Raw genomic sequence first — 140681 nt, 5'->3', positions numbered from 1 at the left:
TTTGCTTCTCATATTCGGGCCTGTAGTTTGAGGGCAGTACAAAACTTGCAGATAAGCATCCAGCACTTTTTGTGGTGGACTATTTATCAATATTATAAGAACTCCCCTGAGTACAACAGACAGTACTGCATATTGCTGGAGATACAAGCACAGAAATTACAATATACTTAGAAGTTGCAAAGAGTAAGTTGAACTTTGACAGAAACATAATGAGTTTTAAAGAAATATTTTCTGACGTTATATCTCATCATACAGAATATGCTATGGTCACTAACCATACATGTAATGCTTGGATAAAGGTTCGTGTTACAGTATCAGTGGGCTGTTGTTCAGACTGTTGCACAGTGCACAGTCAACCCACCACTGCTCAGACATCTGCTAGCACTGTTAGCGGAGTCAAATATAAATCACGTTTACCACTTTAAAACTAGTGGCCTTAAGGGTAAAAGCTTATGACACTGTGCTACACTAAAGACTACGTGAATTGTATCCAAATGAAAAGCTGGGCAAGATCAAGTTTAGTCAAAAACACAGCATTTAGCTGATGACATAAGCCAAATAATTTACAACCCTGATTCCAAAAAAGTTGGGACGCTGGGTAAAGCATAAATAAAATAGTCAATTGAAAACAATACAAAGGCAGTATATTTAATCTTTTACCTCATCGACTTCATTGATTTATGTTCATTATGTTGTACAGTATCTTACAAACAGTACAAACAGTAATGAGACGAATATGTTATATGTTATATTTGCTACCATATACATAGTGTGCAACAGTATGGAAGTTCACTGCAGCCTTACAGCTTTTAAAAGGAAGTGACAAGAGGAACTGCAGCATAAGTTCAGTGATTGTTCAGTGACTTGCAGTCTCTGTCGAGCTCACCTGCAAGGTACAAAATGACAGCCAGGGTTTTCAGGGGTCTCTGTTTGTCAGGCTCTGCATAGCGTGCCTGACTCTGGCTCCCCTGCTCACCTCGCACTAATTGCGTTAAAACCTCGACCCTGCCAGGCTGAACGGATGAGCATATTTCACTGAGTGCACCAAAGCACAATGCTGTCAGTCTCACAACTAATAGATGTATGGCCTGCCTTTGTGAGCATTTTTGGAAGATTCTGCATGGGCCTGCAGTGTTTGGGCTGTATTGTGTACACTGTACGCTTTGTGTTCAAAATATAAGTCATTGTGCCACATTACTGCAGGAGAGTAAACTGCAGCAAGACTGAGAATTTTATGCGTGTTACAGGAAATATAGCAAATAATGATCTTGTCTACAAAAATCCTTCAACTATGTGCTAATCGATCAGCATCTGCTGCTTCTGCCCTTATTTCTCTACACTGAGATAACCTTACCTTCACATACAGGACAAAGTGTCAGCCAGAACATTACTTCGACCTTCCTCTTGTCTGTCTGGACACAGGCCTTTGTACATATGTTAAATATGCACATACAGTGAAACCAGAGTGAGATGATGGTAGACAGAGTGGGTTTTCAAATCACAACACCCATATAAGCTCACAGTCTTGTAGGAAATAAGACATTTTGCCTTGAATGAAGTTCTCCTGCGGTAAAGAGCAGACAGATTTATGCGTCTGCTCGTAGCATTTCCCACATAGAGAAATACTGTAACGCGTCGTTGTTTATGAGTGACAAAAGTGTTTTTTCTTTTTTTTATGGAGAGCTGTGAGAGGCTGATTTCCCTGTGGTGTCTCAGAGGCTGTTTTACGCTATGACTTGCTCCCCAATCCACCCCACCTCATCCAGTCGCCACAAACACACACACACACACACACACACACACACACACACACACACACACACACACACACACACACACACACACACACACACACACACACACACACACACACACACACACACACATATTCACAGTACTCCAGCTTCAAATGGTTATTATGCACATGCTCACAACCAATTACAGACAGATGCCAACGATAAGTTATTTTCCCTCTTCACAAAATGAATAAGGAACAAATGAATGAAAATGAAAATGTAATGAAAACTAAAGCTCAGTATCAAAAGATCAGTGATGAAAAACACGCTGTAAGCAATGGTTAGGTCTTTAATGAGCTTATTTCAATTATGTGTAGATAAATGCCAACGTGAATAACAGTACTAAAGGTTACTGTAAATGTTGCCTTTGGTCTTCTGTTTATAAATGTCAAATTGGCAAGCATATTCACGAGCTCCATGTTATATGTACCATATATTCTTCAATCAGAAAAGGTGATGGCAGAAATTGACCCTTCATGAAGCCCCGACCTCCTTAGTTACTACTGCTGCACCTGTCAAGCTTTCCACTCTGCACGCGTGCAGTGATAACGGTGGCAGATTTACCATTGAAAGTTGCAGTAATTCTCGACCTTCAGCTCTTCACAGAAGCAAACAAAAGCAGGCTTTTCCTTTCTAACTGACGATTGGCTAAAATGACGACTCTTGCTGGCAGATTTTTCTAAGCATAGCTAGCTAATGTAAGCTAATGCTGACTCAGCAGAGACATTCATTTTCTATGTGTACCATTTTAAAATTGGAACCCTGTAAAAGGCTCTTGGTTCATTGCTCAGGCTTTCATTGCTGCGTACATGATATAATGCTCAAAGACAGGCTCAAGATGCACAACCAAGGCATTAATGTCTGGCTACTATTGTAGTTAGCAAGCCAGTTAGCCAGACATGCGAACATTTGCAGCTTAAGTTAAAAGCAAATAAAGACAAAGTTGAATTAATTCCTCACATAATTGCTCTTGTGTTTTAGGTTTTGGAAAGTCCAAGTGTTTGGACTCCATCCAAACACTTGAGATACCAAGTATAACGGTATGTTTGGGGGAGCAGTTTAGCTAAAGGTCAATTGCCTTCATCAAAACGTATAGGAAAGTAATAAATCAAGGAATGTGATCTGATCTTATTAACAGTGGATCTCTACAGTTACTCCTCAGCTGCAGAGAGTTTTTGCCTATTAGGGATCATAATTTTGGCTTTCTAGTCAATACCTCTGCTCTCATCCACCAGCTGAAGACAGCTCTTTCGGCAAATAAACCATCTGTACACTATCTGCTTAGCACCAAACAGCAGACAGACAAATTCAGTGAATCTCTCCACTGAAGACCCAGATATTTCCCTCAGGAGTTGGTGAAGGCCAAAACAGAGCTAAACTGGCACACTTGCATGAATGATTGGATATAGTGCAACTGTGTCTGATGAGCCATATTGCTGAAAAAGAGCATGCATACTCTCACTCTCTCTCAAAAAAGTGTATATGGCAACAGAAATATCTCGCATAAACATCTGACATATATCAAAAGCTGGACAAATAAAACTTAAACATTCTGCATGGCAAGATAAGAGCAGTTGTGATTTTTTTTTTTTTTAAATGCTTTTTTATCATTAGTCAGTTAATCCAAATGACAAACATTGTCCATAGTATGTGTGCCCATAGTATGAGCATAACAATCTTGCAGAACATTTACTGAGATTGATGACACACTTGTAAGTTCAGGAAAGAGTACAAATATGCTGATGTAAACATGTGTTGTTACAATTGATACTATGGTGTGTGAATATACAACTAATTGTAAGAGGGGTAAAAGTGTCTCTACCTCAAATTGTGCAAACAGTTGACTGATTTCTATCAAGGTCTCTTCTCACATTCACACAATCAATCAGTCAAGACAATGAGGTGGCCTTTACAAAGTGACAAGCCTTCACTCAGTCTTGTGATTATGCCCCAGCTGCTGGTTAACCTAGCCTCTCCTCCCCACTCCCCAAGACCACACAAAGCTGTTACTGGTTGTGTTGATTGATTTCTCCCTCCGCCACCTCCTCCTGTTCTAGTTTCTTATTGAACACGTCCTCATACCTAAAAGACCGAATAGATCGATTGCAAATGACTTCCAAAACGACACATATGACCATTTCCAAAACCACCTTGGAGAGTACCAGTAATAAGCATACCAGAGCATGGAGCGTCATCATGTCTTTAATGTTATGAAACAGTCGTAACACAAGTTAAAATTCATTCATTGACTTTTGGTTTCACTCTCCTAGGTGAAAGTCCCATGTTTTTCTGTCCCATCCATCCACCTCAGCTTCCTCCACATGCAGACTTTCTTGCCCTTTATACTACATCACCTGACTTTGCTCCTGTCACAATTTCTACGGCCACTAGAGGTTGCAGCCTAACAATAAACATAAATATGGATCGTACGAACCTACTTGCACAGATGACCTATACAGCCGGTGAGGACAGACTGTTCTTATTATCATGCTTGGCATCTCCTACCTTTAGCATTATATGTGCCCATATCTCATTGACTGTTGAGAGGGCACCGCTTAAACTCTCACAGCAGCATAGATTGCAGAACACCCGCATGAGCACAGCCTGTTCATCCAAATAAAAGCATAACTATTTGTTACAATAAATGGTCCTATGGTCCTAATGGTCCAGGACAGCACCAGTGCATTCATGAGAAATCCGTTTAGCAGTGGTAAGAAGCTAAGAAAAAGCTGAATAGCAGATGAAACTCCTTGTCTACATAAACCTCCATAGGCACTTAACATTTGTCACTTAAACGTCATCCGACATCCACTTTGATCAGGTCAAAACTGCTAAATGGACCTAACATATGCTGCTTTGGGGCACTTGGTGAAATGACTGATGCTGTCATTCTTCTTGGAAGGCCTCTGGGACAGGGGAAAAAAAACAAACAAACAAAAAAAAACCTGCTGTTGGGACCTTACTGCCCCCCACTTATGTCCTGCTGTGTAATGTGTCTTCACGTTCCAGTTAAGTCCAGTGTAACCAGTGGCCTATTGCTCAAATCAATACCTAAAACAATGTTTGAATATGGTGATATTGCATCATGTGAGCTCAATATAAACAAAAACTAGTATAAGATGGCCACAAAATTAATAATGCACAGTCTGATGTTGTACCTTCGTGGTGCAAATACGTCAACAAATTTGCAATTAAGGTAATTACAAAAGCACAATTTGGGGCCTTTGAGGCTCCTGGAGGTCTGGAGCCTCAGGATAGTGGCCAGCTTTGCTTGGTTGGTAATCCAGACTTTTAATTACTTGTACACATTTACTTATTAAATGAGAATCTCATTTCTGGCACAACAAAGGTTTTGCTGTCCCTTGAAAGAACCAGAAAACACACACACACACACACACACACACACAATGCAGTCTTTTCTCAAAGGCTCTGAGAATGAGCAGAATTGACGGCTCTTGTGCACGTGCGCGTCAAGTTGCAGTGTGAGTTATGTTTTAATATTTTCTTCTGGGTTGTATTATAAGGAAGATTTATAGGTCATTTCAGCCATTATACCAATATGATCCATGTGAAGTGAGCGTTGAAATAAAATTTTTAAGCATAATGATGAGCATTAAACATGGTGTCGTCTGAGAGCTATAGCAAATATTTGGCTATTGTTTCATTCCTGTTGACGGTTAATGTGTCTGGGACAGATTTTGTGTTAGTGCAGACATCTTGCTATCAGTGTCAGCAACAACATGTGAAGACACAAGCCTCCTTTAACATGCAAATATAAACTGCATCCACTCCATATCTGCACCCATACCTGCTCATCTGTATCTTTATTAATAGACACATATTAATCTGAATCGTACAGAAATCAGGTGTTAACAGCGTGAATCAAAATATTCTCTTGTAAATTTGCTTAGTGGTGTTCTGTGAAGGAAAAAGCTGATCTTGTGTTTCAGTGATATACAGTAATGTGCCATGTTTCTAAGCAGCTTGCCATGGGCTCATATGGGATGAACAGGGATGAAGGGTTAGAGAAGCGTACAAGGGCACATTTAGATCTACTCCAGCGGTCACAGTTGCCAGGCCACCATTGCCTTAAGTGTGTTTTGAGCGTACAGTATCTGTATATCTGTGTGTGTATGTGTGCGTGTGTGTATGTGTCCTTCACGCATTTGCTGTGTGTACACATGAGTCACTGTTGTTTGAGGCAAAACGAGAGCTGGAGATGGAAGCATCTGCCAGGGTTGTTTCACCATCCGTGGAAGAGAACATGGGCAGCCGCTCTTGAGCCTGACATGTTCGGGGTTGGCTTGTCATCATCAACCGTTTAATGGTTAAATGTTAACAGAACAGTGCTTACTGTGACTCTTGTCCTTTCTGAAACAGTGACAACTTTGAGAAAACAATCTGTGAAAAATAGATAATGTGGTTTTCTTGGCTGCTGTCCACACCGTTATCTTGACAAGTATGTTTGTGCTGCTATGACGCTATTCGGCCTTAGGTGTTTACTTGTGGTTTGGAATGTGTAGTTTTCCGATCTGGTTTATGCTCTAGATGGAGGAGGTTCAACAGGTCTACCTCCCTTATGACAGCGCAGAATCATTGCTATTATGATTGTCATTACAGCCGCTATTCGTTGCTTCTGACTTGGCAGACCGGAGAGATGTGCTATCTCTTAGCACCAGGCTATCTGGATAGCATTTGTGTATTCTTAGTATGGAAAGTGTGTGTGTGTGTGTGTGTGTGTGTGTGTGTGTGTGTGTGAGTGTGTGTGTGTGTGTGTGTAACCCTATGCTGGCTGCAGTGGTTTATTGAACAGGTGATCCCCTTGTCTGACAGATGCACATTCTCTTTGTTGTCCTGTTTGTCTCTGTCTCACGTGTGTGTGCACACACATACACACACAGTATTAATGTATATGTACAACTGGGTGACCATCCAGCTGTTAGTACTTTGCTTTTGCTTGTTTTGTGTAATGTTATTTGATTCTAATAAAGTCTTTATGTCAAGTTATACCAAATATCATGTATTTGTTGAGTTCTTTAATGACCATTTAACTAGGAAGTCAAGAGCAACAAACTCATGCAGCCTCACGTGAGTCCATTTCAGCTCCCGTGAGCACTTTAAATAAAGTGCAAGGCCACGCTGAAACTCGAGAAGACAAAGTGCACAGGCATTGCCACTGACTCATTCTCTTGCTTACATGGCAATTGTGCTTAGAGTGATCTTAATGGAATCAAAAGGAAACTTAATGTTGGCTTATGGCTCCTTGCGAAGCTCCTGTATATCCTCTCAAAACAGCAACAGCACATAAAACGTAAATAAATCTATATCATATGCTTTCAAATAACCACTTGGTCTTAATGGATAGTGCAGCATATCAAAACTGTGACAATCACATTCCATCACACACAGCAATGAAGGATTTAGTAATGTTAGCTTGAGCGTCCCTTCCAGTAGGCATCTCTTGACAGCATTTTAATTGTAATAGATACCACTGTGTGCTTGAAGAGGTAATCATTGCAAACTGAATATAATTTAGATGGGGAGGCTCTGTGTATTGGATGACTGTACTGAAAAGAGTACTTGTTATTAATACAGTGATTCTGACAAGGATTAGTGCTGCTTGGCTAATTCATGAATGGATGAGCATTCAGCCCACAAATCAATGTGGAGTTAGAGGGGTTTCATCAATCCTACCTGTGAATAATGACACCAATCCTTTCAGCCTCAAGTGAATAGAATTACAGTGTTCGGGCTGCTGCTGTCATTGAGGCACAGTTTGGCTTGCACTAAAACACATGCATGGCAGGTTTCGCTGGTTCCCTTCTTACTCTTAAAGGACATAAATAACTATTGATCTCTCCTTGGATCATTGAATACTGATATTATCAAACTTATGGAAGCTCATTTTGTGGCTTTATGCCAGTAAGTTTCAGGGAGCAATTACCAACAATGGCTATTACCTCCTGCTGCACGTCCTTCAATCACCACCTCATCATAGTCCAAGTAAAGAAGGTCATAGGAGGAGGATACAGACTGCCTGAATGTGCTCCCACAAGTCAGTTGCTGTCAATGCAAAGAGACATACATAGTAGAATGCTGAAGCTTATTTATATACTTATCAAACCAAGACATTATAAAATGTTTTTGCAAGGACAAGAAATGACAAAATGAGATCAGTAAAGCATAAATATTTAAATTGAATCATACAAAATTCAGAAAAAATTCAGGTAAGAGTGATATATACAGTAAATGCTATACAGGTAACTATAAAGCACATAAAAACAAATGGCCCAAATTAAATGACACTTAAAAAACAGACAGACAAAAATATAGTTTTCACAAGTTATTTTATAAATCTGATTTTGAATCTTGGGTAATGAGCAAAATCTTAAAGTCTATATTGTAACATACTGCTAGCCAATGTAAAGACATCAAAAGAGAAGTAATGTGATCTATTTTGTTGGTTTTTGTGAGCAGTCTGGCTGCGTTTCTGCCTCACGTGTAAAAACACAACATCAGACCGCCATCAGAATTGTGCTTTGTTCCACACTTTGGGGTATAACCACTGCAGGCACATACAGTCAGGAAGCCCCCCCACACAAATGTGTTTATGCACAAGTACACATCAACACCTTTTCTCTCATATCAGTATTTTTATGACTGGAAAAGCAGCTCAAGTTGCATCCATCAGTCAAGACCATTACCTTCAGAAATACTACTTTCAGGTTATTGTGCTTGCAGATTACTTTGGAAGGAGATGCACTGCTGCTGTTAGATCACAAGATATTGGATGTCTTATTCCCTGATCTGTTGTACCAACACCCATATGAAATGTCAAAACAAAGTAATGATCTGGCTGTGCCTGGCACGGACACCAATGTGAGCCATGTTTCATGTGTAAATGATCTCCCTTGAGTGTTATCTTTGACTGGGGTGGGAAAATGTGGGTCTGTGATATGCTGGTTTTCTGTGAGGTTAGGGCTCACTCCTAAGACCTGGATGTAGCCCAACACATGTTTTGCACAAAAAATGTTCAAAACACACAAACAAGGAAGCAAACATTTAGACATCCAGTATGTTTTCACACATTGGGCAAAATATCACAATGCTGCATTGGTGTCAAATTCCGTGTATGTGCATATACTTGGCCAAGAAAGCCAATTCTGATTATGTCAGCAAACAGCCTCCTGGTTCCTGTCAAGAGGAATCTTAATGTTACAGCATACAGTGACATTTTTATACTTCCAATGTTGAAGCAAGAGTTAAGGGTTCTTTCCTGTTTTGCCTGTTTGTGTCAATGCCTCACGCACATTTAGAGTTCTTGATCATGCAGAGGCCAACATCCCCTCATTTATTTAAATATGGGGAGTTCAATTCAAAAGCTTGTGCTGGCAAAAAAATTTGCAACACACATTGTGCACCCTTACAAAAAAATAGTACACTGCATGAGTCGGTGAAATATGTGCAAGGTTAAGTACTTTGCAACATGCTGCTTGTGGCATTGTGCTCATTTGACTGTGGACCTCACAAGCATTCAGAGACAGCACTGATGCCCTGATAATTTTCCAGATATGCCTGCCTCAGAGGAGTATAAACTCAGTCTTCTTAGGTCTCATAAGCATTTCATTTCAGAGTTCGCATTTTATTTACCCTGTGGCAGCACACCCACACTAACACTCTTTTGGCAACTTTGTCAAGGAGCTATTGTCCGTCTGAACGAGGCCTTAGTTTATTTAGATGAGGAAGAGCTGAACTGTCTATTTTTCTGTTTGAAATGGGCTGATGAGCAATTGTGAGCCTGTGTCTCCCATGAGGCATGTCATGGGACGGAAATAATCCCTCCCGCTAGCCTTCCTTGTACTCTGGACATATTGCATACTGTGAATTGGAGGAGCGTTCGGCCTTTGCCTCTCTGGGAAGAAGAAAATATGCAGTGACAGGATGAGCTATACACACTGGCAGTAAATAAGTGCTGCAGCCACATCTTGAGAAAACAGGGTGTGAACTCCATACGAGCAGCATGTATTGAAGGAGGTAAAATACTAGCTCTTTTAGCAGAAAGGAACAAAAACATAACACATTACACATTACTGAGGATGTTGCAGGATGTGTGATAATGTGTCTACTGTGAATGCATGAGCCTATAATAGCTAGAGCTTACATTACCTCAAACAATACAACATCTGTTGGCTCTTACCTGCTACATGAAGCCTGAATCAAAGGATAGGTTTGATTTCTTTTTTCTTTTTTTCAAAACGATGTACACATTGAGAGACGTGTTAGTCGCTGTAATTATTCATCCATGCGGTTTTGTTGCCAAGACACAACATTAACAATAATCCTACACAAAACTACCAGGACAAAGACACTTGAGAGGCTTGATTTGGCTAGTTCGGACTGCTGGAGACTCAAATTAGCTTCGGACGAACTTAAAAATGGACTTGTGCACAGAGCAAGAACCTATCTCATACAGGCCATGGCTATTCCTACAGTATTGTCACTCTCATTGGAACAGATCTCTTTATGGCCAGTATGGGGAGGATGGATGATTAAGAGAGAGGAGAGGAAGCAAACATCCACTTTTCTGTCTTTTCATTCCCTCCAGTTTTATGTAATTAGCTGCACTAAAGGCATCATTTGGTTACCGTACCTAATATTTCACATTATGGTCTCGAAGGTAATTTCAAATATACTGCATTAAATCTGCTCTCATCTCCTTGCCTTCCATCTCACACTCATCCTTACATCATCACAGCCTTCCTCCCAGGCGTTTTCATCAGCACCTCTGGGATATCTGTGTATACAGTCATAAGCAATTTGCTGCTCATTCTCAGGCATGATACATCGTTCTTACAGTAGGAGCCACGCAGACTGAGGCCATGTTCAGATAGACAGCTGCCCAGCCTCGTCATTCATTCGAATGAGGTCAGTCCGGCAAGACAGCGGGGATGCCAGCGCAGAGGGCTCCAGCAAAACAAAAACAATGTTGAACAAAAAGGTGAACCACTTGTGCCAAAAGTTGCAGTGTGACCTCATCCGTCAAGGCACGGCCATATGAAATACATGCCAGCTCACACTCCCCGCAGATTGTAGTAGTTATAGTGTCACAATCACTGTCATGATAATCCTCCAGGGTTGTTAAATCCATCGATAAGTGTTCAAACTGATCTATTACCCAAATTTAGTGTTAGCAACATATAATCCCCCATAGAGATTTGAACTGTAATGAATTAAAACAACTGTCCCGCATACTGATTCAGAAAGCTGGAAGAACACTACAGAATGAGGTTAAGAGTTTGCATTCTTCAAAAAATGTCAAGGCTCTTGTGCACCGATACAAGGAGAGAGGGTAGACAGAAAGGCCACAGACACACTTGTTCTTGCTGTGAAGTGACATTTAAGCCCAGGAATCACTTGAGATCCTCTGAGAATGTTTTGACAAATGGTTGGGACTTTGCGCCTCTGGCCACTTCAGAGTAACTGTGATCTTATCATCTACCTGCTGGATCTCGGTTGACAAAATGTTGTTCATCACATTGATTTTGGAAATCCTAAAAGCTTCTTATGGGACTGAATGACAGGAAGTGATAAATTCTATAAAAATCTTGTTGTGATATTGGTCGGCTGGTGTTTAACCCGTGGTTGGTTTAAACGCAACACGAGCTGGCAAATAGCCACAGGGTCTGACAAAGAGACTGATATGCAGAAATGCTGGCAGGTTGTCATGCTGGTCGACACAGAGCAGCACGTTAAGAGGCAGGCGAGAAGAAACACACACATACAAAGCAGCATATTGACTCACATCACTTTGACACAGCAGCCTGCAGTTTACAGAGGTAAGGACAACAAGACCCCCAAAGAACAAGTAAGAGAAAGGGAAACACAAAGCATTTCGGGGAGTCTTTCTTTCAGTACACTTGTTTTTGAATAGAACAGTTTAATGGTCGATTTCAGTAACTTAGCAACTAACTCTGCGATAAAAGGAGGGAAATGACATCTTTGTTTGTGTCACTGGGGCAGAATGCAAGCTTCTTGTCAGGCGCAGACAAAGATTTGACAGCTTGGACACATAATAGCACATGTGTATTATGTCTGCCATTCATAAAAAAGAAAGCATACTGTATGCGATACATTATTTTTAATGTCATAAACCCAGTACTATTCTCTATACACACTGTGAGAAAATACAGTGCTGGTAGAGTTGGCCGGTCCGGGAAGGTTCCTTGACATTTTCCAAAGGCTATATTAAAATAAAGAGTGTTATTGTTGAACATCCTCTCTGAAGTCGGGTCCTCATCCATAATGGGGCATACTTTTAAGAGCTCAACCTGAGCAGCTGGGAGTGTGTTTCTGTGACATGATGAACACAAAAATATAAAGAAATATTTTCAGAATAATTACTTGTCTTCGTAACATTGTGCATATTTTACGGATGTAACTAACAGAACCCTAATTCAACAGCATTTATTAACATTTTGGAAAGCTATGAAATTTGCCGGTGTGGTCCCACGAGTGTGATTACTGCTAACTGTTTCTACTCCTCAGTGGATTTCCTTGTGTCATGTTAATGTGTTCCAGCTGTCTGGTTCAAAATTACAGTGAATGAAAAGAAGGCAAAGCATCCACACAATAATCTGGGTGTATGTATAATGTTAATTATACTAAAACCTCTTTATGAGTTCCTAAGAATATCAGTATTGCCACCCTGCTTTTCCCATAGTTCATGTTGGTCCCATATTTGTACCTGGTAATGCTATATGTATTGTAATTGTAAAAAAAAATGTTGTCAGTGTTACTGTATTTATTTCTTGGTGCCCTCTAAATACAAATTTTTGTTATGTTGTTACCTGTTTGTTTGCCTAAGTTTTGTCCCCTTATCTGCCCCTGTTCAGTCATTCTTTCTGTTAATTAGTTTTGCCTATGTCACAAAATCTCTTTGATAAGTTTGGATCTGACTGAATGCACATATACAAAAAATAACAAACTGCAGACGTGGCAGAAAATAACTTTTGTCAAGGAGGTAAAAGAAATAGTAAGATGCTTTAGCTGAACAAATGTAATCAGACTGACTCATTAAAGACAACAGGTAGGATAATTGACACTGCAGGAAAATATGACTTAAATTGGAAGTGACTGATGTCTCTCCAATGACTCCTTTTTTTCCATTTATACTTTGACAGCAGACTAACATGTCCACCATACTCACAGAACAGCAGAAAGCAGGAGAGCTGTAGAAGAGACAAAAGGACATACTGGGGTGATCGGTCGGTGACTCCCCACTGACATCTTCTATCACGTAATTTTCACATTAAAAGACAGGATGGGAAAATGGACAGAGCCACTGAAATAAAGAAAAAAGTGAGCCCTAATGCAGAGTACAGCAGTTCTACAGACTTGATGGAGCTCTGTGCAGATATTATTACCACATGGCTAAAAGCCTTGCTCAGAGCGCCACTGAACGCTCTTATTTTCAAACCTACCACTTTAAAATCCATTACAGAGCCGTTGCATTTCCTGCCTAGAATATTGATATACTTTCTTGAAAAAATTAGGGCTGTTAAAGGAATTTTGACGTCCTCTCTTCTGTGTGCTTAAACAAGCGCAAAATGACTGAGGCTTCACTGACTCCAGAAAATCTCATAAGAAAGTTCATCCACAGTTTTTACTATCGTCTAAAGTGCATCCTTTACCTCCAAAAACCCTGGAGGTACACCCTGATCAACAATATTCAAACAGAGAGGGGACACAATCCACCTCAATCTCAGAATAAGAAGCACTGAATTAGGAGAATACTGGTTCCAGATCTGACTCATAGATCACAGATCCAGGATTAACACCTCTGAACCAACATCCCTGCTCCTGCTCTAAACTCTGGCCCTGGTTAGAACTATGTCAATTTAAGTGGAATACTTGCATTAAAACACAACATTGCTCTCTGAGGCCATTAAAAGGAGGTGCTACTGTGACCTGAGTGCTCCTGATCCTGATCCTGATCCTGATCCTGATCCTGATCCTGATCCTGATCCTGATCGTTCTAGCCTTTGCTTCCCAAACATCAACATTGTCCTTGTACCCAGTCCTGACTCGATGCCCTGCTGTCAAACCTGAGCAAGAACTTGCTGAGTTGTTTGAAACTACCATCAGAACAGCTGATGAAAAACCGTAAAGAAAGGTTAGAAGATCAAGGGGGGCCAAGCCAGCATTGAGGTTCACGAGTCAGAAAACATGGATGGCCATGTTAATGAACTGGTTATGCTTCTTTATTTCATACGTTCTGTTTCATCTATCTCTTCTTTTACAGTGCATCCCCCAGTCCAAGCTCACAGGACAATGGACTTTTATTTTTGAACATTATTAGAGAACATCTCTGAAAGTCACTCAGAGAATGTTCAGTCAAGGGTTATAAAAAGTCACAATGGCTGGGAATGGAAGAGTAAAGGGATTATCAGTACAACAGCTTGGTTATTATTTAGACTACTGACTCTGATAAGTATTTAAGCTGGCAGCTGGTCAGTCTTGCTGGCTTGAATCCAGTCGGTGGCCACTGACTGTCGCGGCTCCACTTCATTGATTAAAATGGTATGAAAGGTATGAATGTATGATCTCACACTATGTTTATACAGCTCTCTCTTCTTGACAAAGATTAATGCAAAGCAAACCCTCTAACAAATAAATTCACTTACCTAAGCTGGATCAATTAGGTCTAACGAGGATGGATGGTAGAATGGTTGACTTCACACTTCACGCAGAAATTATTAAGTATTGTAATTACAGCTAATACAAACATATTGTAGCAGCCTGGCCAGCTGTGCCCAGTGACATTCATCATGTCACCCCGGTCCTCTACAGCAACAAGGCCCTATAAACAGGACAATTATGGGCTGGGCACATTTGTGCAGTTATGTAATTATTCACTTGTCACTGAACGCAAATAAAGCCTGAGCTATTTGTTGGTGGTGACTACTCCCCCTAATTCAGAATCTATAAATCTGAAAGTATTTGCTTGTTCAGGATACTCCGACTATTAAGAAGGCATGCAACATGGTAGTAGTGTTTTTGCTATACTGAAGAGGAACTGTGTGTTTGTACATATCATATGAATCTCTGGTAGCAAAGTGGTGCACTGCATAAGTGGCTTGAGAATTTTCTGTGAACATTTTGATATTTCAAAATTATTATTATTATTTAAAATATTTAGAGCACATTGAAATCCATTATAACTTCTGATATGCAAAGGAGCACAGATTAAACGTTTCCAGCATTCATGCCCACAGAGGATGAGTATTTAACACTCATAAGATAGTGTTCCTCTAATTTAAGTTAATTTAAATGTTTGAAAGACAAGTTTCCAGGTAAACTGTGATGTTCTGTGACTCTCACACTGAGACATATAGCATATGCTAGCATTACCCTTTATTAGCAGTGATGGCTGTCTCACTGAGTGGTCAGGAGGATCAGAGAGGGAGGGCTTGACCTGCCAAAGAGACCGACGGGTGACCTTTGGGTTGTTTCATCAAGCTAACACGGTATCTCCGCAGGGAGAAAGGTAAAGTGCACCAGAGGCATGGCTACCGTCATCAGTGACATGATGTGATGGAGAGGCTGATTATGGGGACAATCAATAAGACAATTGATAGTTTTGAGGTCATTCAGTACATGCATGGTGACTGTGGAGCTCAGTTCTCTAAACAGCGTTACTATGATTTCACACATTCAAGTCACTGTAACTTACCAACTGAATGAGCAGTGTTGTGTTCTGTTTGATTTCCAATCACATTTTGAATCACATTCTGTATCTTTGCATGCAAAAAAAACCTTTTGGTGTGGAGGAAGTAAGGCTATGTGGAAGGCAGGCATTTCCTGCTATGTGGAAGGCAGCACACCAAGTTTGTGTTGACTGTTGCTGCAGCTCAAACAACACTGGGCTGATATCATTTCCTGCGTTAGATCACTTAAGAAGGGGTCAAATTCCTTTTTAAATAAGTCAGACTTTAATGTTAAAAGAGGAGAGATTGAAGCTTTGACTTACCAGCTTATCAGCCAGTTGAATTAATTAGTGTCCAGAGACACACACACACGCATGCACGCACACCAAAACGGTAACACTTGTGTGTGCTTACACTGAAATCCTCATCTTATAAGGAATTCGTCTCATCAAAACAGGTAACGGTAATCACTGATGTCAGCTGCACCTCATTCCCTCTGACTGATAACTGATGTAGTCTGAAGGAGGAATGAGCAAATGCAGCGCTGCAGCATGTATTCAGGATCTTCTCTGTCTGCCTGTGGGATGCTGGTAAATAATAACAACAACAACAACAGAGCTGAATTCTAACATGTTAATCAAAGAGTGAGACTGTCTATACCAAAGGGAAATCAATAATGAATTGAGCACAGAGCCAAACATGCGCACACGTCATAAATGCAGGTAACACAAGCAGGCACTCTGAGATACAAACGCTCAACATTTGCTAACACAAGAAGATTTGTCTATTACGCATCTTCAGCATAAAAACTTTGCAGTTCCACATATAATTTCAAAAGGTTGTGTTCAATGCATAAATAAGTGGCTGATGACACTTTATGAACTAGCAGTGGTCTGATAAGTCCACTCATTCTGTAGCAGCAAAGACCAGCCATGAATGTCAGGGGCAAGCAGACCGAGCCAACATATCTTGTTTTAATTAAAGATTAAGATGTGCCCTCTGCCTCAGCCATGAAAGATCTTATAAACCTTCAATTAACCTTGCAGCTCTTCATCTCCTCTGCCCCTTTCCTCTATCGCTTATAGCTGTGGATGACCGGGGGACGTTTCTATAGTCACACTGCAGGTTGACAACTCAGGTAATCAAGTCTATCAGCACTAATTGCTGGCTTCCCCTCAGTGCAGGAACAAAACAGAGCACTCGCAAAAAACCAGTGAGGATGATGCCACCATGTTTTCGTTTTTCATCTTTCTGCCTCCACTGTGTACATTTGGAGTCAGCATTTTCCATTTCTGGTCCTTTTGACCTTACTTCCTGCTTCTGTTTGGCTTGATTTCACTTGCTGCAAGTTAACACTTTCTTTGTCTTTTGTCCTGTTCACTTGCTCACTCCATTTTATCATCAGGCTACTGAATTTAATCTGTGAGGTTATTTGCAATGGTTGCACTTTACATTTAACAGTTCTAACCACTAAAATAAAGAATTTTATTCCCATTCACAGCAAATCTGCATGTTTTGAAGCATGCTACTGCTCAGGTTCTAGGGATGGTGGTGTACTTCGGTCCACCGCTTTAGACCAGGCTATAATATCTCAGTATCTTTGTACACACTTTGATCTGAGACTTTGCTGATCCCCTGACTTTTTCTTCAGCATTATAATGAAGTACACATTTTTTATTTTGTGTAAAATATCTTAAATTGTTCTCAGATATTGAGTCTCCAGAGGACTCATTCAATTGACTTTAGAATTTCAAGGACGCGTTTTGTTTTGCTTTTCCACTGATTACATTCTTAAAGTCTTAAAGTACAAGTAGACAAGCTATCAAGGCCACTGAAAGGTAGTCTACTGATGCTTTCAGTGTTTTCCATCTATGATAAGACTCTCACCTTGCACGTCATAGCAGTCCCTCGAGGCTCTCATTTTAGGTATCCATCCTTGTTAACTTGACACAATCACAAACAGCAGGCCAGGCTTCATTATGGATGGTGATGGATCCGAATGCAGTCGCTCATCTGAGCCAACACAGATCAGGCTAAAAGTAATCTAACTTAGTGCATACACATTCAATTTCAATTGGGCATCAGTGGAGAGGCCTGTCAGAGATACAGAGCAAAATGAATGCTTCTGGAGGCCGCTTTCTATGTCTCTGCACTGTGACAGTGCTAACCTGTGCAGTCTAGGTTGCACATCGGCCAAGCACATTCTAGTTTATGCAGTTCTATTTATTCTATTCTGCTGGCATGATGGCTCTGAAGTCCTAATTCTGTAGCTAAGTTAGCTCAGGCCTCTGTCAGTTATGTTAGCATACCGTGTACATAAAGCATGCTAACCCACAAACAAAATTAGGTTTTGGTAATCTCAGAACACATTCTGTCATTATTCACATTGCTAATGAAAATAGCCTCACATCTCATGTATTAATATATTCAAATCAACTTCATTTGAGCATTGTTTGTTACATGAGCTCTCATCCATATTACCTACAAGTCATGGCTCCAAACAGGAAGTGAAAGCATCCAATAGGCTTTTAAGAGCAAACTCAGGCTGTACCATGTTCAGTAAAGGGCAGAGGGGGGTTTCATTATTTCTGGGGATAATCTTGCCATAGTAATCTAAACATTTTATAAAGTAATATAACACAATTAGAAAAATGATTTGGAATTGGTTTAATTGTTTTTAGACAAATTTGCTATGGTGTGTCTGTACGAGGAGTTTCTGGTTTAAAAGAAAGGTGCAGAAGACTTGTCTTTGCTGTCTTGTGGATTTCCTCATGTTCTTTGGAAAGGTTTTTAGAAGTTTGATTCAGTTTTTTTCATTTAGATTTTGGAACCCCACCAGAGCCAGCCTTCATTACTTGTTGATGTGATATAAATAAAACATACTGACGATTACTCCGGCCTCCATGTCTTCTCCCACTCAGCTGATCAGGAAAGACATGGAGAACAATGCATGAAAGAAAAAAGAAACCAACAGTGAATGGGGAACATAAAATGCCATTTTGTTCATTTAGTTTTCATAGACTTCAGCTTCAAATAATTTTGAATGTAAAATTGCACACAGATCACACACAGAGGCACGTACAGGTGGCTGAATAGATAATGTGAACGTGTATAAATGTGATTCATACTTTGGCTTTTCCTTTCTCTTTTTTTGTGAGTATGGGGGAAAAAAAGACCTCAATCTCCAGACAAAAAAAGTACAAAATATATTTTTGTTTACATTTAGCTAAATGCTAGATGGGTCTTTTCGAGGACAAGAATATTGGGGTGTCCCAGGTGATGTTGACATCTGCCATGGAGATTTACTGTAACACAGCCTCCACCTTCTGCCTACTACAACACATGACAATAGCCTGGCCTTGGGACCTGTCATCAACCTCACTGATGGAAAACACTGATGGCAACACTGCAGACTTTGATAAGGACAGAGTAAGTGATAAAGTTTCCACTTCTGGATGGACAAGTGCGTGACACAGACAGCGCTCAGCCTTGATGGGTAAGCGTCCACCCACAGCAGCTTAACTGGCTGGAATCCTGTTGACGCACTGATCTGACAGGGCTTAACTGGTGGCTCAATACGCCAAGCAGAAGAAATAGGAAGATGTCCAGGAGCGCCCTTTGCCTTACAGTCACAATCACACACATCACATAGTGTATATATTCATGTGTGTGCCCATACAAACATCAAGCGGATGTTCACAAACTCTCCGAAATAGAACGAGTGACTCAGAGACAGAAAAGCAGAGAATGAACAAAGTGCATCTATTAATAATGAATAAAATGATGAGTAACAGAGAATGAGAGAGCCAGAGAGGAGTTGATTATCTTAAGCTAAAACAAATGAGATCAAATGGATGATTTCAGGTTGGCTTGACCACAGCTCTTGGATTTATGATGTGCTTTGATTAGATCTAAATAAAGCAGTTGGGGCGATTAATACAGATGTACAGTAAATGAGAGCCATAAAGATTCTTTTTGAGCTCTTTCTTTCACATGTTGAAATAAAGTCAATTAAATTTAAGGCTATTAGTGCACTAAGTACTTTTTAAAAGTGTTCTTTAAATATGCACTGGCACCATTGTAACAGCAGGCAGCTTCTGATGGATGCAGGTGATTTATGTATCTGAAATCTAGCATTGAAGTAATGAACTGAGGGTCTGCTGCGAATGAAAACAGTAAGGGGGGTGACAGGCTGTTGCCAGCACTGAAATTTAAAAGGTCTGGGATGGGGAGCAGTGCACTTTGAGCACAGCAGGGGTCAAAGCAAACACACTCGTCGCTATTTTTACTCACCAAGCTGCTTAGAAGTATTTCATAACATCAGTTCATATTTTTACACCAGTGAGCAAACATCTGTTTTAATTCTGTCATCCTCCTTTCAAACTCAGTTGGTTCTGAGGATGAACTACATCCTCAGCTGAGGGGTCATGTGCTTGTCTGCCAAAATGTTTCCCTCAGTTTTTTTCCTCTTTTTTCTGTAATCAATCTTAACTGTCTGTGTTTCTGGAGAATTACAAAAGCATGAACAAAATGTCCTTAACAAAGTAGAAAGAGGGGATTCAGGCATATGTTATAAGTTACATGTGTTTTTGACAATGCAATATTTTGGTGTATCTGATACCTTCATCCCTGATGCTTCTGCTGTCTTCCCCTCCATAGTGTGTCCTGTCTGTCAAGGCATTGCAACCTTGTTTCCTCGTCCCACCTGCTCACCTGCTGTCCCACTCCATCACTCTGGATTTCCACTGTTTACTAATCTTATAATTAATTGCTCTTGGTTGAACTGTTACATGGTCTTTGAGTCTGAGCTCTACATTTGGGTCCAGAGTAATGACCTACATCTCAACAGTATAAAGTCTTTACAGCTAGGGTTTAATCACAGACTGTATAAAACATGGACGTAGTCTCTGTAATGTCACCCAGAGGTTTCTGAAGAGCTGTTGTGAAGCTCAGTGGTGTTGGCTCTGCCGTCACCATTTTAGCAGTGCCTGACTCCACCAAACTCCTGGCTAGTCCAAAAATGCTGAGCCTGTGTGGAGCTGAGGTGGGCCAAAAAAAAAAACCTGGTTACTGAAACCTAGCAGCAGGTAACATACAATCAACAGGAGAGCAGCTGTCTGTTCGATGTTACCACCAATCACAACAAAGACTAGTGTTACAAAGCACAATAATGTAAAGTTACTTCAAAGAGTAAAAACCTTAAACTCCCTTAAAAGCATTGAACTTATGAAGGCTTAAGAAGGAGCTTAAATAAAGAGACATTCATTGGCTTGAGGACATCCAGTCTCTCTGTGAATATTCTCATTCATCCAGGTCATAGTTCTTCCAAGTGCTTCCAACGGCAACTGGACTTGTGGTTCCAGAAGACGTCTCGCATGTCATCCAACTGACTGGTGGCCACTTACAACTCAGTCCTGAGATCTCTCACCAGGCAGTTTAACAGCCATTCACACCAGAACTCACGTGACCCTGTTGAGTCACATGATGGGCAGGTGGGTCAACGACCCACCATTCTCACCCATCAACACCGATGGAGCCATCAACACCATGACCCATGTGACCCTAACAGCTCGCATGATACCTGGGCGGAGCTATGATCCTGCAAAAGGACAAATGCCTGAGACTTCCCACCGGTCAGTTAGAACTGAAGAAGCCTTTTGGATGAGAGACAAACCACAAGCGAGTCCAGTTGCCTTTGGAAGCACTTAGAAACATCCAGTCTGATTTCTCAGTGAAATGAGAGGCTGATTTCTCTAGTGTGTTCCTGTGCTTTTTGACAACAATATTACCACCCAGTGAGGAAACCAAACTTAGAGCCGATTGGTGGCTAAATAAAAGACAGCTCAGACGCTTTCTGGCATTCTGAGCTGACACTGAGAGGTCTTCTGCACTGCTGTGCTGATGAAAACACCAAATTAATCCCTGCTCTGCCATTCTGGTCTCTCAGCCTGAAAGCCTCCAAAATCCTCTTTTACAATCACATCAGCCCATCCAGCAGAACAGGCTGCAGGCTAAGCAAGTAGGGGTTTGTAAAGTATCCAGTGTGAACCCAAATATTTGCTTTGTGCAGAGGGTTTGTCAGCATTTTACCAAAGATTTTTCTGGGAGTAATGCTGCTATTGTTAATTAAACAGTGACTCCAGGCCTCACTGTGTTTAATGGTCTGGAAATTTTAGTGAATTAATTCGCAATGGTAATCCAGTATAAATAATTTTTATTGGGTATACGTGTATCTTGGTTGTCTTGGTTTTAACACTTGGGTAGGTAAGCATAATTCAAATTGACTTTAACCTTTCTTCCCTTATATATCTCTCCTCATCCTTTAATCCTCCCATACTCTCTTTGTCCTGACAATAGACAGATTGAAGGACTTTTTGAATCTGACTAAAGTTAGCACAGTGTAAATGTCATCAGTCATCTTCAAACAGGATCAACTTTTCAAAGTTTTGAGCAAGCCATTTCTTCTTCATCACTTGCTGCTCTTGTCTCCCGATTGCTGTCAAAGCGCTGCCACACTCGGCCATCACGTCGAGCCACGCAGTGACTGGCAGTGCTCCATTACGTCATGAATGTACACGGATACAACATGCTGCAAATAGCTCAGTCTGAGTCAGATCAAACGGCTGTGGATGCTCCTCACTCTGCTGAAATTAAAAAGAAATTCAGACAGCAGTTTAACAAAGTGTGAAAGAGTGTACTGCTAGTGTGTGTGAATCTACTTGGACTATTTCTTCCTTAATTGCATGTCTGGTATGCCTCGATAGGTTTGAAGCATGCTATGGGCTTTTTGCTGTTATTTAATGGCCGCAGCGTTAACTTTAACAATGGCGATTGTCTCTTATCAGGTGTCGATATGATTGTCTCTGCAAAACCATGTGTGAGTGATTGACTGCATACATGCGCGTTCGTGTCTGTTGTATGTTCTCTACACCACTGGAAGCTAATGTATTGAAGTTCACAGAGTGCATCAGCTTTCAGTGGTGTGTTCTGAACTCTTATTCCCCAAGCCTTTATAACGCATCATGGATTTTTGCCTTGCGGACTTTGTTGGGTCCTGACATTAAGCTGATGTACAGAGCTGGTTTCACAGAAGAAATCAACAAGCCTGCAATTAACTGATAAGAAATCTTGTTTGTCAGAGTTATACATGGGCAAGGTGACGCACATACTGAAACCACCCACAAGGCAGGCTTCAATTTGGACTCATAAAAATAGATTCCAAATATACAAAGGATATTGGCAGACTATCCTTGAAGACATTGTACCTGTTGGAATAATATAATATCACTCTTCTGAATACCAATGTAATTGCCACTGGGCAACGCCAGTAACATAACAATATCAAAACACCCTTGACATCATGCCTGTCAAGGTGATGTATGGGAAGAAAAACAAAAAACACCCAATCTTCTTCTGTATTAGATTTTCTTTGCTTTTAGAAAACAGTAATTCTTCACTCCCGTTCCACTTGACTTAAGGGACACAAGTGAAGCAGATCTACTTCTTTGTATTGTCATGTGTCATTCTGCCAGCAGCAGTTATTTTCAGTGGAACATTATCCTGTTGGTAGCAACCACGTCGAGCACCACTGGCTCCATAGTGGTCTAACTATGCTATGTATTGCTTTTGCTTTTGGATTTTGTGTATGTGCTTACTAAATTATTTATAAAATATGAGTAATTTAGTGTTGTACTTCCCATATCGACTTAATGTTGGTCTTTGGTGATATTTTTTTGTTCCTTGCATGAGGGACACTGTAACTAATTTGACAGACGATACTTTTCTGAATCCATATTTTTTCAAATTTCTAATCAATAATTTTGCTGCGTATTATCTAATACTGTTTTCACAGTTTCATCTTAGCTTCCAGTAACTTTCGAAGTGTCTTCTGTCTTTATATTTAATTGAATGGGTTTTGGGTTTTTTTTAATCTATTTTCTTTAGAACATTTTATTACTTTTTCTTTATATCCTTGTTTTGATGGTGCGCGGTAAAATAAATAACAGCAAGGGGCTTCTTTTTCTGGCACAATTAAGCATAGGCATTCTTTATTCTGTGACATGGTAATGAGCTCATGCATACAAGCTGGATAATGTTGACATTATCAAGAGCAGCACAGTCCTATCCTCTGATGAACAGCACCTAGTTATCATATTCATCTCTTGCAATATTGTTCAAGCTCCCTCATCATGTGATATCTTTCTGGACTACACCCTGCCATCACAGGTGCGTGGAAGTGATGCTGTCAATGATGAATACTGTCAATGTACAGAAGGAAATCTCTTTGCTCCATACATCGTGTCATATTCAGTGTCATGCTCCCTCTTTCCTGCACACCTTTCATAACTCAAATGAAGGTGAGGGTTCAACTTTTGCTGATGAATTAATCGGGATCAGCCGTGCCACCCCTATGATTAGGTTAATATCCTGTCATCAACTGAGTGAAGTCTACAGGTCTGAGAAGGGCATCAATGTGTGTGTGTGTGTGTGTGAGTGTGTGTGTGTGTGTGTGTGTGTGTGTGTGTGTGTGTGTGTGTGTGTGTGTGTGTGTGTGTGTGTGTGTGTGTGTGTGTGTGTGTGTGTGTGTGTGTGTGTGTGAGGATTTTGGGGGGAGGGTTATGCTGAAAGGAAGTCAGGACATATGAAAGATAAACATCATCATTAGAAACGTTCACAACAGAGGAACCATTAGTTTCATGACTGATTGTTTCATTTCCTATTATGATGGTTACTCACACTCTTGGTGTGGAATGTTATTTACAGTATATGATTCATTGTTAGAACCAGTTCCCTTGAGGCCACAGATGCTGATTACTTGTGAGCCAGCTGTCCCTTAGGTGTGTTTCTGGCCAGACACAGTACAGGAGAGCCTACACAGCATGAGAGCGATGTCTAATGAACACCAGACATGCAGTAAAGCTCTCTGCTGTCAGTGAATCACACGTACAGACCAGCATGTGTATATGAATCAAATTTTGAGATTTTTTCAGGTCATCATCTGAGTTTGTTCACAAAGTCCTGAGATATCAGGTGATGCTACAGGTAATGTAACAAAGAAAAAAGAAGGCTGAATCAGACCAGATCACTACCTGCAAATAGACAATTATTTGCACCCTGTGTTCAAACAAATTGAAGTTGTCCTTCCTTTGGATATTGAAAAATTTCCAAATACCACATAAATTTATCACATAAAAACTCCTCATGATGTTCTCCCTATGAATTTTAGGTTAATGATTTTTTTTTCCAAAACAGTATTTCTAAACCTCTACTGGTGGACACATTTCCACTGTCACAGAATGTAAACATATATCTATATTATATCTATCTTATCTTGCCCAATTCTGTGTGAACATTTCACCTCTTCATTTTATCTTGTCAAAGGAGGAAAAGCACTGGTTCACCTAAAAACATGAACAATGGCTCTGTTCTATTCAAGGGTCCCTCTGAAGGCTGATTTGTTTTCATAGATTAATCTATGAGAACAAATCAGCCTTCAACGTAAATATACGCCGCAGCCTGACAATGCATTTCGTCATCCATGTCGAAGTACAGAAAGTTCACTCTTCTTCGGCTCATTGGTTCTACATAAAGTCCCCTGTGATGCCTCCTAATGGTATTTGTGCATTGCAGTAGTTCCAGTAAAAGTAAGACATTTACTGACTTCAACATGATCTGCTTTCTTTCAGTCACTATTGTTTGAAGTATACATAGGAAGTACATGATGAAAGTCAACACAGTCACACAGAAACCTCACTGCCACCTAGCGTTTTGGTGGTGTAATTGCAGAGTGATGCAGACACACCAGCAAACAAGAATAAATGCTTGCAGTGCCCAGTAGGCTCAGTGTGGTTTCAGCACAAATATACAGTATGAGCCTTAAGTCATGACAGTGTGACAGTAAGCCAGCATTCACAATACCAGGGCCCTGAAACTGAAGTAGCTAAATGGAATTCAGCCATTGTTCATTTTATTACTCACAGCTGTGATATTTCAAAATATCACTTGGATAAAATGCTAGTGATGCTTAGAAACCCATCTGTGTGCTGGTGCTGGACTTTTATGAACCATCTTACAGATTGTCAAGATCAAACCTTTATCAGTTCTGTAACACGATTTAACAAAACGAAACAAATATTCATTCATAACAATGTTATGCAAGTCTCGCCGTGAATGCTCCTGGTTTATTTATTGTAGACGCAGTGAGCCCATCATCTGCCAGTGGCTGATGTCTGCGACAGATGGCATTAGAAACAGATGCTATCAGTCAGGGTTGAGCTCCATTTGGGTCTAATCACTGATGCTCTATGTGACCTGGGTATGCGTGTGCATGTGTTAATGCATGTATGCATGTGTGTGTGAGAGAGAGACAGTTGAGTATGTGTGAGTGTATCAGTGCATTTAATCCCAAGGTTAAAACAACTAAAACCTGCTTGTTTGTGTCTGCTTATATACGTATGTGTGTGTGTGTGTGTGTGTGTGTGTGTGTGTGCGTGTGGGGTATTAGTAAACTAGTCATTCCGCAGCAGAGAGCGAGACAGATGACAGTATTTTACCCCATTACCCACTAACTTTTAAATCTTCTGTCCTTCCCATCTGTGTGTCCTCTGACCTCTTCAGTGACCGTCCACACTAGCTTAGCTATGACAGTAATCACAAAATTAACTGATGCTGGACATCAAACATCTTGTTCTCTGACGAGCACTGTGGTTCTGAAAAATAAAGAGAGGAGCAGAACAAAATTTGATTCAGTGGTCTCGCTCTGTGATTTTTTTTAAACATGTTTATGTGTTCCTTTGTGATCCCACAGTCACAGAAAGTAAGAGAATGAGACATTGAAACCGGGGAGTCTACAACATCTCAGTAATTGGACAGAGCTTTTTATCCAAGCTTTGAAGATTTGAACTCTGAAGGAACAGACTTATTGGTGAGATGAAGTTGATGGCATGTGGCTCCCACTCTAAATTGTGCCACAAAGATATGCAAACTTTTGTAAGGGCAGCATGAACACCAAGCACTGCATTGCTAAAATCTAAGCATGACAGAAAGGGTCATTGATAACACATGTAAGATTAAGATACAGGTTCTGTACTATTGGTTAAAATGTGTTCAGTTGAAACATATATTCTCAGATGCATTAAAAAGACTGTTTTGTTTTTTTGTTTTTTGTTTTTTTTCATGCATGTGTACGCTATCCACCTCATCTCACTTCAGAGTTGCCATGCAAAGAAATCGGGTGAACCTTCTCCTGCTAGCTTCCACATCAGCTGTGAGATGTACAATCCATCCAGCCTTTCATAGGTCTGCTGCAGGGTCTCTTCCCATCAGTCTTCAAATGGAGCAGGGTGAAAGCATATGATCAGTAAGTGGTGTGTATTTACTCATGTACACAATCTTGTCTCTGGTCCCAAATAAGGAAGATTTCAGAAAAAAAAAATGCAAATATAGACTGTATGTGTTCACAGTCTGTCAGTATTTGTGTGACCCCCATCTCCAAGGTGAGTCTCAAAGAAGCTCTTATGGCACATCAGAGCTTCAGTCCAGCTCTTTGAAGTGCTACCATGGTGATGAGATGATGGGAATGTGGAACGGCTCCCAGATTGTGCTGTGTGTCTGTGCCTACATGCAGGTGTGTGTCGCATGGGCGATAGAGATGTCTGGATCCCACCATTACCTCATCTGGGCAACATACGTGCACATCAGCACAATAGCTCTGTTAACACAGAAGTACGTGGCTTCACCAGCGGTACACAAGCAGGACAGCTCACTTTTGAAGGGACGTGCATGTGATTTTGCTGACGCCTGGCCTACAGGGACAGTTTTGTTTGCATGTGTGTGCAAACTTGCACAATCCTCACTTTCATATATGCACGAAAATGTCTGGTGAGTCGACACCTCCCCTAAGTATATATAAAATATTCATCAGAAGAGTGCTCAAGTGACTTTTTTTTTTTAATAATGCCACTGACTCTCATTGGCTCTATGTCATCCTCTGCTAATCCCATCAAATCAACTGAACTATCCAGTTATGAGACAGATTTCCAGCCCATAGACCAGCTGATGCCTGATAATAAATTGGACCCAACAGTAAGCTCTTTACGCTGGGGTGTTCCTGCTGTTTCCATTTGTGGCAGATGTGAAGAAGGAGAGTTTATATGCTTGTTCTTTCATTAAAATATTTTCTCATAGGATGGACTCTCTGTACGATAACTGAAAGATAGATATAAATAGAAAAGATAAACTGCAAGGTACTTTTGACGTAGCTAGGATTTCCTCCTCCTCCTCCTCTTCCTCCTCCTCTTCCTCTTCTGTAAGACTGATCGGGAACATATTTCCCAGTGCAATGTAGTGTTTCATTATATTTGCTATTAGTCACAGCAACAGTAGTCAGGGGAAACAAGAACTGTGAATGGAAAATTAGTCCATTCATCTAATTGCTTGTAAATATCAGCATACCTTGCTTACTGAGCTAGCCACTAATAAACTCTTGAACAGTGCAAAGACACAAATGGAAGACAAGATTGTGTGTGTGTTTGTGTGTGCCACACTCTGCGTTTTACCAGACTTTCTGAGTGCATTAAGTACAGAAGCTGTTGAGCATTAATTACATCTCTGTTGACTGAGTGCAGCCAAGATATGTTGGAGCTGTAATGTGTTTATTGTGTTTTAAGCTATGCTTCCCCACCCTTGCTGTTTATTGCATGATTTATTCCTGGTGCTTTTTAACAAAAAAGCTCTGTCACACTTTATTTTATTTGTCATTTGCTATGTCCACAAGCTTATTTTCTCTCTAAATGCCATCAGTTTAGAGACTGTAAACACCAAGTTGGACTTAAACTATTCCCTGGACTGTAAAAATTAAAGGTGTTTCACTAGTAATCCATGAGGCTTCATCATTTCTGGCTGCTGTTGGAGGGTCACACCATGATGTCCCATTATGTCAGTTGAGGGAACATGTCAGTTTTATAGGTCACATGACGCTCATGTGAGAGACACTCAAGGCGTTCAGGCAGAAAACAGCATTAAAAAAACACACAAGGAGATATGTTAGTGTACAGCATCTATAAATGTGGAGGCCTGTCAGGAGCCTGAACATTGCACAGCTGTTTATAATACTACAAGCCAGGATTTTCCAGCTCTGGAAAGTTATCGCGGCGACAGACCTGAGCCCTCATGCCCAACACCCATATTGTGTCAACACAGTGATCTCATTAAAATAAATGAGGTTGCAGATCTTGGGTGGGTTGTATTGTTGTCTTATACAACCAACACACGTGCACTTCAGAGTCACTTTCTATGAACCTGTTGTTCCTAACCTGTTTGGTGGTCCAAATAAAATGTCTGTTTGATTTGGTTTGCTTAGGATGGCTTCAACACTGTAAAATTCTGGTATGGACGCAACAATTATGCTAAGAAAAATCCTGAAAAGGAGGCTCTGGGTCTATGTTAAGCAAACTCTCCTTGGTGAGAGAAGAGGCTTAAAGGGCTTTGGGGTAGTAGTAGTGCCATCAGACCAGTGAGTATGAGCACAAGATGCACACAGGCACACACAGATGTAAAAACACACATCAGTTCAAAACAGTATCATATCATCCAGGTTGACACTTGCAATGAGCAGTGTATACTCATGAAGCTGTTACTCCCATGAATAATGTCAACACTGGGGATACTGTCTGTTCCTCCCAGGCAATCAGAAGATGCTTTAATGAAAAATAGACTTAAAGAGGAATTAAACTGTTTGACAGTGCACAATAGGAAGTCTTTGGGAAAAGTGGTGGCGAAGGAGTACAGAGCAATGGCGGAAGATCTGAATGGATATGATGTGGAGCAGGACTTCTGATGCGCTCAGTGGAGAGACCCATGTGCACTGGATGTGATGAAAAATGGAGATGGAGGGGCGGAGAAGGGTCAAATCGATCTGACAATGAAATGTCAGCTGACAGCAGCAGAGGAAGGAACGATATTAAAAACTGACAGAAAAAACATGGACATGGCAAAACTGAAAGCGCGAATGCCCTCAGTCAAATGATTAAGTCGTGAGCAGGAAAAGGCAGAGAGAGAGAATGTAAATGAACAGAGTGGCATGAAGATAGTTCTCCTGATTGAACTTTTCCTAAACTTCATTGTGTAATTCAGTCTCAGGGCGCAGATCCACTTGAAATCCCACGTTTTCATTGATGCAACATTTATTCAATGGCTGATTTGGCAGTTTTATTGCATGTTTTTTGCCTCGTCTCACATCCATATTTTCCGACCAATGAGAAGGCACCCTGTCCTGTGTGTTTTGATGTGGATGAATGATGTGAATATACTGGCATTGATCCTTGGTGTGTGTGTGTGTGTGTGTGTGTGTGTGTATATATATATATATATATATATATATATATATATATATATATATATATATATATATATATATATATATATAATGACGGCAGAGAAAGAGTGGGAAATAATGTGTGAGAGAATGAGAGGGGGAAAGACAGAAAACCAGAGTGAGAGAGTGGTCTAAAGCCCTAAGTGGGTTCTTCTAATTATCTTTTCTGATATGCCAAAGGATGTAAGTTGACAGGGGTTATGAATGCAGCAGGCACATGTGAGGCAGAGAATGTTCACCTTATGGGAGGATAGGAAAGAGCTCTTCCGCCTGGCAACCATAATATATATAATCCAGCCTGGATTTGAATGCTTTGGAGTGTGTGTTTGAAGTTGTTTCATTTCATTAACATTGCCCCCCCCTGCCCATTCCCCCATCTCTCTTCTGAGACCAAACAGCAAAGCTGCCCATAAGATCTGCAGTTTGAGGGCTCACAGCAACTCCACTGAGGATTAAAGGTGTCAGGGTTGCACTGCACAATATTGAGTGACGTTGCTGATGCATTATGCAGAAGAAATGCAAGGGATGTAAATGTGTCCTGCATTACATTACAACTTGACAATCGGGGACCTGAGAAAACTGTACACCCTGGTGCAGATCAAGATGCACATCCGTCATTTCATCTTAAAATGAATTGCATAGGCTATTCAAATCACAGAAACAGTGGGCTGGTGAGGATTCTCAAGGTATCTCCTTGGACTTGAATTTTTTTCATTAAGGCCATTACATTTAGCTGCCGGTGGTGGCTTCCCTCTCTTTCCCAAGTGAAATCCAGGCAGACCCAAAGATCAGATGCACCTCATTAGTAACCGAGGGGGGATAAGAAACAATTAGTGGGTAATTGGGCTACTCTGGCTGTGACTGACACTGTCCATGATGCTCATACTGTCATAAGCAACATTTACCACCCAGTGACCAACTCTGCTCATCTAATCAACTGCGCTTAAGCATCTGTTTAATTATGCCTCATCCATTAAGCCCTTAACAGTGACCCAAACTGATGCTCATGAATCAGAAGCAGCGCAGCACAGTCAATAGTGTCACTGTTCTTGCCAATGTAAGCAATGATATGGATGACATTGCTGTATCTGATGTGTTTGAATTTCCACTGTGGCAGATGATCTTCTTAAATCCCTGTAGTCCTAATGTTGCTTTCCTCCCCTCCCTCTTGTTATAAAACCTGAACATACACAGTGCACACACTCCATGCAAAAACAAATGGAAAAAAAACAGGAGGATGCGCCAGAGACTTGGCTTAAAAACTGTTACGAGGGACTGTTACATAAGGACTTCAGAGGCTTTAACTTTGCGAAACATTAAATCAGGCTGACATTTCTCAACTCTTCTCAGAAGAGAATCCCACACAAGAAATATACAAGCAGCAGCGCCTCCATGAGAGATGCAGTAAGTAAATCAAAACTAACTGGGTGGTGAAACAGTGATTTGAAGCCTGTGTTAAATGTTTAGTAATTTCTGCTATTATGCACCAGCAGAGCTCCCAGCAGAACTGACAAATGGCTGTTCTGTGAAGTTAGTTCATAACCAATCTCATTTAAGCCAAGCTCAGCTCAGTTTGGTTCAATGGTTCTGCTCGCCACGCAGCCCAATTTCTGCCCTTTGATTTAAGGATTTCATGGAAGAACATGCATGTTCAGGCTTTCTTTTAGTTGAGAGAAGGAACGTTGTATATTAAAAAGCAAAAAGCACGATGTTGTCTGTAAAATCCATTTTCTCTTTTAATAATTGGGACCAGTCCACATTACAATGTGACGTTATATTTCCGTTAATGCCTGCTTAGGACTGACCTCTGTTGGTGGCTATTGGGAAGCACAGAGTTGACCTACAGAATACCTTGACATAAATTTCTAAAAGTAAAAACCTCTAATGTACAACATCATTGTTGTTGAAAATCAGCATTGAGACCTACTACTCTACATTCTGCAGGTGGCGCTGTATGCCAACATTGTAACAATCAATTTTCCTTTTAAAAAAATATGGCCTTTTAATAGCTCATACACACATATGTACACACCGTCTGTGCTCTGAATGACAGGTGGAATATTGGATGCTGACTATTGGCGAGCTAGTTGAGGATTAGTCAGCTGAGCACATCATCCCCCAACAAGCTGAAATAGAAATGAGGCCTTTAATCCGAAGTGGAAGGGCCACTGACACAGAGCGGAAGGGAAACCAGAAAATGCAATTTGTTATTGTTCCTCAGTTTTGTAATCCAACGTTACAATAGCAGTGAATTTTGAGCCTCTCTGTATGCAATATAGCCTACCAGTGAAAATAAAGCTCAGGCAGCACATCTCACTGAGCCACAGTATGAATGGAAACAGCCATGGCTTCACTTTTCAGAGACACACACATTATTATGCAAACTCAGGATTCCTCCAAAATGTCAATGATGCTCGATAAACAGCTGAATAATGTGCAGTGACATGAAATATTTAAAGGTGAGTGTACGTTTATGCAACTGACCTGACTGACCTCAGCAGGTCTTGGTCAGCAGTTTCATAATATATGATTGAAAGATATATCCAGTCCTCTGGCTAAGCCCTCTGCTCAGACTGAAGATGTATATTTAATGAACTAAATACTAAACATACCAATAACACCAAGTGGCTGTAGTACGGATTAATCTCTCTGCTGATGTAAGGATACCCTGCATGCAGCACAAAACTAAGTAAAAAAAAACAAAAAAAAACAACGTAGTATTCATTCATGGTTCCTGTGATTTTGCTCTCCACATTTTTAATGGTCCCTTTTTGTATTCTTGTAATAATGCACCTTCTAATATATCAATACTGCCATCTCGTGGATTTATTTGGAACTGCAGTCTGTGTATGTGCTGCAGCCATTCTCTTACAGGGAGAATTATTAGGACAGTTTTCAAATTTTTGCCTATGTAAGCTTTCTTGCTTACAAAAAAAAAAAAAGGTACATTTTTTGTGACATTTGAGTGGTTCGGATAGGACCTTTGGGTGGCAGGGACAGCACATCTTCTCAGTGATTTAAGCTACTGGAAGCATATTTATTGCTTTTGCTTTTCATCATTAAGAAGTCAGATTCCATGTTAATTTCTATTAAGTTTAATTACTGAAGGTTTAAAAATCCATCCACAATTCACACAGTATAAAGCCGCCTTCCCTTACTATCACAACAACCCCCTCCCTCAATTCTCTCTCACAATTTCTTTGAACACATTTAACTGAGGTAAAGAGAAAAAGAAAGACAGAAAATGCTTCAGTAATTGTAATATAACAGACACTTTTCTGTATAGTACCACAGCTTGCAGTGATGGAAGAAGTATTCAAATCCTCAAATCCTTCACTTTAGTAAAAGCAATACTACATTGTGAAAGCACTCCACCACAAGTAAATGTCCTGCATTCAAAAATAAAGTATCAAAAGTAGTGTTTATGATAAAAAATGGTCCCTGTCACTGTAATATAGGATGTTTGGGATTAACATTACAGGTGCAGTAATATCTATGTTGCATTTTACTGTTGTTTCACAATCAAAATAATCAAATTTGGAGGTATGTGGGTTCAGTGGACAGGGAGGGTATGAAAAATTGTAATCTGAAAAGTAACCAGTAACTAAAGCTGCAGTGGATTAGAAGTATAAAGTTGCATAAAATGGAAATACTCAGATAAAGTACAAGTAAAACATAGTTGTATTCAGGTACAGCACTTGACTTTATAGTAATTATTCCACATCTAGAAAGCTGACACATTATATTTCTATTCCACTACTTTTATTTTACAGCTTTGGTTACTATTTACTTTACAAAATAAGATTTTATGTACAAAACATATGAAAAACTTGAAAATACTTGAATTAGTAGTCTATTCATCAATTAGTTGATTAGCTGATTATCAAAACGTTTACCTGCCACTGTTTGATTTTTCATGCAAAAATGCCTGAAACATTTTGTGGTTTCAGCTTCTCAAATGTAAAGATTTGCTGTTTTTCCTTATCCTACATGACAGCGAAAAAGTACTTCTCATTATTTTAGTACATTTTATAAATCAAATAATAAATGAATTGATCAGCAGATTAATGAATAATGAAAATAATCATTAGCTGCAGTCTACAAGAATACATTTTCCAGATAATACAATACTTATACTTATATACTTGGCCTCTGCAACACCAATTATACCTCCAAGATTCAAAAGCAAAAAAGTTTAATGCAAAAAGTGAACGGAATCTTAAATAAATCCTAACTTTTCTAACAATGTGATTCAACAGTGAAACATCCCAACTATTGTCACATCAAGTTAAATACTGAACGCTGGATGATTTTAACATACGTTACCTTTGTTGAACATGACGTCATTGCTGCTCATCAGCATCATTTGGGATCATTAGCAGTTGTTGGATGTTGAAACACAGACGTTTGTTTTTGCATTTCAGGTGTCACCGCATACAAAAACACAGCAGAGGAACAGATTATATGTCTGTATTTATTTTCATCAGAACACAATTTTAATCATTGTAGCAGTAGTTTTCATACTTTTCGAAAAGATCATGACTCGTGAGACTGTTTTATAAATCATTTCATCAAAGTTGTTTGTAAAAAAATTAAAGAAGTTACTTGAACTAAAGCATCTATAATATTACAATATACTGGTAGTATAATAGTAATCATAATAATCATAATCGCAATGATACTTCTATATGACTTTGAACCTTTTCCATTTCTATAATTGTAAATCTTTCGCTTTCACACACACAGAACCACAACCTTTCACAATAAGGTTGTGAAGCTGAGGACAAGTCTATTGGTTAAACCTCACCACATTCTCTTTTAACATCAATGATTTCAGACGCTTAAAGTAAAAAAAGAATTTGAAGAAGAAGAAGAAGAAGAAGAAGGAAGTAACAGCATGACATCAACTCAAAATACACAAGGAAACCTGGACGCAAAGACATACATTGTTCAGCATACTAGGGAACGTATTTACAACCAAAAAAGGAATGGGCTTCTGCATAGATCCACAGGATAGAGAACGGAACTATTATGAAAACAGAGAGAGGCTGAGAGGGAGTGAAAGAGGGCAATATTTGTGTACATACCATTTGGTGGTGGGTGCACAGGGGGTTAGGGGCAAGAGGCATACATAGTCTATATGTGCAAGGGTAAAACACAAAATTAGTTTTTGTAGGTTGGTATGTTATGGAATGTGACAGACCATACCCTACGACTGCTACAGACCATTGTCGGGATCTAGACTGAATCTATAGGACCCTACACAATTTCTTCTCAGTATAATGCAGTAAAAAACGGACAAACCAAAACACAAAAAAGAAAATTATCACAGCAGAGTAACTGTTGCGTGCATGCCTGCATTACCAACAAAAGTCAAATCAGAGATTTACATCAGTCAAATCTAATTCTCGTATTGTTTGGGAGAACCCTTGCACACAAAAATGTCCATCCTTGGTGCAAGCATGTCTGAGGGGGCATGAAGGACAACACATATGCACAGCATTCGCGCCCATGCAGTCACAGTGAGGATGCATTTCTGCATGGACGTGGCCTCTGCGTGACTTTCGAATGCAGGTCTTTTGTATGAACACATGTCCAGGAGTTGGTTTGTGATAGCTGTTGCATCACAGCATGACCGCTGACATGATAGGCAGAATGAAATCACATGTATGTCTTCAAAAGATCCCGTACATGCGTTTATGGTGACGGGTTGTGTGAGGCTTATGAGGTGCAATCCATATATTGCTAGCATGGCACATTTCTACGACACTGACAGACCCTGTTTTTCCTGCTGTTGCCCCGTTATGTTTGATCATGAAAAGCAGCATGTCATATCAGATTCTAATTGGGTTCATTTGCTCAATACATGGTTTGCTTTGGCACCAGTTTCAGATCATTGTCCACTCCTGTGCACTACCTCTGACATCTTCCATCTCATTTCAGACAAGGGTTGGGGGAATATTCTGTTAAGACAGGTGCAGCGAAAACATAGATCTACCCCTACCCTAGTGTGTTTTGAGTCTTGGGGCACTGACACAGTTATTACACATTGTACAGTACAATGGTTTCACACTACAGTCCATGCAGCTTTAGGGCTGCAGTGAATAATGAGACCACTAATGTAGCAGGTCCCTGCAGGGGCTAAAGACAGTGGTGGCTGGCCACACCTGTCCTGCAGGCCCCAAGGTCGTGGCAACACTAATGAGCTCTCCAGAGAACACACAGCAATTAGCAACAGACACAAACACACATCCCTGCATACAGTCATACACAAACACACACACACGCATAAGAGCACACTTTTACCCACAGGCCCATCAACTTCTTCCAGTGCTCATCCTCCCTGACTCCTGTGTATATGACAGTCCATGTGTGGTAGGTCTTCAGCAGCAGTAGCAATATAAAAGAATAAAAATATCTCCATCTCCTGGTGGCCAATAGAATAGCAGCAGTTTTCTATCACTGGATGCAGTCATCCAAGATGAGCATGGGTGTGCTGTGCTGAATGACAATGAGCAGTTATGTGTTTCATGCAAGCAAGGATGGTGAGGTCTAGAGTGGGGCAGGGTTTAAACAGCAAAAGTGTCAAAAGAAGTCAACAGACTGTTTATGTAGGCATGGAGTGAATAATGATGAATTTTAAATCCTCATATAAGCTGTATAATAAAATTCTTGACATCAGATATTGGATTGGACATCTCATTTAAGTAACCAACATACTTGAGAGTGGAAAGAAATGCATTCAGTAACATCTGTTTATCTTCGAAATACCTGATCTCACAGCTTTGTTCATCGAAGAGACCAAAGAAAATCTAGAAACTAAAAGAAGAAGTCAGCCCTTGAGGTCACACCATTCCTTTCTGTCCACACGCTGGTCAACATTTGTAAAATAAACACAAGTGTCAGCTGACTTAGACGATTATCAGGTTATGCCATTAGTGCTTACACAAACAATGAGGTGCTCCTCTCTCTGGATTTGTTTCTGCTCCTGCTCTCCGGTAACAGCCAGCGGAACACCTCTGTACTGCAGGTGTCCGAGTTTAAAAAGAAACAGGTAATGAGCCACGTTTTTTTTACATTTTGTCCACTAACAATTTGGATGTGCAAGTGTGTCTGACTGTGTTGATGATAATGTTTGTACTGTATATCTTAATAAGCCCTTTACTTAATGAGACATTAATTTAATGTTTTAAGGAGAAAAGTACAAGACAGTGGGCATGCTACAGGAGCTGATTTGGGATCAGATGGGGTGTGGATTGGGGCTGAGGACAAAAATCAACCAAAGAGGCTGTCATAACATTGCAGAGGGCCTCCGCATGCAGGTCATGGAAATAGATTACACATCTTGTTTTCGACAGAAACAAAGTGACCATTCTGAACAGACTGTGTCTGTGTCTGTGATATGTAGAATGTCGTTCTGTACCTATTTTATGGCCAATGTAAAGTACCTATTAGTGGGCAGGGGATCTTCCATCACGCTCCTGCAGGTAGCATGTTACCTTCCTTGCGAGATGGTGATATTTTAGCTTCATCATAACTGCAGGTGAACTACAGTTCACCAATCATCATAAAAGTCCTTAAGGGTAACATCCAGTCATCATGTTTCCTGTGAATTAAAAGGCCTGAGGTTAAAATGACACCACTCATATAGACGTCAGTGTTGGTTCAAGGGCAAACAGTAAATTGAGTTTTTGTTTTCAAGTAGTGGTGATAGAAGAAAATTATTTATACTTGAAACACCAGTCATATTTGACTATTAATCAAATGTGACAACAGGGAGAAGGAAAAGAGTCGAGGCTCTTGAGGCAGAGAAAACAGAGGAAACCTTCAGTGACCATCGCTTTCATGTTGCAGTTATTATTTTGACTGGATAGTACCTTTGAAATTGAAAATAAGAAAAGCGTCTTCATCTGGAGCAAAAGTGAATATCACATCCAGGGCTAAAATCCTGATGTCAGTTAACTTTGCTGGGCAATGTTGCTGAAAAGTAACCAAAATCTGAATGGGGTTTTGTTAAAATGCCTGAAATTACATCTTTGGTTAAGACAAGCTCAACACAGTTTCATGTTTTGTTCTGTGAGATAAAATTATTGTATGTGCTTTTTTTTTAGCATCCAGTGCGCTAATTAACAAAGCTGCTAACAAGTGGCTAACTCTTTAAAAGCTGCGCTACAGGAGATCCATTGCTGTTATCCCGCCTTTTGCAACTACAGTCACTCCTGGCTGTAAAGGTAACAATCCAAAAATGTATCAACACCCTCCTAATTTTGCTCATGTCAATAGGCTTACTAAAAGCTTCCTACATCTTCTTTAGCATCCCATCACATGCTTCTGCCTTGACTTTTTTTGAAATCAAAACACAGCAGAGTGTAGTGCAAATGCGCTGATGTTTTAGCTTAGCAGCTTTGAACTGTGATCATTTAACTTTAAAATGTCACAGAATCCAGATGGCAAACTATTTTTATCATAAACTTTTAAGATTTATTGTCAACTTGTAATGATGCAAAATTATTTTGATTCAGATTTTCAATGGTGACGTTGCAGGACTGCATTCTGTTTGTTTAGCTAGATGTTAACTTCTTACTGATGCAAATTACACAAATGTTCTGTGTTAAAAGATGAATATTATCTCACAAAACAAAGTGAGGGAAAAACATAAACCTGTGTTAAACAGTGCTTTTCATGGACATCAGAACCTCATTCAAAACCCAGTTACGTTTTAACGGGCCAACAAACCAGCATGGCAAAGCTAAGTGACATCTGGGGGTTAGGGGGCTTAATAAAAAGATCATTGCTGCACCAGCCTGTTAGGTAGACTTTTAGGGTACATATCAACAGCACACTTATCCTCCCACACACACACACACACACACACACACACACACACACACACACACACACACACACACACACACGTGTAAAGACATGCATACAAGCAAACATACACCCATGCATGCTCACACACATACAGTAAATCTAGAGACATCAACCATCACACGCTCACAAACTTGCAGCTAATTACTTTTTTTTTTTTTACACATTATCTGTCTTATTTAGAGTACACATTTTCTTCCTGTATGAGAGACCCAGTAACGAACACAAAGGATGAACATTAGAAAGAGAATATGATTGTGTTACTCCATAGTCAGCCAGTGCAACAGAAACCAATAATTGGAACACAGTGTAAAAAAGCGTAGTGAGAGAAACTCAGCCATGAGGAAGCTGACCTTCCCACTCAACAAAGGCTGTGGCATTGTCCCCTTTCTATCTAAGGGACTGCTTGAGTCCCTTAGTGTGTCTGTTTGTTTACTTATTTATTTGTTTTGATTGATTTGTGTGTCTTTCGTCTCAAAGCGTCCCGCATTTTCCGTTTCCCAGAACGCATTGCGGAATGTCCACATGCACACAGCTCCGGCCGTTCGCTCAACTGTGGCTGTACTTTTCCACATTGGTTGCCATGGCGAGGGAATCCCCCACCCCAACAACCTCACCTCCTCCTGGCAGCTCTATCACTCCTCGTTGGCAGGGCTCTCCTCCAGAGGCGTGATGGCGGGGAGGCCCAGTCCTGTTGCATTGTGGGATGCAGTGAGGCTGGCAACAGTGTGTAGGAGGACGAGGACCAGCAGGCAGAGTTTGAGCCGGCTGTTACACAGTCTGCAGGCTGCCGAGGAGCTGAGGGAGGTACGGTGCTGGCATGGCGGGTGAGTTCTTTTCAAGGTCCCCCGGGAACGGTTGTCCACTTTCAAGTCCCACCGCACATCACAGCACTCTGCATCTGGGTCCACACCTGACGGATAGTCCTCCAGCAGCCCTGCGGGTGTGGGGGTGGTGGTGGAGATATAAACAGTTAGCTCACAGCTCACATGTTGTCTTAAGGATGCTACATGGACTATCTTTTTTATAAATCCCACACTAAATCCCGCATCCAGTAACAACACTGGACTTCAGTGAGAATGAATTCCTCTGAACTCTCTAGTTGAAATTGATGTTGGAAAGCAGCCAAGAGAGCACAGTGCACTGCAATGTGAGAAAACACAAGACGCAAGACGAAAAAAAAAAAAAACATTCAAGAAAATGAAGGAACATAGTCATTGATTTGACAACCTGTGCGCATAGGAACAAATCCAAACTGAGTTAACAACACAAAAGAAGTTTTCAGGTACGCTCGTAATTAGAGAAGGGTTGACGCTGGATATATGGCAAATGTCCAATAATATCATAACATGCCATAAGAATGGTTTATTTTCCAGCATGTGTCCCATGAAAACTTCTTTTGTGTTTTTCTTCAGTTCTGTGTTCTTTTGTCTGACTTGCACTGTTTCTTGATGAGTGCTGTGTTTAATTTATTCCACAGTCAGTTGACGGAAAGTATTGACACTTCGGTTAATCCATTTTTAAAGCAGAAATGCAAAAAAATACAATGGTTACTGCCGTTTTAGAGACCAAATGAATAACTGTTGATTCAGTCACGTAAATGATTGTTAGTGAGTCCAGTGCTGTTTTCTAAATGTGAAGTATGTGAAATGGAGATGTTCTCTTTATGTGTTTGCGCTTTATCGATTTCATGTGCAGTGTCTTACGCTGCAGTGCTCTGAGACATCTCACAACCAGGTTATAAAGAAAGTGTGATTTTTATTTTTTTTTTAATATGATGCACCTCTAATGTCTCTTTCTGTCCTGCTCAGCAATTCAGCTGAATGACTGGAATTAGCCTTCTCTTAGCAACCAGGCCTTCTGATATATGGAAACAGATATATAGCAACAAAAGCATTATGTGTCAGAGTAGCCGATACTGTATCGCCACAAGGGCTGAAATCACAAACAGCTGTCTGACACTGTTTCCACTTACATTATAAGGAAAGGGGGTTTGTCACGGCCTGTGTGCATGCTAATATGAGGAGTGAAATTTGAAGTGTGTGCCCACTCAGCACAGTTTGACTGTCAACAGCTTAACTGCGACAAGAGGAACCGTGTAATTACTGCAAGTTTCTGACAAATCTGCATTCAGAGCGACCGTGTTTACAGACTTATTGACAAAATACACATGTACATACAAGCAAAAGTGAAAGACGCAAGATGAAGAGCTGCAATGGCTGGAATAACCTCATTTGATTCATCTTGCTCAGTACATCAGCTTCTTTCTACAAAGCAGACTGTCTATTAACAATTTGTTGCCACATAGTAAGACTTTTCTACTGCTTAAAAGTGCCAAAAAAAAAAAAAAAAAAGAAATTGGTGATATTCTCTATTTTTCTTTTTGTCAGCAAAGGCAATGAAAAGACCAAAACCAATTAGGCAACATCTGCCAAACACTACAGTGCCCTGCTGCTTTTAAAAAAGATTTTATATCTCTGTGACCCATTTTTTAAGATTTATTTTAGACTGAGAGCCATAAAGACCCTGGAACTAACTTATTGTTGGTTTTGATCTTTCCATAAGATTTGATGATACAAACAAATGTAGTACATTGCTGCTCTTATCTCTTAATAATGAATACGAAAGACAAAAACTGCTCTGAATTTCTTGTCATACTGTACAAGAAAATAAGCTGATGCTCAACGTGACCACCAGAGGGCAGCATCGACATGTGTTGGAAGTGTCTGCATTAATCTCGTTGTGGGGAAATCTGCTAGTAGGGGACTCGCCTTCAGTGTGTAGAGACAATAATATCGTACCAACAAGGTTAACCATTTATTTAGGAAAAGATTTGTGTATGTATGTGTATGTGTGTGTGTGTCCTGGGCAGGAAGTAAGCACTGCAGTCACTAACACTGACCCGCAGAGTCAGCTATATGCTGTTCAGTACAGACAGAGTACACAGACTTATCATCACAGTGCTCCACAGTGCAGCTGATTCTTGGTGCTGTGAATAATTGGCAACAATTTCTTGTTATGGTGTCTCACCCTGTTAGTCCGGTGATTACACAGAACATCCTGTAAGTATCACAAGTGTTCACTGTGTGTCCAGCAGAGGTGGTTTGTCCTACTGAAGTGTCACTGAACAAGATGCTACACTACCCATGTGCTCACTATGTGTTGGCTCATTGTACATTAAGTTACTGGAGCCAAGAGCACAAACTACAGTTGAGGTTAGCGAGGCTTGTTAGCTTTGAATCCCAGGATTTGGGGAAGTGACACTCTTTTATGCCAGAAAGAATCAACAAACTACTCCGTACAAAAAGCTACATTAAAGCAAGAGTTGCACCAGGCAGCTGCTCGTACTGTACCAATGCTAATCTTTAAAATAAGAAAACAAACACAGGAGTTAAGAACAAACAGAAGAATGCAAAAACAGTGAGGTGATTTGTTTTTGTACCTGTGCATATAAAACTGGGGCTGCCTCCATGAATGAGATCATCATTGTCGGGCAGGACGAAGGGGCACCGCTGCTGCACCTCCAAACAGTACTGACCACAGGGGATTCGCTTACTGCAGTGCATCTGGGTGGTCTGGAAGTACTGAGAACACAGCCAGGGCTTATAAACCATCTAGGTGGGAGACACAGAGGTGAGAGCAGGGGAGAGAGACAGGTGGAGGGGGTGCAGAGAGAAGATATTGATGAGTTAAAGAGGGTTTCATTGGAAAATACAGTCATGCACACTCTCACATGTATGCGCATCATCCATGACCTCTACAGCTATTGATTCACATAGGGCTGAGGTATCCTGGTCATCCTAATATGTTTAATGAATGTGACTGTTGCTGGGAAGTCGTCAGTTTGTCAGTCAATACAGTCAATGCAGCATCAGCAAACCTCTTCAGAGCCGCTGAGTATTAATGACTATGTTTACATGTACACTTATATTACACTATTACTCCCAAATACAACAATATTCCACATTTGGAACAGGTTTTTACGACAGTTCGTGCACACAGCATCTTGCCTGTTTATGGTCAGCTCTGTGCGTTGCCTAGCCAACGCTAAGATGCATGCACAAAAGAGAAGCCTACACTTCTGGTAGGAAGGAGAAACACACCTACATTTAAACATCATGTAAGACATTTTTGCATATGTGCAAATATTGCAAAGTAAACCTTTTCAAGGTGGTTGAGTGAATGAAAGAGGGAGGCTGTTTTTGCTTGGTCCAACAAGACCATCACCAGAGGAAAACTGTTGTCTTTTTGTATTGTTTTTTGCATGTAAATGTAGTCTGTGTACTGTGGCTGCATTTCACATTTCCTGGAGGATAACTTCTGTTTTTCTATGTAGCGATCCTCAAATTGTGGACAACATACGGACTCACTAAAATGTAATGCAACACAGGACCTGCATCTTGTTTTACAAGCATTTAAAGTCACAATCTTTACCATAATCCTAATGTAAATACAGTATATTAGCACACCGACCAACAAAAATCATAACAAAGGATTAGCACCTGTTATCACTGTCAAATAAATCCAGAGTCTGCAGCACTGGAAGTTACGGCAATGCTATGTGTGTACATCAGTAATGTTTGTAAACAAAGCAGGAAACAAGCTTCTATTTCATATTATCATCACCTCACAAACATTTAATAATGCAAACTCTGGTGGTTACCATATATGGTCAAAGCAGCCTATAGTATTACATGTCTGTGCGTGGCAATTTGGTCGTTCCTTGTCACCCATTTTCTCAACTCCACAAGTGGGGACAAATGATTCACTTAGCACCTTATTGTTCCTTTCTCATGCATTAAGGTGGTCGCCCCATTGTGTGGTATTATCACCTGTAGCAATTAGCTGGTATTTCCTGTGAAACACTCCAGGGACTGCGAGGCAAGCTAGCACCTGCTGTGAGCTAATCAGCGCGCCTAAAAACAGTGCACCAAACCATAGATCATATCACTCCTCCATAGATATATATGTGTTGGTACTGTGTTACACGTGTGTGTGAAAAAGAAGAGATGGAGTGTGTATGTTGATATATTTTTGAAACACACACATAGATTAAAATTCCCAAACGCATCAAAGAAGAAAAACACACAACCGCACAGATGTAATGACTTTGATATAAGATGCAAATATGCTGATCAAAATTGTAAGATGACAGAGAACCAAGAAAAAAACGCATGATTGACAGTATATGTACAAACACACTCTCTGAACTGAACTATTAGTAGATTGTAAACCAGCCAAGATGTAAGTAATGGAAAGCAGCGGAGAGGGCGAGAAAAAGTACTGAGGGTACAAAATGAATAACAATTTAAAAGGGCAAACAGAGCTAATGACGACAGCATATTGACTTCATCAAACACTATTGATGGACTTATTATTTAAATATTTTTGCACAGTGGAGTTGTGAAAATGCTCCCTTTCCATCGCTGTATAGTGCATACTTAAAGCCCCCTCATGCATACTGTCTTGTCTGCTACACAAACATCCTTTGTGCTTCTGATGGCCACACTGAGATGTCAGTTTGTAGTATCTGAAATGTCTTATTACCATTAGATAAATACTGATTCAAAATAACACAGTAAATGTTGGGTTGAATCGTCTATCGTGCATTTTGTGGACAGAGAGGAATATACTATATGCACGACTGAACACGTGCACATACAGACATCCTGCACACGTTCACAGCTGCTGTACAGTAAATTGCGGTGCATTAATAATTAGATTTCCAGTCCAAAGATAAGGATGGTTTCCACACACACACACACACACACACACACACACACACACACACACACACACACACACACACACACACACACACACACACACACACGCTGCCCTTCTTACTAATCCATCACTGTGTGAATGTCACAAATTAAAATGTGGTCACATCTTGTATACATTAGATTAATATTTCTAAATCATTAACATGCTGTGCGTCTGGGTGTGTGTGAATGTGAGTGTCCATGTATTTGAGTGAATGAGCACATGGTCATCTTAAGCATTTGGTTTGTGCAACACATTTTCCGTTTCATGTCCTCCTGGTGCCGGTGTTTGGACAACTGCTCACTGCAGCTGTCAGCATGTGGAGATAAAGACAAACTGAGAGAAATTCAGCAACGTATCACATTACGCACACATGCATTATACATGACGTTGGCAGTGAGCCTCAGGTAATGTCGAGCGCTTTGGTGTTTATCAGACATTTCCCCTACTCAGCAGAATCTCAGAAAACAACATTGAAGTCAAGGTCTGTCTGGTCATTTGCATTAAGGCTTGGACAGGAATCAAAAAATCAAAAACTGAATAATCAATAACATCACAACTGAGGAGATTATCTTGAAACACTGCCTGAAGCGGCCCCTTAGCTTTGACTTGAGCCGAGAAGAAAAGGTCTCAGACACACAGCGGCCATCCGTTTCACATCACCTTACATCAGGATTCACCTCAGTGTTTAGTTATGCTAAAGAACACAGGTAGATCTCGGTGACACCTCGACCATGTGACTAGAACACATAAAGGCAAGCGTATGAGGCCGCCAGCTAGCACAACATCTGTTTGAACTGCACCAGATGTGGCGAGAAACCACGGCTCTCTTTGGCCGTCTGCCACACAGTCATGTCCTTTTGCACTCCCATGTCCCAGTTAGTGAAGCCCACTGCTGCTGCTGCATGCAAGCTCTCCACTCCCTCAATTATCAATGTACTGTAGACCCGCGACTGGTAGTTCATCATCCTGCTGTCAAATCTCAGAAAGGCAGAAAGAGACAAAGTGGGAGAGATAGGGAGACAAGTGTCATGACAGAGACAGTGGTAGGATGGACTCTTTTTCTGCTTTATATAACTTTTTTCCAATCCGCTGTGTTCTCTCAATCCCCTAGGGGAGAGAGTAAAATACTGCCTTCTCCTCAATCACCGACTCACTGAGTTAGAGGTCAGCCAGCTGGCTTTCAAATTTTTATTCTTCAATTTCTGTCACCTTTCACTTCCTTCGAACATCTTCCATTGCTGTCTTTACTCCTGTCACTGTGTCATCTTTCCTGCTGCGGGTGCGGCTGCGATACAAGTTGCACATAGTTTGAGTTGCAAGTGACGCTTCTACCGTAAATCCTCACATAGGAGCACACATGACAAACCCACAAAATGTATTTTCAAATAAGTCTGAAACAATACATAGCTTGAGTTTTTCTTTTTAACAGGATTACTTTCTTACTTGCTAATTACTTACAAGTGCTTCTACTTTGCCATTTTTTCTATCAGTGCTAAGCTACTGCCAGTAAAACGCAACAATTCCTGCAAATGATTCACATTAAAAGTCCATCGGGACAGGGAGGGATTATGCCAGTGGAGTTGCTCAGAGGCCCTAAATGTGACACATCTATCCGGAGATGTTGACAAGAAGAAATAAGAAATTAAAGGAAGACATTACTATAAATGTATGTAATGTAAATGTAATGCGTGGAGATGAACAGATGTAATCACAGATCCTCACAGAGATGAAAAAAAAGCAAATGTATAAACTTATTTGGACATTTCTCCAAGTCACAAACATTTCCACAGCCAATGCTTCATTTCAGCTGTGATGTTTTTGCACAATGCTGCATAAATGCTATCATTTCAATGGAAGTCAATGGAAAGAAGACTAGATATGGATGGATGCAGATGGGATATAGGTAATGTGAATTTAGGAGAAAATACATCTGCTGAAGTTAAAAATGACAACAGCAACTTCAGTGAAGTTCTGTGTTTGTCTGAGTAGTATGACTCCAGGACTGCATCGAGACCGCTGCCTGTATGAAAAGAGATACTGCAGGTAAAACTGGAGCTCCTGGTTTATCAGAAAAACTGTCTGCCTGCTCTGAGCAATCACTCAGCTGATGCTTGTTTTCAGTGCAAAACTCTCTTATTGTTCATTGCTTGTGGCTGGAAGACTTAAAACGCTGCAGTGGTCAAAGCTGAAGGTGAAATAAGACAATTGAAACAATCTCACTGGTGCAACAATCCAATCATCAACTCTACAATGCATATGATTTTTATAATTTGCATGATATAATGCCACAAGATTTTGTTTCACCTAACTCCCTCTCTGCTCTCAACCGGTTTGCTTTCCTGCTTGTGATCTGCAGAGTTGAGACTCAGCTGTCTCCTGGATTGGATTATTTCATAATGATTAGGCTAATAAGGTTGTAATTGATGGAGGGCCTTACTCTGCCCTGTGGTATTGGTTTTAAGTGGCCCCGGATGGCCCTGCCTTGTCAGTGCCTCGTCTTTAATGTTTTATCTGGACTTGCGGTTGTGGCTGAACTGATGGAGGCTGAGGGAGGTGGTAGCAACACACTAGATCACTGCAACTCACTCCTCTTCAACATGCAGTACAATGTAGCAGTGCTACAGAGAGGCACAGACACACAGAAACACGCCACAGAGGCTCATGAGCTGTTTCGTCAACTATAACTAGCACAGGCATTCACTGCTTCATTGCATTTAGACTATCCTCTTTTCTTTTATCCTCTTTTCTGCTCTGTTTATTTAAATGATCCTCAGCTTAAATAATGAACCAGGGCAAGTGTACAGCACAATAGCCTGGTATTAGCATAATTTTGAGTTCGGTCAGAATGGGGCATTGGAGTAAAACAACAGAAGGTAATGATGAAAACTGAGTGAATACAAGTTAAGCCTCATCAACTCTGCTTTTTGGGTTTTTTTTTTTTACTGATTTTCATCGGAAAATATACACAAATTCTGTTGGTTGAGTGACTTATGCAGTGATCTAAACTGATTATCGTCCAGACCAAAATGCTGCAAAAAGCACTTGACAGACAAAGAGCCAAGCTAAGGCAATCTTTCAAGAATGGACACACTTCACCATATTCCCTCTGAGTATGTCGAGGAACTACAAACAATTAAACCAAAGAATGCTTTTGGATTCATGTGTTATGTGGTGATTTTAACACACTCTTAAAATACTCCAATTAAGATGCATCTCAAGATTCGTTTTTGAATGCCCTTCCTTATGCACTGTATAATGTGTACTGCATAAAATGTAATTTACTATATCCTGTCCACAGAAGCACAGATTATCATTCTGCATGCTCTCCGCTGTGTTGAATGAAATGAGCAGTCCATTCAAGCAGTAACACTCAGGGCTGAAATAGAGGGTGTTCTTTAGTTGGAGCCGGCATGTAAACTGTCATTTCCTACAGCAGCACCAGTGCCCCACGGGATTTCCACTGCAAGATGTGACTGAAGGGTCTAATAGCAAAGGTTACACCAGCTATAATCTGAAAAACTACATCCACATACGCAAACAAATGAGTGCGCATGGCTAAACACGTCGGTAAGTCAATGAATGTAATCAAGCGTGAACTCAAATACAAAGAAAAAATAAACCATTGGTCTGTGCAAGGAAAATGCATGCATAATGCTATCAATACCACTGCAGAACTACTCTGCTAATTTAAGCAGACAACATTTAATTGGCTGTGAGGTACTCATATGTGTATCTCCTTGTGTGTACAGTTAAAAAATGCATGCGTGTGTGATGACTAGCCTGGGGCGCCAGCACCTGGCAGACACACAAGCAGTGTCAACAGCAGTTATATAGAGAAAATGTAATGTAGCTAATGATCTCAACAAGACAGACATGAAATAAACAGGCAGGTTTAGTCAAGATGGTTAGAGGAGCCGATAAGATTGTAATAGAAAGACAAAAGGACGAGCGAGGCTGCCGGCAGACTGAAGCTGAAACACAATACGCTGATTAAAAGTGAAGTGACGCAGAAAGCACTCATGCAACTCCCTGAGAGGTACCTATTCAAATACATTCAAGTTAAATTTGAATAACTGTGTTGACACATACAGGCCCGATTTCCCAGTAAAGACCCACCTGCTGTTTGTGGCAGATACACAACAAAAACATGTGCACAGACAGCAAACACACACAGACACACACATGCAATCACAGACAGCAAAATACCAAATTGCATCTTTTAATATGAGATGCTCATTTGGCAAACAAAAGCCATGCTAATGTAATTACCACACGGCAAGGACATACAGTATTATACTGGGGTTATTAATTTGAGAATATAGCCAAACAAATAGCGAGGCAGAGGGGGATATGTGGAAAAACAGAAAAATGTCCGACTATACAGGAAGCTCCACCAGACTTGTGCTGAGACGTTTGACAGGCCATGTTTCACTGTAGCCTGATTCTTAGTGAAAAAAGGAAAAAATACAGCAAGCATTATGAGTGCTGAATTGCAAAATAGCAGTGGTGCAGGGTTACATAAAAAATGAATGAATGAAAGATACGGTCACGGCAGTGTGTGAATTAATAATGAAAGAATGAATTTCCTCCATGCAGGAAGGGTCCACAGCCTACGAGAGTGTGGCAGGTGGTGCTCTGCGCTGCCCCCTGACCCTGTGAGAAACTCTGTTTCAGGTCCTCCTGTCATGGTGTGCCTCTGTCCGGCACACACACACACACACACACACACACACACACACACACACACACACACACACACACACACACACACACACACATTAGTAAACATGAACTGTGTGAGAAAAATGATGCAGTCTTTGAACAAAGTGCCTCTCACTGTAATTCTATTGAGGTGATGATTGTACAGTATGACGTTACAAACGGGATCAAGTCTCAGTGTTTAGTGTGACGTTCCTCCCTCTCAGCTTGGACATCGGGAAACACTGCACATTCACTAATTATTTAGTACTAAACTTTCAGGTGTGGTAAAGTTGGTCTGTTGGTCCATTTTGGTCCAGAACATCCATCCATCCATTTTCTATACCGCCTATCCCTTTCAGGGTTGCAGGGGGGCTGGAGCCTATCCCAGCTGTCAAGGCAACACACAAGACAAACAACCATTCACACTCACACTCACGCCTAGGGGCAATTTTAGAGACACCAATTAACCTAATGAGCATGTTTTTGGTCTGTGGGAGGAAGCCGGAGTGCCCGGAGAGAACCCACGCATGCACGGGAAGAACATGCAAACTTCACACAGAGAGGCCCCGCCCGGGGATCGAACCGGCAACCTTCTTGCTGTGAGGCACGCGCACTACCTGCTGCTCCACCGTGCCGCGGTCCAGAACATCTTAACAACAAATCTATGGATTGCCATGATATTTAGTACAAACACTCCTGCCCATTCAGGTTGAACTGAAATCACTCCTGTCACTTTCCATATAGTGCCATCAAGTCATTTGACTTTTTGTCCAGTGCTTTGGTTTATGACCAACACGTGCAAAGCTAATGACCTTCTCATCAGCCTCTGCTGTACTGTGTGTTTGGTGCTGATAAGCAAATGTTAGCATGCTAACAGACTAATCTGAACATGCCAAACATTACACCTGCCAAACAGCAGCATGCTAGCATTGTGCAGTAAGTGTTCACATGTTAGCATTCTGACGTTAGCATTTAGCCAAACTCAAGGCACCACTGTGTCCAAGCACAGCCTCACAGAGGTGATAGCATGGCTGTGGCTAGTTTGGATTAAGGTGCTGTGTTATGTTTCCACACATCATTCAGAACATTTACCCACATGCTGCAGTGAGTAGTGACATTCCTAAACAAAACATTATTCTACTATAGCTTAACATGGCAGTAACATGGCAGAGTTACAATTTAGCAATTTACAATTGCTACATTTGATGTTGTTTTTCTAGACGTTTTTGCAGAAAAAAAGCTGCCTGCTGTGTCTGAAATGAGCGATGACAGTGAACCAAAGAGGGTTACAGGATGTAAAATCAAACCAATGAGCTGGAAGAAGCTATAAAGCTCTGTCACACTGAGGGGAACTGCAAGACTCTTCACATCTTGGTTGTCCTGTAATTCATTGCTGATACAGAAATAATGCTTTATAGCTGCTTTAAGTTTCCGATAAACTGAATTAATGTTTGACTTCCTTTTTTGTCAATTGGGGTAGGTTGGGGTAGGTTGTGACGTGCATTTGGTTTTACACAAAATTCCCTAAAATTCATAACAAGACTAAAAAAACAATATCCAAACAATATCTTTTCATTTAATGTCTCATGAAGTGAATATCATCCTGCCCTGCCAAGCAGAAACGATAGAAACAATAAATAGATAAAAGAAAAAGGTCAATAGAAACATGTGGATACTGTACTAGTCTAACTTGGCTAGTTTACATCCACATCTCAGCTGTACAGTACCATGCACTGATTCCACCCCCTGTAGACAGACAGCTCTGCTTTCAGACTGAGAAGATAAGAAGAAAAGACCTCTTCTATTTTAATACAGAGAGTTGAGACGAAGAGAGTGTAGGAAAAAAGATACGGTGATGGGAATGATGCATGCGACGATGGAGAACACATTAGCCATTTTCTACAGGGAGTGCATCCATATGCACAAAACATTTGCCCTAAAACTCATTTTGTTGATTAATCAAGGTTATCTGGATGTAATTCATTGGCACTGTCATGCTGACACTTACACTGATAATTAATTTGACAAAGATAATTATCTGCAAGATGGGCCTACTGTGAGTGAGAGTGATGAATCAACACCCACTGCAGTCATACAGCCTGCTGTTAGCTCTGCCAGGCCATGCTTGTATGCATGTGCATGCACCTGCAGCTCAGTTATCAACTCTCTCTGCCTCTGTGTGGTCCCATTCCCGCATCCCCAGCCATGCTAAACTGTTAAATAATGCACATAATCCCAGCAACAGACAACTGTTCACCACAGTATCACAGCAAAATCCCTTTCTCCTCGCAGAACTGCTATCTCTCCTGCTGCTCTCCATGTCACCCCCCCCACCCCCCCACCCCCCCATCCCACCTCACCCCCACTCCACCACCCTTGTCTCCCTCTGCAGTGTGTACTGCAGCAGTTGGATGAAAAATGGCCTGGAAGGGGGGGCTGGCGCAAGGTTGCCAGCAGAGACATAACAGATATACACACTCACCTTCAGACACACACCGTGCTCTCTTTCTAGCTTTGCTGTGCTATTTCTCTAGCTTGCTCTCTTTCTGTCTCTTTTACAGGTAAGGCAAGCACACACACACACACACACACACACACACACACACACACACACAGGAGTGTAGAACAAGAGTGAATGAGAGTTAGAGACAGGCGAGGAGGGATGGAGGTGTCAGCAGCTTTTCACAGCATTAATAACCCACAGTTGTCAGTAGCTTGTTATCAGGGGTTTTCCTCCCATGAGTACCAGTGACCCAGCCAGACCAGCCATGTCAGGCCACTCGAAATTGAGCCCATGTCCTAAATTGTCCTCCTAGTTTTTCACTTGAACACCTTTTTGTTTTAAAGGCGCATAAATCAAATGGGCACAGTGTGTGTCTAGCAGTGTTAGCATCTACAGTTTAGAGATGTGAAATCCACACTGCAGTTAGTTGATTAAAAATGTATACCTATACACAGACATGCATACGTGTGCACAACACCCTTCCTTTGCTAACTTCACCTCAAATGTTTTGCTATTGGCATCTTCATGAAAAGAAAATCATTCTATCCATGTTCATCTGGCACAGGCATAAAAGATTAAGTCAAAGAGAAGAAGGGGGGATCTACAAAGGGTGTCACTGAAGTTTATCTCTGCGTTTGGGTGGGGAAGGGAATCAAAGCTTCCTTCAAAGCAAGACGGGGGGAAAAGCTGCATGTTTTAATTAAAAGCTAATGTAAAGGTGAGAGCCATGGGAAGCAGAGAAGGTACAGGGACAGGTAACACACAGAGCTCACCGAATATTTACAGGAAGCTCTGGCTATTCCTCTGCAACATGGTTAATGATATGGAGACAAGCGCATTATCACCACCCCAATATTTTAAATGATGCCTCAAATACCTCCAAAAACAAAAGTTCATTTCTGCAAATCAATATTCAGCATTAAGCTAGCTCCAGAACACAGTGAGTCTTTACTGAAGTCCTCTCACTTCATGTTGGTGTTCATGTCAACCAGCAACAGTGAACACAACTCTGTGTCCTGTGCACATCGTGCGCACGTCAAATACAAGTTGATCACTTGCACGCGTAAGTAAACCAGAATATGTTTAAATTGTAGTCTATGTGTTGTGTTGAGGATGATCTGAGTTTCACTCAGTCACCTGACTGAGAAACATCTGATTTGTTGTGTGTGTGGTCAAAAGGTGCACACACTCATAGGTCGCTCTTCTGAAACTTGTTTGTGCCGAGGAGCGCAATGTTTCTGTCACATGGTCTTTATCGCTGCAGGTGTTCTGTGTTTTACTGAACATCTAATATGTAGCTGCTGATTAAAGAGTTAATTCAGTTAATTCTGAAGATAAGGAGAAATAATTAATGTTTCATCTTTCTTACAAAACAAGCTCCTATACAGACTTTGTGCCATGTATGTGGGCATTTGGATACAAATTGCAAATAGGAGCTAGTACAGGCACAGTCTAATAACACAGTAACGCTTCACTTGTGTTTTAATGGCTGTTCATTACCTTTAAATTTAACTAATCATAAATAGTTACTCACATATACACATATACATATAAATACTATATATGTATATACACATATATATTGTTCATATATTTTTTTAGGGTTTCATTGTCCCTACTCCATCAGTTTTGTCCCATTGTTTGTAGAGGACATGACACAAAAAGTCAAAGCAGAGTTAGAGGGAATAAAAGCTTTAAGGTGAAACCTTCTCCTGCTGTTAAATATGCCTATTATAAAAGACAGCTCCCATTGGACCCACAATGGTACACACAGAAAAGCAGAGTGAGAAAGACAAACGCTGTCTGCGCTGCACACCTGAGTGCAGAAAAGAAAAGAATACTCGTCCATTTGGCCAGTGGTGCAATAAATGGTGTGTAAACGTTTAAAAAGCCATGAATTTCTAAACATCAATTACAATTAGTCGTTTGGCACACGCTTTTATCCAAAGCGACTTACATATGAATTCACACACCAATGGCGCAGCATTGGGGGCAGATTTGGGGTTCAGTATCTCGGCCGAAGATACTTCGGCATGTGGACTACCGAGGCCAGGGATCGAACCACCAACCTTCAGATGACCAATCACACTCCGCCCCTTGTCTCGTCACTCTCTGATTGATGTTCAGTCAAAAAATGATAGAAATTTAAGTGAATGTGTTTTTTTTCTTGTTTGAACCCGTTTCAACCCTTAGCTACTATGCTGGATAGTTTACTAATGGTAATTACACAGATCGTGCTACTGTTAGCCAGATTAATGTTAGCATCAGTAGTCACAGTGTTTCTAGTGAGCTAACTGCTGAATATTTTGAATGTGATGCTAAGTGGGTTTGCATCTGCTTACAAAATGTGTCCTGCAGCATCCATTGATGGTCCTACAGCATATTTGGGCACAAAGTAGAAGCTAATATTGGAGTAGAAAAGAAACTGGAAAAATACCAAAAAGAAGACCATCAAATGTGTCTCTCTGTACAGCAGCTAGGTCCTTATGTTTCCAAAGTCATGCAGTAAATTACTGTCATGCATTACCTACCACTGTCCTATTTGTGTTCCAGTGTTTCTGCTTTAGTCAGCAAATCCTCCACACTGTTGCTACATTGTATGCATGAGCATGAGTCATAGAGTTAAAAGTAAAAGCATTTTATCATATATTGTAATATTATTATTATTATTACTATTATTATTAATAATAAATTATTATTATTATTATTATTATTATTATTATTATTATTATGAGCATTTAATGATAAATAATAACAATTTCACCACCATGACAACCCAGTCTCCTAGAAAAATATATAAATAAAATATACGTGTGTGTGTGTGTGTGTGTGTGTGTGTGTGTGTGTGTGTGTGTGTGTGTGTGTGTGTGTGATGGTTTTACCAGAGGAAATGTAATTGCCATGTGAATCATGTTATGTTCTGTACATTCATGAGTGAGGACGTGGAACAAACAGTGTTATGTATAATGTCCTGAAAGATGAGGAGGTTTAGGTTTCCATGAATACAAATAAGGTGCTGTCAACATGAAGCCTGGAACATGTGAGATACAAAAACAAATAGTGAGCATCAAATACTGTTCATACAAACACACATGCACACACACGTACACTCAGTTGTTTTTCCATCATTTCTGGGGACATTACTTACATTAATTTCCTGGAGACTTGCCCTTACCATAACCATAACCACTACTAACCTGAACCCCAGTCTTCAGGCTAAACTTCAGTGATTTACATTATGGTGACCAGCATTTTGTCCTCATAAGAAAGGTGAGTCCCCCACAATGCAACACCAGATTTGTGCCCCCCCTTCCACACACACACATGGACATACACAATCTCCTGGTACACAGCAGAAAATCAGCACTGTCAGCTGTTTAATTATCAGATGAACAGCTACCAGAGCTGAGGAGGTATTGATAATAGAGGTCTTGCCTGGGCTGGTCCGGCCGCAGTCAGCTGTGAACCTAAAGACTAGCTGCTCAAGCACATCACACACCACACACACACACACACACACACACACACACACACACACACACACGTTGTGTAGAGGCCAATTCCACCGACAAGAGGTTTGACTGTGAACCTTATTAACTCTGAACCTCTCAGAGAATCCAGCCAGGAGCCACATTTTCTGCACACATCATTTCATGCTTTGAGACAAAGCTCTGAAAGAATGCTGGTCGATACACGTGCTTTACAACATGCGCAGAGAGCGATTTTGGAAGACATTCAGAGCACATGCTAGACTTTGGTAACATCTGACATCAGACATATAACCTCAGTTTTATTATAGTAAATATGTTTGAATGTTATCCTCAAAGCACTCGGTCGCTGAAGGAAAAACAGCGTGTAGATTTGGAGATAAATTCGACTGCGTCCTCAGCCTTTGTTGGAGGTCACAAAAATGATAAATTCAACACTGACTCAATTAGAAAGCCAGCAAATTAAATGTTGAATAAAATGTTATCAAATGTTGAATCAAAATAAATGCAATTAAATTAAATACTCAAGTGTTAGGATCAATTAGCCAAATTACATGATTTGACTATGATCAAATGAAATTGCCAACAAATCATTTTATGATTAGATTTGATCAGCCTGACATTTATTTATCAACACGAAATTTAAACAAGTTGTTTAGTGCGATTTTCCTTGCCACTGGTTCTTTAAACTCAGTGCAGCACTTAATCTGATCCTGCTTCCAACACCGCCTCATTTGATTCAATGTCGGCTTCTCTGTGTGTCATTCCCGCTGACATCTTATCAGCAATCAATGTGATGTACGTATCCATGTGTTTGATAGTGAACATATCTTGCCGTTGAAAATGCCATCCCGGTGGGACTGTGCACATGCAGGTTTACATGTTTGCATGCGACGCAGCAGATTGTGAGGGTCCCTCACAGAAACAGTGGAATCAATGAAAAGCCTCTTGAAGTCTTTAGCATCTTCAGCTAGTTAGACGACGAACCCCGTGGATAAACTGTTGCAATTCATCAGTCATAGATGGGATTTTTGGATTGGCAGGACAGAAATTGACTGAAATGTAATGAAGGTACTGTTGAGCAAAGTTAAATAATGTGACCTTAAAAGCAGGTTTTAATTAAAGGCGGCAGTGATAGCAAAAATCAAATTAACCATGAATGCACCAGATGTTTTGATAGCCATCAATTCCAGTTCTCATATCAGATTAGAGTTTTCTATGGGGCGCAGTATATGGAGTGGCTGTGCAAATCGGCTGTGAATAACATACAGAGCCTGTTTTGGCACTTTTATACTGAATTGAAAATCCAGGTAAAAGCAGGACAGTCCTGGCCAATCCAACCAGGTCAAAAAGGGGTGTGTTCCCATTGATTAGAAAAAGTAAGCGTCTGTTGGTTCTTAATCTGCGCAGGTTTAAAATGACCGTGATTTACAACTAAACATGAACATAGCAACAGCATGGCCCCATGAGCTGATGATTTTGAATGTTTTGCATACACAAATATTCATCTTGTATCCAAACACACACACAGATTTTTGCCCACCAGTCCCACATTAATAGGCTACACAATCAAAATGTAAGTTCAGTCGGTTGGCATTGGTTTCTATGCAGAGGCTACAGTATGAAGAGGTGCATATGACAGTTTGGGGAAAGCATTTCTTGATCAAAGGTAAAGTGAGAAGCTGCCATGACACAGCTCGTGTCTGGAAAGCTGCTCTTCTACCCTCATTTCACTGCATGGGATGCAGGACATGTCCAGGAGCGACTAAGCACATACGCAAACATTACTCCTGACAGGAGACATTTGTATACAGCTTAGGTGAAGCAAAAATATGCTTTGCCAGCATTGCTTCTGACAACATTAACTTCTAATACCATTATCCTACAAAGAAGGAGCAAACTCAAGGGCAATGCTCCATGTTATGTTTATGTGTTCATGCACAAACATGGCACACACACACAGGCATGCAAACACTATGTGGAGCAAGTTACTGCAGTGCATCAAGATCTCTGTTGTGCAGCTGTTGTTGAATCATCATATAACCCGCAGCTTACAAAGCACTGCACTGATCAAAATAAGCTTTCCATTCCCACAGAGGAAGATCCTATGGGAATCATTCCCAGAGCTGCAGGGTCTCCATAGAGCCAGAGAGGTCAGCAGTGCTGGTTTTGACCTCAGTGAATCATTAACCGGAGTCAAACCCCCTCAGTCCTTCAGCATGTCTTTTCCCATCACTCTGCCTACTTTCCCTCCCATTGCCTTCTTCACTGGTTTCTCTGGTTACAGTGTGGCATCCACTAAAAGCTAACGGATCTCTTTTTGCACATTCATCCTCAGCACACATCTATTGACTCACACATTTGGACACAGAGACTACTTTTTTGACTCTTTCGAGCAACAGCGCCATAGCACACTGCTAGCGTTTCATCTCTACCATTTTTACCCGGCTCCCTCTCGATCACAGATTCCCATCGTTTCATGTTCTGCTCTGACATTCTCTTTTTTATCACACATATGGACGGGGAAAGTGGGCCAGGATTGGCCAGTGTTTGAAATGCAGGACAAAATTAGAAGGGAATGGTAGAATCCGATGGGGTCACATCGTCTGGGCCGAGCCTGAGACATAGCCGTCTTTGCTGCTCCCAATTAGACTAAAAACTACAGGCAGAAAGTCTGATGTATTCAACCAGGCCACATTCCGCCCCTGTGCTTCTATCTGTCAGAGAAAGAAAGGAAGTGGGAGAGCAAGAGAGAAATGGGAGATGTGAACATTAGAAGAGGAGGAAGGAGAGACTGAAGATAAATTGGTCAGCCCTCCCCCCACCTCTCTCCCTCCCTCCCTCCCTCCCTCTGCCTCCCTCTCGGGACTGCTGTGTGCAAGACTGCAGATAGATTCTGATGTTCTCATTTATGTCTTAATGATTGGGTTAGTATGCAGCTTGTGCTCTGCAATGTTGCGCTTAGACAGAAAGCAAGATCACAGAGGCACACAAGCATACATGGGCGCTCATACACACATACACTGCAAGATGAAGGGATTAACACAGAGATCTAATGCATGCAGTGGCACATACGTTGATGTATGTTTCAGTGGAGCAACAGAGATGACCCTACATTTTGTAAAGAACTCTTAGTGTATTTGTTTGATCAGCATTAAGTCATGCATTGCTTGGCGTTATGCAGTATGTTACTCTAAAACACACCACAACAGAAATGCATGCATGTTACGCAGATGGCCTAAGAGAGAACTCACACACAAAGGGGGGATGAGGTGAGAGAGGGAGGCAGAGAGAGATGGTGCTTGTAATGACATGTCATATCATCATGGGTGGTTAATGCTTGAAATTCCAAGATGAGTATCCTTTTAGTAAACAGCCGTATCATTTGAATATTTCATTGAGGACAATTACTAGCTTGTTTACTTATTAATCTGATTGCTGCTGCCAGAATAAGCCGCGGCTCTGTATCATGGAGAGAATAAGAGTTTGTGCAAGCAGAGGAGAGCAGAGCAGAACAGCCCCCACACTGCTAGTGGGCCTACTGCAGGGAAAAGCATCAAGTTTACACTGAATTATAATGATAGCTTGGAGAATATTATCATGGTTGAGTTAAGCATTCAAGGTCCTAGAGGAAATGCACCGAAATGCATACTCTAACCACTGTAAATTCATCAGCCTAGATAGAGAACAGTCATGCAATGAATGAAAAGCTAATGCTTTAGAATTACACAATGCAACGGACTGTTTGCTAAAGCCCTCCTCCAAACTGCGATTGTCCAATCACAGAAACAGTAACTAGGCACAGTAGGGGCTTTGGAAGGTAGTAGGTTTTATCATTTTTGCAGCACCAAACGACACAGCATACAACAGCAAAATTATAAGGAATGGATTAAACACGGTGTTTAACAGCTCTAATGCATAGACGTAATGTGAGCGTGACAGCCTGACAAGGTCAGCACTGGAAACTGACAGCAGCATCACTTCCAAGGTCGAGAGTTAGCATACATCATTAGCTAGCTTGTGGCCGGTTATGTTGTGAATGGAGAAAGATGCTGAAACATGATGCTTGAAAATACAACTCAAATTCCTAAAAAGTTGGGATGCTGTGTAAAATATAAATACAAACAGAATCTGCAAATGAACTGTGTTTACTGCCAACAGTTTTAAGAAGTGTTCCTGAGCCCATGCACTAATATCCTTTATACAATCATGTGTTCACAAAGTGGTGAACCTCTCTCCATCCTCGCTTGTGAACGACTGAGTCTTTCCAGGATGCCTCTTTCATACCCAAAAATGACGCTATCACCTGTTACCAATGAACCTTTTTACCTGTGGAATGTTCCAAACAGGTGTTTTTGGAGCATTCCACATCGTTTCCTGTCTTTAGTTGCTCCTGTCCCAACTGTCCCAATACGGGTTGTAAAGCATAGCTCTATCCTTTGTTAGACAGTTTTCTCAACACAGTAGCTAATTTTACTGCAATACAAGACCAATGCTGCGCCTTTATTTCTGTGTCTTAAACGTGGATCATCACAAGGTGATGGGATGCACGTGCTTAAGCTTTTAGTTGTTTTTGCATGATTAGACAGCATTGAGTTAACCGTATTAAAAAAAAAAACAACAACAACAACTGTGGCCTGAAAATTTGCCAACACTTCTCATTATAACCTGCATAGTGGAAAGGTTGACAGCCATAGCAACAGTAACTAAAAGAGATAGGGCTGTACTCATTGGTCATGCCTTATTTCAGGGTTTAAAAAAAAAAAAGAAAAAGAAAAGAAAAGGTAAACAGGCAGAAAGATGAGGATGAGGATGTGATTTTCCAAAACAGCAACTTTGAAGATAGAACACGATGTGAAATGCCGATTAACTGCTTCCACACATCAGCAGGAAATTAGACTCGAAAACAAACATATCTGACAGACGCTTGATGTATTTTGTTTGTGTGTTTTTGTTTTGCTTTGCTGCTGGAAAATAGATTTGAAGTGTGTATGCACTGAAATCCAATATTTGGTTCTCAGGTGAATGTGGACCATGCGTTCAGACCAAGGAATGACAGGCCCATTAATCTAAGCTATATATCCCATTACAAGAGGCTGTGTAGGAACATGGCTGCGTCCCACTACCTGCTGGCTTATTACAACTCAAGGGTCCACTCAAACCACCTCGCCTGCCATCTCGTATCATCAATCTACAACGTGGTATCAGATGTAACAGAATAAATATCATACACTCACATTTAGGGCTCACATGAGGAAGGCAGGGATAATGGACAAGGGTGGCAGAGAAAGGTGCACTAAGGTGTATCCTTTCAAGGCTTCCTTAGTCATATCCAATATTTATCTGAACAGGGACATGGCTGTAATTCCTTTGGGCTGTGATGACAAAATGGACCATCTAATAGCGTCATTGGCTAGAAGAGAGCTCGCCTCAGGGCCCAGCTCACCACTGCTTAGGGGAGTTGATATATGAGAGGATGAGAGGAGAACAGGAGGGAGGAGAGGAGCTTAGGGGCAGCAGCAGTTTCCCATAATAGTAACACTGCAATACCTGCAATACCCATGATCATTATGTTGTGTGTGTATAGCACAGGTGCACAGTCATAGCAGAGTTTTACATAAATGGGGTGAGTAGAGCATGTGTGTGCCAGGGTGTGTGTGTGTGTGTGTGTGTGTTTGTGTGTGTGCGCATGCATGTCCCTGGGTCAGGCTCTTCATAATCCAGAGATTTTCCACTCTGCTGCCTCCATTGTGAGGAGGAGAGAACATAGGAACTCTTGGTGCACTCTGCTCCACTTGCAAACACACGCTCTATGTAACAAAGGCTAATACTACACTTCAGCCTCATCAAGTATATGTGTCCTCTTCAGCACTAATCACTGTCACCCACTCATGGAAGGTTTGCTTAATGAGTCTCACCAATTGTCTGCAATGGTGAAAGTACAACACTCTTTTCTGTGCACAGAAACAATGGATAACGCATATCTTGCTTCAATAATTAATAGTCTATATCTACCTGAAGTTTTGAGGGACATTAGAGCTCAGGGCCCTCTCACACAAGATCTCCATGAATAGAGGTTAGTGCCAAGCTGTTTTAGGATCACAAGTCAGGTCACATGACCGTCTTCAGTTCATAATTAGCTGTAAAGGATAATGCTGGCAATATTCTGTGTCTCATGAAATCCAATGGAAAGTGAACAATGTAATAGTCCATCTCGTGCTTTCCAACTTGCTGTGTCTGTGACCCTCAGCCCCAAGCCCATACACCTTTATTGAAGAACTAAATATTTCATTACGGCTCTGAATACTTCATATACTTTTATTTTAAAGGAAAAACATTGTAGCAAATATTACTGTTGTTGGGGTCTATTTCAACTGCGGTGTAATAATGATTTATAGCAGCAAGACCATGTAGATGCTGTATGTGCAGAGGCATAAACTACACTAGGCTTTGGCCTCAGAGGCAATACTACTTACACTCGTTAGCAATAAGAAAAACAGACTCATCCATTTATAGTATGTGCCTGCATAGTTTTCTTTCATGCACACAGCTTGTATATGTTAACATGTTCAGTCACACCGACCTGCCGAGGGGTGAGCGGACAGAATTTGTTTAAATAAACAAACTTCATTTGAAACTCAAGCTAAGAACCAAAAGGAATTATGCAGACGACATCTAGAAAAATCCAAAAGTCCATATGAGTAAGACACCTGCACAGAATCTTATTTGTCCATGTGGCACTTTGATGTAGTTTAGTCCATATTTTAATGTGGCTTTTAAGAAATAATCAAGATTTGATCAATTATTCATTTGAATGTAAAAGGGTTTGCTTAGTTATTAAGACCTTTAACATTCTAGAAATTCAGTATTAAGTTTGGCCGCAACTGTGTGCTGCCTTTGAGGTTATGATCGTTCACTGTACTGTTCCAAATAATCCCAGTGAGATAAACCATCTGTGGGTGATAGACTGTACATCTCACACCTAAAATACAAATCTAAATCTCTCTTATTCCACTGATCTTCTGTTGTCGCACTCACCCACGTCTGTGTTTTTCTGCTTTCCTGACCTTGACTATCACTACCTGCCCTCTTTTCCCCAATTTCATTTCAATTTTTCTCACTGTTTGCCATCTCCTTCATGTTCTCTCATGTTTTCTTTGCTCATTCTACTCTTTACAATCCTATAAATACAGAGTATGAGAGATTCTGTGTGGCAGCGTAGTATCTGAGTACGGAGACAAAGCTTGCTGAGCCGTAGCAATGTGTTTCATGAAATTGAACATTTGGAGCGTATTTCTGCAGAGTCACAATCCCAAATGAGTCTGTTCTATTCCATTATGTAAATGAGTCTCTAAGAGTTACTCCTGAGAATTTATGAAAGCAGGGCAGACATTCATAAAGAGCGTGCATATACTGTGTCCTCCCCTGGACTGGCTGCAGAGGCCTGACTTGTAGCTAACAGAGTTAAGTGCGACATTATGAATGAAAACATTTTGAAAATGCGAAAAGCTGCACATGCTGTTGTTGGCACAAAGCGTGTGCTGACCTTCTTCAGGTCACTCTCTTGCGGCTATAATGATCCCAGCAGGTCCTGCCCTTGGAGATCTTTACTCACAACAACCAATCATGGGTAATATACTCAGGCCTCTAAACACCCCTGCACACACACTATCCCCTCATCTCCTGTTGTCTCTGCACTCATCCAGAAGCTCACACTGCCAGCATTTGCATTGAAATTGGAAACAGAGTAAGTAATTCCTTAATTCCCTGAGTATCCACGGTCCCACATGACCCCACTCCACAGTGTCCTCCCACACACATCTACAAGAACAGAACGATCTTTTCCTGGATACCACTGCGTGCTTGACACCTCCTCTTCCTCCCCCACATACTATGCACAAAAGGGTGTACATACACGTGCGTGCATGCACACAGATGAATAAACAGCCTGAACGTGCTCATAAACACACAAAGTCAGCACCAGAGGAGGACGTGTGAGGATTTATGTTGTCATTAGGGGGAACACAATGACACTGCTCCTGCTGTGAGCTCGTTGCTTTCTTACTGATGAGTCTATAATGTGGTCAGTAGCTGTGGTCTGAGGACACCCTTTGTCTGCTGCATTTCATCAACCAGGGAAATGATGCTTAGGAGGACACAAAATGTAGAGAGTCCCTTTCTTCCATACTGGCATTCTGAATGGATTCAGTCACAGCACACAATGGACATTCCTGAAAAACATATGTCGGTATCACCCCTGCTTATACTGGACTGAACTGCTCCATAAACAGTTTGCCCTTTTCTAGGCTTGACACCTGTTAACAAATTGTAAAGTGCTCTGAGGGTTACATAAAAGAATTGATGTGAATTTATGAATGTGTCGCTTTAAATAGGGTGCACTGCAGACAGGAGATTTGAAGTGTCAGCAGAGCTGTCATCCACGTTTCAACCCTGTGGTGTGGAGGAATGGCATTTCAAGTTCAATGGTCTGCAATCTGTTTTTCACATCTGGTGTTGAGTTTGACTTATAGATAACTATTGTGTTGCTCATATTTCAACTCACATGGAAAAAGTATGAGCATCATTAATGCTTGGTGTCGAGGATCTAGCCTTGTCAATCCGCGCAAGGAAACATGGAGCTCAGCACAACAGGGACTGGGCAGCAACGATACTCACTTCCCTCATCTAAGGGAAGGTAAACTGAGAGCCTACAGGTGGATGCGAGCTGGAGGTGGGGCTGCATGACTAGCGGCAGTGGCGGAGGCAGCGGGAGCAGCCAGCAATAGAGTTTACAAGGGAGCAGGCATGCAGCAAAAGAGTGAGCAGAGCACTAACAGTTCAGTTCGCTGTCATGATCAGAAGGGTACAAATGTGAGCGTAGCAGCAGAAAGAAGTTTTTCTTTTTCACGCTAAATTGAAACTGTCTCATCAGTATCAGGAACTGTAAGTCAAGGACTGTGATGCATATACTGCGCTGAGATGTGGAGAGAAATGAAGTTGAATAAATATGATTTATGGAGAGAATATGCTGATGCTGATGAAAAAGACGCTATCGTGCTGAGCTTTATTTTACTCAAACTCATCCCGGGCTTCTGAGGGACAGCAGCTGCTTTCACATGACATGTGACATGATGCTTGCACTGCTCACTGGACCACCAAAAAACATTTAGAGTGTTTGAACACACGTGCTGCCTCAGGTGCAGCGTGGCCTTAAATGTTCCACCGTGTACAAGCAGTTACATAACACAGAAATGCCAGGCAGTGCGTTGCCTGCCTGCTCACTGGTCTTTCTCAGTGCCAGCTCTGTGGCATCACAGCGGATTGTGTCATCTGTACGTGACTGGCTCTCCACCACCACCGCTGTCTGCCTGCCTGGCAGCTCTGACCTGCAGACCTGCTGAACAGCATGCTGGAGCATAAACACCAGCAGGCTTCACTTCTCCCCTCATTTAACTCCACGATCACATCACATCTCAACCTCGGACTCACTGCGATTTTCACCATGAATATTAAATTTAAGTTAACAACTTAGACACATCAAAACAGAAAGAAATAATTTAAAAGTGTCCATCCTCACTCTTTCAGTCTGCGTTCAGCTTTACCTGCCTGACAGAACACGAGAAGATTATTTTTCAATACAAGCAAGGCGTGAATGCCGTCTATCAACTTATAATAGCAAAACAAGGCACTGCTGTGGAGTTATTTTCCTTTTAACTGGAGCTTATTCCTGAGAATAGCGCTATAAAAGATGTAGTGATGACAAATATGTATGATAATAGAGCAAACAAGCATGTCTCTCAGGGATTCACTCTACTTCTCCAAATTATTTGGTTTGATATTATGACTTTGGTCTGCCAGCTTACAGCCCCGTCTTAATGTCTCCATCATGTAAATAAGGTCCCCTGACTCCCTGCTCAGCTAAATGTCATCAGCATGCGAATGCAGTCGCCACAAACCTGCCATAAGTGGCTTCTGCCTCTAAGCCTTACAGGAAAAGGTTCCTGCCTTAATATGCTAAGTAAAGATGAGCAGCCCTGTGCTTTCCTGGCCTGTATCAATTATTAATAAAACAGCTATGAGGTCCACTCTCTGGGGTTCTGATCAATGGTGAATCACTTAATGTGGTTTAGTGGTCCTGCATATGTGTGTGAGCATGTGGGTGTGTATGTATGTGTGCTAACATGTGCAAATACAATTGCCTGCATATGTGGTTCAGATTTGTTGTTAAATGAACTTGATAGATGAGTATCGACCTGTGATTAAGAAGGTGGCATGCAAAATGAAATGCTGCATAAATATTTACCAAGCAGCAACCTGCAGGGCTGCTAAATGAAGCCAACACACAAGTACCAAAAACTGCAGTTCCTCAAATGGCCACTTGAGGCTGGCTCCAAAAGTCAGTCCCCATAGACCTCATATTAAAATGCCCAATTTTCAACAGAAATAACCATGTTTAGAGCCAAACAGTTGTGGACTCTGACGCTAATTTCCCTGCTGTATGGAGATGACTTTTTATAGAACTCACTTGTTGCTTATGGGCATGGCTGCTTTGAGTGACAGCTTGCGTGTGTGTTTGTGTGTGTGTTTGCATTTATATTTACATATTTACGCTGGATCATCTGGCTGCTTGGCAGTGGCTGATTATCAGCTGACAGCTCAACAGATTTCGACATAAAACTATGTTTCATCCCCTTTTTTCCGAGTTTCTTTCTGCACAGTTTACTCCCTGAGTTATTTCTCCAGCTATCTTGTGTCTTCTCTTCCAAATCTCTTTCAAGAGCTGCATCAGTCTGTCTGCAATCCTTTTTCCCCACAGACAAAGTCAAGGTTCAGCTCCTAGCCCTCTCTCCTGCCTTTCTTTGGATGGAAACACTTAAATGTAATATGTTACCAGTGGGGACAAAAGTAGCTTAACACAGTTTGGAAACTAGACAAAACGTGAAAGAAAACTAAAATGTCCATGACTTGGGCTGTTTTGGTATCAGGAGCACAGTTAAAATAGTAGCTCTAGTTGCTAATTTTTCACTTCAGTTCTGAACTTGTAAAACACAGTAAGAGCCAAACAAGTATAAGGCAAGAAAAAGCTCAAAAACAGCTCAAAGTAAAACTGCATGTCTCTTCACCTGTAGATGAGATACCAACGTTTGACAGCAGCTGAGAGGCACAGTGTGGATGAGAGGAGGATAAGGATGCAGCGCGGTCAAAATAAATAAACCCATGGGTGTTTTTAACTGACAAAGAGTCCAGCTGCCTCAAAGACTTCTCTCCACCAAACAACCGAACTCGGGTGAAATCTGCCCATTCATTTTCTCAGCTGCTGCTGGTGCTGTTTTAGCTACAGTAGCAGGTTATCACTCCCTTGGCACACATAAACAAACCAACATCACAGGCCAGTGTGATGCCAGTGAGCTACATCGCTTCCAGCTCCTGAAGGTGTGCAAATGTGTGTGTGCGTTTGTGTTTGCAAACTAGGTCTGTTTATATGATAAAGTGTGTGTGTAATGCTTATGAGCCCTGCTTTCTCTTTTCCAATTCATATTTTCATTGGATTTATATATTTATTTTGTACAGATTTATTTCTCCTTGTTATTATTTCATTATTATTCACTTATTATTCTCTGGGAACGGAATATAATTAAGGAATTGTTTTAAATGATCCATTCCTAGGTTGTAAAATACTCATGAGTTTACCTGCGTGTCTTCCTTACAGCACCTGTAGCACTGAGGTAAACAGACATCAGATGAGCCAGAGCTGCTTGTCTGAGATGAACACAGACAAACACATTGAGATAGTCTCTGGACCATTTTTTAATCAAGTGTTTTTTTTTCTGTTGTCTTGGTCTGTTCCTTGTTTCATTGTTACAGTTACAAGGACTAAGAGTATGACTGCAGTATTCAACTTGGTTGGTGAAGCATTTGTTTACTATGCCAGCTCCTGAGGTTTGGGATCCTGCAGTCTACCTTAGCACTATACTATATGTGCTTCTTGAAAATGGGAGAATCCTTGTTTTTTCTGAACATCTTTGGAGATAAGGGACCTTTGCTTTGATGTAAGCTTACAAATGAGATTGTCCTCCCAAGAGGAAAAACAGCATCAGATGTTTCATTAAGTGCCCCAAAATGATAAATGTTTATATTCAAGGGACCAAGCCCTCCAGCAGGTAGCAGCAAAGGAGGAAGTCAGGTGATGTTATTAGAGAGTGGCAAAGCCAATGCATGGAGGTTGGATGGATCAATGACACACTGGAGACCACTGCCGGTTTCCTGTTTCCCACCAGCCACAGTTGGTCAAACATGTCCTCATAGCTTATCATCCAAAACTAACAAAACACCTGTGCTGTGTTTAATGCTAATTATCAAATGTTAGCATGCTAAAATGCTACACTAAGATGGTAAACATTATACCTGCTTCACATCAACATGTTAGCATTGTCTCACATGAGCATTTAGCTCAAAGCACTACCCTCACAATGCTGCAAGCATGGCTCTAGAGTCTTAGTCTTGTTCAACATACTCAAACTATATCTGTGTACAGTATACACACGTATATGCCTTCAGTTTGGCATCATGGTTAAGCGACGTAATGACAAATCAGTAAACCAGTCACATAAATAGGGTCACTAAATCAATGTATCTCGCAAATATTGTCTGTATACAGTAACCACAGTGCGTTTGCATGTGTGTCTGTGCCTGTTTTGATGTATGCAGTGTCTTGCCACACTCCAAAGCTGAGTGTGAGAGGGGATAATGAGTCTGATGCTCTGTAGAGTGGCAGAGGGAGAGAGAGAGAGAGAGAGAGAGAGAGAGAGAGAGAGAGAGAGAGAGAGAGAGAGAGAGAGAGAGAGAGAGAGAGAGAGATGGGGGTTAGCTCTCACAGAATGCACAATGGAGCAAGCAATGAGATAGGAATGTCAATATATCCTGTGAGCGTTGCCTGGAATACCTAAACATGTTGCCAAGCATAGACACAGTAGGACAGTCTCAGCCGTGAGTTGGGGTGTGTGTGTGCGCGTGTGTGCCTCTACTGCAGCAGTATCCTCTCTGCGTGCACATCAACAGCTACAAACACCGACAGCACGTCACACAGACATTCCTGAAATCACCTGCACACACGAAACAGAGTGATATCCAAGACTCTGCCGGTGTCTCGCAAGGTCAACCTACAATTTCCTTGTCATCCCAGAATTAACAGATTTAAACTTTGAGACAGCAGTAGGGCAAATAACCAGTAAACACAACCACAGTTTAAACACACACACACACACACACACACACACCAAAACACGCATGTGCAGCACTTGTGTAATGACTGAGTGAGGGAGACAGATGGTGACTCATACCCCACTTTAGATTGCCAAGCACTACATTTCCCATGAGGCCACTCCTAACGCCTGCTGTCAGAGGCAATGTTCTTCTTGTTTTTCTGTGATTGGAGTGCACCCTCATGGGAAAAGGTCAGATGTCAGAGCAAGAGCGGGTGACCAGAAGCGCTACGTCACAGAGGAAGATTACAAATAGCATCAATTAGTTATGTTCAACGGAGTTTCAGACTGAGCGATCTAATTTGTTTTGTTCTGTCATGCCTGCCTGGTGTAGTTCTCCTGCTCTGCTATCGTTTCTTACATTTGAATTTCAGTAATTTCAGTAACAGAATTGGTAAGCTTGCTCCACTCTGCTGTGTGTGCCTCATATATTTTCTGTACAGTAAAGACATCCGTGACAACTGATTGGTTTTATTGTTTACAAGGTAAACATTTAAGATTCGCCTCATCGTATAAAGGGGTTTATGTGTTAGTGAGGGAGCAATAATGTTTTCAGTGCAGACCAAGTGAAAGTTGCCACCCTTATTCAAAAGCGTGTCTTGTTGATGTGTCCTCTGGGGCAGCTGTCAGCGGAGAGATTAGTATCACTTCCTCTTATATGATGGGTTTGTCACTGTTGAACCAGGTTGTAGATCACAGAGTATAGAAAGAAGTCCTTATTATATTCATGATTATTCTATTATTCTATTCTATAATTTCTGATAGTATTTTCTGTTTGCAGTTCAAAACACACAGATAGTCCACCTCCAATCTCACAAAACAAATAAAGACTCACATTTGAGAAGCTAGAGCCAACAAATGTTTGACATTTGTGAATTTGTGCTTGAAAACACAATTGAACTAAATTTACTTACTTTATTACGATACTATTAATATAAATGCAGATTCATATTCTGTCAATCCACAAACTGATTTAATCGGCTTGTTTTAGCCAAACTATAATTGTAAAAAATAATAACAATAAAAAATTGACAGTGCCCTTTGATGATGTACTTATACTTGACTGCAGATGGGGTGAAAATAAATAAACAAACATCAGGACTAAGCACTGGTGCCGCAGCTCTGTGAACTCACTTTCAGCTCACCCTCTCTTCAGGTTTCACTTCCAATTTTTGATGATAATTAGCTTCTTGTTTCTTGAGGTCCTGAGTCTGAACACAGTGGTTATGAGTTGCTGCCAAATGAATGTAAATTACTGCTATCCTGCTTCCTCCCTGACTGCACACACACACACAAAAACACACTCACGGGCAACATGTTCAACAGAAGCAACATATTTCTGTCCTCAAACTCAACATGTCTCCCCTCCATCTCACTGCCGGGTGCTCCTCACAAGTAGTAGCCGGCTAAATGTGCTGCTTTGCTGTAATACGTCACCAAAAAGAGCATATTTGCCATTATCTGGAAAACCACTGGATCCTGGATTGGCGTAACGCTACAGCACGCCCTGCATTGAAGACACTGCTTGAAATCACAGTTTTTGTCCGTCCTCTTTATTTGCCTGTCTCCTCTTTTGTCCAGTCACGACAGTTTTCATTCTGAAAAAGTCTTCCACCTCACTTTCCTACTTTTGTTACTTTTGCTGTTATGTCACTCCACTATAGGGTGGGTGGTAATCTGGAAATCAGGTATCCCACAGTATCCAAAAATAGCAACGGTATCAGTTTCATTACCGTCATTAAAAAAATGCTGTGCATAGAGGTCTATAGGGGCCTAATATAATTGTAGCATCATCATAACAAAAATGAAGTCCACTCCGTTCAATGTATCTGGTTGAATTTTTATTTGAGAATAAGGTGACTGTGCAAAAGTACTCACTAAAAAAATGAACCTGAGCAGTTTTACAGATGTTTTAACACAGGTATGTCCAGGCGCTCATTTAAGCGCATCCGGGCAGAGTACCGTTATCCCGTCCAAGCATACGGAGAAACTCCTCTGTTGAAAACACTTTTTCAGCCTTTTTTCTGCTCAGCAGAGTCCTCTGTGAGCACTCTGCTCATTCATGAGACGGAGCGCTGAAACTAACTGTGTGGTTACACCGGTCAATGGCTCAGCGACCCACCCAAATTCACCATAGAAACACCAATGACGATCCAGAAGGAAGTAACCCCAGAGATAGGTTATTGCATGAAGAGCGCTCCCTCCACTCTAGAAACCACCTCCTCTTTATGTAAACAAGCAGGACCTTCGTGATTGATCTCAAACTAACGCTGAGTCATAGGAGGAGACATTAGCAGCGTTTTTTCCAGCTGGAATATAACTTTTGACCACAAAACAGCAAAGGTAAGACATACTGTATGATTTAGCAAAGTTTTTTCCTGCCACTCTGTGGCTGCTAGCTCGCCGAGTTTTTGTCGCACAGTGAGGAGGCGGACATCTTCGTGATCATCAGACTCTCTGCTTTCATATGATGCAGTACCTCTGACGTGCGCTACTTTCGTGTTTTCGTTACATGCAAATTCAATTTCTTGGGGTATGAATTATGTTTCGTTTGGGTGGCAATGCCTGGTCGAGGCTTTTCGCTGAGTTTCTCCCCGTCATTCTGGTATGCTACAAGTTAGGATTGGTGCTTCTTAGCGTGAGCATTGACCGTTTGAACTGCGCACAAGTCACGCTGCCCTGCAATGTGATTGTTAATTAGTAAGTACACAGTAATACCGTATACCCCGGGAAAATGTGGGGAAGGTTTGACGGTATCAAAATTTGGATACCATCCAACTCTACTCCACTGTGTTATGCTGTTGTGTTATCAGTTGAAAATCAATTCAAAAACCTGTTACATCATCCACATGTTGCCAATTATGTATGAGAAACAAGATTTTCAAGGATTTTAAGCTGAGAACTCGGTCGGCCACTGTTTGTTTAACAGCATTACGATGAATTATTCCTTTAAATCATTCATGCTCTCAAATGTTAGTTGATGGAGTCATACTGGCATGTTGACGATGGCGGCGCTTAAAGCAGGCTGAAAGGTCTTTCTAGCCACCTTGTAATGGCCTGAGGCTATCGCTGAGAGCTTTCCCCTTGAAGTGAGACTAGGATTGATGCATGGAGCATGTGGGAAGTGTGTGTGTATATATGTGTCAAATACGTCTACAGGGACAGACAGATCCTCACCCTCAGAACTAAGAGCTGACAGCTGCTGGTCAGATAGTGTGAACGCTGAAGAAGACATCAGTCTACCTCCATAAAGGAAAGTGAGTCAACTGAAGCAAAGAGAAACTATTTCTACAATAACACTGTCAGGGGAAGAGCAACACAGCCACAACTCATCCATGTGCACGCCCTCCACGGCTGCAGGAAGAGCCGCCAAATACAGCACACATACATAAACTGTGCTGCTGTTTTAAAGTTAATGCTGCCAAACTTGCTTCATATTTTCATATTTGGCTTGTCTCCAGGCGATTAAGATGAAATGTCCAAGGGGAGAGCCAACAGGAAGCGGTCGCACATCACCCGGCATGAATAGAGCAGTTTCCGTGACAACCGCAGGCCTAGTTCCACCAACAGCACTTGTTAGGAAGTAGAAGTGGTGAAAAGAGTAACCATGTTTTCCACGGTTACACTTTTCTGTAAAAGGCTAAATCTATTACCGTGTGGAGACAGAGACATGAATGCAGCACAATGTTCCATGAACTTAAGAATCCACAGGACAAAACACATTGAACCACCTTAAACCTGTGTAAAGCAAGAACATCCAGTTATTAAGTATTAAAACGTTTTGTTTTAAAAAGTTTGACACAAAAGGATTTTAAGACAGGAAGGCTTCTAGCTTCAATTCAGATCTTTCTCATTCCCAGCTTGTCAAACGTCCCTCAGCATAAAGATGCAGAAGGTACCCTTCGGCGGCTGTTTGAGACGCACTGGGCTTTCAGCTAAGTTCAATGTAACCCTATCAGTGGCAATATTAGACACTCAGAGCAAGGTGATGTAGCATAAAGAGCAAAACAGTCCACAGGGAGGAGGTCGGGGAGGATGAATGAATAGGTACAACACAGGACTTTCACCCACAAACCAAAAGTCAATGCTAACTCATCTTAACTTACGTAATATACTTAAGTTACATCACATACATGAACGTACTTATCTTAAATCAAACTGTGATCTTTTCCTAAACCTATCCAAGCTGCAACCGTTTCACATTTAACCACGTGTTAGAAAGGCTTCCTGGCAGGCGTCTCATTCAGACGCTAAAGGTTATCTTGTGCATCAGTATGAGACACCGGTTGGTGTGACAAAACCCTGTCAGTATTTGACGACTTGCAAATGAGAACTGGTTGGTCATTTTCAGAGAAAAAGCTCTAAAAACCACTGTACTCTACCTGCTCTGTGCCAAACAGCAGACGCAGTTAGCGACGAGCTGATGAACATAATGGAGCATAATGTAGTAACTGGAGTCAAATTCCTTGAATATTTACACATCCTTGACAAATAAACCTGATTCTGGTTTACCTGCTAAAGAGCCAAACTCTTCAAATGAATGATACTGTTGATATATAATTGCTGATTCTGTAAAAAAGCAACTGTTTGCTCACAAGTTCAACAATATGTCAATGTTCACAACCTGTTTCTGCTGCTCCCAACTCTAACAAAGTCCCTCCTCACTTCTTATCTTGCACTGCTCATCGGACTCAACAAACATTTGCTGGTTATGTGGTCGACTCAGCATATCCCAGCTAGCATATTCTGATTTTTTCATGTTTGTGATATGGGCTTATACTGCATATTGTACACACAATGTGGTGTTTACGTGTGCCAAGTTAAATTCCGAACATTTGAATATCCGGAGAGTAAATGTGTGTGCAAAAACTCAACGGCAGTCATGCGACTGGATCTTCCTGCAATCTGAGCAAAGTTTGGAGAGGATTAGGAAAAGAGAAGTTTCAATTGGCCCAATCCTGAAAACAAACAACTACTTTACACTCTGAAGATTTTCGAGCAGATTTACAGAAATTTACAGAACTGATTCCCAAATATATCCTTTCTCTGTCCTGTTAATCAGACATAGCCAGCCATGTGGCACAGAAAGCCAACAGTCTGCAGGGTTTCCACCTCAGCAGCTGATACCACACAGGGTCACTTCAATAGAACAACACTTAAAATCCTCAACAGAACACAAATAAAAAGGTCACGACATGTTTCTATACTTTTACAGAGTATGTTAAAGAGAAAGAGGGAAGAACAGATCAATACCACTGGTGCTAATGTGTGCTACCAGTAAAGGAAAAGTAAATGAGGCACATTTGTCATGAAATATTAAAAACAAATAAGTTTTCATGGCACCAGTGGTTTGCTTAAAAATACTTCAGGGCTGTATTTATTTCACACTGATAAACATTTCCATCGCTCCGTTCTGAGCATTTAAGATATGCTTCTTTTTTTTTCCAACTGCAATGAAATGCAAAAGTAAAGTCAAGCAGCTCATACATGATGAGACAAATGTAAAGGGAATTCAGCAACGTAATGCACTTAACTATGAACAACAAACACTGAAAAACACAGAACAAACTCACAGATATTTGTGCCAGTATCACTTTTTTTATTTATTTATCACAGTATTTTTTTCATACATGTTACTAATTGTACACACTTATTCATTCCACTGGGAGAACGGCCCAGCTGCCGGTGACACAGGCCCACGTGTGACTGCACAGCAGCTCTCGTTGATCAATGAGCACAGGGATGTTTATGAACATGTGATCAATCAGTTTATTGGGCTTATCTGATAACATGGTTGCTCTCACACACAGACACACAATGCTGGTCACGGCCTTTCCAGCAATCTCTTCTTAGATCAGTCTTGATTCTGGCACTGCAGTCTCTTTTAATACCAGTTAACTGAACCCAAACAAATGCACCATACCATTATCTCATTCCCACCACATGTGTCTGTCTTCAGGGGGGAGAGAGAGAGAGAGACAGCAAGAGAGGAAAACTGACTCATGCCTGCGTGCTGGCATAAAATACACATTGTCACACCATGTTTCTACGGCTGCAGATAAGTGGTGTTTATTTATTATTCTCTAGTCCAGGGTTAGCGCCCCTATGTTAAATCCCGTATTTAACTTTTTATACATGCAGCTTGACAGAGGACAGCTAATATACTGCCAGGCGACTGGTGTCCACTCATGCATTTATTCAAAATTTATGAGTGACTATGTTGTAAAATTTATGTGACAGTTAATTATTCATGCAAATTCTTAGTTTAAGATTCGTATTAATAGGATTTTTACTGTATTTGGCCATATGGAAAGAGGAAACAAGGAAAGGAGGAGAAAGAAACAGGGTGTCGGGTATAAAGACATGACAGGCACAGAAAGCTGGAAGAACAGTTAAAAACCTATAATTAGGATCGCCATTGATTAGGTGTCCATATGTAATTTACATATGTTATACTTAATGTAAAATGCCTGCTCGCAGGCCTCTCTCCTCCCAAACAAAGAGGAATTCATTTTTATTTATCTAGCACCAAATCACAACAGAAGTTGTCTCAGGACACTTTCCATATAGAGCAGGTACCATAGTCCTAATCTACAGAGACCCTACAACTCCCCAAAACTCTTGATGAATCGCATTCAGTTGTCCCTCCAGGATCCCTTACAGTCAGGACGGCAGTGGAGATAACATTGTATTGTATTGTGCTTCAGTGGATCTTAACACATCAGGCCTGGATTTTATCTGCAAGGTGTTCAACATGAGATGAAAGTTTTCTTTGAATGTCAGTTTTTGATCCATGATAAAATGTGGACTGCAACTGACCAGGTCGTTTTCAGGCTGGAAATGTGCTATATTGTAATGTATATCGTAAAATGGTCAGTACTGCTGGACGGCTGGTATAAAACAGAGCGTTCAATAAAATAGGTTTTTCAATGACTGTGAATCACAGCGACCATGAGAGGTCTTTGATCATACAATCGTAAATGTGCACAGAAAACATTAGCCTTATGGGTCCAGTAGTATGGGACAGATTCACACACACACATGTGCACACACGCCTAACCAAAAGCATGATCTTATGTCTGGCAGAGATAATAACGGTGGATCAAATGAAAGGGGCGCCTCGCAGTGATGGACCCACAGAGAGTGATCACGAGACTCTGCAGTTCCCCTCATCTCAGCAGAGATTTCTCATGTCTTTAGGCTCATTGTTTTGGTTTTATGAATGATTTAATGATTTGGGTTTATTCTCACCGCACTCAGTAGCTTTTTGACCACAGCATACAGCTGTTAGCTAAAAAAGCTATAAAACCCACTGTGCATGGCACCAAACTGCTCACAGACAGAGAACATACTGCATAATATAGTGCATAAAACATTTTTCTGCAAGGAGCCAGACTCAGGACATCTCTCAGGACTTGGTGAAGACCAATCCAGAACTAAAAGGAGAGCAAATATTGAACTTACACTCACCAGGAGAACAAAAACACACAACTCCAAATGAACGATAATATGTTCACCAAATCAACTTTATAAGGTGGTAATATATGTCACTGTTGTGGTTACAGGTTGTTTTCTTATTGTGGATTTAAGGTCTTCTGGCTAGTATTCTAGCAAACCTCTAGCAAAAGTCCAAACAAACAAACAATCTTATCAGCTGGCCACACACACACACACAGTGGTTGTATTGGGCAGCTTCCAGTTGTGAATGAATGAAACTATGTGTGTGCAGTACTTAAGAATTTACACCTCCACCAGAAAGAGACAAATATGACTAGTAGTGCCGTTGGTTTCCTCGGTTTTTGCCTGCTTCACTGCACATTTACTTCAGCTAAAGCTAGAAGCTGTTTCAGATTGAGGCACTAACTCTCAGTGGGACCAGCAGTTTAAGCAACTCTGTCAAATTAACAGGAGCTATTTGACTCAATGTTTATATAAAATAAAGGCTTAATCTTTAAAAGAAAATTACATTTCTCTATCAGAAGGATGAACTAATTCCACGTGTGTCTGTTGGAAGTGAGCAACTCGAAGAGACTGACTGCATGATTGAATTACTCCAGAAAATGATTCGTTTGTTTAGAGCAAAAACACACACAAAGGCACAGAAACGCACACTCACCCAAGTGCACACATGTGGTCTAATCGGTAACTGAATTTACAGCAGCTTAATCCTGGTGAGCAGAGCCCAGAGAGCATCCATGGCGTGTGTTTAGAGGTCCCCAAGGACTATTAAATCAGCCCAGAGTGGATCAGGAAGTCATTGCCATAGCTACGGGGAGAAGAAGGGGCCTGATTTACAGTGGCCACACCAAATGCTGTAAACACATCCTAGTATCGTGATCAATCACACAGACTACTGTCACTCACACAAAACAAAGACACACATCCAGGTCTCCCTGCTCTTCCTCCCCTTAGCGTTTAATCTTGGGCTTGATGGTGTAAAGCTGGGTCCTGTTCCCCGAGGCAGAGCTCTTGAACAGCGGTCATTGTTCAGCAGCTGAGCAGAGCACAGTCTAGCCAACGTGACTGCTCCAGGAACAGGCCAAGACTTGTGTTACAGAGGAAGCAGAACAACAATGAGGCGTTATAAGGTGCCGGGCTGTGTCTTCAGTTTGTCCTGTTTAACAAAAAAAGGTGTTGCACCCACTCCATGTCATGAGCCGTTTCCACTACGGGCATTAATGACCCGTAACTTAACGTGTGCCCATTGTCGCAGGTTGAACTGATGTTTCTACCGGGCTTTGGGGATGCACTCATGGAACCACATTTTCACGTCTGCACAGGAGGCGACGCCGGCTTTAAATTCACTCTCAGGGGGATGGGATATGTACTTTTTGTCCACATAAACTGGAGTTTGTGTGCACAGGCCTGCGCTACTTGTTGCTACTAGCTACTCGATCCCTGGCTCCAAATGTTGAAGTGTCCTTGAGAAAGACACTGAACCCAAAGTTGCTCCCGATGGGAAGGTCAGTGCCTAGTGAGAATGAAGAGAGACAGAGAGAATGAAGCAGCTGGCTGGTTTAAAGGTACAGAGCAGCCAACCTGCCCCAAAGGACACACTGGTTTAGCCCATTCTGTTGACATCTTACTGCTTGTGGGGAAAAAAACAAGATTTATTCCATTGTTGTTTGTCCAACAACTGCTCTCACCTACCAAACAGCACATAGCAATAGCTATTCTCTACATTGCCTTTAGTAGTTTTCATTTTTAGTGGTCCACCAATCCCACGCTGCATTTAAATTGCCTTCACACACACAAGGGCTTCTCATGATGCAGCATGTAATCCAGAGTTATACTGTATGCTGCATCAACATCCTCACTGTTTACTGCTCACTCTTTTATCAGAGCTGGAGTATATTAAGTTACTGCTAGTGCAAACTGATGCTAGTTTACATTACAAGCATTCAAATGGTCACAGTCACAGGAAATGTTTAGAACCGATCAGCTTTTAAAAGACAGCAGGAAATCACAGTTGTATTTTAATGAATGATCGTGGTCACTGCTAAACTCAGTGACAAAAACGTTGTTTCACAATAAAAGCCAACCAGGCATTCAAGCAGTTGAATGTGCTGTTTCCAAAACTTTTCAAAACGCAGGCAACACTGCAATGCAATATACTGCAATGCACAGTTTTTATGCTGAAACAGCATGTGAGATTTTTCAGTATGTCTGAAACCTTAGTACAGTATGAAACCAATAGCACATGCATTTCATACTTTTTACACAGGAATATGAAGGTATACAAGCCCTGCAGACAACAACAACAACAACAACATAATCACATGGTTCCCTCTAGACACACTCGACAGAGTTCTCATGCTGACAGTGACTGAGATGAAACCGACAGGTTCGGGAGGGGAGGCGGAGGAAGGGAGGGTTTTATCTTGTGTGCTGTATAAAATATTTTAAATTAACAAAAACGCTGAAGTTGGGAAGTTTGGACTTATTTTCTATAGCTGAATTTTTGTTATTGCAACAAGTAAAGTACTGAAAAAAAAATACTGTTGTGCACTGGTACTGAATTCCACGTACCAGTGTGTGAACGGTGCCCATCCCTACAGAGTAGCTGCTCGTGTACCGTTTGTTGTAATATTAACCTTCACTTGTACCAGTTACCACAGGTGTCTTACAACTTATACGGCCCCAAACGGAGCCACTTTTGAGTAAAACGTACTAAAACATTTTACTTTGTAAAACACAGTGAAAAGACAAGGCAGAACCTAGAACCAAAACGTTATGAGTTCATACAAGTGTTTGGGAAGCTCCATGTTACGGGTCATTAAGTTCCTGCAGTGGAAAAATGCCATTATTACTCTCATGGTCACTGTCTGTATTTCAGAATTGTTGCTAACAAGAGGATTATCAGCCTTCATTTGCCCTGAGGCGAGCCCACACCTGAGCACACGTGAATGAAACCCTGCAGTGTTTGCTGAGAGAGCGATCGAGGGACAGAGGGAGGGAGGCGGGAGGACTCCAGAGCACTGAATCTGTAGGACAAGAGGAGATGTTAAGTTGGAGGTGAGAAATAACTGGTGCAATGCAGGTGAGCGAAGAAGAGGTTTAGCAGGGGGGAAGAGGGGCGAGTCGGGCCTCTGCAGTGCTTTGCTGTGGGAGAACATCGATCCAAAGCCCACTTAGCTGCCATTTCTGCCATCACACTCCAATGGGACCCCATATCCAGAGAACAGGCGGGACATGAGCCGGCCCTGCACCAATGTACATGCTAACTGCACTGTGCAGCATTATTCACTCTTATTCTTGACCCCATGTGAGCATTGCAGTAAATAGAATTATCTTTCAGTCCCTTAATTACCCTTCAGTTTCATGCAAGCACTCTTAGACCTACTCCACTGAGACAAGGGTACAAAAAAGTATCAATATGTCACCATGTAGTTTAACTTGTTATTTGATTTTATTTCTGAAGACGTTTGGTTCCTTCTCTAGTTTTAACAGTTTCCACTGTAATGACCCTCTTAATTCTGCCCTCTTCCTGCGGCCCAGCTGCAGCATTTATAATTGCATTACAATTGATGCAGCCTCTTAACACTGAAGCCGTCATATTGAAATGTGGCACAAGGAACAGTCCACTCCAGCTGCCCGATGCAGATCGTCTGAAACAGGATCCATTACCAGCATAACTCACAACGCTCCCATCTGTAAAACACTGGCACAATATCCATTTATCTCTGTGTAGTTTGTGTATATTCTTGTCCCCTTCCCTCTGTGTTGTTTGGTTTGCCTCCCATTAGAGTGTTGACAGACAGTGGATGCTCCATGCTGTGGAGATGCAGAGAGCGTGGGAGTTGATGGCCAAGATTATGCCACACAGCGCAGTACATGCCTGCTTCCACACATTTAACCATTACTGAGAATGCATCTCAAAGAATCTGTACGAAGAAGGTGTATTTTCTTTAAATATTATGTTTTTTAATTGAAATATGACGTGGTTTAAAGGTGCTTTATGTGGTTTTACTTGCATTTCCCATCACCTGAATGTCTAGTATGTGAAAAAAGGCTTTATTTTTTCCTGATTTATTCTACTTATACTTATTTTGGGGACAACGGTAAAATGTATTTTAAATTCAGTGTTTAATATGTAATCTGAATGTAATCTGTTTTTTTTTTGTTTTGTTTTGTTTTTTACATTGTTCGGCTTTAAAATTTGACATTTCATTCAAACAGTTCGATTTCACATTTCCTAACCTGCAGTATGATATAATGCTAAAACCTTTATGCCAAAAACATCTGTGCGTTAATGCCTTAGTCACTTTAGTCTTACACCTACAGTACATCTCTCCATTTCTCTTTATCTCCCACTCCACATATTAACTGAAACTGTTTTCCTCAACCTATCCATCCTCTCTCCTTTGCCTCCTTTCTGTTTCCATGCTCCTTTTCTTCTCTCCTCTCAACATGCCTTTTCTGTTTCTTTATATCTGATTCTCTTAAACAGGGCCATCAAAGATGCAGACTCTCTTGCACTCTCTCAAAGAATATAAGCCAGACATGGAATGACATTTGTTAAACTAATGACTTTCTGGCATTCAAAATAGGTCTCTGTGGTGCAAATGCAGATCGACTCCAGCATGACCAGATCACAATGAGTAGAGCTGGAATGACCATACGGCATTTGGCATCTGGTGAGTGAGAGGTAGTGGCAGTGCTGCTGCACAGCTTTGAGCTGGAAATGATATAAAATAAGAAGAGTTTCACAAGGTTAGCAGTTAAACGTTTGTCTCTGTTGCTTAAACGTTCCCTGCAGTGTTTCTGGCCACTGGGTGGGCTATGGAGCCATGTCTTTTCCAGGCTATTCCACTCATCCATTGGTGCAAATGGAACAGTAATGCCCTAAAAAACTGCTTAATGCACCACCAAAGGCAGTGAAGAAGACTGAACGCTATCAGACATGGATGTAAGAGGCATAGAATTGAAAACATATTCAAAAATGGCTTTGCAAATGTTTTATGAAATGAATTCATCTGTTACACCTCCTAGAGAAACCCAATGCATTTCAGAGAACAACATTGTATTTAAACATAACTTTTGTTTGTCTGCCAGGAAACTCCACAGGGAAGCTTTAATTAATGTTAAGTCTGAGTGCAAGTGATGCTCATCACCTCTTATCACTAGTCCAACCAACCGTTACCCCTATTAAGGTTGTCAAGAGATTCTGCCCACAGTCCGACAGCATCCAAGCAGAGACATTTGCTTTTGACTGTCATTTAATTCTTATTTGCTCACATTATAAGTAGCATTCTGCCAGACTCATGGGCTGTTGTATGTCTAACTTTCATCTTTAATGAAAGAAAAAAAAAAGTTACTGATGGTCTGATAATTAATTAATTAATAAATAATTAATTGTGGTTTTCTGAAGGGTTTTTTTTTTTTTTTCTTTTGAACCGCACCACAAAGAGGAAAATGAATAAAAACACAGCTTTATTGTTTTTTTCAGAGTAGGTCTTCAGTTACAGGGAAGTTGCCTTGGTGTTGTGGCGTATAACAACCAAAATACAGAGAGCAGGAGAAAATACAAGCAATGCAAAAAACAAGAAATGTGCATTAAATACATGGATAACATCCTATGATTAAAACAAATGGAAAGTTACTAGGTCTGATCCAGAAAGATTGCTATCACAACATTTATGTATTTGAGTAAACTGGAGATTGCATTTATGTAACAAAGTTCACATCTGAAAGAGGTTCCAGTATACAGTGTGCTTTCTATCCTTCCTTCCTTCCTCAGCAGTACCGTAAAAATACAGCTCATATAACTGATGCCATATCCTCATTGCCAAAACACAGGCAGTTTTCCTTCTCCTAACTGGATTATCAGTAATCAATAGTGATTATGGGGAGGAGCTGCCCTGGCCTATAGCTGAGGTGTATGTGCCAGGAGTCAGAAGTCAGTAATCAGTACAGCAGAGGGTTGGAGAAGGCCAGAGTCTTTTCTCAGCCAAATAACACTACTGCCAGGTCATCACTATCTATTCCAACAGCAGGAATCATCCCAGTTACACTGCTGCATCCACCCCACCATGCACACACACTAATCACTTCACTTCTTTGGGGACATTTGACAAGGAGACATTCTGTCTCCTGCAGAGAAATGAGTGTGCAAGAATATTTGCACACACAGACACCTAGAGTATACACACACGTACTGTAGATCACATGATATACCTGGGAGCAAGGGACTGATCTAAAATAAAAAAGCATGAACTTGAGTTATCACTCAGAGCTATTTTCTGATACCCCTGAGGGTTCCTTCATGCCATGAAGACAATTAGTGGTCCTGAGTCATAACTGGCTAGAACCAGGAGTGTAGGAGTGAAAACTGCTAAAAACAGCAGCAACAACACCCTGATGTGAGGGTAAAAGCTACTGTAGAATGCTAATTTTCCAACGTGAAATAAATTCTGCTCGGTGAAACATTTCAGGTAGAGACTGCGAACTTGCCAGCCTGGATCTGAGTGGAAATTCATTTGAAGTGCAAAGGGGGCTCAAGCTCATACAGTTGCAGCCGTTGAAAATATTGAAGGTGTGATGCATATGAAAGTGTTGCCTCGGATACTGTAACAGTACGGTGGCTTGGTTGCATAATGCTCACAAGCTTCTCACAGGAAGCGTGCCATGCATTTTCTTTGACTGCAGCTACGCTTTAGGCTCACATCAAATGCATGAAAATGCACATAACAAACTAAGAAAATGGCTGGAGGCCAGTCAGACGCTTACTCACACACATATAAAAGCCATGTAAGGTTACATAAAGTCATTCACGCGACAGAAACACTGCTGGGTTGTGTTAAACTGTAAAACACTGAAGTCTGACACATTTCTTTTTGACTAATAATTAAAAAAAAATGTATTTGGCCAGTTGTATTTTAGAGCATGACATCAGTGGTAACTACTGTCCTACAGTACAATGCACTGCATAGATATAAGAGTGAAGAAATGAGCATCAGTCAAGGCTCAGAAAACAAACTAAAAATATATTTTACAAGCCATCTGTGATGTTTTTCAATTAAGGAAGTAAGTCAAGCTTTACTGTATGTTATCAACAGGAACTTGTTGTTTTTTCTGAATGAAACAGGAAGGGATGCAAGAGCAGGGGTAATGTGGGACTGATGCTAGTTCTAGTTAGTGGACAGGCAGCTACATTTCGACCAACTGTAAACAATTTAGAGCATCTTGACACGTGTAGAGGGAATTACGATAATTTGGTCGGGAGAAAATGAAAGTGCAAATTGATGAGACGCATCAGATTTTTTTGATATTTCTAAGATGAAGAAAACAGGACTGGATGAGTTTATTAACATGATGGTCAAAAGTCATATGCTGATCAGATACCAAGATTCTTAGCGGTACATTTGATATTAGAGTGAAATGGAGCATTAAATTGATCAGCAGCACTGGCAGTTATCAGGGCCACTTAGAAGAATTTCTGTTTCATCAGGGTTTAGGTGGAGGAAATGAAGACACATCCAATCTTTGGTGGCAGCTCAGCAATCACAGAGAGAGGACAGTTGATTCAGGTTATTGGGTTTCTTACATGTTCATTTCCTTATTTTGATTTGCTAAGACCAATGTTATTAGTATCAACAAGAGAGCTGCTTTGTCTTTACACTGTGGGAAAAACACTCCAATATGACACGTTACCTTGGATTCTCTAAAGCTGCAATATGCAAACCCTTTAAAGATGAGACCTTTTATTTTGAATGAATGACGTCATCGGGCTTCAAGCCGTGTGTGTGCGTGTGTGCGCACACGCTGTGTGTAATTATTAATTTCCAGAATGTTTTGCAGTCAAATATGCAGATCAAAACACTCATCACCTGTAGAGAGACCTGGTCAGGATTTCCTGTCTCTACCTGCACACACAGACACACACACACGCATGCATGCACACACACACACACACACACACACACACACACATACATACACACACACGCAGAGCTATTTATTCCATCAACGCTCACACTCCCTATATTGTGATATGTATGACTCATCATAAAGACATCTGTATCTTTTTTGGTCACAGAGTGACATTCTCACATCACAACAAGCTTGTTAATAACAGAAGACACATTTTCACCTTGGTTTTAACATCCTGCCTGAAATAGCAATAAGACTTAATTAAGAATTGGTGAATGTACAACAGGGAAGAGACTTTCCACTTTTTCGGCAACCATGTGTCAAAAGCTAAATCTCTTCAAATGTTCCTCTCTGTCAGTCTCTCTCTTCCACACACACACACACACACACACACACACACACACACACACACACACACTTTCACTGTCTTTCTCAGAGCTGCTCCCCAGAAGCCTGAGGTAACCCGTGGCATTTCTACAGTTTCTCTCTGAGGACACCAACGCCTCCCGCTGCTTTCTTCAGTGCTGCCTTCTGTCCTTGATTGTCCTTAGCTCATGTCCTCACTTTTGTGCAGGTTCGGAAAAGGTGGGGCTTTGGCAAATTAAGTTGTATAGAGCACAGAGCAAAAAAAAGCATTTGGTGGTAATCATGCCGTATTAAGATGGAGGAGCACCTGCTGTATATGTAACTCTCCAAGATAACCTAAAGATGGGTGGTTCTCTGCTGGGTAACCACGCACATCAAACGATTTGGTTATATCTCAGGATTACAGCCATACAGAGTTAATTATCGAACATGTACTGTAGGAGACAGTGACATCAGTACTCACTGAAAACACAATTCACTGAAGACATCTCATCACCACAACACTGCATGACCCCGCAGGCTATCCCCACTAAAGCTTCTAACATGTGCTCTCATGTTTCTGTGATCATAAAACCTGATGTTGAATGTTACATTGCACCTTGCTGCAACGCCTGGACCTGTGCACATTAAAGTTACATTTCAGGCCTGCAGTGTCTGTTTTTGTGCAGACTGAGTTTTTATTGGCTCCACATTCAGATTCAAAACTACTGAGTTAACTGACATGCAAGACACAGATCTGTGATGTCCTTCTCTCTGGTAAAGCGTCGTCAGAGGCTAGTTTTCAAACATCTGCCATGTTCAGCAGATTTTTACAGGAAACTGACTGTCTATGCAACTATATCAAGGCTCATACTGGCCGTGCATTACTGTATGCCACAGTGTCCTTTTGGATAAGGTCACAAGGGGCCTGCCAGAGTTTTCAAGTTCCACACAACCTGGCTTACCACAATGTTATGTGTCAATCCATATTGCTTATCAGATAATAGATGATAATAGACTGTAACCACTCTCTAGCTTGTCATCTGACCATGTTATCACATTATATTTCACTCTGTCCAAGTTTACCTTCGTGCATGGGACACCTCTGGCCACATGTATCCCAAAACACCCTTTGCAGTGTCAGCAGTGTTTGCCTTACTGTGCACTGCATGTTAAGGAAAATTAACTTCCAGAAACTTTTACCTCTCCTTTTCCTCTCTGCATCCACTTTCCTTTGGTTTGTGGAAGAAGAACTAGTTCCAGTACTGTATTTGTTGTGAAGTGGAAGCCATCGGAAATAGGCTGGTACAGTAAGTGATGACTGCGCTGGCCACAGTGACACCCGGGAGCCTGGAGCTACAGCACACTCACTCAGAACATAGCACAGTCTCTAATTAACTAATGAAATATTAACCACCTCTTCCTTCTCCTTCTATTCTGTCTGCCTCCTTCTACACTTTTTCCTCCCAGTTTCTCATTACCCATCCTCTTTACCCCCATTTTTCACAGATTATTCATGTACGAACATGCTGTATAGATGAAGACCAACCTCTGTAACATGTGGTAAAGATACAAGACGTACATGTCTGTGCCATGTGCTCATTTTCCATGATATTGATTTAACATTGCAATGTCGTTATTCAGGTGGAATAAATCATGACATTTAAAAATGAGGGGCGACAGAATAGAAAAAAACTAATGTAGAGCAAAGAAAATCTATTGACGCATACTCGCTTTCATTGAAAATACACAGAGAGCAGCTACTTTCTGATGCAGAACATTCTCATGTTAGGCTAACATTGTACAGGTGTGTGTGTGTGTGTGTGTGTGTGTGTGTGTGTGTGTGTGTGTGTGTGTGTGTGTGTGTGTGTGTGTGTGTGTGTGTGTGTGTGTGTGTGCGTGCAGGCAAAACCATTTTTCTTACATGTCAATAAAGTGCAAAGATGGAAAACAAAATAAAAAAAGAAGAAAGTAGACACACACATACAGTACACAAAGGAGCCCACACACACACACACACACACACACACACACACACACACACACACACACACACACACACACACACACACACACACACACACACACACACACACACACACACACACACACACAAACGACAGCCACTAGGTCTGGGCGCTGCTGTGATATTGGCAGCTTGGCTCGGTGCCTATCAATAAAGCCCTGGAACAGGCCAGAGGGCCAGGACCCCACGCTGTTCTCCCAGGTGCCTGATCTATATTAAGGTGGGTTTCCAGACCAGCTGACCCAGCAGGGGGGTACACAGCAAGGGGAGATGGGGCGGCCTGAACAGTAGTTGGCTACCTCCTGCCACGACTCTTTCAAAGGGAAGCACTTATTAGCCACACAGACACAAAAGAGCAAGCGAGTTAACACACACAGTGGAAAATCACGCAGTGTCACTCATGAACATTCCTATATTCCTTATATTCCCACAGTACCTGCCCTCTATCCCTCAGGAAACGCCAAATTTGCGTGTTCCCTCCACGTCTTGCTGCAGACAGTGAGTGTGTACACTTGCCATCAAAATGAATTTGATTTGATTTGGTATCAAAATGAATCTGGATATATTCCTTAAATTGATAGCATCAGACCACTCGACAACACACTTTGTGCAGAGCTGCATTCTTCATCATTCAACCTGTGATTTTCATCAGATAATGAGAAGATAAACTCTTATGTGAAATGGTTTTGACTCAAATGACGACAAATTGATGGTTTTGGCAAGACTAGACTGACTGAAATGCTCAATGTAATCTGATGGCTAAAAAAGACTAAAATACCATCAGTTTTCATTGACTAAAATTAGACTAAGAAGTTTTTCTTTGACCAAGATAAGAATCATTTTAGTCAGCTAAACCTGACTAGAAAACATGGTGAGGTTGACTAAATAGGATAAAAACTAAAACTAAAAACAAGGACATTTAAGACTAAAAAAATACATGACAATATAAAACACAACATTAAATGCAAAATTTGCAATCAAGCATCTTGTACTTTATGCTCATTAAGTAATATATTACATGAATTACTGCATATTCTATTGCACTACATGCAACAATTTTGTCCTCCGTATATTCTGGATTTTTTCCAGAGGTTCCCCTTTCCAGCATGCCTTTCTGAATGGTCATGAATAGCATTAAAATCAATTAAAACGTGGACTTGTGCATTTCTTTCTCACACATTGTAAAGCCACATACATGGAGGCAGTTTCAAACACCAAAAGTTTGCCCCTATTTTTGATAAAGCCCTTTTTCAACTTCAAAATACTAGCTTTTTGTTAGTTTTGCTAGCTTTCTAGGCACTGGCAGCCTAAAGATAGCTGTCTGCATCTTGAGTCCCATTTTGGATCATTTTGTGTTGAAAACATGCACTGTTTTGAATTATATTTCACCTATGATCTTTTTTTTATGACTGGTGAATTTTAAAAACCCACCAATCAAGTGATTTGTAATGAGTCGCAAGCAAATTTATGTTGATTAGAGTTAACATTTAGGCCAAAACTTAGAGAGCTTCTTAGTAAATGACAAATGTATCTTCAGTCTTCTGGCTTACTCAATATAAAATAAAAAGGAGAAGGTAAACAGTGATGTATACACTATTTACACTATTCTACCTGTGTTTACTGACAAACAGCGTGTTCAGGCACTACACAGTGACATATGGTTCTTTTCTTCCTTACAGCCTTCTCATTTCAAGACTTATCCATCCCGGTAGGAAGGCAGTATCACTGAAATATTCAGCAGGGGCTTTGTCACCTAATATAAACCCAATGTCCTGAAAGGTAGCAGAGATCCTGTGTATTGTGTTGTTCCCTGGCCTGCTGTATTCAACGTCACACTTAGATGACAGCAAGAAACACACAAACATGCAGGTTTCCTAAGGATAAAAAGGAAGAGGAAGATGAATCATTTGAGGATAAGGAGAGGAAACACCGCAGTCCTGTTGGAAGTGATTAATTCTGCGATTGTTCATCAAAAATGTGCATACGTTTTTTGGCTATAACAACCCTCGATTCCAAATCAGTTGGGCCGCTGTGTAAAGAAGATTCCAGCTCACATACACTCATACTCAGTACAATGTAGTAAAATTTGGTCTTTGCATCTTAACCTATCTCTGAGGACAAGGAGCAGCTCTAAGCCAGTCCCTTGGTCAAGAGTACTGACTGTAGAACTGACCTAAGATTGGTGGAGGGAACCAAAGGCCCTGAAGGAAATCCACGTAAACACAGGAAGAACATGCAAAGTCCACACGAAATGGCATTTAGTCAACTGAAAACAGTACAGACTCGAATTTTATGCCCGCAACATGTTTCAAACAAGTTGGGTCAGGAGCGACTTTGGACTAAATATTTGAAAAGAACATCTTTAAACTGACACAAACTCAAGCAAAGAATGACCATAAAGCTAAACTTTATAACCTTCATGAAGATTTGGTGCAGAGCTGTTGTATCACACTACATTAGCGTTAGCTGGGTATACCTCATAAAATGGTCAATCTGATTGTATATTCCATATGTTCCACCATATAAACTGTACTTAGACAGTCATTGTTCAATTTTAAAAGGTTGAAAAAAAGCTATATAGACACTTAAGCCTACATGACTCAATCATCAGACACAACGTGCTTCATTATCCTGGTGACTGTTCCAGGCACTTAGCCCTGTGAGAGATTATTCAAAATGATGATAATAAATCCAAAGGAGCTTTGATTCAAACCCATGCCTACACTTTAAACTCAACTCATATTAGCATTAAATAGCTTAATAACAAGCCAATCATGAATGTTCAGCAAGGTGCATGGAGGAGGGGTAGGGTTAGAAACCTTTCAGAGCGTCCTCCCTCTCTGCTCCCCTCAACCAGGGACACCTGGACACGAAATCTATCTACCTTTCATCACCAGAGGTTGATAACATCAGGCTTCAGAGAGGCCACACTGACACCGGACATAACATACACAGGTGTACAGCTGACCCAGACTCCCTCTGTGTGTGTGTGTGTGTGTGTGTGTGTGTGTGTGTGTGTGTGTGTGTGTGTGTGTGTGTGTGTGTGAGTGAGTGCAAAGCTACAAACACAAGCACACACTGCAGACAAACACAGGCACTCATATGAGTAAACCTGTGGCAGCTCAGGGGGGAACCTTAAAGCAGCTGCAGGTGTGCTATGTTACCACAGCTGCTCCAATATCATCTTTCACTGAAATCTCTGCATATACTGCACAACAGCATGACCTTTATTCTAATAATGGTTGCAGTATCTGTGTGGTTGCTCTGATATACTCTCAGGGCCACATTTACATACATTAAAACCAAATCTGAGATGTGTAAAACGCTTCGTAAGCCAAAGTCTCCAGACAGACACGTTATTGTTGAAGACACAGAAAATGATTGAATGTGCATGCTTGGCAGATTACCATAAAATATCAATATGCTCCACTCACACTGTCAAATTGTCAAAAGGTGGAGACATCTGGTAATGCTCTCAGACATTAGAGGAGACATTCTCAGAAAGGCGATGCGACTGTCACTTGTTGAAATGCTTACCTGTTAGTTTGATGTGTATTTTGAGAACAGAAGCAGTTTCAAAGCAAATAAACAAACAAAGAGAACAGTTTGCCTGTTCAAGAAAAGAGCAAGCATGGTATCAGTGTAGGCACCATCAGTGAAATATGTTCATAGTTTAACATTGACTGTGTGCAGTGAGTCGGGTGCTTTATCCCAGCATTGGAAATCATTGCTACGTGAGGGAGACCCTTTCTCACAGCTTTTACCTGCAGTTTGTTTTCTTTTTTCTTCACTCAAAAGCACCCAACACTTCAGATTCGATTTTATTCTCAGTCTTGGCATTCGTCTCATAATTCCTAGTTCCTGGTTAATAGAGGCTCAAAGTGAACCAAAGTTGTGTTTGGCAACTGTATACAAAATATGGCTGGCAAGGGTTCACTCAAGGTAATGAAAACTGAGTGGAAGACACATTTGAGTAAGATTTTCAAATTGAGTGAAAAATGTGTTTTCTGAGCTATGACTCATATCATGAAACACAGACACTCGAGTAAAACAAGATCTGGAGGGATATAATAGACAGAATAAGCTTTAAAAACTGTCTTAGCCAGATCCGAGTCACAAACGTTTGTTTTCTTACAAACATCCAGCTACTAAAAAATCGGTGATCAAAACTGTGCTCACAAAGTTGGCACAAAATTAACTTTGTGTTCAATCTAAACCCAACTTTACTTTTAGTGACGCTCAGACAGGATGTCTGGAAGGGGAATTCAAGGTTTGTTTGAAGGTTTACAATAACACTGTCACTGGTAATATGATGCTCAAATGAGTTTTTGACCGCACTCCCTGCCACTTGACCAATAAAAACTAATGAACGGACAACTAAATAATGATTTCTGTACCTTTATAGCCATAACCATGGCCATATCATGTCATTATTTGTAGAAACAAGGCCTGCACTGCATGAAATCGTCCTCAGCTCAAGTTACAGTGCATGTACTTCTGCAGACGTCAATATTCAATCAGACAAACAGTAATGAAGCCATCAACCAGCTGGATGTGGTCGGGAGGGCCCACAAGAGCAACTGCATGAATATATAAACAATGCATCCACACATCAAGATGTAGAAATTCATATTTGTATAGATACAATAAGACATAAGAAGAAACAAAGATAAGTCCTCAGCGAGCCCCGTGAATATTTTCATACATTCCAGTTTGTCGTCTCTGATTTACATGAACACTCAACAACACAACAAATAAGAGCGCTGAGGCTGGATGACCAGCTTCTTGAAAATGTCTTGCAGCAGAAGCTTCTGTCTCGTTGACAGGCAATTGCTCGAGTAGTTGCTAGGCCACCCAGTGCCTAATCACTGTAATAATGTAAATGGACTGCTATCTGTTAAACTGAATTTACAAACATGCTACAGTACATGTAGAGCAGCGCAGGAAGGGCGGGAAAGAATTAATACTGCAAATTCAATCAGTGCATAAAATATGAACATTACCCAAAGCACATTACGCACAAACGCACACACACACTCACACACACATGGGGTGGGGGGGGGGGGGGCTTTTACACATTTCTAATCAGCCATAACATCATACATACAGCACAATGCCAAGGATAAGTACAAGGACAACCGGACAACCACAAATAGAGCTTTGACATTGGTGCCAACTGGGGACCAAATCACCGACTGCCGATTTCTCAGTTTTTCACAGAGGGCATGGCCCAATGGGAGCACCCCCCCTTGCCCCACACCACCAACCAACACACATTTACCAAACCCCAACCCATGATCATAGAAGTGTTCTAGGAATATTACAGGAATAGTACAGGCAGAAGTGTGTGTCTATGATCCTCTCACTCTTGAATGACTCCACGGTGCCACTTCATCACATTAATCATGAAGGTGAAACTATTCCAGAGTATACAGGCCTCAATTTAGCATAGAATTTAGTATGTATAGTGAATAGTTAAGAGAATTTGTTTGTATATGTTGCCCTGCGATCGACTGGCGACCAGTTCAGGGTGTACCCCGCCTCTCGCCCGGGATAGGCTCCAGCACCCCCACCCCACCCCACCCCACCCCACCCCACCCCACCCCACCCCCGCATCCCTACAAAGGGATGGTTGGGTGTAGACAATGGATGGAGTTAAGAGAATATTATAGATCGAAGACAAAGCTGACAGAAGGGTGGACGTACTGTAAGAGAAAAAGCCACAATTACGAATCCTTCTGCTACTTCAGCACCACAGACAGCTCCATGGATTTATCAATACAAGGCACAGATATTTCAGAGCCATGCTCGGGAGCTGAGACTCTTACTTGCACAAACCTCAGTCAGATAAAGGATCAATGAGTCAGACAGACTAGACTAACATATTCAACTAAACAATATATAGTGGGTGCGCTTACAGATTTACATTGTAAGAGTGGATGCTTTAACGGAGGTTTGCGCTCCCCTTCTTGTTACCACTGAATCACAGTCATTCTCCACTTTCAACCATTGTGTTCAAAGTGAATAAATTCCAAGGGAACATCTGCAACATGCTCTCTATTTGCATGCTTGCATTACTTAAGCAGTGGAGGAAAAAGTAGAAAATGCTTTATCACCTTGAAGAATGGATTTGGCAAAGGCCCAGAAAGACCATTTAAAATTTTACTTCATTTTCTATATTAAATATTGACGAAACTGATATCAAACATACTGAAAGTGAATGTTCAACCAAATGCCCTTGTATTGCAGTATTAAGTGTTCCATCTTGAATGCATTAACCTTTATTAATTAAGCAAAAGTTTTCAGTGGTCCATTTTTAGAACCACTCTGGATTAGCCTAAAGACGGCTGGTTAAAATTTAAAAAGGCAGAGAGAAAGCATACATTTAATGACCTCGGTCCACACTTTGTGTAAAACATCTCCCTTCACATCATATTAACACATCATGCTTCATCCTTAGACTTAAAGAAATGAAGACCTAACTTAATTTTCTCTGCCTGCCTGTATACTTTAGCTGTGTCTAACCTCTTTCTCTCAACTCCAAACCTTTTTGTGGCTTTCTGTTGTCACTGCCTCTTATTACAAGAGTCTTGTGTTTAAACATGTATGTGACTACAAACAGAGAACAGCACCTCATGTTAGTGTGGGGATCCACAGTTTGTCCTCCTTTTTCCTTTTCGTGTCTTGCGTTTCCCCTCTCCCTCTGTCCCCTCTCTGTCTCTCTCGTGTCCGTCTAAAGTGAGTTTGTTTCCCTGCAGGGCGTGGCTGACGGGTTGGTCTCGGCCTCCTCCTTCCTGAGCGCAGCTGCACTCAATCATTCAATCAAGGCTCACCTGCTGCCACAGTACCAGCTCTGTGCTCAGTGCTTGTTGAATTGTCTGTTATGCTTTGTGGTCACTACTGAGACTACTGCAAACACACTTAAGTCTATCGATTCTTGTTTGTTCATGTGCTAAGGTGCCTTGCCCTCACCTGTCTCCATCCGTGCCCTACCTGTCTGTGTCTTTGGAAATGACTGCATCTGCTCTCGTCTGGCCTAGTCCTCCTCAAGCCCTCCTCAAGCCTGGAAAATTACTGGCTATCAGTTGCTTCTGTTCTCAGTCACAATCAAAGACTTTCCTAACCTCATTTCCTCTCTACTCAAGTGTGGCATTTTGGGTCCTGTAAACCACTACACCTAACAGTTTGGCACATTATTTGGTGGCAATTCCAATATAATCAGAAGTGCATTCACCTCATCATAGTATATTAGCTGCTTTTAGCTGCTTTTAGCAATAAAAAGTGTCATTATTGGTAATGATATCAGTGATCCTGGCTGAACAATTTTTCTGTCTGTCTTGTATACTCAGCATTTTAGCTATTGTTTTCCTTTGTGCAGTAAAAGTAGTGACACACATTTACTAAGTTCAATTAAATTAAACTTTTGCTGGAAACTACAGGAAACTGGGCTGCCAGTAAAAGTGAGTGTTTGAATGCTAAGGTGAAAGTGTATACATAACTGAAGTGGTAATATGCTGCTGTAACAAGAGCACCACTTAGCAGGTGAGCGTAGTAAAAAACACTTTGGTTGTCATCAAGCTAACTCTGCATGACTAAGCGAACCTGTTTGCTCCCTCATTTACCTCTACAACAGGAGAATACTATTATTTCATGTCATTAAGCTGGCTGTGAGTAAGAATTCTTTCCATGTGATGATTGTGAGGTTGTTTTTGGTTCATAGAGGGGACAATTGAGTCACACACAGCCCAAAATATCAGAAGACATCTGTTAATAAGGCTGAAGTCGCCCAGCACTTCACCTCAAGTTTCCAACATTATCAACTTGCGTCAGCTTTCTGCATTCATTCTTTAATCTGCACCCTCTGGCTCCTCCCTTGCACATACGCACACATATATAGTACGCACACCATCAACAACGAAAACAACATGCTCTCAGCCCAAAGGCCAAATGAGAAATCAATCCGTTTCAACACCAAGTCAAGCGCAGCTACTGAAAATAAAGCTGACATTTCTCAACTTTGTACTTTGTAGCAGAGCTGGCATTGCAGCTCGGGTGCTGCATAATGCAAATCAGAGACCCCATTTCCTCCAGAAAAAATGAACTACTGTAGCAGCCAAGTCCCACTGCAGGTGCCTAATGTTCACTCCCTGAGCCTCAGTGTTTGTCTCAGCCCCTGACCCTCGAAATGTACTCTCTTTCTCTCTGTCTCTGTCTCCCTCTCTGTTGTTCCTACTGCAGAAAAACTGCAGATCTGCGTCACCAAGGACACGAGAGACGAGTCTGATGGATCTGCTATCACTCTCTTCACTCTTTTTCTTGCTTTCACTTTTTGCTGCCTTCTTCAAGAAAAACACATTCATTCAGAGGAAACCATCCTGAACCACAAAATCTTGTCTGTTTCAAATCAAATCTGCACCCAACAACAGAGAAACCTGGCTGACTGCACAGTAGCAATACCATGCTAGACTGCCTTAAAACGTCGCAGTATCCTCCAGAGAATATCATTTTTGTGCAGAACAAAGATGATTAGTTCTGTGTTAGCATGTTAGCATTATCCTCTCTCCCAAAAACAACCAGCAGGGCAGCTTGCTTGTGCGTTAGTATTCTCGAGAAAGTGAGGATGTTAAGCGTTAGAGGCCGATTAGCTGGGATGTGTGAAATCAGACAGAACCGGCCTGAGTGCAGACACCCATATCCTCCTCTGACCCACTTCTCTCACTCGCTCTGGTTCTTTTACTTAATATGCTTGCTGCAAACAACTCAGACTAAGTTGGTGCAGAGCGCTCATAGCCATGCTTATTCAGACAGCATTCAGAGGTGGGTCAAGGGATGGTAATAGAAATAACATGCAGACAAGTGACTGACGAGAGAAAAGAAATGCATGCGGCTAAACAGCCGGCATTGCTGGTTACAGTGGCTGTGGTAGACATTGTATTGTTGTGGTTTTCACCACGTAAAACAGTCTACACCACATCTCTCATTCAATTCCAGCCCGTTTCCTGTTACCATGGCAACCTATCTCTTCCTCCTTCCCAACTATTCCTTCTTTCCACCTCTTCTTTCTCATTCATCTGGCCACACTTCAGCATGAGCTACATCAAACAGTGTGTCTATAAAGAGAACGGTTAGTTCTTTCATTTAATGGAAATGTGTTGTAGCAAGACATGATTCATCTCATCCGGTAAATCACACAATATTATTATCATTATTCCTCAACTTTTTAATAGTGCGTGCAATTACGCCAAGCACTCATGTACTGTTTTATCTAATCTTGCCTGCACAAGCAATGAAATCGACAGCACACTGAGGAGAATGGGTGCAAGAAATCATTCGAACTGTTAGCTTAAGAAGCTTTTACTATATCTCTCTCTCGCACACACGTACAGTACACACACGCAGACATGGTGGGTAGATTTTGCTGCAGTGGATGTGTCGTTGGTGTCTTCACAGTGACATTGGTGCTGAGTTACAGTGCTAATGAGAACTTTAATGTCACCCACACACAGACTCCTGGCAGACAGATTAGAGCTGTGATTACACTGAGCCCCAAGAACACACAGGAACACAATGACGCGCACACACAGACACACATGTTACACAGCGCGCACATGCCCAGATCACACTCAAAACATGTCGACAAACAAACATAAATGGGGGTTGAGGTTTCACAAGCAATGAAATGTAAAAGCTTCATGTACTCCACTTGCAATCTTTCTCTTTCTCCTGTTGCACTGTGCTACTGCTCATGCAGATTCAAGAGCGGGAGACACACACAGAAAGGGTGAGAGAGAAAGTGAGACATCCAGACAGGCAGTGGAAGGAGGGATGCAGCACTTATATCTTATTAAGCAGACATCAGCCAAATGTCACGATCCGCATTAAATACACGTGGTTCATTTACAGCTGTTAACTAACATACTATGTATGGCTGTCACTGATACTTTGCCACTTCCTGCATGTGCGTCACTATGAATGGGTTTTAATGTGAAAGCAGTGGAAGGCCTTTTTTGTGAAATGAGAAGTGTTGACTTCAGCAGCCAGCTAATATTACCAAAGATTTCCTCCATATAGTTTTTCTAATGGCAGATTTGGACATTTTCTGCATTTTCTGTCTCAAAGTCATTTCGCAACATTTTTGCATGGATTTAATACATACTTGACTTGATAAAGGAGAAACAAATACCCTCACTACATCTTATTAACAAGGAATGTTTAGCAATTGCAATCAAAACCACCACTGGAGGAGCTCCATTCTTCAACGTGACAGTATTGGTCTGGAGACACAGAGCCACTCACAGGTGAAGTGGTTTGTTGAGGAGATGTAGAAGCTGTAATTATGTAATGACGCTGAGGGAAGCCTTTTCTTTGTGGACACAGAAGACACCGAGTGTGGCACCGGCTCTGATCCCCGCTGCTCACAGCAATTATTCTACAGCATGGACTGTGTGTGTGTGTGTGTGTGTATGTGTGTGTGTGTGAGAGAGAGAAGAACTTGATGGTATCTCAGCTTTTTAAAATTACCTTTCCAAAACACAAGAGCAAAAGTTTAAGGAATGGATTAAACTGAGTGTGTGTCTGCTCTAGCATAAGCTTCAAATGATAGCATCTCTAGATAACTGGCACACAGCAGTAACCTAACGTTATTTTCAAAGGCAAGTGAACTGTATTTGTGTGTGTGTGTGTGTGTGTGTGTATGGGGGGGGGGGGGGGGGGGGGTTACCATAAATACCTGTTGGGGACTGAAACAAATCCGCCCTGCGGGAGGTGTCGGTGTATCACCACTGTCCTGGTCATCATTTGGATGGATTTGGATTACACACTAGTACAGCCAGATTTGCAAAAGATAGTGGCATTCATATTTAACAAAAATCATTTCATGTCAATGAATAAATCAAGTTATTTTCTTTTGCAGAAGTAAAGCATACTGTTTGACATTAAAGCATAAATAAACTATGTTGCTTGTCCTCAAATGTTTAGCCATAGTAATCATCTAAACCATGTTTAAACTGATAACATTTTAATAATGTTTTACAGTTAGGGCTAACTAAGGTTGCTAATGATTTCCATGTCCTCTATAGATAATCAGCTCATGAGGATGCTGACTTTTTACCTGGAACGTGTAGCTTCAGCCTCAGTCTTTTAGCACTATGTAATGTAGGTACCCATCAAGTGCATATTTAAGACCCTTAACAGGCTTTTTCCTTTGAAATGAATCAACTATAAACATTAAAAAGCCAGCCATAGGATTTTCAACCCACTCATGGATTTTAAGCAATAGCGGCAGCTTATACGAGGCAGGCCGAGCTACAGCTGGCAAAATGCGCTCGAGACAATTGTCATTTCAGCTGGCAAAATCAGCAGCCATTGGATAAAAATGAGAAGCCTGCTTTTCTTTTCTTCTGTGTGAAATTGAAGACCCATTGTTCCAAAAATGACTGCAACTTTCAGGCATCAAATCAGCCACCATTATCACTGTAAGCAGCCGGAGCAGAAAGCTTGACAGGCACAGGAACAGCAACTAAGCCAACAGCCAGTGTTGGTGTGTGAACAGCTCTGCTCGTATTTTGGTTAAGAAGTGATTTGTGGTTACAGCTTCACATGAGCTTGCACACTAAGTTAATGTGAGTTAATCAGTTCCACGAGGAGAGGTTTACACGCTGATATGAAGGCTACTCGAAATCGACAGATACCCTATATTTGCATCAGTAGTGTGGGAGACAAAAAAACAGCAGGAGTTGAGAGAGGCTGAGCTGATGGAAAGGCAGAGATGATGTTATGGTGGGCTGGGGGAGGTGAATGGAGGACTGATGAAGACAGAGGAAAAGATAAAAGAGAAAAGAAAGAGGCGGAGTAATTGTCAGGAACAGTCCTGCTGTCCTCTGTACAGGATATGACCCTCGTTGTCCCCTATCAATCAATCATTATCATTTCCCATGTCAGAGTTGTGCTACCAGCATCTGTGTGCCTTGACTGAAGCATCAATCTCAAAGGGGGGGGGGGATGTAAGGCCAAGCCCCCTCACTCCCAATCACCAGCCCTCCCCCCGTTTGTTCATTCTCCTTCTACATGTGTGTCCAGCTCTCTCTCTTTCAAGGCATCATCAATACTGTCCAGCTGTCAATCTGGGACCCCCCCCCCTCTCTTTTTGTCTATTCTTTCCACCTCATGTCTTCCTTTTCTTTGACGACTCCACCTCCCAATCTCTGCCGGCCGAAATCTCACCCCTGCTTTCAAATGGGAAATCAATAAGTCCGTTTGTGAAAGTCGCCCTCGTTCTCTCTCACTCTCTTTTCGCTTACTCACTCGCACAGTCACACACACACACACACACACACACAGTCATATATACAGTAATATGCCCTCCTTCATATTCTACCAACACTGCTACGAACACAAAAACACATCATTAAATTTTGAACGTTAGATATTTAGAAAATCTCTCTGACAAATCCACATCTCCTTTTCATCCTGTCCTACTGAAAGACACTGCACTGCGGGAATGAAGCAACACACACACACACACACACACACACACACACTGTGTTATACTCTAAGATTGACAGTACATTAAGTTCAGGTGCTGCAATGCACACCTGCATACCACAACTAACTGACACCAAGGACAAGACACTGAACAAAAAGGAGGAGCCCAAACATGTATTTGCCAACTGCAAATGAAGACAATCAAATTTAAAAAGGAGAAAAACTCGTGGGGAAACTCATGGAAACTAGGTTTCCGTAGAAGAGCTGAGGGAAGCAGCTGCAAGTACACTGCCCTTTAACAGAGGTGGGGCAGACGTACTTGTCAAACCAGCTACTTAGTCCTCATCCTTAATGTCCTATTCCTGGTAAAAGCTATTGCCTGAGTCTGTTTTCAAGCATCTTCTTCACCTCATTTCAATGCAAACATTGACTAGCAACACAAAGGTGGGATTCCTGATTATCGCAAGTGTTTTAAAACAGTATTTTTCCTCATCTCCACAAAGAGCTGCACATAGCTGTTTCCCTGAGCTTTTCTGTGGGAACCATCTGGAAACATCCCCTATTCAGTGGGAGAGACAGTTCAAAACAGGGCTAACGAAGCAGGATTCATTGTGAGAATGATAAATTCTGTCCAAACTGTTTGGCAAACAGTTCATTTTAGTCTGTTTCAGGGAGATCTTCACTTGATAGCTGGTAAAACATAAATGCACAGCAGTGTGTCACAAAATCAAAATGTCTCCATATTCAGAATATTCTTCCCTGACCTGCCTACTTTTAATTCCTGTTCGATGCAGGAAAATTATGTTGAGTTATGCATGAAAATACTACAATCTGTTTGAATATTTTTAAAATTGCAGTCAGTTGTTGTCTGTCAGGGACCTTCAGGGTCCCTCTGGAATTTCCTTCCGTTGAGCAACTGAATGTGATGCTCTCCAAAGAGCGCGGCCCTGTAACAGTGGAAGCTACCGTAAGAGTGCTAAAAGGGGGATATGAAAGGGTACTGCTGTAAATCCTGCCATAAAGAGAAAGGATGGGAAACAGCTTTATCCAGCTAAGAGCCTGCACAGGAGGATTAGGGCTACAGGGAGCAAGATAGGGAGAGGAGGAGGAGGATGTGACGAACAGGAGCAGCGATTGTGTGACGGCTAACAACCTTGATAAAAATGGAAAGAGGAAAGGAAGGGATGCAAAAAGGAAATGGGTAGAGGGGAAGCAGGGAGACGACTGTGTGGAGAAAGCATCAATATGGAGGTCAGACTCTGTAGGATTACAGCGGGGAGACGATATCTACATCAAAACACATTCATGCCCTGCAGGTTAGAGCGAAGCAAACACACATACAGCGGCTGTCTGGACACTATAAAAAGCTTAATTTTATGTTAAGCTCACCCCTACTGTCTAAACACTCAAGGACTGCTCTCAGCTGAGCTCTGCAGGATTCTGGGCGCATACGATACCGAAAAACACAGATGAGAATTTGCTGTACGGAACATGAATTTTGACACAAACACACATAAACAAGTTTTTGTGATCACATGAAATGAAGTAGTCCCTGCAAGTTTCTCTTTCCATGACATTTTAAGGATGATTAAGCAGGAGCCACCAGCCTACTTCCTGTGAAGTGTAATATAAGCTTGCCATTGGCCAACTATTTCAGTCAGCATTCTCCTCTCCTTCTGCTACCAAGCTCTCATCCTAACCTGCTCGCTAATGGTCCGAACATAAAAAAGCAAAACTAGTTAACTCTTGCCTTTTCTTTTGCAGGGATTTGACCATTTTAATGACGCATAAGAAGATATGAGAGTATAAAACCTCCAGCCTGCTTTGTGTGTGTGTGTGTGTGTGTGTGTGTGTGTGTGTGTGTGTGTGTGTGTGTGTGTGTGTGTGTGTGTGTGTGTGTGTGGTGTTTGTTTTCAAAAAAAGTGAGGTACAGCAGTGTCACAGGGGTGTGGGAGCAAAGGAGAGGAGTGCTCCAGTTCCTCCTCTGTGCTTTTGAAAAGTCAATGACAGATGAATAATTTACAGAGAATCAGTCAGGGGCCGTCAATGCCACTGTAAAGCAAGACTGCAACAAAAGGCACAAAACACGAGAGGACTAAAGCGCCACCCATGTTCTACAGGTAGTTTCCAAGAGGGATAAAGATGGAAGAAAAAGAAGAAGTAAGCATTACAATGGGAAAGATTGAGTAAAAGGATGAAGAAAGACAGCTGCAGCTGACAAATGGACAAAAGGATTTTAGACAAAGAGGGAACATTCAGCAGGTAAAAAGCCCCACTAACCCCTCCACCATCCATCCACTTCACACACACACATACACACACACACACACACGCCAGGTGAAAAACCATTACCAAGAGGTGCCGATAAGGCCCTCATCATCAGGTCAAGCTCCCCTCCATTCCTCTTCTGTCTTGTTTTGTTCCTTTTCCATGTTCTATCTGGACCCATCAATAACCCCTCTCTCTTTGCCCCTCCCCGTCCCATCCACAATCAAATTACTGTGTCAGACTGCAGGAGGCGGTGGAGTGAGGATACTACTTGCTTCACTTCAGCCCCATTGCAAATCCTCACTCAGGCCACCAAACGTACTGTAGGTCTCACATACTTTGAGCCTGTATCATGCACCAGGAAAGGCTCCTCAGTGGTGAGGTGGTTGCTAGGTGCCACTGAAGTAATGATGTGAATAATCAGCCTCTTTGGCTTCATAATGAGGGCTGTGAGGAGGACAGCACAAACTCATTTGCATCATCTGAATGGAGGAGGTGTTTAGTGTAATATTGCCTAAATGCTCCTTTGGAGGTTTTTCCATTGCACCTGGAAAACACTTTTTTAGGAAAAACACGGGCGATCACGCATACAGAGAAATGACTTTTTTTTTTAGTTTAAAATATCACACATTAATGGCTGTTACCTTGAGTGCAACAGCCATGAGACAATGCAATATTGTCCCTATAATTACCACACACATATAAATATCCATCATGACTGAAAACATTTAGATCACTGAAGTCTTTTTTTCACACTTTTTATAATGGAGAACTGCAACAACAACCCCCCTGTGCTTTTATTTCTGAATGTCACCCCTGGTCAACTGAACATCAGGCTGTTGCAGCCGGAGCTGAAACAATTAACTGATTATTCGATGAGGCGATGGACATAAAATTAATTAGTTACTACGTGGATAATCAAGCAAAAATGCTCAACATTCTCTGAGCTACTCAAGGCTGATGATGTGATGCTTTTCTTTTCATATATGATGTTAAATTGAATATCTTTAGGCCTGAATTTATGGTGGAATAAAACAAGCAATTTCACAATTTAAAAATGTCACCCTGGGCTCATGGATAATTATAATGGGCATTTTTCATTATTTTCTGACATATTAGCAACAAAATAATTGGTGAATAATGAATAATTAGAATTGTTAGTTGCAACTTCTAAAATGATGGAAAAATAGGTTTTAGCAAAAATTAAACTGAACAAAAATGGTAATATATATAAAGATATCACTCTTTTGTATGCATGGAAGCCTAAATATGAAGCTAGCACCATCAGCCGGGTAGCTTAGCTCTTCTCTCTCCGAAGGTAACAAAATCCACCTACCAACACCCCTAAATTTTAAAAACCACAACTGTTTCCCCCTGCTTTCAGTCTGTTTGCAATGCTAAGCTAAGCTAACAGTCATCAGGATGTAGCGTCACATTTATTGGATATAAATGAGAGTGGTATCAAAGTCTCTGCAACAAAGCAACAAGTGAATTTCCCAAAATGTCAAGCTATTCCTTTAAAGCTCTTGCCACTCTTCATACTAAATTCAAGACAAAAAACGATGGGAACGACTACAACTTCCCACTATGCCGTGCACTCATGCATGCAAACAAATACACACACACGCTCGCCCATTGACAGAAACACTAGGCTGATTAAAATGGAAAGGATTAGGACCAGGTGCTCAAATGAATTGTTTGTATGAAACCCAGAGAAAATACAGTATGTCAGGGGATCTGACACGAGTCCATCATGCTGCATAAATCACTGGGTATTTCCTCTAATCTAACCATTCATTTGTCACTCTCTCATCCTCTCCACCCCACTTTTATTTGCTTCCATCACCTGATTGCCGTCAGCCTCTCTCCCATCCATGAGTGTGGTGTTGTTGGTTATGCTACAGCATGCCGTGTATGAAGAGTATGTGAGTTTCTAGACTGCATGTGTGTGTGTCTGTCTTCCCTCACTGTTCTGCTCTGCTCTCTCTGAATCAGGACATGCTGTGAGTGGCTGATGATGATGATGACTCAGTAATGTGAGAATGTCACCAGAGTCTGGGAACTGTGACTGGTTTCTGTCTCTCTGCCAGTGATGCTCAGACTGTAGCTTTTCAATACACTTCACTCAGTTTCTTTTTGTTCTTGGAGTTTTTGTGGCCATCTCAGGTGTCTTTTGAGCAGGTAAAATCCAGATGCAATTTAATAATCGATGCGTTAATCAATGCGTCTGCATTAGCCAGATTCCAAATCTGATCTGTTTTTCCGGGCTACGTGCTGAATCAGGGTCTGCTCAACTTTTACACACCTGAAGCTGCTTAGCTGAAAACACCTGTAGCAGAACAATTTGTGCAACAACTCGTGGGAGGTAACTATCCATAAAATAGCACAAACACGTGGATGAACGTGAATAACTTGGATGCACTAGCATGACTGAAGCTTTGCTCGTCATTACAGGCTCCCGCTCACACCATTTTCCTCCCTGATAACAGATCAATGCGCTGCCGCCCGCACAGATCATTCAGTGGTTACACTGATCAGGGATCAGACAAACACCACGGCAGCACGTTATGTCTTCTCTGTGACCTCATGTGTTGGAATCGCTGTCCTGCTTTCTTCCTGTTGCTTTTATTGTGACAGGAACAATGGCGGCTAATTTCAGTGTAGTTTCAGTGTCACTCCAGCAGCCGTTATCACAGGGGATAGGCACTGAGAGCAGCTACTTCCACAGGATGCATACTGATGTGGTTACATTTGGGAGGACAAATGATTATGTTTGCATCTAGGAGAGATGGATGCATTGATATCTTTTCAGTATCTGGCTAGAAGGCTTCTCATTTCAATCTGTTTGCAATGCTTTTTGCTTTTTTGGCTGAAATTAAAAAACAATGAGTCTCAACCATCACTTGCTACCTCCACCCATGAAATTATTATCTTATAGGGCTAACTTCAAGAGGGTTTAAGTTAGGGTTGAGATGATTGAGGTAAAACATCACTAGAAAAGAAGCACTGACTCAATAGTCAAGCTGAGGGGAATAAAAACGGTGTGCTATTAGTGCATGCAAGCAGGGAGTGGATGGAGGTCTGATGTAATAGACTTGTTTAAGATGAATCCCTTCTCGCCTGGTGGCTGCAGCCGGGGGAGGTGACAAAAAGCTACAGTCAACTTGGACAGTTTCCATCAGCATCAGCATCAACAGTGTATACAGGAAGTCACAGTCACATTTTTCAGATCCTGATTGGAAAAAAAAAATTACCAACCTGATCTATTCAACTTTTGTTTAATTACCAGTGATGCTCATGTTCTGTGTGATAGACCACTTCAAATGAGAACTCACAGATTTAGCACGGCACCAGAGAGCTAGTCTTTTTTTATTCCAGCTGCTAACGTAGCGTCGTGCCACAAGCAGAAAGAAGGAGCGGTCTACAGAGGTTTGATGAGCTCACATCTTTTTAGCTCCACACCCCAACTTTCTTTTTTTTTCTTTTTTTTTTCATTTTGCAGACTTGCAGTCTTCAAGTGACATCACTTAAGGTGATTTATCAGATTTCGCACAGCTCCCTCCGGAGCCACAAGACGCTTTATGCTTTTTCTTCACACATGCAGCAGTACTCGCTGAGACCTGTAAACACACTTTGATGTGTAAAATTCCCTTTAAAATTGCATTTTTCATTGTGATAATCGTGACAGTTTTATTATTTAACCCTCATTCATTCAACTGTTTCACAGAGAGGTGTCATCTAGAGACCCCATTCACCTCAAATTCATTCATAATTCAGACGCCTTTACCTCTAGGAGAGAGTGTAAATGAAATGTGACGTGCTGTTCCATTCCATTTCTCATCCAATATGAACACCATTAAACAGCTTACAGACATTACTCTAAAATCCATGTCTAAATAGCACATACTTGCACTCTGCTTTATAAATGGCTTCCAAAGAGCTGCTTCAATGAAGTTCTGATTAAATGGATTCCATTTTTATCAATGATTCACTCCATTGACTGGCAATTTTCTATCCCTTTCAAATAAACAATTCAGTCTACAGCTTAATGTCATGCTTAGGCACAAAAACTGAATTAACATGTGCACCTTAACACAAAGGGGACCAGAAATGTGAAACAGCGCCGGGCTGTCATGGTAGTATTTGTGTACCTCAGATGATTTGTGTTCTAAAATCATTCTCCTCGTATTACTGCTGTTTCGTCATTCAATTGTCGCCTTCCCTTTGTTTGCCACCAAATGACTCTGCATAAAACTGAGGTGGCAGAAAAATCCTCGACACAAGTGAAAAATCTGCTGCTCAGAAGCATCATGGTTTTCATTCTTAAGTCATGAAGATGCAGACTATGTCATACAGACATGGGCTGCTGAACGCTTGTCATTGGCTAATAAACTAATAAATGTCTAATGTTGACCGATTTTATGTCTCCTGTGAATAGTTATCAGTTATCAATAGCAGCCATATCTGCTCTCTCTAGCCCCTTCTCTCTCTTCATTTTGTCACAGAAAATCAAACCTAACACATCACCCACTCATCAAATCATTCAACTAAGCGTACCAGTGAGACAGAGGAGAGATGAGCCAGATAGCAAGTGTGCATTTGTAAAAGTCATAATGCATTTATGTCATACATCTGATTGAATTGGATGCATTAAAAGGACTCATTGCAACTTTTATCTCATTATCAGTGCAGCTGAGCCATGGCCGACAGTGACCGGCTGGATACATGCAGCTTGTTCTTGCATGCAGTCTCACACACACGTGTGTTTGAGGTTTTCAGCTGAGATAAACGGTACCCACGCACCAGGCAAACAGGACAGTACTCCTCCATATTTCAAGTGAATGAGGGAAAGGACTTTTTTTCAGAGTGGTGGCCTGCAGGAAGAAGGGAGGGAAATAATATGGAGAGAGGGTGTGGATGTGTTGATTGGAGCCGAGGCCCAAGGCGGCTAAGGAGGCAGCTGAACGGTCTCATTGTGCTGCGTAGACGGGGAACAGAGGACGGCGAGGAGGCGTTTCCATGGGAGTGCTGCTGTGTTCTTCTCGAACAGACGCATTCCCTTATCTCCTGCCTGGGGAGAGACAAACACTGGCAGCTCATATGAAGGGGAGTTTCCCTGGATCTATTTGAGCTGTGTAGAGAGGCAACAGAGCCCTAATTGAATTTGACTGAGAGAGAGGAAAGTGCAGGACTTGTAGCCGAGCCATGCTGCCTGTGTTGATAGCAGAGCAATCTGTACATTATGTGCTGTGTCGAAGCCTGCTTTCATTTCATTTACATAAAAAAGCTGCCAGTTTCAGCAAATGTGTAGTTTAGCATAACATCCATTTGTATTAGAGCAAAATGTGTTGAATTATGCTGAGTCAGTATGTTTTATTATGCTGTTACTTCTTCTGAATGTCGTGTTGTCCCAAACTTATAATACAGATAAAAATACTGTATGTATTTTCACAACTTTGTCAGTTTGAGCCAAAATATCAGGGTCCTGGGTAATGTGGCAGACATAATTTAGATTTATTTGATATTTCTATATAATTTTAGCCATGCTAGCAGTGGAGCATTAGCAACGGCAACATCAGCCTGCTGACTGGTCACTTATCTCTATAAATATAAGGAAGATTGCAATGAAATTTAGTCCAGATATTTATAGTGCACATATATTTTATCCTTTTGACTCAGCAGATTCTCTCACTTTATATCTAATGCCACCAGCAGGTTGACAGTTTCGGTTCAGAGAGTGGAATATTTCCACATTTTTAGATGACGTGACAAAATCACTCTCACCACTCATTTCTTTAGTTGCTGCTCTGCAGCGTACAATCGTAGCACACAGTCTCAAATTTTAAGCCAGCATGGTGTAACTGGATAAAATCCATCTGCTGAGGAGCAACACCTAATATGATTGAGATAACTCCTAAAAGAACTTTGTGAGGAGGGTTTTTGTTTTGTTTTTTTTCTCACTGCTGTTTCCATGGTCAAGAACGAACTCTCAGTCTCTCAGATAACTCAGATACGAATTCATATCCCCTTCAGGATGAATTATAGTCTCTTTTGTGATCCGTTCATTGTTCTTCTTCCTAATAGAATCATCAGGACTAAATTTCATTTTGTCCAATGGTTAATGGCCGAACACCTGCACATCTGATGGCATTCCCCTCAGCCTCAGCTGAACTCAGAGTTCAGTGTCATTAGCCAATGCTAGCATGCAAACACACCAAACAAAGCTGCTGACCATGGTAAATATACTTAAACATAGCATTGTCATTGTTAGCCTGTTAGCATGCTGGCATTTGAATTTAGCTTGTACCTCACTGAGCCGCCAGCGAGACGGTAAACTCTTGTTTCTATTTACTACATGTCCATCCTGATTCTCCCTACATCTCTGCTCTGCTTGTTGTGGTGCTATAATGCTAAGCAGAGACATTTTTGTAACTCTGCATGGTTTAATAGAAAATGCAATCAGCCTATCCTCACTGCACAGTTAAAACACAAACCTAAACAGCTAAATGAAATATGTGTTCAACTGAACAGTCAGTAGAAATAGAGAGTGATAAAGGAGAAAGGTGATTGAATAAGCAGAGGGGCCAGAGAGGCTGTGTGAAGGAGCACACAGTGGGATCTGTGTGGACAGGCCTGTAATTGAAGGGAAGGAAAAGGCCTTAACCTAGATCAGTATCTATCACTCCAGCAGGAAAAGAGAGCTCAACACCCACATACAGTCTTTCCAGAAAGGGAGAGGGAGAGATAAACCAAGGCCCCTGGTGGGAAGTAAGTCTATAAGGAGGAGGGAGAGAGCGGTGGTGATGATGTGGAGACAAATACTGGACACATGTGTATGTGTGATGTTGGTTCCTCAGAGCTCTGACACAGATGGGAGGAAGACAAAGAGAGAGGATGTGAAAGAAAGCGAGAGACAATGACAGATAGAGGGAGCGAGCAGATCAACATGTTGAGATACAGCCCTGGAGACACAGCCACCAGAGAAGCAGGGAATTATGGGAGTGCAAATTAAATTACACCGGAAGGGACAGTCAGGTCTGGACCTGCAGGAAATACTGCACATGGGGCTCTTTGTGTGTGTATGGGTGTGTGTGTTTGTGTGTGCGCGCGCAATATAACATAGCACATACTGAGATCAGAAGGTGTAAAGAGCGCAAGCACGAAAGAAGAAAGAAAGAAAAGAACAGGAAGCAAAACGGAGCGACTCGGTGGAGTAATCTGCAAACATTTTTGCCAAGCACACATAAAATAATCACACTGACACAGAAAATCAGCTTTTCCACATCCCTCCTCTATTATTTTTCATTTGATACATTTTATTTGTATTTTTATGTGTATACGGTGTACTGTACAGGCCACGCTGCTCCAAAACTTCTGATTTTCCACCTAATTGTGTTGTTTATCAATGCAGCTGATGGTTGTAGCAGAAAAATCCTGGTTTGTAACTTCCTTTGATGCATATATATGTGTACAGCTAATCTGCTGTTAGCAAAGGAGGTGGTTTTATAGTTTTAAAAAATGGATCACAAAAACTTTCTTTTAAAAAGGCTGAGTAATTTGAAGTTTAACATTACTCAAACAGCAGTAAATACATGTAATGCATTTGTTGGGGACTATTTTCAGCTGTGGATTAAGAAACATTTGGAGATCTAATGAGTAATTATGGCAGCAGGACAGGGTATGTGGATGTGGATGGACTCCTGACAAACTACAGTGCACATTTTCATGGAAATTAAAAAACATGCCACCCAGTGCAACACTGTGGCTCAATAGTTTTTTGAGGTTAGCTGTATCAGGCTTTAGCTGCACAGGTAACATCCATCCATCCATCCATTATCTATACCGCCTATCCCTTTCGGGGTTGCGGGGGGCTGGAGCCTATCCCAGCTACAATGGGCGAGAGGCGGGGTACACCCTGAACCGGTCGCCAGCCGATTGCAGGGCCACATGCAAAGACAAACAAACATTCACACTCACACTCACACCTACGGACAATTTTAGAGTCATCAATTAACCTAATGAGCATGTTTTTGGTCTGTGGGAGGAAGCCGGAGTGCCCGGAGAGAACCCACGCATGCATGGGAAGAACATGCAAACTTCACACAGAAAGGCCCCACCTGACCCGGGGATCGAACCGGCAACCTTCTTGCTGTGAGGCACCCGCACTACCTGCTGCGCCACCGTGCAGCCCACAGGTAACATTTGCTAGCAAAGTATTTTTGTTTTATATGTTTTCATATAATATATATTTCATATATTTTTGCTGACCATGACAAAGTATAAGAACAATCAACAGGCATGTCTTTTCAATGGCAGACAATTAGTTTTATAACCTTTATAACCAATTCATGTAGTCATAGTGAAAACAATCAGATGTATGCCAGCATCATACTGACAGTGGAAGGTAAGAAAGGCACTTTTGTTAAGTGACAATGCCAAGGCTCTCTCTGTATTTACTGTTTATTACACAAGATGGGGACCTAACCATTGAAGCACATCCTGCATCAACCTCGTCTGAGCTGCAGATGGACACTGTACCATACATACAGCTCATCAAGGGCAAACTAGCTACCGCAAATAATGTATTCTCAATTTAACAATTTGCATCACATCAGGGTGTTCCACAGCCTTTCAAATGTGTGCATCTACCAAGATAGAGGAACCATTTTAGTGATGAAGAATATTTAGTCGGTCTTCACAATCCTTTGGAATCCTATCACTTCCTCATTGAAAGGGAGCTCCAGTCGTTTAGTGAAGCGTGGTTGTGTTTTTATGTTAACTTAGCAAAATGTTGTGTTTCTGTTATTGTGTCTGCAATATTTGCTTCAGTTACAGCAGGGTGGCCTTGGTTCAGGAGGTAGAGCGTGTTGAGCACTAATCAGAATGTTGCTTGTCCCATCCCCAGCTCCTCCAGTCTGCTTGTCAAAGTGTCCTTGGGCAAGATACTGGGCCCCAAATTGCTGGGGCCCAGTATGTGTGTAAATGGGTGAATGTGGCATGTGGTGTGAAGTGCTTTGAATATATAAATGTAGTCCATTTACACCATCCAGATATCCAAATAGATGTGTATTGCTTGCAATGAATTTTCTTTGTATATCTCAGCTAACTGGCATACTCTAGTAACACATCATTCTCTGACAGTAAACAAGGCAAGACTCAGTGCGATACACCATCCTGATGAAATCTAACTGGTCTGAGTGATAATGAACCCACAGTTTACATCTGTCCAAGAAGATTAGTAAGCTAGTTATGCTTTAATATGTGTGCAGTATCTGTGTGTGCTGTTTATATGTGTTGATATTGCTGCCTCTTTCCTGTTTCCTTCTCCTTTCTTCTCACCTCACTTCTTATCTGTTCACCCATCCGCTAAACTTATACAACAGCGACAGCACACTTCTACAGTATACACAAACACCATGTGATGCTACAGTTTCAACTCATTTAAACCATTTGAAAGGGATGCTTGAGCAGCTGTTTCAAATGAGGATGAATTTCCAACAGCGGAGAGGTCTGAGGTGAGAGGAATAAAAGATAAGAGTGAACAGCAATAATTATTGTTTCCAGCTGTCTAATGTCTTTTTATTGTCAAGCAGAGTGATTCTTCAAGGAGTAGTGGTTTGTGATGCAGGCCTGGGGTGCTGTGCTTTCACAAAGGTCATATGAACGCTGAAGCAGATTAGCAATTCAGATTGGGCTAAAGGGGCTAAAAGGCTGCTGTAGCCCTGCCTGAGTCTGATTACATTAGCAAAGAGTAGGAGTGCAAAGGCACACAACTGATTAGATGGCATACGAAGGAAGCAGCTATAAGATTTTATAGGAAACCGATTCATGCACACATATATATGCATGCACACAGTCTCTGACAAACAGGCATAACAATAAGCTATGACTCACAATACACAAACATATAAACAGCACATGATTCCATTGTGAAGGTTTATCCTCAGTATATCCTCCCACTAACTATCCCTCCTCACACACACACACACACATGGATTATCAGCACTCACAGCCCAGCACTCTGACCATCTGACCATCTGCCCTCATACAACATCCATCTTGTAGAAATTAGTTTGGTTTGCAGGACCGTTATGAGGGAAGACTTCCTGCTTTTCAAGGTTCATTCCCTGACCCATGTTACGGCATTGTTGTGGTGATGAAGCAGCTCTCGTGGCTTTGGACACATTTGATAGCAACAGCTATTATATTTCCAAAAAAACCTTCAGGATGAGGAAACTGGTCCAGCATCAAACTTTTCAGTTTTCATGCTGAGTTCAAATAAAACTACCAGCAACTCTTGTTCCTGTTAATTAAATACCCCAACACTGGGCATCTTCATCCATCAGGTGGCTGTTTGGCTGAATTAAGCTAATCAGGTAGAGGTGAGAGAGGTGGAGAACATGTTAATCATGCTCTTTGTGCAAATAAAGTCAACTACTGTACATCGGTATGCATCAGTGCCAGACTTGTTAAAACATTGGATATAATTTCACAAAGCTAACGAAACAAGCACGTCCTTATGAAAGGCCTTTTGCAGCCTCCTTTCAGCACCATGGACAGCGAGCACAGGAGGCTACAGAGCTGAAGGAGAGACGGAGCCTCTGCAACAGTCCAGCGCACAACAAATGAAACAGATTGAAGTGTAATTCAACCAGTGCATCCCTGCCATGTCCCTATTTAGTTTCTATAAGTTTTCAGCATTCAACACAGCCGAGTGGCTTTTGATGCCTCCAGTAACACAAGACGAAGTGTGTTGAGTGTGTGTGCATGTCCGTGTGTGTACAGTTGGTGACGTAAACCTAGGCATGCAATGCTGTTGACATGCACAACATGTACTCCACCGCCTGAGATATGTGCCCTAAGACTGCCATGTTATTGGAACAACAAGCAAACTGGGGACAACACAAAGCCTGGATTAGAAATCACTCGTGTGCTATTAACGATATTGAAATGAGCACCACTCCACAGCCCTCTCTCCCCTCATCTCACAGAGCTGCGGTGCCGGCCTGGCCCTTACTCCAAATGTCAAACGTCACTTTCACAGTCACAGTTCACAAAGTAGTCCTTATTAGAAAGATTAGCTCAGAGCGGCAGAAAAAGACAAACAAAGAGAGGGAGAAGAGAATGATGAAGGACTGCAGGAGTCTGTTGACCTGTCCTCTAGCCCCCTCTGTTATCCTCATGTGGTGCAGCTGTGTGTTTGTGCACACCCTGACAGGTCAAATGATGCAGCAAAGGCACTGCTGGCCTACTGAGAGCCTGAACTCTAAAAAACAAATACCAATATACTGACAGATATGCCCAACGGTTGCCATGACGACTATGAACCCACCCCCTTAAATGTACTTGCGCGTGTGCGTGCGCGGGCGCGACCCGGCCTCGTTAGTCCTACCTTGCATTCCTCCATGCACGTCCTAACCGAGTATGCATCCGTCTCGTATTTCTGAACCAGCAGTTCAAACTCCCGGTAGTTCTTCTCCGCCTGCTGGTCAAGACTCTGATAAGCCCGGACACACTTTCTGCATCCCAGCAGATCCACCCCCATGGCCATATCCAGGGTGCAATTCAAATCGTCCGGACTCGTAAACCCGTAAAACAAATCCAAAAGTGAGTAGGAATTACAAAAAGAAAGGTACAAATCGCTCAGATTCACGTACGCCAACTGTGTCCCCTTTTCCCCTCCACCGGAGAGGCCCAGGCACACGGTCTCCGCGTCCGTGAAAGTAAAGCAGTCTTTGGACAGGCTGTCAGGGTGACAGGTGTCCATTCGCCACAGAGGTTTGGTAGAATTCCCTAGAAAAATAACATCTTGCTCTCTGGCGAGACGGCGGGGGTCAGGTGATGTTGGGATATGGTGTTGGTGGAGGGAGTTTGGGTACTCGCCCATGTCCGTAATTGCAAGCCCGTCGTCCGACCGCTTGTCTCGGGTTCGCGTCAGTTTCGCCTCGGCGCAGAACCACAAGTGATCAGAGAGCAGGACGGTGATGAACAGCAGAGAGGCCAGCGACAGTCGCCATCTCTGGGCCCGCTCCGACTCGGTAAATGGCTTCTCGTTCTCTCGGGGTGCAAACCAGAATTTTAAGCCTTCATCATGCTGCCGACGCATCCAAGCACCCCTGGTCATATTTTAGGAAAGTGCTGCCCTGGCCGACTCCACCGCGGGGGCTGCTCTGTCACAATACTCATTGACTTGGGGGGAGATGGACTCCGGTTGGTTCTCCTCTGTAACGGTGTGGTGCCGTGCCTCCGCCGGTCCAGGGCGCTCCTCTATCGCGCCCGCAACAATCGGTGCTATTCCGATCCAATTAGCGCGCCCGCACAGATTAAGCTTCGCGCTGCCGCATCCCGGTTCTCCATGGCTCTCCGGGGGGAAACGGCGTCCTCTTTGACCGCATGCCCCCGTCTCCTTACCGTCCCTCCCCGGGTTTGTTCTCTCGTCGGGAGCGCAGGGAGACCAGCTGTTGCGAGCCTCTCGGTACTGATGCTGCGCGTCTGCCGCCGTTCGGTTTGCAGATTCACTTAAAGGAGAGCAACGAGTCCTTTCGATGCACGCAGGCTGGTTTCTCTGTCCCGTACCTGGGCGGAAAGCCTAGAATAATTTCTCCCGTTGGCCATTGTCATCTTGGACCGCGGTTAAGTTGCCGCCATGTTCGTCTTGAAACACTTTTTCGGAGAGCCTGGTCTGTTTGCGTCATCTCCATCGTTGCGATAGCTCCATCGTTGCGCAGTGGCGGAGCAGCTTATTACCTATGTGCACACACACACACACACACACACACACACACACACACACACACACACACACACACAGGGAGGGAGAGAGAGAGAGGGAGCACAGACACACATAAAGGTGGCTTAAAGTGTTTTGACTGTCCACTCTGTTGTTCCTGAGTAATAGTCGCCAATTATTGTCCTGGTAAGAAACAAACACACTTTTGGCGACATCTTGCTTTTGGTGCAGGATAGACGCGATCTTCCATTCACAAGAACAACAATGCAGTTAAGACATCACGCTCACTGTTTCCATAGAGCCATTAAGATTCACTGATCCGGACCATTTCATACCGCCAACTGCAGATCCTCAAATTACAGAGCGTCCCCTTCTGCCCAGAGGAGACGGAAGTGAAATTAAGGTGTAGGAAATGAAGGTTTTGACAACACTGGGGCAAACTAGTCATGCTTGAGCCTCTGAACGGGTGGAAAGCAGCTGAACAAGCACAAGGTTTGCGCTTGCAGGTGTAACAATATGATGTACCTGTTTGCTGCAAATGGGTCCCATCTTATCAGCGGTGCTGTGTTTGGACAGTGAGTTTAAAACAAACACATGACTTACAGTATGGCTCTATAGGCAATGTCCCTGTGTGTGTGAGAGTGAGAGACAGAGAGACAGACGGACAGACAGAAAAGGGGAGGGAGTAATAGGTGGTAATTGCTCTTAGGGTGCTGAAAGTAAATTACAGTATTTATCCTGGTCTTTAAAGCTACTAATCATTGTCAGTGTGCATGGCTTGGAGTGCTACCACAGAGAGCGTTGCTTAATGTTAATGGGCTGCATATTGGGGATAAGACAAGAGATGATTACCTGATTAATTTATGCTTAAGGCAGTTTATTCTGCAATTTGTTGTTGAGCGGGAAAAGTGCTCATCTAAAGCCACTCCAATTACTTTTAGTGCGACCAGTGTCCCTCTGCCAAAAAAAAAAAAGATGCAACAACATATTGAATGGTGCAGGGAATTAAATGAAAATGTTATATACGGAGTTTTGAAGAGCAGCACTGAATTTCAGCACCTTGAATAGCTGTGTGCGTCGAAGCTGTAGTTTACCCTGTTTATTTTGTAAAGCTGTCCTCCAACACAACAAAAAGAGGTGTTTATTCCCTCTTGTTGTGTTGATGATGGCATTGCACCTTCCACAGAGTGCCCTCCAGAGTTGTTTAAGCAAAAATAAAAAAAAACAGAAAGTCAGTAATGTAGGGCCATTTCTGTTATGTTGTCCTGCCTGGAGGGAACAAGTCTTGTCAGTTACATTATTTGCTGATTTATCACCAAATGTCAGCGGGTGCTCACACGAGGAGATTCAGTTTTCTTGATGTTTTTGAACCCCTCGGTCTGTGACAGAAAGTTCACCATGCAGGGCCTGAATGTTGGTAGGAGCATTAACTGGATTTGAAACCGCGGATGGTGTTATGGCAAACATCTGTTGTGTCAGTGCTAGGGGGTGCTTGAATGCTCATCATTCATCACTCATTGCTCTCACATATTATGTCACCGCAGGATGCTGTGATCATGTCTCATGGGGATAGATGTCCTACTTCTGCTGGAATTGTCTAGTCTGCCTTTAACTGTAGTTGCTCAATTTCATGCTCTGTCTTTGACCCTAACTGTGCTTTTATGCATGTGTGTGCCTGCCCATCTCTCCTTCAGCTGTGTATATAGGGACCTGGTCAGGAGTCTCTTAATACCATTTTCAGCTCTGAAATTTCATTGGTTCGAACTGAACGCCTGACTTATGTCAGCTCCTGAGAAGTAGCCAATCAGGAACATACGGAGTGTGTGCCTGGCACAGCAGAGAGTTGTCAGTTTCACACCATCCCAACACTTTTCTACCTGTGTGTTAGTGTGTGTGTGTGTGTGTGTGTGTGTGTGTGTGTGTGTGTGTGTGTGTGTGTGTGTGTGTGTGTGTGTGTGTGTAAAGGAGACAGGAGTAATGTGAGGGCAAGAGTGAGACAGAGTAGAGAGAGAGAGAGAGAGAGAGAGAGAGTACAGTATATCTGTGAGATGAATGCAGATTGCTGGCCCTTAAATCTGGAGCCATCACAGTAACAGTGAGGGCTGGCAGACATGACTCATCCACTACCCATGCAGGGGAACATGTGTGTGTGTGTGTGTGTGTGTGTGTGTGTGTGTGTGTGTGTGTGTGTGTGTGTGTGTGTGTGTGTGTGTGTGTGTGTGTCCTCTCTGTACATACGTGTGCAGAATTGATTGTATTATCTCATTGTACTGATACTGGAGCTCTTGCTTCATCATAGGTAATTTGCTCACTTGGGGGAAATAAATCAAAAGCAAATAATAAGTGCATCATTCATTATCAAAACCCCTTTAATATCTATTTTTACATCATTGTCCTGCCTGGCTTGTCAATGGCACTTGGAAGTACACTTGTGTCATTCAGATTAAACTCCACTAGCTATTTATAAATGTCTGTTTAATATTGTTTTCTAAGCGAATCCAAAATAACCTTGTGGAGGGTTTGCTGCCTTTTTGATATTCTGATTGAAGCCTTTTTAGTCACTCTGATTCTGATTCAACTGGAACTCTAAAGAGGAACCACTCTCTATTCTTTCTTTTGACTCATACAAGCCTTAACTGGTGCTGACAGCGTCTGCTCTTTAAACCAATATTTCATGAGAAACTTAGGTTTTTTGTCAAGACGTTTTTGCACCCTGATGTTCACTATCTCATCATCATCATCATCATCATCATCATCATCTGAGACGTGGCTGCTCGACCGGACCAACAATCAGACGATTAGGAGAATGGGGTGAAAGAAAGGAGACAGGTGACATCATCCAAATGTGCCATTTGCCAATCTTATGTCAAATCTATGGCTCACCTTCTCTGCACTGTGTCAGCCTGGAGATTGATCTCTTTAAATGAATTTCTCACCATGTCTCTGTTCATCTCATGTTCTCTCTTTACAGCTGGCTTTAAATGCATGCTCTTCATTCTCTTTCTCTCCTCTTCTATGTTCACTGCCACCGTCTCTCTCCATCTTTCCTCTCCCACTCAGCTGACCCAATACAACTCTTCTGATATGACTCTTCCTTAAGCTCTCGCTCACCATCACCCGGTCTTCCTCCGTCTCTCAGTCTCGCCCTCCTTCTGTGCTTTCATCCGTCTGACGTCAGAGACGAGAAGGAGACAGACTCAGCTTCTCTGATTGGTCAGGGAAGACAACACCCTCAGCCGTGGCTTTGCGTCTTGAGTGGCTGTGTGATATAAGGTTGGTGTATTATGCCACTTAAGAGTATGGCGCATGCAAAGACACAGGTGTGCACACATGCCTGTGTTTGCGTCAGTCTTATGTGTGGTTATTCTGCTTCTCTGAGTGGGTGCCATTGTGTTAATATAATTATTATTTGAAGGTGACGGTCCATTCCTCACCTCAGGAGTGGTAGTTGATAAAAACATATTAATTTAACGTTGGCCAGTTTCCAATCTAATAGTCTTCATCAGCGGATTGACTTTCCTCAGTCGTCATCACGGAGAACAAGTGTGGAACTTAGGTCATGTGATAACAGGTACTAATTCATGTCAAATTAATCTAGTAGTTATTGTGTATTAAAAGGCCATTCTTTTACAGCTAACGTCGAGCCAGGTGTAATCTATTTAGAACTGTTGACAGTCTTCCATAGAATGGTGGAGTCAGATATTTTCTGAAGTATTTGTCTGGCTTTTGCTGTTACATTTGAACAGTGCACCTCACAACTACAATATACATTTTGACATTTTGAACCATTGAAAAAGACCCATGTAAAAAAAAAAAAGCAGTGATGTAATATATTTATGATTTGACATGAATTGGATAAAACATGTACACTCACCGCGATGGTCCTTGTGTATATGTGAGGGGTGATTGGTGAAACAAATTAACATTGTTCAAGCTGTTCAATTGGTCACTGGAATCAAGGGGGATTAGGCCGATGATGGAGATAGCGTCACGCAGTTCAACTCCCCACCCAGCACCACCTCTGCGCCGCCGCGGGGTTTTACTCATCTGATCGATTGACTCTCTGCATTTCCATTCCAGGAATCCCTCAGCAGCTTATCAACACAGCTCACTTTCCCAAGGACACGGCCTTTTCCCATATCCATGATCCTGGATTCCTGGCCTATATTCCCACGGTGCAATCTGGATCTCTGTGTTCACCTGGCCTGCAGCTTCAAAGGAAACGTACCTGTCAGGGTTGGCAGCTTTTGGCCTGATTTACAGAAAACAAACACATAGTAAAAGAGACTTGCTTGTGTTGGAATAAAATCTACTGTAAAATCTACTGATGTCAAGCCCCTTGCATTAATGTATGTGATATTAGCACTGTTTAACTGGTACCTTATTTAAACCCTCTTTAGGTCCTCTTATGATGTAAATCTGATTTTCGATATTGTTAACAACAACAATCTTGTTGAGAATATCTCTCATCACAGCACTTCACAACTGTTACACAAAACACTGCTGAATAATATGCATGGCATGATTATGTGTGTGTGTGTGTGTGTGTGTGTGTGTGTGTGTGTGTGTGTGTGTGTGTATGGGGGGTGTTTGTCTTCATCCTCTCTTACCCTGATGTTACATCACTGGTGGTCTGAGACTGTATCCTGATGCTCTCACAGTCTCTACACAATCTCTTACACGAGGAGTGATTGCTCTCTCTGGGAAAGGACCAGAAGGCTGGTGAAATGATAATCACACAGTGGGTTTAACTCTTCTTTCTCTATTTCCAACAGCGTAACAATTTCTCTCAACAAAGTCTCTTTTAGCAGCAAGGAATTCATTTTGCACAAGATCTGTAATGTGAAATTAACCTTAACGTTGAATAAAAATGTCTCTCTGTGATTGTGATGTTTAAAAGTGATTGATTATTCAGGGGTTATTATTCTGTTGTTTTCTCATTATGTTTGATTTTTGTGCACAGGTAATATCTTAATTTTTAGCCATGCAAACAGCATAACGCTAGGAATGGCATCGTCAGTCATTGTCACTCAAACACTGTCATATCTCAACAACTGTTTTGTGCATTGCCATGAAGTTTTGTACAGACATTCATGTTTCCCAGATGATGAATCCTGATGACTTTCATGCTCCTCTGACTTTTCATTTATCACCATCACTTTGTATTAATCACAAAGTATCACCATGTACTTGTGTTTATTGCCAGTGTTACATGCAAAACTAAGACGGTGAACATGGTATAACCATTATACCTGCTTACTTTGAGCACGTTAGCATGCTGACGTTAGCTCAAAGCAGAACCTCACAGTGCTGCTAATACTAAAAAATATACAGAATGTCAGTTTAAGAAAGAAATGATTTCATTTGCAACGACATATTTAATCAAACCAGAGATATGCGCACATTTCTGAGGAGATCTTGAATTCAAGGTGTGTCTTGATCAAACACCAAAACCATGGCCCTGCTTCCTCCAGATGGAAGAAGGCCCCTGCAACATCAGTCTTAGCCCTAGTGTAAACAGCAGAAGGCAAGACTGACAGGAACTCCAGGACCAAGTGTGAGGCTCCACATGCCAGCATGAGAGCTAAGGCCCAGCAGGCGTCCCTGCTAACAACACCTACCTGAGCTAGACGTGTGATTCCTTATTCCCTCCTTGGCTGTCTCTCCCTCCTCATCTCCTAGTTGTGTCTCTTTACATTAAATTCTACTGCTGTTGGTATCACTCAAGCTTTGAATTTGTTGTGTGATATGAGGTTACATAAAAAATTCATATGCTGAACTGAATGGAACAACAGAGATGAGACTTTGGATGAACCATTCATTAATACAAAGTGTGGTAAAGGCTCAGAGTGTGAGGAAGGAAAATGAGCCTGGCGGTTCTAAGTGCATTTGCCTCACACTAATCTGTGCTGTCAGAGAAAAGCACCTCTTGATGAAAGGGACATGTCTGCCCCTGGATCCAACGGGGGGGGGGGGGGGGGGGGGGGGGGCTACTGAAGTCTTTGAAGAAGTCCAATCGGATGGGGGGGATATGATGGAAGTGAAGTCAAATCCTGGCTTACATGGAAGTACCATCCAGTGCTGAGATCCAGTCACCTCTCTCCCCACAGGATTGGTATGTTCACAGGAAGAGACAGCTACTATCCAGATTGTGCCTGGGCTGGGCCTGGAGAAAGGCCAGGGTAGCTCCCCCAGCCCCATCTCTCTTTGCCTGTCCTCCTCACTTCTGTTTGCAGTGTTAGTATGCTGAGTCTTAGAACAACAGCAAGCAGGCCCGCCACTGTGTTAAAGCTCACAGGGCTAATCACACAGGTCCATACCAATTTCTTTTCTTAAATCTCTGTCTCACTCGTGTCAACACTGTCTCACTGCATAATTGTAAAATAATGTGCAGTGGAAATTGCTTAGATCAGGTACAATATTACAGTAAAAGTGCCTGGCGGTTCTCATTTTGCCACTTGACCAACTTATTTATCATTTATAGTAATATATACATAAACATGCATACATTAACTTATATTAAAGATGAAAATTGTCTACATGAATTCAACCAAAACTTTGTGCAAATATTAATGGCCTTCATTCATGTTTCCATTCTACAAGCCTGTTAGCATGCTAACATGATAGACTGCGAATACACTTAAGTTAGCATTGTCATTGTTAGCATGTTGACACTTTCACCACCACTGTGCCCTGAAACACACACACAGAGCTGCTAATGGGCTGCAGACTCTTTTTAGTCTTGTTACCGTTCCTCACTTAACACTCTCTGCGTGGCTTCCTTGTTTGTAAATAAAGCCAAGGTTTAATCGCTATCTAATCTAGTATGCAAGGTGGTGTGTTCTGTGTGTGAGCCCTGGCCTGTGTGGCACTGTGCTGTACTCAGCCTAAGCCCTTACTCTGCGTCATCCATCTCATCACACAGACTGGCCGACCTCAGATGACTTTGCAGACACACTCTGCAGTCTACCAGTCACGTGCGAATCTCTCCCTCTCTGCCTGTGGTGGCTTGCTCTACTTCTGATCACAGCACACATCTGTGCTTCTCCTGGCGATCTAAAATCTATGCCTAAGTGAGACAATCAAAGGGGGAGTGCCCTCCGTTAGTGACTGTTCACAAGCTTGCTATTTAGATGCACCACTGTAAATTCAGTTGCCCCGGCACCATGGTGAATGTAAAGTCTGTGTCACTGTTAATTGTGTTATCCGCCTATTTGCAGGTTGGCAAAATGCTCCGTAAAGCTGCTTTGATGTGAAGGAGGCCTGCCTCCACTACAGCAGTAAGCACACACACACCCACACACACACACACACACTCATGGCCTCCTTCCCTCCTCCTTCAGCCATCCTCTTTTCTCTCTTGGACACTTATCCCTCTCTCTCTCTCCACCAGTGATGCCCTTCTCTGTGAGGCTCTGTAAATATCTGCCACAGACAGTGTAAAGTTCAGGAAAAGGTCAAAAGTGATAAATTCTGCACTGGCTCTGTCTACTGTGTATCAGTGTAAGACCAGAGTTTGGGAAGGCACCCAGTGTTTCATCTCAGCATATCCATGGTTTCATCAGTTGAGATTATCAGACAGCAGCAACATGATCTGCCTTCATTTTTCTACCACCTTTCTATCAAACATGTAAACCTTTGCTGCAACCATTAAACAGACCCTCTCGGCAATGATCTGTGGAAAAACATCAATCCTTCTCACCGTGCTCCTCTGGGCTCACTGGAGCTGTGATGCATTGCACCACAGAGATGCTCGATTTACAGGAAGGAGACTAGGGGAGAATAAATGATATGCTGAAATTATGGCTATAGTTAAATCAATCAGCCCGACAAGATCGGCATCATCTGATTTTGCGAGCTCCCGTCATGCAGTGGGGCTAATTTATGGGGTCACAGTGGGGTCATGGCTGTAGCTGCAGCGATACACTGTAATCAAGCCAGGGTCCAGAGAGCCGAGGCCTGGGGAACATAAATCTACTATATGCTGCTGGGTGGTGAACTAACATGCACATGTGCACTCTCTTGCATACACACTCACATCAGGACAAATGAGCTATAACTCATTTATCAAGGTATCACACACTGGCATCAGGATGCCCACATTCACACAGAGATACAGACCACCCTGCTCTCTGCTAATTCCTCCCATTAACAGTGACATTCTAAGATATCTCCCCCAGTGCGCAGCCGCCAGTGTAAAGTACCTTTTCATTAAGCTCTTATTGTGTGGGCCTCAGGGGTGAGGAGAGGAGGAGCCTGGGAGTGTGTGTGTGTGTGTGTGTGTGTGTGTGTGTGTGTGTGTGTGTGTGTGTGTGTGTGTGTGTGTGTGTGTGTGTGTGTGGGAGAGAGAGTAGGAGAAAGGGAGAACAGAAGAGAGAGGGAGAGAGAGCATGAAACAAACTGAGAGCCAAGCGTGGAGATAAAGAAGGCAGGATGAGGAGGGAGGCAGTGATGTATTGTATAGAATCACAGGTTGGAACTCTTGTCTTTAAATCACAAGGCTCTGACTTACTACAGGGTCATATGACTGAAAAGGAAGAGATATAGGGAGCCAGATAGGTAGATCATGACATGGACTTGGATTTTGGCTCTTCCTCTCAATCATTCTTCTTCCCTCTCTCTGACTGTGATCCCTTTTCATGCCCCTATGCAGCAATTTATACCTGGAGTTTTGAGTGTGTAAACTTACATTGATCATATGTATGAAAATCACATTCAGTGCAATAATTAGACCTGGGTCAATTTCTCTCATTTTATAGCGACCACCTTATGTGACTTGCTGTGTACTTGATGCATATGCAGCATGTATGGTAGCATTGGTCAGTCAGTCAGTCCAGTCTGTAACTGACTCTTAATTGAATGGATAATTGTACACCTGTAGTGCCTACAAAGCATTGTATTGGTGTTCGGAGACTTATTTGGCCCCAGCTGGGCTATTAGTATTTATTTGCAACACCAACACACTGCTGCAGGATCTGTTTACAGCATGACCCGCTGACACACTGATGAATAAGAACCTTCCTCTCGCAATTGTATCACATGAAGCATTACTTTCAAGGCTATGGTATTGGGTGACATTACAACGTAGTAAATAACAGTGAGTGTGCTGGGTGAGAACCCTCATTCTTTTACAGTTCGGTGACATCCTTCTCGAGTGTGTCAGCTTGTATTCCACTGTGTTTAAATCAAGGATTCTCAAAGTTTTGATAATTGAGTGCCACTTTAGGAAGTCAGCATTTGATTGAGGGCCGTAGAATAAAACCCATGAACTTCTTGTAAGGTTTGTGATTGGTCCTCTTCCTTCTGAGCCACACAGTGTTTTTTCCACGGTGGGTTTGTCCATCTCACTTCCACATTGAACTGCAGCGTTGCTTGCTAAAATTGCTAATTTTAGTGAACAGCTTTAGCACTGATGAGATATTGCAATCCCAATGTTTTTCATCCTAACATGACAGATGCTTGTTAGGGGGGTGCAGTTTCACGCAGCAGCTGAGCAGTGTGTTAAAAGTATGCTATTGAAAGTGAAAGTATTGAAATGGAATGATATATAAATTAAAAAAAATAATGCATGCATTTCACATGGGGCCTACAAAAAATGTTTGTTGTTTTACTTTTTTTTTTTTAATTCCAAAGCCTAAATTTGGGAGAACATTCTTCATTCTTTCCTTCCAAAGCTCCCATTCATTCACATACTCATACAAACCCACACTCACGTGCGCAAACGCACGCACGCTTATTAAATGAGAAATGAAAGATGGCCTTTCCGTCCCCACAGGCTAAAACAGTAACCTTTCATCTGGACCACAACCCGTCTGTTCTGCCGGCGACCACAGTCTACATGTCCTCTGGTATCAGTTCAGTCAGGAGTGATCTCCAAAAACTACTCAAACAATGACTTATTACTGGTCTGACTGACCTTCACAAAGTGACTGAGCTTCCTCTAAACTGAGTGAATTTTGCTCTTTAAGTGGATGGCGGTTACCACTATGACCCTATATGCACTCAAATTCCTATGGTTTACCCTACCTTTAGGAACCTCTTGACTTCACTCAGACAATGTGGCTGCATTTTTCAAGGACAGTGGGTACTACTCCTGTGCAGAGGCTGAAGTCTCCACAGGCCAAATTGAACACATTGTAATTACAGCATGCCCTTGATATTGCACTTTTTCAAATGGGGCTTGCTGCTGAGACTATTTCATGCTTGCACTCCATTCAGAAAGAAAACGTTATTCACAGAGAAACATGTTTCAGCTTATCCTGACGCAATGAGTTCTGGATACAAGGTAGCTGTAAGTGGGATTAATGGCAAAAATGGTGATGACGATTACTGGTGGTGGCAGCTGAGGTGGTTATCACCTCAGAGTTGTTGGAGTTGTTTGACATATTTTCCCTGTGGCTAGGAGTTACGGTTGATCAGAAGATTGATATCGCAGTCATGTATGTGTCTGGAAGCAGCAGGATAGCTTAGCATACAGACTGGTGGCAGGGTCAAAGAGCTAGCCTACTGTCCAAAGAGTGAAAATATACCTACCTGCTGTTCCAAAGCTCACTAATAACGACAGTTTATCTTGCCTGGTTGTGGTTTTAATATGCAACTTTTTCTTGCCAAACAGTGGTTGGCCACAGTGACTCACTGGAGTTTTGTTGTCATGGTGAGGTTACCATGCAACCAGCAGAGACTCCAGGAAGTGGCTGTGCTTGGCTACTTTTCTCCACCAACAGTAACAGCACATGAATCCCTGTAAAAACACACTTCGTCATTTTAACATTTCTCTTTGTAAATGGATTAAAGAACAGTTTGTGAGCTTTAGAGGCGCTGCCAGGCATATTTTTTTTAACTCTGAAGCAAGCCAAGCTAGCTGTTTTCCTGTGCTTCCAGTCTTTATGCTAAGCTATGCTAATTGCCTGCTAGTTTTAGCTTCGCATTTAGTGTGAGTGGTGAGAGTGGTTTCTATCTTTTCATTTAATTCTCAGAAAGAAAGAAAATAAACTAATTTCCCAAAATGTCAAGCTGTTCCTTCAACTATGTGGCAGCAAGATCAAAAACAGAGATTGTTCATGACAAAGCAATTTTACTTGAACTGCATTAGTAAACAACTGGAAGACCGCTTGATTTAGCAGCTCTGGCAAGTGATGTTACCACCACAGTTGTTCAAGTGTCTGAAGAGCCAAAGAAAGCCTTGTCTGAAAATCATCTTTTCAGTACAACGGCCATTGTACTAATTATCTATTTCCACCATCAGCAGGGGTTGGGCAAAGACCAAGGGATTAATAATGGCTTATAGATAAGATTATTCACACTCTATAGATGCTGCAGATATGATAGGACCATGTCAGGGAAAGCGGTGACCACTCTACCTAATTCATCATGGTGAGTTGACTAAACACGGTGAGGGATGTCAACAGAAGGGGCTACAAGCCCTGCAAAGTTTAGTTCATCATAATACAAAACCCAGAACCTCATTCAAATCCAATGTAATTGGGAAACTATGTCCAGTCAACATGCAGTTATTCCTTTATTACCTCACTGAGTGGCTTTGGTTTGGGATTTCCTCACCACTTCCTGTACTCCAACAAGACAAGAGTCAGATTTCACTCAGGGCCACACAGACATAGACACATGTATCCACAAACCTATATCTGCAGGTTAATCAGAGTGATAGATATCATCACAGGTGTGACAGGTTTATTTGCAAAGGAAATGAGGGAAATGTAGCCTTTATTAAACATCTGCCTCTTCCCCACAGGAGCACTCCTAATTGCTGCCTGAGACATATAGTAGTTTTCACTCAATTTATTCCTGGCAGGCTTAGTATATGAAGCACTCTTTGCCACATGTCGGCAATGCCAGGTAGGTCTGCCTGGTTCACTTAGCTGATTAGGCCATCAGTGTACAGTGTACAGTCTCATTAAAGCATGCTGACTGACAATTGTGAGCTACAGCAGCTCACACTTTGTTAATTATGAATCAGCATGAAAGGGAAAAAAAGACAGTTTAATGTTGCGCTGCACTGATGGGTAACTTCTGGCTGTATTTGCCCCCTCATCTGTGATGTGTTTAAAATGAAGAGTTGCCATTATGTATTTGTCCCACTCTGACTCCGAGCAATGCTCTGTCTCCAAGGTGACAACACATTTACATTGTAGCCATGGACACCACATCTATCACCTTGTGCATGGCATTCAGTGACTGGCAAATCAAAGAGGCGTCACTTACGATGATGTCAGACGAGCGCAACGATGGCTTTCACAAACCAAGGGGAAATACGGTGATAGCAACTATTACACATGAAGGGATTGAGCCACAGCAGCCAGTCATAAACGATGGTGACTGACAGAAAAATCAATGGTGTATCAATAGCTTGGCCATTGGGTGCATGGCATGAGGTGAATGATAAGCATGTCCCTTAGCCTGATGATATGATATTCCCAGCCAGGCTATCACAGTCACTCCTCGTCCTCTTGCAGCTCCGACTTTGTATTATTGAGCTTGGGCCCTCTAGCTGTTTAGAGTGCTATATATCAAGTAATTGAGTCGTGGGAATAAGAGAGTGGAGTCACATAGTGTACTGCTATAAGTGTGTGTGAGAGTTTGAGTGTGTGTTTGTAATAGATGTTTTGACTGACATGTCAAAGGTAATTGAGTGGTAGGTAGGAGAGAGTGAACTTGCCAGCTGTCAGTCTCTTATAAGCTGAATCCATCAGAATGCAGCACTCCCTGTAACCTAAAGAGACAAGTGTGTGTGTGTGTGTGTGTGTGTGTGTGTGTGTGTGTGTGTGTGTGTGTGTATGTGTGTGTGTGTGTGTGTGTGTGTGTGTGTGTGTGTGTGTGTGTGTGTGTGTGTGTGTGTGTGTGTGTGTGTGTGTGCACCATGCATTCTATTGACACTGCACCTCCTACCAGGCAGGGCTGCAGCCACTGAAAAGGCCACTGCTCACACTGGTCAAGGATTCTGTGTTATTAGCTTACTAGTGGGATACCATTCTCCTTGTTGGCAAAATGACAAAAATGCATCCTCCTTGTTCGCCCCCCACCCCCCATCTAATTTATGGCCCTGACCATGGCTCTGAAATATCAGTAGTCTGTGTGTTGTGTGTTGAAACATCCATGGAGCTGTTATTGGTGCTGAAATAGCAGAAGAATTTGTAATTGTGCCTTTTTCTCTCACTCCCGCCCATCTGTCATTGTTAGCTTGAATATATAATATTCTCCTCCAGTCTGTGCTATACTGTAGCCCATATAGTATAGAGTAGTATCACCTGATGATCAAAGTGACAAGTAGCAACATGTAGTCACGGAATAGTAAGAGGATCATAGAGACACATTGCTCGCTGTAGTATTCCTATGATATTCTTAAAATATTTCTACAATCATTCAGTAGCATCTGTACTGCTGAAAACACACCCCTAGACCAAAATCACCTCTCAAACAAGCTGTTAAAGGAGAGACATGACTGCATATGTAGTTATTACTATTGCTTCAGCGTGTTCAAACTTCAGTTCAGACCGTTACCTTTCAAAAGAGTCCAAAACCACACATGTGCTTGGGTGTGCCTTGGACAAGTGCTTTAGGCTAATTTTTGCTGTACTGGTAAGGGTCTTCATTAAAATGCAATAAATATGAAAAATGTTATGCATTTTTATCTTCTATGCTTTTCTGAAGAAAATAAGGTGTTTGAACTCACATCAATTTGCAAAACATATTCAATGATGTGTGTCTTTGCTCAAAATTATAGTCACTGGCAAACAAAGAATGACAGGTGAAATGAGCACCTTACTGAGAAAGGAAATCTGCATGGATGTTGGACATATACTTGTGTAAAATGTGCCCCCTATATGGTCCCTTATTTAAAAAAAAATAAAAAATCCTAGATCCACCCCTGCTGACCAATAATTAAAACACAAATCTTTTCATATGCTGGTTACATTTTAGACATATACTGGCTGAATGTTGATAGCCTCTGAAGTTTTTATTTAAGAGAATAGAATCATGCTCCATCTTGGGTTTTGATGCTGACTTCAACACCACAGAATCAAACAAACTTCAAGGGCAGAGAACAGCCAACAGCTGTGCTAGTCTGCACATAATCTGTCTGTCTCCTCCAAGGTCACACTGAGTGTGAGCAAGATGTTAAATATAGCAATACCAACAGGCAACTAGAGGGAAAAACAACAACATATAATATCCAAACGTGCATTTAACAAGCCTTTTGCTTCATGTTGTGGTTTCATGTTCTGCTTATTTTGAGAGATCATCATATTATTGCACGTAAAGTTCTCAGTGATGGGAGTACATTCAGTCACAATCGGTCAGCTCGAATCCTTGGTTATCTCACCTTTGTTTGTTTTGTTGACCTCAGCTGGCCGGGGATGAAGGTTGTGTGCAGACTGACATGCTTTCTGTGCTTTCTGTTCTTTCTTCAAGGGACATTTCCTTCAAGGCCCTTTCTCTCAGCACACTACCTGTCAGCAGCTCAGTGTGTTACAACTGTCACATCTACAATTTGACCCACTTCTGTAGGCTGAGATGTGTCAGTTCTGACTCCATCAGCACTTAAAAAACATCTTTTTAATAGACTGCTGTTGAGATCACAGCAGCAGGCTGACATAGGCTTTCCAGGGATGGGATGCTTGATATTAGCATCATGATTTAGGAAATGGTTACATTACAGTCTTTACCTTTGCGACCCTCTTTTCTGAGATTCTGTCTTTTTAGTGCTGATTCTTGTAGTCCTGTATCAACATTAAAAGCAAACAAAGCAAAAAAAAAAAAAAAAAAAAAAAAAAAAACCTTCCTGTCTTGGCTTTATGTCATGCATGATCAATAGCTACAGTTCCCTGTGCACTATAAAATGGCATAACTTCAGTTTGTGGAGTTTGCATTTAACCTGTAAAATTAACCTTCACTTTGTGAATTATCTGGATTATATTCTTTCAAAGAGCAGCACCTGGTGGGCAAAATTTGAATAGCACATGCAATGGTGATGGCTCAACTTGATCAAACGTATCACACCAGTGTTGGCAACACCCAGCTGCTGTGTTGTGCATGACACAACGTTATCAATATCATATGACTGACATAAGGCACATTTCAACACATACACTTTTTAAATGAATGGGTGTGGCCCATTGGCTTTCTGTGAAACTGTATTGAGAATAGTCTTTGAGAAAATTGTCAGGTGACAGAAACTGTAGAATATGTCCTTGTTAGTTGCAAGAGAGAAAAAACATATGCAAGAAATGAAAAGATTAAGGCTAACAGGAGTAGGAATAGAGACAGAGGATGCTTGTTCATCTTCCTTGGGAGAACAAGACAGGTGGAGAAAAGCTGACAAAGCCGACATTGTAGGAGTTAAATAAATCCAGAAGATGACAGTAGTGCAACACTGAGACTGCCAGCTACCGTTAAACATTTCATTTGAAGAAGAAGAAGAAAGTTTTTTGTTTGTTTGTGTTTTTTCCTCCGGCGGAACCTTGTTTCTTGGGCTGAGCCCAACACGGACCTTATGAAGGCTACACGAGTTGTGCTAACCAGCTGTGCAGCTAGCTTCGCCGGTTCCTGCTGACAGTAACTCACCTTGCGTTCTCCCAAGTTAACTGTCATTGTTCAGTCAGTTGACTGCCACAGAGCTGAATGACAGTGACCGTGCTGTCTGTGTGTCACTGCTTTGTAAAAATTTCATGCAGCTGAGGCACTAAAAATGAGAGAGGGGTGAGTATGTGGCTACCTTCCAAACCATTCACGAGATAGGTGGCTAAGTTAAACCGCTATGACAGTGCTGATAGCACTAGCAGCTATAGATGCAAAGGATAGCTAGCGTGCTTGTTACGGAGCTAACTGGCAAATAGCTAACGTTAATTATAGAAGGGGTAGCTCGGTTTTATGTTGAGCAACATCAACGCTTGATGTATCGCCTCCGGTATGACGGTTTGTTTTGACAGTCCGGAAAGAGATCGCTCAGTGATAGCTGCCGGGAACGTTGGTTGACGTTAGCTGGCTAACGCTAACTTTCAAAGCACTCGTAACGTTAGTCGTACGTAGTTTTCATCAGGCTGGGAACAGCTGTCACCACCTCTTCGCTGTGGGTGGGTCAAAACACTGTTCAGTCTTGTAATATTTGTGAATGCATCCCTAGTTTGTTCCCTGCTTCACAGCTCTTGAATTGGCTGAACCCACCTGATCCACCTAATCAGGTTTAGGCTACACTAAGATGAGGAATGTGCTGCACTGGAGCTGTCTTGGACAGGATTGATCAGCACTTACATCTGCATTCAACAGACTGACAGAAGGGATGGTTGGGACTGACTGTGGTTGAAATTGTGATAAGCACATCGTCAGGCGTGTTTCCTGCCCTTTCCCCCGAGCACTGGACGGAAATGGGCAGTGTTTTCCAAGCATCAGTAGAATTAAGTGCTTTTTGGTTATGAAGGTGTTAATCAGTTCATGGCTGTTGGGGGTCGAACATCAGATATATATAACATTCAGAATGAAGGTGATTCAGTGAAATTAATGCACATGCATTTTGTTGGTGATACCAAACCTTACAGCTTTAATAAATGTAATTTTAAAATATAGTTCAAGTTAAATAAGTACTTTTAGCATTTGCCTTTCCATATACACATATTACTATTTGTAATTTGATGCTAGTGTTTCTTAAATAGCCTGCAGATATAGCAAAGACTGTTACTGAGCTAAAATGCTGCAAGCATTATATAATATACTGTCAAAGGACAAAATGTGTATGTACAGATTATAAAAAGACTGTTGCCATTTTTACAAATAATCTACCAATGCCACATGTTGAAATGCACTTGAGAAATACTGTTACTGCTTAAAAGAGAATGGTGAATTGCACGAAATGGATACAAAATGGATAATTAACACAGTGTTTGTACTATTGCACAGTTGAAAAAATATACAACACAGTAAAAAAAATGCACAAGATGGGATGGATGCATATATTATCATAAATAACAGCAGTGCAAAAAAAAACACTAGCTTAGCACAGTGCTGCATTAAATGATGCTGGAGTTAAACAGTTTGACAGCTGTTGGAATCAAGGACCCGCGGTCACGTTCTGTCTTACACAGTGGATGCAGCAGTCTGTTGCTTTAAGCCCCCCACCGTCTCATGGAGGGGGTGGGATGGGTTGTCCATGACTGATGTCAGCTTGGATAACGTCCTCCTGTCACCCACCTTCTCAGTGTTGTCCAGAGGTTAGTCGAGGACAGAGCCAGCTCTCCTGACCTGAGAATTTGTTTGTTTTTTTTCTTATTGACGTCTTTGTACACTGAGCTTGTTAGATTTATGAAGCACTTTGTAACCATCACTTTGAGCTCCAGTAACTTGTGATGCACACTTAATACAATTAAGGTCCGTCATTCTGTACTAATTTTGGGCAGATGTTCTGTAGCTCGTGTATTTTTTAAATTCGTAAATTTGGGTTCATCGTTAGACCACTTCTGTGTAGATTCACTAAAATGTAAGACACTGTTTTTCCAAGTATAGCACTTTCCTTTGTTGTCTACGTTTGTATTCAACCATTTTCCCTTCTCTCCCTTGTACTCTTCTTTTTGTTTTCTGTGTGTTTACAGGGTGTGTGTCGCGTGACTCAGCTGTTGTGTAGCCATGGAGAAGCCTTGGAGGCTGTGGGGGGCAATGGAGCGTTGTACCCTGACTCTGGCCTCCTGGTCCTGGGGTGCTTGTCGAGTCTCCCTTTTGGCCCTCATCCTCACCTTCCACCTGTATGGAGGGTTCTTTCTCCTTGCTCTTATTCTAGCCTCTGTGGCGGGCATCCTCTACAAATTTCAGGATGTGCTCCTCTACTTCCCCGACCAGCCCTCCTCTTCTCGCCTTTATGTTCCCATGCCGACAGGAATCCCACATGAGAATGTGTACATTCGCACCAAGGATGGTGTGAAGCTCAACCTCATCCTGCTTCGCTACACAGGGGGTGAAACACCTCCTGGAGTCGCCCCTGCCAATCAAAGCAGCCCTGCTTCCTCTGCTCCACCTACTATCCTTTATTTCCACGGCAATGCGGGTAATATTGGTCACAGGGTGCCAAACGCCCTGCTGATGCTGGTCAATCTGAAAGCCAACGTGGTGCTGGTGGACTACCGTGGCTATGGAAAGAGTGAGGGTGAGCCCAGTGAGGATGGGCTGTACCTGGATGCCGAGGCCACACTGGACTATGTCATGACACGTCCTGATCTGGACAAGACAAAGGTTGTACTGTTCGGCCGCTCACTGGGAGGTGCTGTGGCTGTGCGCTTGGCGTCAGTAAACCCTCACCGCGTAGCCGCCATTATTGTTGAAAACACCTTTCTCAGCATCCCCCACATGGCAGCAACACTCTTCTCCTTCCTGCCGATGCGCCTGCTGCCCCTGTGGTGCTATAGGAATCAGTTCCTGTCCTATCGGCAGGTGGCGCTGTGCCGCATGCCCTCACTGTTTGTGTCCGGTCTGTCGGACCAGCTCATCCCACCAGTCATGATGAAACAACTGTATGAGCTGTCTCCTGCGCGGACTAAACGCCTGGCCATCTTTCCAGAGGGCACACACAACGACACGTGGCAGTGTCAGGGCTACTTCGCTGCTTTGGAGCAGTTCATGAAAGACCTGCTGAAGAGCCACGCTCATGAGGAGAGTGCGCAGCCCTCAGCTAGTGTCACCATTATCTGAAAAAGAAAAAAAAAGAAGTAGTCAGGGACTGACTACAGGTTATGGGCTGAAGGAAGTGAAGGCTGTTGTGGATGTTGAATGGAAGGACTTCCTCGATTTTTGGAAAGAATGTACATTTTTTATGCTTTTGTCTGGGTTCTTATTTTATTTCACTGTTTTTACCTTTCTGTAAATGTAACATATTTGTTAAGGTGGTTTGACTATTTCAAGGTTTTAAGAGAGGGTGACAATGTCCTCATGGATTCTTTTGGGTTGCAGCTATGAATGCATGTATTTGACCTTTAATGAATGAAGCCAGAGCATACATGCCCACCCTGCAAGACACGTCACAACCACAGAAGAATTAGCCGCAATGGGTCTACTGAAATGAATTACAATCACTGAAACAATTGTTCATAGTGAGACGACCTCACGAGGAATTACAAAACTTCAGAGAAAACAGATTACTGCTGGAATTAAAGTTACAATTCTTCTGATAAACAAAATGAAACACTGACAATATGTAGACCTATACTGTATATATACATCTTTGTTAATCCATTGCACTTTTTTTGTTCAGATTTATCCAAGTGTTGAGTTCTGTAGGCTAACATCTTCTGAGCAATACCTTGATGGGCATAAGGATTTTTTTTTTCTCCACTTTTGGTGAGAAACATTAATATTTAGAGTACTTGCAGCAGCTTGGCATGACATGGCGTTGTGGTGATCAATATTTATGTATGCCCTTGAAAACGTTTGTCTGGCACAACAGCATTAAAAAAAAATAAATACATTAAAAAAAAAAATCTTGTGCTGCTGGATAATTATGTTCAGCCACAAAAAGTGTTGGCTGACACAAAGTGGTCAGTGAGATAAGGTTGACGTGCTACTTCTGCCTATCCAAAATAAGTTGAGATCTTATTTCCTGTCGAGCTACTTCTGTTTCAGTGCGATTGGGAGCCGCTGCTGTTACTGTGTCTAGAACAGGCTTCGCTCTGAAAGTCGCTGTTGAGCAGTTTGGCTCCTGTACTGTAGTTTGGTACGGAGCATTTGTTCTGCGTGTCGTTTATTAAAGGATGGGCTCTTCAAGTCTCAGCACAACACTCCAACACATGCTCATATGTGCAGTGAAAGAGTCATTGATGGTCTGTAATCCTCCTGTCCACGCTGACAGATCTGCTTCTAATGTAAATGCATTGGAAAAGCTGGGGGACAGAAAACAGAGTTCTTTTTATGCAATAAAAGTTGAGCAGAAGCTAATATGAGTTGTCAGCTGTGTGAGTAAGACAAGTATTGACAAGAACGTTTCCTCTTTGTGTTACTAATCCTCTGCTAAGATCAACAAGGAAGCGGGCATTTTATGTGAGAAAGACTCTTTGAAAGCTGCTCCCTGAAACGTCAGCTGAACTTTGGACTGTGGATTGTCTTACACTCTGATTGCACTCCAAATATATTTCTTAATAGCTTACAGACAGGAGGACTGATTACAGCAGTGACTATTCCAACAAACATTTATATGGGCATGTGAGTATTGTACTAAGATCGTCTTGAAAAAAATCCAAACCTGTCCTTTAAGAGCCAAAAACAAAGTGTGAGCATTTTTAATCAAACGTTGCGATTATTTGTTAGCTATTATCATCAGCATCATAATTGTTAATTGGAGGAGTCCAGGTTCTCGTCTCACCTCGTGCTTATGTGGCAAAATGGCTTTACTCACTTGGAGGGCTTTTAATGAGCTAATTAACCTTTCCTGCATGTCTTCCAGGGGGTGGAGCAGAGCCTGACGACCCTGTTATCTGCTCTTGCTTTCCAAATGCAGCATGCTGCACTGCAGTGGTATCAAAGCCATTTGAATACAGATCTCCTTAGCCATATTTGATACTGTTTGTTAACAGTACGCTCAACAAAATTTAACATCGGAAGACCAAATGTGTTTGTGTCAATGTGATAACAACTTGAAAAATGGTGTAAAGGCTACTATGAATGTAAATTGTGGTCTTAAATGAACAAGTGTGCTTTATAAGAAATTATGTATAGGTGTTTTTTTTTCTCCCTTTTTGTGTGACTTTTTGCCACCAGTGGCACACGACAGTACCAGACATTTTTGTATTATATCAAACCCATAAGCTGAGTGGGATGCGTTCAATTTAAGGATTTTTTTTTTATCTGATCATATGTTGGTAGAGCACATTGTGCACTCTAATTTTAACCATGTGGCTATACACTGATTCAGTTCCGTGTGCTTATTCTTTACACACTTCTGTTGTTTGTGTCTTCATTCAAGAAAACGTGTAGGAGCTTGTCATCATTCACTTGACTTATTGCTTTGGTGGCGGGCTAAAGCAGAATTGCTATCTAGAATATTGGCTTTTATCCGGGCCAAATGTATTGTTACTGTCCAACATCCTGTTGAAGAAAAGAAATTGAATCAAACTGAATGTTCATTTTTTCTACAAAGAAAATCATTTGCCAGGTTCTGTGCAAATGCACTATGGGACATATTTTTATATGTTCACATGATTGTGACGAGAGCGGAATGAATGCTGTTGAAAGTGTCGGTTTAATTTGCATTTGCAAGCTGGCATGTGATTATGTTGAGTCTCGGCCAATTTCTGTGAAGAATCTGCACAGTGTTGACATTATTGTGTACATCGACCATGACTTCTGGAAACATCGATGGATATCTGATCAGTCGGACACCTGAGTTACTCATCTCTCTCTTTAGTGTGAGGCAGTCAGTTTGAGGGGTTTTCCATTTTAGAGTGATGTTTCTTTTCTATTTCAAAACAATCTTGACAACTTCTTTGTAAGCACACATTTTCACTTTCTATTTTCTGTACTGTAACATGCAATAAATTGATACCTAAAAGCTGTTTGTCTTGCCTTGTTTTTGTTCTAAGCTTTTTCTAATGTAACAGTTCCAAATTTCATTTATGCAACTTGGCATCACTTCGCTTTTTACATTCTGGGAATCGCAATTTGTTTGTTTTGCCGTGTTATGTTGCTGTAATTTTTGCACTTCCTTCTTTCAGTACGTGTTGGCTCCCCTAACTGTCAAATTCAAATGCGGTGGTGTCATTAATAATGTTTATTCCTCCTTCTTAGTCTGACACCTCTCCCCCTATTTCCCTACCACACCATCAATCATCTAACTGCCAAGACTGTCCTTCCTGTTTCCACTCTGCCACTGCTGCACGGGTTGTTCGTTAGAACGTGGAGGAGTTGAGACGTGTTTTATCATTTTGAAGAAGCAAGATGAAGAGGAAAAAAAGAGATATTTGTCAAGGCCCCTGGCCAGGCAGGAAGCAGTAAATGTGGTTAGCTGAGCGGAACAATAGAGGGGAAGCTGTGTTGCCCTTTTTTTTTTTTTTTTTACTGTATTCGTATTGCGTAGTCCCTCAGACTAGACTGGAACCGGCTAGCGAAGGACAAAAGCGAGAGTTTAGGAAGTCAGTGAAGCATTTAGACAGGAATTAAGGTAAAGCTGGGGGCTCAGGAGAAAACCTTGATGACAGAAGCAAACACCTACCATCCTTAGCAGTCAGCACAGTAGTTCAGTCATGCTGCCAATGTGAGCTCTCAGGAGATCGCATGGGACCTACGATGGCAGTTTTGGCAAGTGTGGAGTCAGGGACTGGGCAAAAGGCAGGTGAAGGCAGGCTGTCCTGGCCAGTGTTTCTGCTGACGCTAGCTGCTGTCACCTCCTCCTCTTTTTCAGCGTTATCCCTGTACCAACTGGTGGCACTCAGAGCTGAGGTGGAGGTGCTCAAATCAGAGGTGTTTCGTAGGAGGGAAGAGGGGCAAGAGGCCAAACATGGAGGCCAGGTGAGAGACAACTAGTCCTTTAGGACATAAACACAGGACCAGCATTTTACCAGCGTTTATGGTTTTACTAAGGGCTTTATTGTGTGTGTGTTCAGACTGAGGATATCAGTATCAGGAGAAGCAGCCAAGAGGCCCTGAACCAGACTGAGTCTCAACATGCCTTCACGCTGTTAAGGAGGAGAAGATCGGCCTCCGGAGCAGAGACAATAGGTAAGACATGTTAGGCTCACCCGAGCCTGACCTTTTAGATAATGAATGGGAGTTCCTTCAGTTGCCTGCAATCTAAAATTGGAGGTGTTTTACAAGTCCCTTGTTTCACTTGTAAAAAGGCTGAGTAACACTGGTGATTAAGATTTTCAATAGATTCCTCACGGTTATATTTCCCATACCATTCTCAAGTCAGGTTTATTGATCACAAACCAACTCTTTACAAACTGTATTATCTTCTACTCTTTTAACACTTTGTTTAGAAAATGAAAAATACCCCGAACAAACATTGTCCACAATTACAAAAGACTTACAATCAAGTGTGAATGACTCATTAGCCAGGGGACCACTCATCATGACTCATTTGCTGATAACCACAAGTAAAATGAGATGTCTGATTTGTGGGGTGAATGCTACCATCTATTTCTGCTGACTATTAACTAATGGTGTGAATGTGCGCACCATCAGCTCAAACTATTTAACAATCCCCAGGGTGCAATATTTACAGTACACTTCTGCTAAGTGCCGACACTGTCAATGGATTTTCACCCAATAAGGAAAAAGGGAAGGAGCAGAAAGAAAAAAAGAGACAGCTATGAAATTAACTGTGCAGATGGGAAAGAAACTGCTGACCATTTCTAACATGTCTAAATTTCTGTTTTGTTTTATCACAGTTTCTCTGCCGTGTCTGCAGTTGTTGGCAAACAACAGCAGGAAAACCTTCAGGAAAGGTACCGTATGTCTGTGCTGGTCTGGGTTATGAGAGTGTAGTGATTTGTCATTTTTCTTTTTGGGTTTTATTTACCTTTTAACATTGGTTTTGTTTGGAACAGACAACATTTTACACTAAAATGTACATACTGTACACATAAATACAGAAATCCCAACAGTAACTGAAAAGAAAAAAACTGTTGGGATAGATGTTTAGCTTTAGCTGCGTTGACATGTTTCCTAATATGTTCTTATTCCCTGAATCAGAATTTACTGGGCCGCACACAGGTATCCCCTGGCTGACTGGGCTCAAGAGAGGCTCTGCCCTGGAGGCAGACGGAGACAGCATGTTAGTCAGAGAGGAGGGCTACTACTTTGTGTACAGTCAGGTTGGTCTATTTGCTGCCATTTCATAGTTTCCCCACAGAGGGGTGCTGCTAGTCTGTCTGCTGATCACAAGATTTCACATGAGCAGGGAACACGTCCACATTCATGGCAGAAAAAAGGGTGTGCTCCATCTAAGCGTGCAGCTGGTTAACAGACCTTGAAGAAGGTCAGATGAAGAGGAGAAAATGCAAATGATGCATGCATGATAAACAAAGTAGCAAATGCTGCAAACACCCCCCACGCGACTGTTATTGCATGTTAAAACCCATGCTTGTGCTTTACCTTGTAGATTTAACCCAGTCTTTCTGGTGTGCTCAGGTCTACTACATGGACACCACCTTTGCAATGGGTCACGTGGTGATCCGGATGAAGAGGAACGTGGTGGGAGACGAATCCCCATATGTGACCCTGTTCCGCTGCATCCAGAATATGAACCCTGTCTACCCTTACAACACCTGCTACACAGGAGGTGAGCGGTGTTATTGTTTATGTCCAGCTATGTGCACCCTTTTTACAACAGCTGTTACAGAAGGTCAACCACCGTGTTCTCCTCTTCAGTCAACCTCTCAACCATGTGTGTGAGTGTGCATGTGTGTGTGTAATGGCTGCATGTGTGTCAGTAGTTGGGTATGGATGATAGCTGTATGTGGTAGGAAAGGAGGAAAATGCCTGGTGAAGGTATGAAGGTCTCAAGTGTACATTTCCCTCAGGTGTTGTGAAGCTGGAGGTCGGGGACCGCTTGGAGCTGCTGATCCCTCGCTCCACAGCCAACGTGTCCCTGGATGGAGACTCCACCTTCCTGGGTGCTTTCAAACTGGCTTGAAGTGCATCACCTCATTTTAGACCCCCAGGGACGCTTATGTGGAACGAACCATGCAACAAGGCACAGTTCTCGTGACCTAGCCTGACTTTTGGTGTTCTGAGAAGAACACAGGAAGCAGCCACTTCTGCGCAGGCAGAATGACTGACTGCGCTGCTTGTTCACCCTGAGGGGACATGAAGAGTACGATGAGCTGATGGCATAGCCTTTGTTCTTAAGAATACATGTATATTATAGCTACAGCTGAATTAGGTTCATTTCACATCAAAACAAAACATTTTAACCGCTGTCTGAATCAAGTATTTTTATTCAAATAATCACAAACACATTATAAGGTCTGAGGGGTGAGAGATGCGTTACTTGTGTGAAATCCTTCTACTACTGTTTTAATCAATAGTCCTTCCTCCTGTGGCAGCAGCAGCGTCACTGTGCCGCTGAGACAGCCATTCTCATACGCTTCATTGTGTTACATATTTAAACATAACCACCAGTGGTTTGATTTATCATCTGAATGCCATAATTTGATTTAAGCTGACCTATATATGTCAAACTGATTGAATTTCAGATCCAATAAAGTGACAGTTCTTGGTGATGACATCATCCTGAATCTGGGTGTTGTTCCTTTGTTGGCCACCAGAAGGAAAGACTTCAGTGTGACAGAGAATCCTGCCAGGCAGCACAGAGGGAAATCAAGCTGAGGTTGAGCAGGGATGGTGGAAATAAGGAAAAAAGTACCTATTTTTAGATAACTCTATAAGCAGATGATGTCTGCACATTCAAAGGAGCTGCTGCTCAATGAATTTGTAATGTCTGAGGACCCTGGAAGACACAGTGAAATATCCTCAATGGATGATTCTTCCCTTTATCTTATGTTAAGCTAGAGGCAGAGGGAGAGTTACACCTGGGACACGTTTTGGCCAAAGGATTATCTTGACTTTTACATGACTTGACACACATTCTGAAAATTACTCATAATATCTGGTGTTAAAATTAACCTCCATTACATTCAGAGCAGATTATACAGTAGAGCTGGGCGATAATTCAGTGTTATAATTAATGGATTTCGGTGGAATCATATTGTGATCATGACATGTTATTGTATAAAGTATTATTTCAAAAATGAATGAATCAAATCAAACTGGAATCAGTTAATATATGTAGGTTTTATTTCACACATTATAATAGTAATAGTTTTAATAGTTTTTAAAGTAGAATAGTGGAACACAGTTCACTGCATCAATATGGCTCATCATGATACATTTAGATTAAGGAAAAATATGAATATTGTGACACTGGTCTCAAGCATAACACCCATCCTAAGCATAAATTACACCTTAGATAAACACAAACTAGAGAGAGCCTGCCATCAGGGAACACACATACTGTACTGCTGCAAAACATATTTTTAGGATGCAGAGGCTTGTTTATAACTGAGCTGGTGTCTATGTATTGCCTACACACAGAAAAGGCTGGCTTTTGTACTTGTCCGTCTTACTTTCTCTTGCTTTTGTTCTGGAATTCTGCAGCAACAGATTTTGAAGTCACTTGATCTCTCTCTCCTTTGATGGTTTTAAAGACTCGGTGGTTCTGAGCATCAGACACAGAAAAACATTTTGGTGAACCAACAGTGAGATTTGTGTGAGGAACATTTACAGCAGTTTGGAGCAAAATATGAAATAGATTTTTCTGACAATCACGCAAATGTGAAAAATGTACACAAACTCATTCTTTGATAATGCTGCTTGCTTAAAGCAAACCCAAACTGCAATTAATATGAGATGATTAGTGAAGCATAAACCATAATTAAGTCATAGATGCCTCTTTAAAATGTAGAAATGGTGGCATAATTGAAAAAAATGCTTGTCATTTTCTTTTGCTTCAGGTCTAAACTAGACCGCATTAAATTAAATCTAAATCGACTTCGCTTTTTAAAAGATTTTGGTCAATGTGAAAGACAAACATCCCTCTAAATCACTATATCAAAAAAAAAAAATAGGTTAGTCTCTCATGATATTTCTCAGCCAGATATTTTCTAACTTTGTCATTTTGAAGCAAATGATATTGCTTTGGGGTTCTCCCCTACCTGCCACACTCTGTCCCATCTGTCCCTCCTTCTCTGTGTAACACACACACACACACACACACACACACACACACACACACACACACACACACACACACACACACACAGGCCTTCTGTCCGTTGGGGCAAAGAGTTAGACAAAGCCCAGTGGGTGGTCACTCCTTCACTCGGCATATTGCCCTTGGAGTCATGGCTCCATTTGACAAGAAGAGAGACCAGAAAGAGGGGGAGGGAGGAAGAAAGTCTAAAATAGAAGGCTGAGAAAGAAAGATTTGAAAGGGACGT

At 41.7% G+C, this 140681-nt stretch overlaps 3 protein-coding genes across 4 annotated transcripts; 2 read left to right on the top strand and 1 right to left on the bottom strand.

The window, feature by feature from the left end:
* Window positions 1-34289: 34289 nt before the first annotated feature.
* On the bottom strand, window positions 34290-113752 carry LOC139340194 (NALCN channel auxiliary factor 1). The gene is made up of 3 exons (XM_070975898.1): window positions 112360-113752; window positions 42193-42364; window positions 34290-39687 (listed from the first exon to the last, which is right to left on the bottom strand). The coding sequence occupies exons 1-3, from the start codon at window positions 113089-113091 to the stop codon at window positions 39386-39388; spliced, it is 1206 nt and encodes a 401-aa protein (XP_070831999.1). The 5' UTR covers window positions 113092-113752; the 3' UTR covers window positions 34290-39385.
* Window positions 113753-129216: 15464 nt separating this feature from the next.
* abhd13 (abhydrolase domain containing 13) lies at window positions 129217-132446 on the top strand. The gene is made up of 2 exons (XM_070976481.1): window positions 129217-129411; window positions 131295-132446. Exon 2 carries the CDS (start codon window positions 131329-131331, stop codon window positions 132382-132384), a length of 1056 nt encoding a protein of 351 aa, XP_070832582.1. The 5' UTR covers window positions 129217-129411; window positions 131295-131328; the 3' UTR covers window positions 132385-132446.
* A 3317-nt stretch (window positions 132447-135763) lies between these two features.
* On the top strand, window positions 135764-138917 carry tnfsf13b (TNF superfamily member 13b). Of its 2 annotated transcripts, none has more exons than XM_070976012.1 (6): window positions 135764-136188; window positions 136284-136398; window positions 137070-137126; window positions 137374-137495; window positions 137812-137962; window positions 138204-138917. In XM_070976012.1, exons 1-6 carry the CDS (start codon window positions 135955-135957, stop codon window positions 138314-138316), a joined length of 792 nt encoding a protein of 263 aa, XP_070832113.1. In that variant the 5' UTR covers window positions 135764-135954; the 3' UTR covers window positions 138317-138917. The 2 variants fall into 2 exon arrangements, with proteins under 2 accessions (XP_070832113.1, XP_070832114.1); XM_070976013.1 differs by having other exon boundaries at window positions 135800-136188; window positions 137395-137495.
* Window positions 138918-140681: the final 1764 nt, after the last annotated feature.

This window comes from Chaetodon trifascialis, chromosome 12 (assembly GCF_039877785.1).
Source record: "Chaetodon trifascialis isolate fChaTrf1 chromosome 12, fChaTrf1.hap1, whole genome shotgun sequence".
NCBI classification, from domain to species: Eukaryota; Metazoa; Chordata; class Actinopteri; order Chaetodontiformes; family Chaetodontidae; genus Chaetodon; species Chaetodon trifascialis.
This window is presented reverse-complemented; position numbering and strand designations above follow the sequence as displayed.

What these genes read in the sequence shown, in the direction of transcription:
- abhd13 (XM_070976481.1), top strand. Translation starts at nt 131,329, where the DNA reads ATGGAGAAGCCTTGGAGGCTGTGGGGGGCAATGGAGCGTTGTACCCTG.
- LOC139340194 (XM_070975898.1), bottom strand. Translation starts at nt 113,091, where the DNA reads ATGACCAGGGGTGCTTGGATGCGTCGGCAGCATGATGAAGGCTTAAAA. An exon ending in CGTGCATGGAGGAATGCAAG is followed by an intron (nt 42,365 to 112,359) that starts GTAGGACTAACG and finishes TCTCCCACCTAG; the next exon opens with ATGGTTTATAAGCCCTGGCT. An exon ending in CCCCAGTTTTATATGCACAG is followed by an intron (nt 39,688 to 42,192) that starts GTACAAAAACAA and finishes CCACACCCGCAG; the next exon opens with GGCTGCTGGAGGACTATCCG.
- tnfsf13b (XM_070976012.1), top strand. Translation starts at nt 135,955, where the DNA reads ATGGGACCTACGATGGCAGTTTTGGCAAGTGTGGAGTCAGGGACTGGG. An exon ending in CAGGAAAACCTTCAGGAAAG is followed by an intron (nt 137,127 to 137,373) that starts GTACCGTATGTC and finishes TCCCTGAATCAG; the next exon opens with AATTTACTGGGCCGCACACA. An exon ending in CAACACCTGCTACACAGGAG is followed by an intron (nt 137,963 to 138,203) that starts GTGAGCGGTGTT and finishes CATTTCCCTCAG; the next exon opens with GTGTTGTGAAGCTGGAGGTC.